The sequence below is a fragment of the Balaenoptera musculus genome, chromosome 20 (assembly GCF_009873245.2).
Source record: "Balaenoptera musculus isolate JJ_BM4_2016_0621 chromosome 20, mBalMus1.pri.v3, whole genome shotgun sequence".
Classification (NCBI taxonomy): Eukaryota; Metazoa; Chordata; class Mammalia; order Artiodactyla; family Balaenopteridae; genus Balaenoptera; species Balaenoptera musculus.
The window spans coordinates 8,569,860-8,691,755 of NC_045804.1; the positions used below are offsets into that span (position 1 = coordinate 8,569,860).

General features: G+C 47.2%; 1 protein-coding gene, 1 long non-coding RNA gene, 1 other non-coding gene and 1 pseudogene across 3 annotated transcripts; 2 read left to right on the forward strand and 2 right to left on the reverse strand.

The window, feature by feature from the left end:
• Positions 1–29,094: 29,094 nt before the first annotated feature.
• On the reverse strand, positions 29,095–31,480 carry LOC118887415. Its single transcript, XR_005017994.1, has 3 exons — positions 31,257–31,480; positions 30,977–31,095; positions 29,095–29,747 (listed from the first exon to the last, which is right to left on the reverse strand). It is a non-coding gene; the product is annotated as an uncharacterized LOC118887415 (long non-coding RNA).
• Positions 30,754–30,940, reverse strand: LOC118887573. The gene has a single exon (XR_005018053.1).
• An 8,064-nt stretch (positions 31,481–39,544) lies between the features above and the next one.
• LOC118886612 lies at positions 39,545–66,742 on the forward strand (annotated as a pseudogene).
• Positions 66,743–68,997: 2,255 nt separating this feature from the next.
• Positions 68,998–120,608, forward strand: SEC14L1 (SEC14 like lipid binding 1). Its single transcript, XM_036837043.1, has 16 exons — positions 68,998–69,146; positions 71,609–71,701; positions 104,566–104,715; positions 104,824–104,955; positions 106,205–106,333; positions 107,077–107,311; positions 108,559–108,668; positions 110,106–110,295; positions 111,182–111,270; positions 112,391–112,461; positions 113,407–113,578; positions 113,886–114,020; positions 115,882–116,016; positions 118,070–118,321; positions 119,442–119,620; positions 119,847–120,608. Exons 2-16 carry the CDS (start codon positions 71,639–71,641, stop codon positions 119,950–119,952), a joined length of 2,148 nt encoding a protein of 715 aa, XP_036692938.1. The 5' UTR covers positions 68,998–69,146; positions 71,609–71,638; the 3' UTR covers positions 119,953–120,608.
• Positions 120,609–121,896: the final 1,288 nt, after the last annotated feature.

A 121,896-nucleotide genomic window follows, 5' to 3' on the forward strand; every position in this document is an offset into this window, starting at 1 on the left:
AATTTAGAACAGTTGTCTCGCTCCAGAAAGTTCCCTCCTGTCCTTCCCCAGTCAATCTCTACCCAACCCCCCTCATCCCACCACTCATGCAGTAGAGGCAACCAGTATTTTGATTTCTGTCACATAGATTAGTTTTGCCTATTCTAGAACTTCACAGAAGTGGAATCACAGAGAATGGACTCTTTTGTGTCTGGTTTCTTTAACTCAGCATAAAGCCAGATAATCATATTTAGGCAACTTTAAGTTTCCATGCAGTCTGTGTGCTGCAGAAGGCTTCTATATTTGGAATGTTTGTGTTGAAATTCAAAATAGCTTTTGTTGGGCCAAACACATTTCCCCTGCCGCTTTCTCCAGGCTTCAAAGACCCCATTTCATACTGAAAATTTGAAAAGGACCTCTGAGCTTTGGCACTCAGGCCTCACCCTTGGAGCCGGGGTCGAGAGCGACAGACCCTGGGGATGCCCAGGATGGAACATTGCTGCAAGGGGGCCAGAGATCATGCAATTTGGTCTGGAAAACAGGAATAGAAAGAACACATAAAGGGTGAGTACATTAATTTCGTGTTGCAGCTGCAACGGATTGCCACAAATTTAGCAGCTTACAACAACACAAATTAATTAGCTCACAGGGTAGAAGTCCATTTGGTCCGCTGGTTTCTCTGCTCCAGGTTTTACAAGGGCAAAATCAAGGTGTCCGCCAGGCTGGCTTGTGATCAGCAAATACTGAGAAGAATCTGTCTCCAAGGTCATTTGGGTAATTGCCAAATTCAGTTCTGTGAAGTTGTAGGACTGAGGTTCCCCCTTCCTTGCTGGCTGTCAGCTGGGGCCAGTCTTTGCTCCTAGCTGATGCTGACATTCTGTCTCATGCTTTCCATGTGTCCCCTCCACCAATGGCAGGTGGAGGGCCCACCACACTTCAAATCTCTCTGCTTCCTCTTCTGTCTTCAGCTGGAAAAACTTCTCCACTTTTAAGGGCTGATGTAAGGACCCCCCCGCCGCAGCCACCCACCCCTTGCCAATAATCCCAAATAATCTCCCTATTTTAAGATCTCTAATTATATCTGCAAAGTCCCTTTTGCCATGTGCAAAGTTTGGAAGTCCCCAAGACCACCTTCAGTTTTGATAATTCACTAGAAAGACTCAGAGAACTCAGGCAAAACAAAAATCTGTTACACTCACAGTTATGGTTTATTGCAGCAAAACGACACTGATTAAAATCAGCAGCGGGAAGAGGTACCTGGGGCAGCATCCAGGAGACACCAGATGTGAGTTCCCAGGTGTCCTCTCCCAGGGGGAGTTGTGTGGACGGCCCTTGATTCTCCCAGCAACAATGTGCAAAAACACACATGGAATATTGCCAACCAGAGATGCCCACCTGAGCCTTGGTGCCCCGAGTCTTCACTGGGTCTCAGTCATGTAGACACGACGGACTGTCCACGTGGCTGACCTTGGTCTGCAGCCCCACCAGAAGTCAAGCCCAAGTTCTCTACCTCCCTGCCCCCCACCGCCAAGTCACATCCTTAGCACAGACTACCTGGCTGGCCAAGGCCCCCAGGTAAACAAAGACACTCTTATCAGGCAGGACCTTCCCGGGGCTCCGAGGTGACCTCCCAGGAGCCTTTCTCTGGGCAAGGTTTACCCCTTACTGTACACCATGAAACTAACATATTCACAGGCTCCAGGAGAGGGAGGACATCTTTGGGGACCATTATCCTGCCAACCACAGGGAACGTTAGTCTTCCAGATTCGAACGGAGCAGTGTTTCCCAAAGTGTGTCCTTTGGAACCCGAGTCCCATCAGACGCGTGATGGTGAAGAGAGTTCTGGATCAAACAGCTTTCAGAACCGTTGTCCCTCCCTCCCCTCCTTTCTCAGAAACCCACGCCGGCTTTAATGGAACCCCGGGGAAACCCTGCCACAAAGAACCCTGTCGCACTTGACCTAACCCAGCATTCCACAAGCTGTCTTATCCATGGAGCACTCTTTTCATGTAACCTTTTGTAAAGTTCTCAAAAGACATTTGGGGGAAAGTGGCACTGGACCTTAAACAACTTTGCAACCCAAAGGCTTTCCTCTAACCGCTTCCTCACGACAATTTTAACTCCTCACCTCTCGTCCCGACGTTGAGCTTTTGCACACATGCTGAGCGTCTTTCTTGTAGAGTGGGCTCACCAGAGCCAGGGCCTGCCTTGAACCCTGGCTTCAAGACTTTCTGGATTTGTGACACCGCATAGGTCTCTGAGCCTCGGTTTCTTCATCTGTAAGACAGGAGTTATTTTATTTCCTATCTCAGAGGGTCATTTCAAATTAAATTAGGTAATGCACGCAAAATACTTGGTTCATCATACGCACTCCACAAATGTTAGTTTAGCTATTACTGTCGTTTTTATTTTTTAAGAACTAAGAACGTCTTCATTGTGCTTCCCTGGTGCCTTTTCGTCACTGTCAACACCAGGTCCAAAGAGCCTGTGAAGCATCTTACAGGATGGTTGTGATTTTGGCTCAGGGAAGCGGAACGTGGCCAGGCTTGCTGGCAAACGGTAATTGATGCTTCTCCAGAGGTTCCCAAAGATCTGGATGAACTAACTGATCCAGAAGGATCCTGTCTGATGTACATGAAGTGAGTAAAGGACATGATGCTCAAAGTGACCGGGAGAAGTTCACTTACTGACACTTTCTTTCAGTGTTTACTGAGAGTGAACACTCTGCATAGAGGGGCTCATGGCGGGGACACACAGGCTCCTGTTCTAACCCATAAGCGTCCCCCACATCCCTCCAGAGAACCAAACAAATACCCCCATGAGCCTGCAGGGGTGATCCAGGCTGCACGCTGCCCACTGGGCGTTGCTCAGCTTCACTAACCAAACGTGCTGCAGAGGGACCTGAAGGGCTGCCATGCCCCTGCTTTCTCTCTGCAGGTTCTCCCCTGCCAGTCGCCCTCTGAGCCTCTGGGCACGTGGCCTCTCAGACCTTCCACCCCACCTCAGTCCTCTCTCATTACACTCCACACAGTGGCTCCTACTCTCAGCCTGGCCCTGCGGCTGACGTCCAGTTTGGGGCTCGCTCCCTTGGCTTTGACCGGGGGGCCCCTCCAGAACACAACTCCTTTATCGCCTTTGACCATCACAGATAACGGCAGATAGAGGCCCCGCCCAATAGGAACCTGGCAAATAGGGTGCCCCTTGACGGTCAGCGGGGAGCTTGGGTACATCTGCAGATGCCCCAAGTGACCCATGGGAAGGGGTCACCCTGGGAAGATGTCTAAGAGGAGGCTGGGTGGACCACGATGCCATTCAAAGCTGGGCTTCTCGTGTCCAGACTGTCCATGCACCTGAAAGAGTCAGGTTTGGTTTGGTTTTGTCTTTTTTACACTTGCCCCACCTTTCTAAGGTCACCATATACCGTTAGGAACAACGAGGATGACAGAGTTGGAGATGATGGCGGTGGTGTGTACCCTGGGCTGGATTGGGTGGCAGGCACCGTCTCATGTAACCCTACCAGGTAGATACTGTCCATACCCTCAAGTCACAGGTGAGGAGAGGTTAAGTAACCCGGCTGGGGTCACCAGCTGGCAGGTAGTGGCACCCGGCTTCTCCCCCGGGCCTGTGTTCTCCCAGCGGCCTCTGCTGTGCCTTCAGCTGTGCCCCACCCCCTCACCTCCCTGGGTCTCCCTGGCCTGACACGCAGGTGGGCACCGTCTGGCCATCAGTCTCTGGCCCTGGAAGCCCCGTGAGGAAGTCCTGGGGCTCTGGAAAGCAGCCTGCTTCAAAATGGAGGGCCCAGGGACTTCCCCGGCGGCCCAGTGGTTAGGGCTCCACGCTTCCAATGCAGGGAGCAAGGGTTCCATCCCTGGTCGGGGCACTAAGATCCTGCATGCCACGTGGTGTGGCCAAAAAAATTTTTTTTTACATTTAAAAATTAAAAAATGGAGGGCCCAGGCGGACTCCCCAGGGGACGTCCTACCAAGCAGGAGGCTCCCGTGGGTCTAACCATGGGGCCCCCAGCCCATACTCCCCACATGTTGACAATTTGGTCTCCCCTCCTGGATCCCTCACTGACACAGGTGACTCAAATGCCCCCCTTCCCGGGCTCCTCTGGGTTCCCTCCTCCCCTCCACCCCCTCTCGGTTAGACTGGGGCCAGGCCCGGTCTCTACTGCCATCTAGTGGCTTCCCAGACCCAGTAGCCAGGACTGTTCCAGAACAGTGGACAGGGTTTCAAGTTCTCGTGACAACCAGAATTCTCTGTGCCTTTAAAATGATGCTGTAGAGTTTAGCTTGGTCTGGCTCAGACCTCTGCTGGGCAAACCCAGGGCCCTGCTCTCTGGAAAGCCATAGGCTTGGTGTAGCCCTGGGGTGACCTGTATGGGGGAGCAAGTGTCTGCGGCCAGACATCCTGCTGTCCTGCCTGTGGAAGAAGGTTTTCCAACCTCAGATGGTGGGTACAGCCTTCCCTCTGGCATCCAGCTCCACCCCTCTGCCCGCCAGAGGCCGGAGGGTGCGATGGGCAGTGTGTGGAAGGCACAGGGCTGGCCCTGCCTGGGCCAGGAAGCAGGGGAGGAAGATTTTCCAGAGCAGGAGACAGTCGAGTGGGTTAAACATCCTGGAGGGAGAGGGGCAGTCTCCGCCCCCGCCTGGCGGGCCCTCTGAGCAGTCGGGTGGCCAGGGTTCAGGTGTTCACCCTGCGGCTCGCTGGGAGCATGTTTCTGGAAAATGCAGCCACCTCCCACGTCCCGGCTGTTCCGATCCGATGGAGACATACGTGAAGCCCTGCACACTGCAGGCCCTTGTATTCGTGTCCTGGGGCTGCAGTAACAAATGACCACACAGGGTGGCTCAAAACAACAGAAATTATTCTCTCCCAGGTCTGGAGGCCAAAAGTCCAAAATCAAGGTGTCAGAAGGGTTGATTCCTTCTGGAGGCTCTGAGGGAGAGTCTGTCCCGAACCGCTCTCCCTGCTTCTGGTGGTCACCGGCAATCTTCAGCGTTCCTTGGCTTGTAGACACATCACTCCAGTCTCTGTCTCCACAGGGTGTTGTCTGTATGTGTCTGTGTGTCTTCTCTTCTTATAAGGACCCCAGTCCTATTGGATTAGGGCCCTTATCCACCTTAATCAAGTATACCTTCATCTCGGGAGTTCCCTGGCAGTCCAGTGGTTAGGACCCGGCGCTTTCACTGCTGTGGCCTGGGTTCAATCCCTGGTCGGGGAACTGAGATCCTGCAAGCTGCGTGGCACGGCCAAAAAAAAAAAGTATGTCTTCCTCTTAACTTGATTATATCTGCAATGACTCAATTTCCAAATAAGGTCACATTCACACGTGCCAGGGGTTAGGACTCGAATGGGGGGACACGATTACACCCACAGCAGCCCTGAGATGGAGCACTCGTTATCTGGGTTCCCTTCTTACCTTGGAGTCGAGAATAGGTCCACTCGTGTCCTCTGCCCCAGCCCTCACCTAAGCCCTGCACTGTCCCGTTCATGTGCCTGACGCACAGTGAGGCCAAACCAACCAGAACATCCGCGTCTGGAGAGCAGAAAGGTTTACTGCAGGGGCTGGGCAAGGAGAACAGTCGGCTGGCACTCAGAAAGCCCGCACTCCATGCTGGTCTTCAGGGAAGAGCGTTTATGGGCAAAATTAGGGAGGCGGGCTTCAGGTGTGTGACCTTCCTCTGATTGGTTGCTGGGAGGTAACAGGGCGGTGCTCCAGGAATCTCATCATCAGCCTTCCGGTTCCAACCAGTCTGGGGTCCACGTGCCTGTGCTCAGCCTGAAGTTACCATCCTCCACTGGGGTGGGGGCTTTAGTTCCTGTAGAAGAGCTCGGAGTATGTTGCTAAGGACCCTGCTTTATGGCTGCATTACTGTTTCTTGGCTGTTCCTCCCCCGTTTCTGCATTCCCTCCCTTCCCTAATTAGTAATTGTTTGAATCTGACCTTTGGAACTCGGGGAAGGTCCAGGAGGCTGAAGCCCGTTTTCCTACAAACGAGCAACAGGGGACGCAGAAAGGCTTCTGTACTTGGGAGGGCCCTGTTTGGTTTCAATCCCCCTTTTTCTTTGATACTCCCCAGTCTTGAGGGGAACAGGTGTTGGAATCATCAGCTCAGCAGAGGAACCTGGTTTTAGGGCGTCGGTTTCACTTCGGGCCCTCCACACTGGGTTTGCCGGCTCCCACCTCACAACGTTGGTCATGTCTGGCCTTGTTCACAGTGGAAATCACTTCCCACCATCAGCTCCATCATTTCCCATCTTTCCCATCTTTAAGAGGCTACAGAGTTGTCCCTACCCCACGAAGTAGGGGTAGATCGGTTGCCAGGCTCCACCCTCCCCCACCAGCGCCCCTTCCCCCCCTGGCACGAGCAGGCAGCCAGGCACCAGCTGCAATGACACAGGCAGCCGTGTAGGGCGTGTTCTAGGATCCAGCCCCTCAGCCCGCTTCTCACGGTCAGAAGGGGCTCAGACGATGTCCTCACTGCCCGATTGGTCCAGGCAGGCCTCTGAAGGACAAGTGTCCAGACAATTGTTCTGTGTAAAAACATGTCCTAGAAAGCCAGGCTTCCTGGGTCAAATGGTTAGCCTTTTAGTATGTTAAGGAAATGTTTTCCCCACGTGGGCCCGAGAGCCTTGGAGAAGATGATGGCCTGGAGGTCAGGGTTGGCCCGGCCAGAGCAAGATGTTTGAGGTAACCAGCACCTCTAGGGCAGCCAGAGCAGGGCTCAGTGGTCCACAGGAGCTGGTGCTGAAGGAGCAGTACCAGACCGCAGGCCACTCTCACCTCTACCTGGCCTCCTGGACTGGTGGTCCCAGGTGTGAGTCAGGTGGGTGATGGCGAGCAAAGAGAGGCCGGAGAAACGGGGCTGAATAAAGCTGACGCCGTCCCCTAAACCAGGTCCTTGCTCAGCAACGTGGCGAAAGCGAGGCAGCCTCCTTCACCCTCTAGACCACGCAGGGGCTTTTGCTATGATGTCTGAGTGATGTCTGAGTTTCCTGTGTCTGCTGTAACAAATCACCGCAGACCGGCGGCTTGAACAATGGAAATTTATTCTCTCCCTGTTCTGGAGGCCAGAGGTCTGAAATCAAGGTGTCGGCAGCCTCCTTCTGAGGCTGGTGGGAGAATCTGTTCCAGGTGCCTCCCCTTGGCTTTTGGATGGCTGTCTTTCCTCTGTGCATGTCTCTGTGACCAAATTTCCCCTTTTTATAAGGGCACTGGTCGTATTGGATTAGGGCCCACCCTAATGACCTCGACTAATTACATCTGCAACGACCCTACTTCCAAATAAGGTCACATGCTGTGGTCCTAGGGGTTAGGACTTCAACATATGAATTTGGAGGGGACACAAGTCAACCCATGAGCACAAGTCACGCATTTTCTCTGACGAAAGTCAGCCAGGAAGGCTGCCCGTTAAGCTGAGCACTGCACCGCCCATGAAGAGATGGGCAGTCACACAAGGCTCTAAGGAGATGCTGTTGAAAAGCGCGCAGTCTGTGGAATGTTCCAGGCAAATTAAATATACAGCATCCGAGAAGCCAAGTGGCTTGGAAAAATGCATTTATGGCTTTAACAAAAGATAGAGCAGTTGGACAAGCAAGTAAGACACAGCACTAACTGGCGGCCTCTTCTTGTTTTCCCCCCACAGTTGCCTCATGGATTCGTTAAAAAAAAAAAAAGTGTCGAAGGCTTGAAATTAAACACTTTAAACAAGGGGCTAATGGTCTCAGAGACCAGCTTTTTGTTCCACATTCTGGGTTTTTTTTCAGTCAGCAGAAAACACCGTGCCCCACAGGCAGGGGCACAAGGAGCTGAGAGGGAAACACCACCTTAAACGCTTCGAGAGCAATTTTCTCTTCCATCTTATCACCACCTTCAAGATGCATTATTTTCATCTGAAGTGTGGTTTCAATTTGGGGAAGAAAAAAAGCCTTTTCATCTCTCTCATTCCTCATTTTTTTTTTTTCTCTCTCTCGTGAGGGAAGAATTTCCCTCCACTCGCCACGGTTTTGGAATCCCATAAAACATGCCAGCGGCTCGAGTGTTTAGGACAGATAAACCCCCTTCCATCCCACCACGTGGCCCCAGCACAAGCTGTCACGGCCATTGTGGGGAGCTGGTGGGGGGACCAACAAGGTTTGGCAGGAAGCCGGCAGGAGGCACAGAGGCGAGATGCCAAGCGGGGTGTGGGGGAGGAGCTGAGGGTCCCAAGTGTACTTGGCCCACAAGCGCCCCCGCGCGGCCAACTCCCTTCTCAGGTCCCGCTGCCGCTTCAGCGCCAGGGCTGCACCTGTGTTTTCATCGCCCCGTCACCCACATAACTGCAAAGCCAGCCGGACCACTCCGCTTAGGAAGCTCCTTTTCCTTTGAGCCCTTGAAGCACAGAACTGGAGGGCCCGGAAGCTCAACTTCCCGTCCTTTTTTTCCATCTCTGCCCCCCAAACCGGAATAAAGGAGATTTCCAGAACAACTTGATGGGTGTCACTGGGAGATCATTCTAAGGCAATCAGCCTCAGGATGGTCTGAGCTCCGGGGACCTTGGAGACCACCCAAGGCAAACGGACAGAGGAGGCTGGGACTTCCCCGGCGGTCCAGTGGATAAGACTCTGTGCTTCCACTGCAGGGGGGCGTGGGTTCGATCCCTGGTCAAGGAACTAAGATCCCACATGCCGCACAGCGTGACCAGAAAGCAAAAAAAAAAAGAGAGACAGAGGAGGCAAAGGGGCCCAACTGGGGCCAGTCCCACCGCATCCTGTCTACAGAGGCATCTCCAGCAGGCGGAGAGAGATGGCGCATCCCGACAGCATGGAAACGCTCTGTTCCCTCCATCCACGACTGATGGATGGTGTGTGGCAGGAGCCTGGTCAGAAGAACAAATGGGTGACGTGTCCCCAGACTCAGTCTGTCACTGGGCCCAGGTGCTGCAGGATTACGGAGAATTGTGTTTGCACGTGAACACCCACACCCTGTGGCAGCTTGCAAAATGAGAACCTCTAGAGACAAAAATTGGACTTGGAATTCTTTTATTATCTTGAGAGTCCTTCCTTAGTGCGTTTTCTCTCTCTCTCTCTGTCTCTCTCGTCCCCACACTCCCATCTGTCAGTCTCTCTCTTTTGTCTCTCTCGAGCAGTAATCACAAAACAACATGGAAGAAGAGGTGACTTGTGTTCTCTCAGCTACAAGATGATTTCAAGACCTGCCTCCTGGACACCTGTGGGAAACTGACCTCTGCTGGTGGTGAGGACTCAGATCCACATCTTACCGCTGGGTACCACTTGAGAGCTGAGGAGATGCTCCAGTAAGCCTGGTTCCCTTGTAAACCTTTTCAAGTCGGCTTCGCTGGTGTGTTTCTATTTTACAGTTGAGAGATGGGTCCACGTGGGACCCCCATCGTTGTTTCCTCCAGTTACAGGCCATCTGGAAGCTGCAGACAATAAATACCAGCTACAGACATGTGGAACCTGAGAAAGGAGGTGCAGGTATATTGTTGGGGCTCTGTTCCCCTCCAGAGTGGGCGTTATAATGAAGTCCTGCTTTACAGCCCAAAGCACCCACCCCCGCCAATTTCACCACTATCTCCAACCCCAAAAGCAACCACTCGGAAGGCCTTTAAACCTTTTTCACCTGAAGAAATGTGTGTAGCTGGGTCCTCAGCCACTGCTTCCCTCTTGTGGAATCAAAAGAAGAGGGAGGGGAAGAAAAATTAATGAAGGTATTAGTCTCTCCCAGGCACAAGGCACTGCTGCGAGCTTTACAGATGTTCCCACCGAATCCTCAGAACAGCCCCAGAGACAGGAATTGTTTCTAGTTTATAAAGGAGGAAGTGGAGGCTTTTGAGGGAGGCTAGTTAACCTGGTCAAGGTCGCCCGGCTAGTCTAGGACTGAGGCAGGACGTCAAACCCCAAAGCCCGCGCTATTGCTTCTGCGACCAGCTACCCCCAAAATGTTGATGAGATCCTGGATGCAGCAGAAGCGATTCTAGCTGTTGGGCTGTCCTTCTGTGTGATATTTGGCCAAACTGCTGCTACGTTAACCTACTCCATTCTTCCCTTAACCCTCCAACCAGCCTGTTACCCTGAGGGTGTTCCTTCCTGTTCGCACTTCCTAGCCCAGGCAGTGCCCCTGAGTTCAGTTCTCAGCACCTGCTTTTCTCTTTCTGCTACTTTCCTTGGAAAATGCCTCCCCCTCCTACCTCCTCCACAGCCCTCCCTCCGTGTCTGTGTCCCGTCCACTCTCCTGAGCCTCCAGCCACCTGCTCAGCCCTGCACAGACTCACGGGGTCGGGGTCAGGTGGGGGGGATCATCCAAGTGAACATTACCTGTCAACTGTGAAATGGAGGCGGGAAGCTGGGAACTGTGGCATCACATGATTCAGGGGAACACGCATTTGTTTTAAAACCGTGCCTCTCACCTCCCTCCTTACACACAAATTAATCCAATTTGGGTCAGAGACATCAATGTAAAAAATGAAAACATTAAAACACTAGAAGAGGGAATTCCCTGGTGGTCCAGTGGTTAGGGCTCGGCACTCTCACTGCTGGGGGCCTGGGTTCCATCCCTGGTTGGGGAACTAAGATCCCACAAGCGGCGTGCAGAGCCAAAAAATAAATAAATAAATAAAAGGCTGGATATTTTTAGATTCTCAAAGTTGAGAAAGCTTTCTAGGTGTGGTGGCTATAAACCAAGTCAACAAATTCTTAAGACATTTAAAGAATATAAAGACATCTATTAAGATATTAAGAGATATATTAAGGCATATAAAGAATATGTCTCTATATTAAGACACACAAAGAATATGCCATTATATTAAGACATAAAGAATATGTCTTTATTTTTTGTGACTTAATTTGCATTTCAGTCAGGCTGGGGGGAACCTCAGATCTCCATTAGTTAAGGGTTGTACCTCAGGAAATGAGTCTTTAAACCGTGCTGGTAGAGAAGATAAAAGTTCAAACCGGGAACTTTTAAGGGGAAAAGCAGGGAAAAGACCCAAAAAGGAAGCAAACATTTGGTTCATTTGAGCTCAGGAGTGTAAACTCTCTTTTTAGCTGTGTTTCCATGGTTTTATAAGCCACGTGGGTCATAATCTGAAGTCGAATCACCAGAGTGGAAAGGGAACCGAGGTTACATCTAACTCAGGGGAGTTCTCATGATAAATGGTGCGCCCTGGGCCTCAGTGTGTCCTTGCAAATAGCCCCCCAACGGTGCTTTTCTTTCTTTCTCTCTCTCCGTTCTTTCTTTTTCCTTCCCTCCTTTGGCAAAAAGGTATAACTGGCTTGTAACATTTCCCCAAAGGCAGGGGAGCTGGGGAGCTGGGGTGAAGGGAAAATATGAAGATTGTAATCAATTGTGTAGCTGGTTTACTGAGCAGTCTCAGACTCGGGGGTATAAACAAAATGGTTTTACACTTTCTCTAATCAATGCTGTCAGCCGCACTCTGTCAAATTCTGCTTTCCTTCTCCTACCGATAGCCCAGGCAGATCCCACTGTTTCTTGATCACTTTCAGTCATTACAAATTCTGCTGGCTTTAAATCACTGCCTCACATCCAGTTCAAAGCTCTCGGGTCCCAGTCTGCCACCTCAGCCCAGTCGTGGCTCTGAGACAGCAGTGGAAGGGGCTCACTGCCCATCTACTCTGACTTGGTCTGGTCCATCTGCCCCAGGTAGTTTCTGCTCTCAAGGTGGTCTCCATGGAGACCATCACCCCACCCCCCCGCCGCCCGAGTTCTCTAGGGGGCTGTTCAGACTCACGCTGGACATCATCTCCATTGCTGAGGATGCCCTCTGATAGGAACGCCCTTGTATCACCTCAGGCCCTTCCCCAGTGGTCCACCTGAGGGCAGCCTGGGCGGTCTACGACTCCCGCCTCTTCACTGTCGTTGGCATGGAACCCCAGGAGGCGATGCGGGCCTCTACAATGCCTTCTAAGAACTGTGAAGATAGGGGCTGGGGATCCCATATCCTTTCTTCCTTGGCAACTGCGTCAGAGTCCCTACTTGCCCAGCCTCCACCAGCTGCTCCGGCCACATTCCTGCCCTCAGAATATTCCAGGTGGAAGCGGACATCTGTTTCTATGTTTTTTACACATGATACTCCAGTGCACCCAGGCCAAGCTCCCCTGGGCACACCTCCTCTGTGCCCCAGTCTGTTCTGAGAGCAGGGAGCGGAGAAGATTGCAGATCCGCAAAAACCCATCTGGGAGTGAGCTGCCTGCGGCCTCCTCTTATAGGGATCCCCAAGGCTAAGAGCCATCCCCTCGGAGCCCCACTTATTTGATTTGCTTGCAAGGGAATGACTCCGTCTCTTGGTTTGGGTTGAAAGGAAGAGCACTTCTCCCCGCCCTCTACTAGAATGACGGAACTGTAGAATAAACTCATAATGATTCCTCATAATTAATCATGATTAACCATAATAGATTAAACGCTTATCATCAAAGCCATCCCTATACATCATTTCATTTCCCCAGAGAGAAATATTCTATTGTTACCTCCATCTGATGATGAAAAAATTGAAAACTGGCAGGGGGGGGGAATCAAACCGTAGCCAGTGGGCCAAATCTAGCCCACCACCTGTCTTTCTATGGCCCACAGCTAAGAATCGCTTTCACATTTTTAAATGGTTTAAAAAAAACCCAAAAACCCAGAAGAGGAATACTTCGTGACATGAGAGGATTATATGACGTTTAAATTTCAGTGTCCATAAATAAAGTTTTATTAGACCCGGCCTCACTCATCTGTTTACGTATTGTCTGCGGCTGCTCCCATACCACAGTGGCAGGGTGGAGAAGCTGCATCAGAGACTGATGGCCTGCAAACCCCAGACTATTTACTAGCTGGTACTGTAAAGAAAAGTGAGCCAACCCTGCTAACATTTCTTTTAGTTTTTGGCCATGTTGCAGGGCTTGCGGGATCTTAGTTCCCCGACCAGGGCCCCTGGCAGTGAGAGCCCCGAGTCCTAACTGCTGGACTGCCAGGGAATTCCCCAACATTTGTTTTCCTTACTCACAGTTCTCTGGGTTGGCTGGGATTATCTCCAGGCTGCAGGATGGGTTCAGGTGGGCTCCATCTGCATCGTTCTGGGATCAACAGTCTCCCAGGGCATATTCTTCTCAGGGTAGATGGAGGACACGGAGGCAGGACAGATGGCACCTCTGAAGCCCTCGGCTGGACCAGGCTTCCACATCCCACGTACTCTGCCCACTCTAGCGGGAGGGGCTGCAAAGTCACATGCCGAAAGGGCAACAATGTCTAATTCTGATACTGGGAGTGAGTAAGGAATTAGAAGCAAAGATCTTATCGACTACAGTTGGGGATGCAGGATTTGAACTCAGGGCTGTCTGACTCAAGAGCCTGTGTGCTCATCCCTCTGCTATACTGCTACACTCTGGCAAACCATCATAGCTGCAATAAAGAAAAGAGAATAGAAAAACCATGGAGAAAAGGATGCAGAAAGATGTTGTTACCGAGTCCAAACTTGTACTGCTCACTACACAACAGGCCAATAAATTGAGAGACAAATTGTTGGGGCAAGGAGTAGCTACTTTATTCAGAAAGCCAGCAGACCATGGACTCGTGTCCCAAAGAACCATCTTGCCTGAGTTAGAATTCAGGCTTCTTTTATACTAAAAGAGGAGGGCGTAAAGTCAAACATTTCCTGGTTCCAGTCAGCCTCTGGAGGGGATGTGTTCATTTCTTCCTTCTTGTAGTCATTCACAGGTGGACTTGGTCAGCATGTTTCTTGTGAGCTAAACAGAGGTTTTTTAGCTTAATGCTCATTACCTGGGAGGCAGGGTTCCCAGAGATGGGCCATTATGTATAATTTAAGCTTATAGGCAACATCCCTTTAGTGATGAACTTGTAATAGAATACAAAGGTTCTTCCCTATTACAATGTTTCCATCATTCTCTATCCACAAGGGCTCTTCCTGAGCACCGCTGGGTACCACCCAGCACATCACCATGTCGAGTAACCAGAAGAGACAGCCAGTGTAAACAAAGTCAAAATGGCTCCTGAAGACCCTTGGAAAACCTCAGCAAGTGCTCGCAAGAGCAGTATATCCTTCAGGAATGCCACTGTTGATAACAGAACGCGTAATGACAGGAAGTGGAAAAATTCTGAAGACCGTTGTTTCAATTACCCAGCAGGCATTCGTGGAGCAAGCGTCTCTCAGAGTGAGAATATAAATAAGTCATGCGTGTCCGGAAGCCCTTACAGATGAGAAGAAGGAGATGGGTGAATAAAACTTTCCGATTACCCCTCTGCCAGTTTTTTTCACGAAAGCGGGAAAGAGCAGACCCACTGCAGAGCCTCCCGGTTGTGAAACGCGAAGCCTCGCAGGAGTCGGGGTATTTGTTGTGCTGAGTGACAAGGCTGGGAGCAGCATGGGAGAGGATGATGAATAAATGCCCTGGCATTACAGCAACTCAGGGAGCCTCCTGCGGCCCGAAGTTGATTCTCCATGTCAGGATGGAATCAGACGCTTGCCAAGAAATCGACAGGAGGGACAAAGAATTTATAAAACATTACATGCTACTCGTCCTGTGACTGCTGTTTTGAAAGGAAGACGGGAGAAGAAACAGCGAATAATATGGTGACACTGACATGCTGTAAAACGTGGTGAGATGGGGTGGATTTTCTTTTCAAGCTCCACTGAGAATCAAAGAAGCTGAGAAACAGTGGATGAAGAGGATCTTTGAATAACCACATGTCAGAAATATGGTACTTGATGAGATGTCTTCTCGGTTCAAAACCCTACGCTTATTATCCTTCTGAGTTGTGTTCCAGACAAAATCAAATATTTCTGGGCAAGTGTCTTTACTTACCTATGTAGAGGAATAAAAACTACTATTTATTGAGAACATACTTGTACCAGGCACAAACTTTTTTTTTTTTCAAGAATTTTTTTTTTTAATTTATTAATTTATTTTATTTATGGCTGTGTTGGGTCTTCGTTTCTCTGCGAGGGCTTTCTCTAGTTGTGGCAAGCGGGGGCCACTCTTCATCGCGGTGCGCGGGCCTCTCACTATCGCGGCCACTCTTGTTGTGGAGCACAGGCTCCAGACGCGCAGGCTCAGTAATTGTGGCTCACGGGCCCAGTTGCTCCGCGGCATGTGGGATCTTCCCAGACCAGGGCTCGAACCCCTGTCCCCTGCATTGGCAGGCAGATTCGCAACCACTGCGCCACCAGGGAAGCCCCAAAATGTCTTAAAGACAGGATTCAACCCTACCTCCGAGGTGGGCATAACTATGCCCCCCAGTACACATGGAGAGACTGAGACTGAAACAGAAACGTCCAGTGACTTGCCTGAGGCAGCCTAGCTCATAAGTAATAGAGCTGAAGCTAAAAATTGGAGTTGTCTGAGGCCAGACCAGTGTTTTTCATTCATTACATGGCCTCCCCAAAGAGCAGGTTAAAACACCTTACCCCCAAGTGGACATAATTTAGGCTATTTATGTTGCTGCAAAAATTTTTTTTTGCAAGATTAAAAAGTCCTCCTCCCAGTTATGGGCTCCCTGCAGCCCTGACTCACCTACATATCAAACCCTCGAGGAGATCAGAACCAGCCCAAATCAACCCCCAGTTTGTTCTGCTCCTTGTGTCACTGTGATGAACTCACTAGATGGAAGTGAACCCACTGGGTTCTCGCCACTAGCTATTTCCCACTCTTTTTTCCAACATTTTTTTATGAATGTTCTGAAATATACAGCAAAGTTGAGAAAATTAAACAGTGAACACATATATCTATCACCTGGTTTTACCACAAACATTCTACTACTCTTGCTTTATCTGTCCATCCCCACATCCATCTATTCATGCATCTTATTTTTGATGCACTTCAAAGTAAATTGCTGTCATCTGTACTCTTCCCCTAAGTAACTCAGCACACCTATCATTAGCTAGAGCTAATTATTTATAGTTTTTACTTTTGAGGTAAAATTTACACACAGTGAAATGCCCAGATCTGAAGTGCACATTCGCTGTGTTTTGACAAATTCATACACTGTATCCCAAACCTCTATCACTATATAGAGTATTACTACTATCCCCCCAGAAGGTTCCCTTCTGTCCCAATCGATCCCCACTCCGAACTCCCAGAGGCAAAGGAGACGTGATAATGTACAGGCGACCACTATCAGATCCACTGGTCTCACCAGATACTCCATCATCTGGAAGCATCTGGACTCAGAGAACAGTAGGATGGCTCATTAGAGGCTTATCGAAGGCACCTGAGAAGGAGTTAACATCCTGCGGCACAGGTGTGCGGTCCTCCAGGATGTGGTGGATGCACCAGATCGATGGCCGATACATGGTGCTGTGTCCACAAGTGCTAGAGGGCGCTGACCCCACACAGAGCCGTGAGTGCACGAGCAAGAATCATTGGGGGCCATCGCGGAGCTGGCTATCACAGCTGGGAACAACCCAAAAGTACTGTAACTGAAAGTGGGGTCCGGCTGCTCACCGCTCAAAAGCCAATGAAGAGGCAAGCCTGGTGGAAAGGAAAGTTTGCTTTATTTCAAAGGCCAGCAACTGGGATGGGGGAGGGCCAACTCCCCCCAACCGACAACCAGTGGGCAAGAGCTTTTATAGACGGAGGGAGGGGGCTACGTGTAGAAACAGCACAGTCAGCTCTGATGGTCATCTTGAAATTGGTCATCGGTGGTCTGACCAGCATCATCTTGACTGTTTTAAGTACAGTTAATCTTCAGTTCCAGGGTCGGTTTGTTCCCATTTCCTTGAGGCCAATTCTCAGAATTGTGGCAGCTTCTGTTATGGCTCCTACAGCCTGGGCATCATGTAGTTAACCTCTTCCACCTGGTGGGGCTTTCAGTATCTATAAGACAGTTCACAGGATATGGCTCAGAATATTATCTACAGCCCATGAGGAGGAACTAAAGGTCCTTGCCTTTGCTTAGTGACTAAACTGTTATTATTTAGTCTTGTTGGACTGTTTTCCTTTGCTTCTGTATTTTCTCATTTCTCTGATTAAACTTATTCTTCGGCCAAAGCTTTTCCACAGACAAAAGGCGGGCTGAGGACATGGGAGGCAAGGACCCTAGGGTCCTGCTCCATTTCAGCACCAGGGAGTTAATGCCCAAAAGTCAACTTGGACCATGGGGGGCAGGAGCCAATGGAAAAATGCTTCACCTCTGTCCTTCCAGGCAGACAGTTCTGAGATACATTTCATAAGGCTCCTGAGAAGGTCCTGGTGAAATCAAGCACCAGTCACCACTGGCAGCAGGAAATGGATGATGTGTCTTATATTGATTTTCCCGCCTCCCCTGTTCCGCTCCCCATATCCCTCACTCTTGCTCACCGGGATTACTTCTCAAATAAATAAGCCTTGGGCTCTGGCTCTCTGGTTTGTGTGTGTGTGTGTGTGTGTGTGTTGAGGGCGGAGGGGAACTAAGGCTAAGACAGCTGTGTAGTATTTGTTGTTGCCTGTTTATTTATTTATTAAGGTATAATTATATATAGTAAAACGCACAGCTTTTAAGTGTCCAGTTTGATGACTTTTGACAAATACATATACACCCATGTAACTGACACCCCCCCCCGGCAATCACTATAGAGTCTTGCCAGCACCCTGGAAAATCCCCTTGTATAGTTTTTCAGTCCATCCCCAGCCCCAACCCCCAGAAGCAACCACTATTCACCTATTTATTCCTGTAGATTTGTTTTGTCTGTTTTGAACTTTATATAAATAGACTAGATGGACAGTGTCTTCATTGTGGTGGTGGATGGAAGATGATGGAAAATTCTTTGTCACTCTCTGACAAGAGGTCGAGTCTATTTCCCTCTCTCTCGAATCCGGGCTGGCCCGGTGACTTGTTTCGACAATAGGATGCTGCAGAAGTGATACTGTGATCTCCAAGGCTATGACTTAAGGAGTCTGCAGCTTCTGCATTCTCCACTTGGATGCCCCCTCTGGGCAGAAGTGCTGGCAGCAGCTGGAGTAAGATGAGGGGCCACCAGGGGACTTCCCTTGTGGTCTAGTGGTTAAGACTCCACGCTTCCAATGCAGGGGGTGAGGGTTCCATCCCTGGTCAGGGAACTGAGATCCCACATGCCGCACGACCAAAAAATAATAGATAGATAGATAGATAGATAGATAGATAGATAGATAGATAGATAAATAAATAAATAAATAAATAAATCTAAAAATTAATTTTAAAAAAAGGAAGGGGGGCCACAGAAGTGCGTAGGAGGTGTCCACTAGGTCATCAGAACATGGGAGATGCAGCTAACATGGTACTTAAAGGGCGCCGGAAACCCCTAAAAATAAGAAAGGTGGAAAATCTGAGTTAAGCAGGCAATTCAAGAAGCTAGAAAAAAAAGACAGCGGAGTAAAGCTGAAGAAAGTGAGATAAAAGAAATAACGAAGGTGAAAGCAAAAATTCATGAAATATCAATAGAAAACAAAGAGAGAGCATCAATAAAACAAGTTTTTTCTTTGAAAAAGTTATAAAAAAGAAAAACTCTAGCCAAGAAAAAAAGCAAGAAAAAAGGTAAAAGACAAACACTATCAGGAATGGAAAAGGGGATCTAACTCCAGATGTAGGAGAGATTTAAAAATTATATATAAATACTATGAACAATTTTATGTGAATACATTTGAGTATAGCTGGGGAGACAGGCAGGTCAGACAGCACAAGGTGATGGAGACAGCGGGATGGCGTGTAGGGGCTGAGGAAGCAGGAAGGAAGGAGCACCCCGCTCACCCTTAGGGGGGCTAAATTATAATTTTCAAAAAGTTGAAAACATGACTTTCACATATAAAATGGATATATGTAAGTAACTGTTTCCAACTCATTAATTAATGAGGGAACCGATAAGATATTAAGACCAGTTGAAAGGAAAATTTGAAAATCAGCCATGTATATAGGCAATCAGGAACGCTAGAACAAATTTGCTAATAGATGCAAAACTGGTCAATGGGGCAATAAAATGTAATGTTTGAGGTCATCTTCTCCAGATGACAGAAACCAATTGTATCTCTGCGGGACAAAATCCATTTGCATTGTTGTGGACAAGAATTATTTCCATTTTCTACAGCTCAACTTCTCCCCCATCGAGCTGTAAAATAGCCTCGTCAAGAGAAAGGCAAGGGTCCAGGCTCGGCCAGAACAAGGCAACCCCTGGGAGTGAGCTGTACCCGGCATGCCCAGTATCATTTTGCCCATTTTCAAGTCTTGGACAATTTCTGTAGACAAGGGGCTGTCTCCGTCTGTTCACAACTGCAGGACACAGAGTGCCTCAATCCAGTGCATTAGAATGACCCGGGTAACTTCTAAACGTCCGGATCCCAGGCCACACCCCAGACCCTTAAAATCCGTATCTCTGTGGGTGGTGCCTGGTGATCTTTAAAGTTCCAGGTGATTCTGACATGCAACCATAGTTGAGAACCACCCCCCAGAGGACATCCAAGCAGGAGCTACGGGTTGGCTGCCCTCCCTCCACTCCCCGCCCCTCCCACACCATCACAACCCTCCCCTCCCACCGCCCACTCCCTGCCACCCACCCCTCCCATCCCCTCCACTCCCATCCCCTCCACACCCCCTCCCAGCCTCGTTGCCCACCCCCCACCAGCCCACCCCTCCCTCCTCTCCCTTCCCCGAGCCTGGCTTCCCTTGAGCCTGGGGGGTGGGGGGGCAGTCATCCCTACCACTGGGCAGAAGGGGCCGAGTGGGTGCTGCCTGGGACAACTCCCCTTCCAAAGCCCCCTCCCCCGGGGGTTAGTCCCAGCAGACGGCCTCGTTTGAAAGTGTTTTGCTCCTGGACACAGAAGGAACCGCAGCTTGAGAGCAGCAAATGAGAAGGAATCTATCATCCTCAGGAAATTGGTTCGGGCCGCCCCGCAGAGTGACAATAATCACAGAGGCCCATCAGGTGCCCGGCGAAATGCATAGGTTGGATAGTAACGCACCAGCTGTCCTGGGGACGCCTGTAACCACGAGGTGGGCGGGCCGTGGGGCGAGGGCTTAAATCAGGGGACGTGGGGGGAGGCTCAGTCCCCAGAGGCTCCTTTCACAAAAAAGTGTGATGGAGCCGGTCTGCTTTCAGCCTCCAGACACGTCTTCAGCCGGGTGAGAGCCCAGTGCTAAGCTCCCCACACTCGCACACGGCCCACCCTGCAGAGCAGCCGGGGAGGTGGTCTGGGAGGGCAGGGCTGGCCTTGACTGGAACTGGCCAGCTGTCCTGGCAGCAAAAACCCTGAGCAAGCTGACCAGCCAGAAGGCTGAAGGGGGAGCAATTTGTCCAGTGACCTCAGGCAAGCCTGAGCCTCTAAAAATTAAGCACAATAGTACCTAGTTCCTGAGGTTGCTCTGAAGATTAAATGACACCACGGACAGAAGAGCCAGCCTCTGCGGTGTAATCTCCCTCCCTCCCTCCCTGTACACCCCCAAGAATCAGGGCATGGGCTTGGCTATCCTACAGGCCCTGGACGTGCACCTCCCGTGGTGGCAGCCACACGTGACCACTGAGCACTTGGAGCGGGGCTGGTGCAAACCCAGATGAGCTGTGAGTGTAAAATACACACTGGATTTTGAAGACGCAGCTTAGAAAAACAAGTACTCTCACTAATAATTTTTATATTGTATACTGAAACAATATTTTTGGTATATTAAGTTGAATATATTATTACAATTAATTTCACCTGTTTCTTTTTACTTGTTTTAATGTGGCTACCGAAAATCTAAAATTACTGGTGTGGCCCGCATTATATCCACATTGGACAGGGCTGCCTCAGATGGAATCAAAAGGAGTCCATCCCACGCCACAACTACTGAAACCCGCGCGCCTAGAGCCCGTGCTCTGCAGCAAGAGAAGCCACTGCAATGAGAAGCCCGCGCACCGCAATGAAGTGTAGCCCCCGCTCGCCGCAACTAGAGAAAGCCCCTGTGCAGCAACGAAGACCCAACGCAGCCAACAATAAATAAATAAATAAATAAATCAATAAATAAATAAATAAATAAATAAAGGCGTCCATCCCAGAAGCTATAGGCGGCCTCCTGCAGGGTGAAGGGAGGTCACACGAGCCCCTGATGATGAGGGCTTTTCTCAACTGTGAAAACCAATAGCTAGCTTACCAAGTCACTCTGTCAACCTCCCTGGGAGAGCTGGTACTTCTAGTGCCTTCAGCATGCTTTACTTGTTAATCCTCACTTAACATCTCATTAGAAAGAGCTGGGCCTGGGATGTGGACCGTTCAGCACATGTGCGCTTGCATGCAGTGTCACACTGCCTCTCCCAAGTGGCTCTGAGGCAACCTCCTCCAAGGTTACCACCAACACCGGGGCGGAGGGCGCTCCTAGGCATGGCTTTGCCAACCCTCCTGCAGGTCTGAAGACAGACCCCCTCCCCTCAGAGAGGGGAGGTCAGGAGCTCCCAGGAAGAGCGTTTGGTGGGCTGACGGGGCCCTCTTGGTAAATGTCATTTGTTTTTAAACTTTTTTTAATATTTATTTATTTTTATTTATTTATTTAAGTTTTTGGCTGCGTGGGGTCTTAGTTGAGGCATGCGGGATCTATCGCTGCGTCGCGAGGGCCTCTCTCTAGTTGTGGCACACGGGCTCCAGAGCGCGTGGGCTCAGTAGTTGCAGTGCACAGGCTTAGTTGCCCCGCGGCATGAGGGATCTTAGTTCCCCCACTAGGGATCGAACCCGCGTCCCCTGCATTGGAAGGCGGATTTTTTACCACTGGACCACCAGGGAAGTCCCTACATTTCATTTGTTGATCTAAAATATAAGCTGAGGCCGGTTAAGCAGCTACACACCTCAGTACATCCTGAGACATGTGTCCGTGATGGGGGAGCCTTATTCAAACCCAGGCAGGAACATTTTATGCGGTGCAGATGAATGTTCGGTCTCCCCCTTCAAAGCCGTTTCTCTCAGGCCCCCAGCCTTATGAAGAGTGCTCTGCTGTTCAGTGGTTAAGAGCAAGGGCTTAGAGATAGGGGCTTCAAGCCCCAGCTCTGCCACTCACTGGCTTTGTGGTCTCAGCAAAGTTACTTAACCTCTCTGAGCACGTCCCCATCTGTAAAACGGAACTATTAATGGCAGGAGCCTCCTGGGTTCTATGAGGGTTCGATGAGGTCAAGTGGTCAGAGTCTCTAGCCGTGGTAACCACATAAGACAAGGTAGCTCCCATTACCAGAGGGTGCGGGTGGTAACGGGGCTTTGGCCCACACACCTGCAGGAGGCTCCTGAACAGGTGCTCTGAGGGCCTTGCCGTCTGCCTGCACAGCTGGAGACACAGCTGCAACCTGGGCCCAACACCACCGAGAGCTATCAGGGCCACAGTGGGACTCGTGTCCTGGCCCTGGCTCTTCGGTGGGTCCTGCCAGCTGCCACAGCTGCAGGGCCCCAGGCCGGCTCTTCAAAGCCCACCTTGCACAGTGGACCAGCCGGCACTGCAAACTCTAATCCAACACACCTGGTCTCCTCTGCCTCCCCCCTGAGTATCCCCAAGGCCACCTTTCTCTCTGCACGTGCAAGCAATTCTTTAGGCACTGCAGGCCACATGCTGCTCCGCCTTTGCTTGGGGAGAGCTTGTGGCTGGCCCGGGGGACTGATAGGCCTGTTCTCCAAAAGGAGTTCCCACGCCCAGAGACTCGATATCCTGGCCCTCACTCTGCACATCGATGTTATGCTGGCGGTACCTTCCCTGTCCCACGGCCACTTGCTCACACAGGGCTACGTGGTGGCTTTTGCCTTGCAGTTAGGGCTGCCAGGTAAAATAGGGAATACCCGATTAAATCTGAATTTCAGATAAACAACACAGAATTTTTTAAAAGTGTAAGTATATCCCATGCACTATTCAGGACATACTTATACTCAAAAAAAATTCCTTGTTTATCTGAAATTCAAACTGAACTTGGGCAACCTTCTTTGTTTTGATTTGCTAAATCCGGCAGCCCTGCTTGGACTACTCTGGAGCGGGGCTTGGGGTTTGGGTGTGCAGAGTAGAGAGCGTCCACTCTGGGTTCAGGTTCTGGCTCTGCCACCTGCCAGCTCTGTTTCCCTGACCTCGAGGCCTCAGTTTCTCATCTGCAAAATGGAGATGACAGTAATGGTCCCTGCTTTGTATGACTGTCGCGGGGAGGAGACGAGACAGTGCACAGGAAACCTGGCACGTAGGAAGTGCTCCCCTGCCGTGTCGCAGATGAGAAAGAGGGAACGCAGCAGCGGCCTGGGGTCCAGCTCTCACAGCCAGGGTAGGACGCTCTCCTCCCCCAAAAGGGGGTGTGCTGGGGGTGTCAGGTACAAAGGTGTCATTTCCCATGACACTGTGGCATTCAAACTCCAGGACCCCAAGGGGAAGTGTCCTGCCTGGTGGGTACAGAAGGCAGCCCTTGTCTGCTGGACCCTGGGCTTGCTCTTGCCCCTTGACCCTTGAGTGAGGAAAGCCAGAGCCAATCAGAGGGGTGACAGGGCTTTGGCAGGCTCTCCTGGGCCTCTCTGAACCACTAGACTGAAAGAGGGTAAAGAGATTTGGTTAAGATGAGCGGAAATCACCCAGCTAACCATCAGGCAGCATGCCAAGCATTCCCAGGCTTGTCTCCTCCTCCGGATCATAATTTCTGCGAGCCGTGTCACTGCATGATAACGTTGCTTGTTAAATCAAAGCAAAGGGTCCTGACATTCAGTTAATCACTGCCAGCCTGCAAGGTTCCTGTTACAGGTATAGATGTGCTCAGCCTTCAGAGGGGACACTTTGAAAAGAATGACACACAAAAGCAGGTCCGCTGCTTCAGCAAACATCATTTCCTGAGTGCCAGCTGCCGCCTGGCCCTTCCAAGCCCCAGCAAGCTCTCCACAGGCCCTGAAAGGCATCGAGCAGAGACCCCTCCCAATTGCCACTCCCCCAACAAGAACAGCCAGGTAAAAGGCTGCGCTTTCCAAATGCCCTTGGAGCTAAGTGTGACACACCTAGATGCCCACAGGACTGTTCCCTCTGGAGGCTCCAGGGGAGAATCCATTTCCTTGCCCTTTCCAGCTCCTAGAGGCCGCCACACTCCGTGGCACGTGGCCCCTTCCACCCCCTTCAAATTCCGCATCACATCTGTCTCTGACCCTCTGATGAGGACCCTTGTGATGACCCTGGGCCCACGTGGCTAGTTCATGATGGCCTCCATCCCAGATTTCTTAACTTCATCACATCTGCAAAGCCCCTTTCACCTTGTAAGGCGACATAGTCACAGGTTCTGGGGGTTGGGGTGTGGACATCTTTGGGGGCCATTATTCAGTTGACCACAGTAACTGTCCTCTTCATCCCACGCCCACTACATCCCTGTCCCTTTTGGCCTTGAAGGGTGACTGCAAAACCCTCTGGTCCTGGAATTCCCCAGGTGAGAGCCAGCACCAGGCTCTGCTCAGGTACACCCCACCTTCAGGGGACACCTGTCAACCTCTCCCGGGGACTCTCTCTTCACATCCCGGTGGTGGCACCAAGATGGGCTGGCAGGGTCTACAGCTTAGCAAGCATCCAGCTGGGGACGAGATGTTGGTTTCTGCTTCCTGCAGCCCTCCCCAACTCTGGGCGTTCTACTGGGGTACCACGCCCTCTCCCGTGTCGGTGGGAGGAAGGGGGGAAAGGCTCTCACTGCAAACCTGTCTTCCCCATAAGCCCGAGGATGCTGGCAATGTCCTGTCTTGAGAAAGAGAGGCCAGATGCAGGGCAGCTGGACCTCATGAAAAGGCGCAGGACAGACAGCCCCAGGTGGCACAAGATGGGTCAGGTGAGTAGGACAGAGAATTGGCACTAAAGAGCCACAGAGAGGAAACTGTCAGCTGGGACCAGAGCTGGTCTCGAAGGACAGGTGAGCTCTGCTTAAGTGAGAACACGTGGGGTGTCTCAGGCTGGGCTGACCAGAATGGCCAGAGCGGGGCGTCTGTGTGCGGACAAAGGTGCTGACCCAGGAGGTCAGATTGATGAAGCCGGTGGCGTGGGCTCTGGAGGGCCTTGAATGCCGAGATAACTCTGGAAACCACATACGTAACAACATGTGTATCATGCGTGTTTGCCCGAGCCTGGAGAATGGTGCACAAGGACCCACACAGGCCACAGGTTGTCTTGGCCTGAACTGGGGTGGGGCAGGGGACCATCACCTCCTTCCCATGCCCCTCCGCTGCTTAAGGAACACGTGATTTATGTGTTTGTGTTGTTTCATTTTGTTAATACAATGAAGTAGAAAGGGAAAAAGACGATGGATTGGATTTAGCCTACAGCTCACAGAGACCGTGTAGGCCTCTGAGCAGAACGGCCAGGCGGGGGGGCGGGGAGTGGGGGGGGGTGCAGGTGGCTGGTTTGTTTCTGACCCCGCCTGTGGTCAGCAGCGCCACCAAGAGCCGTGATGGAGTAAAATTTATGTTTTTGAGGCAGGACAAGAAAATGTAAGCATAACTAACTCCCTGCCCAGCTTGGGCCCTCCCTCCCTAATGGGCAGTGCATACGTTAACCAGACCTCCTCAAAGGCAGGAATGTCTACTCAACCATAAAGATCAACTTTTCTTCCTTTTTTCAGACACCAGCAATGAATTCCTTAAGAACATTCCTATCCTAACGCTGTCAGGGGTCATGGTGACCTGCTGCTTGCCTCCGGATGTGCAGATCTGGACTAACTATGTACCGTTGGTGAACTCTGTAAAATGTCAGTGTGTCATTTCATCTCAAAAACACATATAACTGTGCCTTCGACTTCTAAGAAGTGAAGCACCCCTCAGAGCTTTCTGAGAAACTGTCTCCTGGGTTGTAATCCTCAGGTTGGCTTGAATTAAATCCTGTTTCTCTTTTCAACCGCCTATTGGTTAATTTTTGTCGACAGTGGTCACCAGCGAGCACAGCGGGGGCCGTGGAGCAGCCCCTCCGGTTTCCGCCCAGGACACCTCTCTCCCCCTGCCTCTGAGGCTCTGGTCCTCGGGGAACGTCCTCACGGTCTCCAGGAAACTCGGACACCGAAGGCTGACGCTCCTCGCTGGGATGACCCAGGATTCTGCTCCAGTCGCATGAGCTGAAGCCTTGCCAAAGCCACTTGTATTTGCTCCCAAACCAGTGCGTGCCAGCTGACCTTGTTCAATAATTACATGATCTAATAAAGGATGATGCAGACTGCTGGAATACTGTAAAACAAACAAAACAGAAGTGTTGCTCCTATTTGAAATAAAAACAAAACAAATCTGTGTCGACAGAAATTAATCAATTAACAATCTATAATAGGGATAGAAAAAATTTTTATTTGAGCCAAACAGGACTACAGCCTGGGAGACAGCCTCTTAGATAACTCTGAGCAACTGCTCAGAAGCAGCAGGGTTTTCAGCAACGTTTTGTATCTTGTCAAAACAAAACATTAAACAAGTCAGGGATACAGTCCTTCAAGGTTTCAAAAAAAAAAAAAAAACAAAACCTATCAGCAGGTACACAGTGAGTCAGTATAGCCTTGGCACCTGGGAAGGGAGTCTTATCATTGAAGGAGTACCAGCATTGGCCTCCCAGGAAGGGAGGCACTTCATCTTTATTTTTTGTTTATTTGTTTTTGGCTGCGTCGGGTCTTAGTTGCGGCACGGGGGATCTTTCGTTGCGGAGCGCAGGCTCTCTGCTTGTGGCACGCGGGCTTTGCTGCTCCACGGCATGAGGGATCTTAGTTCCCTGACCAGGAATCAAACCTGCGTCCCCTGCACTGGAAGGCAGATTCTTTACCACTGGACCACCTGGGAAGTCCCCATCTTTATTTTTCACATGGACATTCTTTACTTCTGGCCAATGCACCTTTTTCTTTAATGATTAAAGCAGATGTACACTGTATGTTTGATAGGCCACAAGCAGGCTGTTGTAGTTAGCATAAAATTCACGTTAAATCATGTATAAGCCATAATGATTTCCCCATACCTCAATATTGAAAATTTCTTCCATTAGTTGAATACTGTGGAGTCTATAAAGCTAAAAATATTTCTTGTTTAGTTAGGTGTGAGAGGGACAACTCTACAAGATTGGGGGGGGGGGGTCATAAAAATCTAGATGAATTTGTTCAGATTACTTTGCAAGCATATTCAAGACCTCCCTAAAAATTTTTAGACCATGCCCACCAAAAATAAAAGGCCTCAGCTTCCTATCAAAACATTAGTGAACGGATGTTATCTTCTTCCATTTTACATTAAAATAAAATGTATGTACCATGTCTGCTTTTTTTAATCCCCGCTTTACCTGACCTTTTGGATAAACCTAATTCCAATCAGATTCCGCTGGTTTAGAAGGTTAAGAATCTCTACTCTATAGTCCCCAGCTGGCTGGGTGACGTGGGGCAGGGGCTGGAGGTCATATTTGAACCCTAGGGGAGGCCTGGATGATAAAAGGATGCAAAGTGCAAAGGCCAGAATCAGCAAATCCAGAGACAGAAAACAGATTAGAGGTGTCCAGGGGCTGGGGGGAGAGGGCTGGGAATGACTGCTAAAGGGGAGGGGGCTTCCTCTCGGAGTGATGGAAATATTCTGGAACTAGGTAGGAGCTGAAGGTTTCACAACATTGTAAATATACTTTAAAAAAAACCAAACAAACTGAACCGCACACTTGAAAGTGGTTAAAATAGTAAATTTTATGTTCTGTGGGTTTTACAAGAAAGTCCTGCCTGCTGTCCTCAGCACCCTCTGTACCTCTCGGCTTATTCCGAGCTGTGACTATATACAGCCTCGGTTTTATGGATTTGATCTGCTCTTCTGACTTGTCCTCTCAACACGCCCTTCTTTCCATGTTTGTTTGTAAAATGCACTGAAAATCCAGGGAAGATCGTAAATGACCATCATGATGTGCCAGCTAAGACGTCTGAGTGCTTTACACAATTGGCTAACCCAACCCTCACAAGTGCCATCTGGCAGGAATCACCGTCATTATGACCATCATCCCCATTTTACTGAAACTGAGGCACAAACAGGGAAGTGGCCGGCCGGAGGTCACACTGCAGGCCAGCGGTGGAGCCTTTGGCTACGTCTGCCCGGCGGTACTGCTCCGTCCGGGTCATCTGAGCTGACGAGCTGCCGCTCCCAGCACTGCCCGTGGTGGCCATCCCTCCCCTGGCACCTGCAGCTCTTTTAGATTATTGGTCCGTAAAGACCCACCAGAGGCTGGCCTTGAAGTTGCAAAGCTACATCTCGGCCTTGGTGGGCACCAGCGGGCCAGACCCTCTCGGGAGATGAGCTGCAGGAACGAGGTGGGTGTGAAGTCAGGAGGGTCACCAAGTACGTCAGGCAGGTACCTGGCTCTGGCACGACTAGGTCCAAAGTCCAAGATAACTTTTCTACACCGCATAAAAAAATGTATGTACTGTCTGTAACGCCCTGACCACAACACGAAGATAGCATGGAACGCTCTGAGGATGGAACTTCGTGTAGAACCACCACCATCACAGCTCAAAACACAGGCTGGTTTTTCCTTTCTGCACATCAACAGATGGCAAAACATTCAAAGACAGTGGGACTTGGGAGAATTCTCTGCTGTGAAGTATGGCCCCAGCCAGTGCCAGCAGAGCCCCCAACCTCTGTAACAAAGCCTCCTGACCCCGCGATACGTGCGCACACTAGGCGTCGCGGGGGGCGGGGGTAGATTTCAGATCTTGGAGGGTATTTTATTGTGTTAACTTTTAAATTCTCTGAATGTTCAGACTTGTTGAAGTCGAACAAGTCTGACTCGGCGAGGTGGGGGGGTTCTGCGCCCACCGAGAAGCCCGGGGTCGGGGTGCTCGGGGACTAACTTACCGGTCCAGGGCACTGGCAGCACTGAGGGTGTGTGACCGTGAGTCACTCTTCAGTCGGGGACCGTGCTGCCCACTGTGCCCCTCGGAGGCCGAGGTGACACTCTCAGCGCGTGGTCACCGGGCGCGGATCCCATAACGTGTATGAAAAGTCTCCTTGGGGTCTGCCTCCTTTTATTTATATTCTCATACAAAACAGGGCATTAAGCAGGTCAGCACTCAAAAACTATGTAGACAAGAGTTAAACCAAACAAACTTGGAAAGTGCTAAACAAAACAATTACATTTCAGGCACACAGAACCAGGCAGAAACGAACTCAGCAGTTTTTCACCCAGCGCACACACAAATCTTCCAGTGAACTCACCTTCAAAGACAGCACACTTCATCAGTTTTTATTTGACTTCAGCAAGTCTGAATATTCAGAGAATTTAAAACTGTTACCACAATAAAATACCCTCCAAGATCTAAAATCTACCTTCCACCAAGAATCCGACGCAGCCGGTGCCCCGCAGCGACCAATCAGCCCCCTCCTTCCAAGTCTACGGGCTCCACCCCAGTGACTTCCTAACCCACCACTGCAGGCACACCTGGACATCTGCCCACCACCACGTGGGGCCCTCCTGGCCCACACCAGGCACAACAAGCCGAACTTTGACAAAGCCCCCCATAACTCAACACCAGCCCATCTATTCCTACCTATTCCTCCCTTTCTCTCGCTGTGCAGTTCCCCAGTTTCCCCCCAACTTTTGAGTTCCCCACACCCTCTCAAGCACTTTCACACTTCCTCCCTTTGGTCACATGTTTCATCGGCTGGAAACGGCCTTTATTTCCTCACAGGGCCGCATTCTGCCAGGTCCCACTGGAAACGCTCCTTCCTGGGGTCCAGGGCACTTCCTGCCTCTGCATCCCAAACCCTGGAACACCAGGGACCGCTTTTCTTGACAGCCCCTCCAAAGCAGAGACGTAACACTTTGACCGCTGTAGGTACTTCGATGAGTTGAAGAATCACTTCTCCATCTGTGTGCTGACAACAAAACAGGCAAAGGTAGAAGGAAGAATGCTGCTTCATGAAGGAGCAGGCTGAACCACACCAAGAAAATAAAAACTAAAAGCAGTTCCACAAGCAGTTACTGTGTGAGATCCCCAGGAAAGATCAACATGTGGATTCTCCCCAAAGTGGAACCTATCTCAGCCTTTCTTCAGGAAGTGAAAGGGCATCTGTGTGCCACGATCTGTCACTGCCCCGTCCAACAGGTTCTAGATCTGCGCGGTCCCACGCGGTCCCACACAGCGGCCATTAGGCACATGTGGCCACTTACATTTAAATTAAAATTCCACTCCAGGCTTGGGGCCGCTCTACAGGACGGCACAGATTATAGACCGTTTCCAGCATCGCAGAAAGTTCTGCTAGACTGTGCTGCTCTGTACACAGGGCTCTTTTGAAGTTATAATTTTCAGTACATCATCTTCTTGTTTAAATCCCGTACTAACCTCCCACTATTCTCTGGACAAAGCCCCAAATCCTAACATAAGCCACAGGCCCTGTGTCATCTGGCCCTTCCTCACCTTTCCAGCTTCGTTTCACACCGTTTTCCACTTTGCTTTCCAGGCTACAACGGCCTTTTTCCAGTTCCTCTACTAGCCATATTCGCTAGGCCACTGGACCTTTGCACATGCTGCCCCCTGGCCTTCCCACCAAACTCCTACTCATTCTTGAGTCCTTCAGAGTCCAGCTCAAGGGTCTCATCCTCAGGAAAGCTTTCCAGTCTCCATCAGATTCTTTGAGACACATATTCTCATTAGACTATGCTTTCCTTCAGAGCACTCACCTCAGACCGAATTATACCCTCTTTAGGGTGATCACTTAATCTTATCTCCCCAACTGGGCTGTAGCTTCCTGAGAACAAGGGCTGTAACATCTCTGTATCCCTAACACTTAGCATGGTGGCTGGCCAAAGAATCAAAAAATATTTATTGAATAAAACAAATTACATCAACACTGTTTACAGGTTTTCTTCTTTCAGCGAAAGTCCTGTTTGCAGTATCATACATGATCATCAAACTGCTGCTAGAATGTTCACACCTGTTACTGCAAATTCAAAACCCAGGAAAAACCTCTCCTGGGAATTTACTTTAGGTCAGGGTCGGGCTGCCTGGTACAAGGTTGCACCCACAACTGGGCAGGTTCAACAACACAGGAGCCTCTCGCCAGACCATCGGCCTCAGGACACTGCGTCTCCACGCTTGACATACCTGGATCCCCCAAACTGAAGTCACTCCGAATACGCTCACCGACAAGAAGGAGCAAAGAAAGGTTGCATGCCTTCATCCAATCGCCGGGGTCTGGAGAGCTCTTATTGTCTGAGAAAAACCTGGGAAAAGAAAGTGATACCACGTGCTCTAGGCGGATGTCTCACTGGATGTTTACACACCTCCAGAAACTCATGCTGGCCCCCCAGCCGGGGAACCCAAGGCTCTTCTGCGGGGTGCAGTGCGTCCTACAGTAGCCCCTCACCCCGATTTTGGTGCCTACATTCTGTCTCCTCCGTCCAAGCCGCAGTTGCTATGCGGGGGGCGGTCCCTGAAGTCCGGGCCCCCAGAGCTTCGTTCCCGCCCCGGGGCGGGAACCGGCGCCGCGGGCCAGCATCACCCTGCGGGCCGAGGGTCGGCCACCCGTCGGGGGCGAGGGCGCACATCCCCTAGGACACCAGAGAGCACGTGTCGCCTCTCTCTTCCTAATCCCGAGCCAAAGCCGTTCCGCACACGCACTTCCGGCCGTACGTGACGACTTACCATAGAGACGGCACCTAGAAGGTCGCCCTTAGCTTTGAAACTGGGTCCTCCATGGCCGCCTTAAAGGGGCCGCAGCCGCGAGATGTTGATTAAAGGGGGCGAGCGCCCTAGCGAGAGGGGAGGGTCCTAGAGCAAGGGAATCAGAAGGCCATCTAGGTGCCTAGTGCTGAGCGTGAATTATCCCTTTACTCCTAATGCAACCTTAGGCAGGGGGTAGGTACAATGATCACTCCTGTTTTCCAGGTGAGAAGAGCGCTGCTGCAGAGAAGATGAGTTACTTTCCCAAGCTTGGCCAGCCAGGAAGCCATCCGCCCTCTGCTTTCTATGTTAGGAATCACAACCCAGCAGTCTTGGAATCTGCCTTTAGACAGGGCGGCGCTCTGGTTAGCCACAGGCCCCCTCCACTCCCTATTGCTTTTCACCCACTGTTCTCCACATTTACAGCACCCTAGGTCCCAGGAAGGTGGTTGAATTTGTGACTTGGGGCCTCCAGGCTAAAAATCCCAACTCATTGGCACTCAAATCCTTCAGAATCTAGCCTGGTGTGCTGCCGCTCTCTCCCTCCCTCAATTACAAGGAACTTCTCACCATGCCCCCTGAACACCTAACCCTGCCAGCCTCATCTTCCCAGAAGTCTTGAAGGACAGGATTTGTTTTTGCACGTGTAGTTCCTCACAGAGCCGGGCACCTGGGCGCTGCTCACTCCAGGTACTGAGTGACATGGGAGGAGGTGAAGCAATCTTTCAGACAGGCTCTGTTTTGCTACTTACCATGTGGCTTAACCTCATGGGCCTCTGTTTCTCTGTATGTGAGATAAAAAGGCTGGACCGGGTCCCAGCCTTCATTTATCAGTAAACCTCTTTTTTTTAGATGCAATATTTTTTCAGAAATCCAGTAGTTAAGACAGATAAGCTTTCTAAAACCCAACAACGAAAAGACAAGAAACCCTATTTAAAAATGGGCAAAGGACTCGAATAAACATATCTCCAAAGGAGACATACAAATGACTGATAACCACATGAAAAGATGCTCAACATCATTAGTCATGGTACCACAGTGAGATACCACTCCTATCCACTAGGATGGCTAGAATCCAAAAATCTGAAAATAAGAACTGTTGGGGAGGATGTAGAGAAATTGGAACCCTTGTACATTGCTGGTGGGAATGTAAAACGATGCTGCTGTGGAAAATAGTTTGGAAGTTCCTCAAAAAGTTAAACATAGAATTGTCATGTGACCCAAAATTCCACTCATAGGTATATACCCCAAAGAATTTAAAATAAAGAGTCAGACAGATACTTGTGCACCCATGTTCATAGCAGCTTTATTCACAAAAGCTACAAGGTGGAAACAACCTGAGTGTCCATCAACAGATGCATGGATAAACAAAATGTGGTCTATACATACAGTGGAATATTATTCAGCCATAAAAGGAACAAAGTTTTGACATATACTACCACGTGGATGAATCTTGAAAACAGTGAAAGAAACCAGACAGGAAAGGTCTCATATTGTATGATTCTATTCATATGAAATATCTAGCATAAGTGGTTCTTAGAGACAAAGTAGATTAGAGGTTACAGGACTGGGGGGAGTGGAGAATGAGGAGTTACTGCTTAATGGTCATGGAGTTTCTATTTGGGGTGATGAAAAAACTTTGGAAGTAGATAATGGTAATGGTTGCACAACATTGTGAATGTACTTAACGCCACAGACTGTACATTTTAAAATGGTTGGGACTTCCCTGGTGGCGCAGTGGTTAAGAATCTGCCTGCCAATGCAGGGGACACGGATTTGAGTCCTGGTCCGGGAAGATCCCACATGCTGCAGAGCAACTAAGCCCGTGCACCACAACTACTGAGACTGTGTGCTGCAACTACTGAAGCCCACGAGCCTAGAGCCCGTGCTCTGCAACAAGAGAAGCCACCGCAGTGAGAAGCCTGTGCTCTGCAACGAAGAGTAGCCCCTGCTCGCCCCAACCAGAGAAAGCCCGCGCGCAGCAACGGAGACCCAATGCAGCCAAAAATAAAATTAATTAATTAATTAATTTTAAAAAATGGTTGGGAATTCCCAGGCCGTCCAGTGGTTAGGATTCTGCACTTTCACTGCTGAGGGTGTGGGTTTGATCCCTGGTCGGGGAACTAAGATCCCGCAAGCCGCATGGCCAAAAACAAAAAATTAAAATGGTAAGTTTTATGTCAGGTATATTTTACCATAATAAAAATTTTTCCTAATTAAAAATGCTTAAAATAGCAACTTTTATGTTATTTATATTTTAGCACAATAAAAAAAGAGAAAGTGGATAGAAAGTCCTTCAAGATACACTTTTTTAAAATTAATAAATAAATTTATTTATTTATTTTTGGCTGTGTTGGGTCTGCATTGCTGCGCGCAGGCTTTCTCTAGTTGCGGTGAGCGGGGGCTACTCTTCGTTGCGGTGCGTGGGCTTCTCATTGTCCTGGCTTCTCTTGTTGTGGAGCACGGACTCTAGGCGCACGGTCTTCAGTAGCTGTGGCACGTGGGCTCAAGAGCGCAGGCTCAGTGGTTGTGGCGCACGGGCTTAGTTGCTCCACGGCATGTGGGATCTTCCCGGACCAGAGCTGGAACCCGTGTCCCTTGCATTGGTAGGCAGATTCTTAACCACTGCGCCACCAGGGAAGTCCCAAGATATACTTTTAAGTGAAGAGAAAAGCAAGGTGGAGAAAAATATGTTTGCCGTGCTACCATTTACTTTAGAAATAATAAAAAAGAATATTTATGTGTGGGGGAAAGAATAGATAAAGTAGGAGTTGCTCTGGTGGAAACAGGACAGCCCCCTGAGGCCTTGAGCCAGCCTGGTCCCAGAGGTCTCCCGTAAGTTCTGTGGACCCCTCAGCCCACAGAGCAGAGGGTGCCAACCATGGGACACCCCCAGGGCTCTTCCCAGCTCTCAGGTCCTTGATCTCGGAGTGAAATGGCCTGAAAGGGAGTCCTTGATAGAGTCAGACACACACCCCAGCCTTGGGGGAAGCAGAGGCTTAAGGGAAAGATTGGCATGAAACCCAATGCTAGAAACGCTACAGGGGAGGACAGTTCCCGGGAGCTACTAGTGACTTGCAACTGTCCAGACCATTCTACACTATTCCCAGTGAGAAAGGACTTAAGGTCTCCAGTTGAACATTCTCTAGAGCACTGGACGTTAAACAAACATGTCTTTGCATCCTGTTTCCGTCTGCTGAAATGCTGCCCGGATGTGGGTTCTTAACATTGAACCTCCAGCCCTTGTCTGTGACCGCACCTCAAGACAACAGTTTTCATTTGTTCTCCTACGTGATGAGTGTGCTGGTGCCTGAGGGGGTGATGGAGGGAAACTTCGAACCCACAGGAGAAGACTTGTGAGAATGTGTGTGGCGGATGTCACACCTGCGTGTGGCTCCTGGAATGTTCCCCAGCTGTCTCCTGCCCAGTCCATTCCAGCCCCTTCCTGGGGTCGGCCCAGCTGGTCGAGGCACGGTGACGGCATGCTTGTTTTCCCCCAAGAATACGTGTGTGTGTGTGTGTGTGTGTGTGTGTGTGTGTGTGTGTTATAGGAGGCTATGTACTGTGGATGGGCCTTAGCATTTATGATGTTTGCTCCTCTGGATTATGTAAGAGTGTTAAAGCTGGCAGGAGTCCACTCTTTCAAAAAGATGGTACACTTTAGTAGCAATGGATAATTAAACTGTGGTCTCTAAGAAGTAATTTTTTATGTTAAAAATGGCTGTGGGACACAAAAGCCCTATAGCAGAAAAGTTAATAAAAATTGAGCTAAAGAATAGTTCTATCAAGTCAAGATTTTGAGCTTCTCTTTCTGTCCACTAGAGGGTGGAATCCTACACCAGACTGTTCTCTTTTGTAACTTGGCGCAAAGTTTTTTGGATTTTGTGTTTTGGGGTTTTTTTGTTTTTGTTTTTGTAATTTAGCCAAGACCTTATTCACTGGAAAGTTATACGGAAGGTTGACCTGCAGGGTTGGGCTCTTTCTTAGGAAACTGCCAGGGAGTCCCAGCTACACACAGTTCCTGGGAAGTATTTATCATGTCATGGGTCAGCTGAACCAAGCTTGCTCATAGGACACTTGGCACTTGGGCATCAGAGCACGTTGTATTGCAGCTTTCTGTCCAGAGTCACTCCCTGTGACGACAGGTGGTTCTACTCAGCATGAAAGATTTTCTTTGTTGAGGAATCCAGTGCAACACATACCTGTATTTGAAGTTCCAGGCAGGGTGTTAAGGGTTTAGAAGCATCTCTGGCCAGAACATTGTTCATGCTTGAAATTCAAAGGGACAAATCAAGACTGAAAAAAGTTTGTGCAAAGTCAATGTGGTTGTCTGTTGGAAAAGTGCTATTGATCTGGAAAAAAAAAAGAGTTACCACTCTGGAAGTGTAATTTTAAGTAGAGTGCTACATGTTCTCTGGTTTATGAACCTGCTTGACAGCTTCCGGATGGACTGAACAAATGCTGAACACTCACTGCTGGTCGAGTGAGGCCAGGACAGAAAGCGAAACAGAGGTAACTCCTTACCCTCACGGAGCTGATAATCCAGTTCAGGGGAGACAGCAACATCACTAGAGTAGCGGACAGTGTGACTGCTATGGGTGGGGGTGGGTAGGAAACTGGGCTAGGAAGGAGTCGAGGGTGAGGTTTGCAATTTTAGTTACGGTAGTCAGGAAGGGCCTGGATATTTGACCTTTAGCAAAATCCTAAAAGAAGTGGGTAAGTCATGTGACACCCTGGAAGAGCATCCCAGGCAGAGGGAACAGCCAATGCAAAGGCAGCCAAAGCAGCCAATACAATAAACGGTGAGCAAGAAGGGTTTACGAGGAGGGATGCAGGGGCCTGGGGACCAGGTCTTGCAGAATCTTGCAGGAAATTGTGAGACTTTGGCTTTTACTCTGAGTTAGCGTCAGTAGCTCACATTTTCTCTTCTCATCTTTTAGGGACCTTTTCTCACACCCACCCCCAATAAAGTAGTTAATATTAGAAGTATTGATATTTCCTGTTCTCGTGTTAACAAATTTGCCCATTGAGCTGATCCCAGATCTGTGCAGAGAGAGTGTTATCTTTGCCCTGGCGCCTGGAGGAACCTCTCACTCTTGGCTCTGTTGAACCATAACTTTGGTGTCCTGAGATGAGTGACATGGAAAAAATGTTTAGACGTGACAAGTAAAGTTCCTGGGACAAATGACCTTCTTCACATATGAAGGCCCTGTGCCCTTCACCTTGTAGACGAAGGCAGAGGCTGCCCGGATGTCTGCCTGTCTCAGCAGCAAGGATCCTGGTCCCTGGCCGCCCGTGCACGCGTCCACCAGAGCTCGCCATGCTTTGTGATTATTTTCCTGCCTGTTTCCACCTGATAGGAACAGTATACTTGTCTTTTCAACAAAGTGTAGATGTGTGTCATTTAAATCATTCAATTACCATCAAGAAAACTGCAAGAAGTACATCTCTCTATAATCTTTACGAGGTACAAGCCTTTTTTGGTTGTAAGTGGATACACATAATGAATGCATTTTTAAAAATTTGTCATTCTGATTTTTTTTTTCCAATCAGTTTTGCAGCTCCAGCAGAAAAGGAGGTCTTTATTGCAAATTTAATTAGAGTGGAGCTGAGTAAGTCATTGGACGCTCACGTGTCTCTTCGGCCTGTCAGCTCTGCAGTTATGTGATGGTTGCACAATGCTGCCACCAGCAGCAGGACATTGAGATTACTGTATGGAGGTAAAATAGGACTCCTGGACTTCCCTGGTGGCACAGTGGTTAAGAATCCGCCTGCCAATGCAGGGGACACGGGTTCTAGCCCTGGTCCGGGAAGGTCTCACATACTGCGGAGTAACTAAGCCCGTGCGCCACAACTACTGAGCCTGAGCTCTAGAGCCCGTGAGCCACAACTACTGAGCCCGTGCGACACAACTACTGAAGCCCGCATGCCTAGAGCCCATGCTCCACAACAGAGAGAAGCCACCGCAATGAGAAGCCCGCGCACCGCAATGAAGAGTAGCCCCCGCTCGCCACAACTGGAGAAAGCCCGTGTGCAGCAATGAAGACCCAATGCAGCCAAAAATAAATAAATTAATTAATTAAAAAATAAAATAAATAAAATAAAATAGGACTTCTGTTTTCTTTCAACAACAAATTCCTAGTTGACAAAACCAAGACCTGGGTTTTTAATAACTGACTTCCACCAGCAGCTATGTAAGCCGTATTCCACCTGTGTGGGCCGTCCCCGCTGAGTCAAACTTCCAACATTTGTGCCCACTTGCAAACTTTTCTTGGTTGTCATCTTCTGTCACGATGAGTTACCGTAATGAGCTATGGGCAAAGCTCCTGTAAATCCCCTTCACTAATGTGCCATCTTTGTTCCAAATTACTTGAAAGTTAATTACCCCTTTGAAAGTTAATGGGGGAGATAAAAAGAAGATATTAAGAAGTCAAAATGAAATAAAGGCCTCACTTCCTCTGGTCATGTTAGATCTGTGTAAACATTGCTTGATGTTTGTTTTCAGTTTTTTTCTTAAGGTGATCAATACTGCACTAGTTTTAAAAGTTCATAGGATGAGGGAATTCCTTGGTGGTCCAGTGGTTAGGACTTGGTGCTTTCACTGCCGTGGCCCAGGTTCAATTCCTGGTTGGGGAACTAAGATCCCTAAAGCCGTGCAGCACGGCAAAAAAAAAAAAAAAATGTTCATAGGATGAAAAGGCTGACACTAAACAGTAGTTCCCCACTTCCCACAGCCCTCCGCGCTCAGCTTAGCTCCTTCCTAGTTCACTCATCTCCCTGTTTCTGAATAACCTGTATGTGCTGCTCTTTTTGACTCACCATCTTCATCCTGGCCTGTTGCCTTCCTTCCTGGTGGATTCAGGCTGAGCTCTCACCACCTCCCCTCTGCTTCCCTTTGTCCGTCCTCCCAATGCATGCATCCTATATCATTTCTGTTTTCACCATTCAGACGTTACACTATCGTGCATGTGCAAAATCACTCTTTGCCTTTTTATCTTCCCCCGTAGTTGTCTTGCCGTTTCTCTGGCTGAGCTTTCTTTGGACCTCTTGCTGATTCTTCCTGCATTTACAGTAGCCTCTTAGCATAACTTGACATGAGCGAGGTCAACCACATTAAGTAATCTATCCATCCTAATTTTTTTTTAGATGAGTGAAAGAAGACTTAAAACAATTTAGTTATGAGTATGTGTGAAAGTTTTATCACTATCTCGTAGGCAAGGGGAGAGGCCCCTGTAGGCCAAATCAAAAGTTCATTTTTTTGGATGCAACTAGAGATGATCATACTAAGTGAAGTAAGTCAGAAAGAGAAAGACAAATACCGTATGATATCACTTATATGTGAAATCTAAAATATGATACAAATGAACCTATCTATGAAGCAGAAACAGAATCACGGACATAAAGAAGAAGAGACTGGTTCCCGGAGGGGGAGGGGGGAGGGGGAGGGATGGAGTAGGAGGTTGGGGTTAGCAGATGTAAGCTATTATATATAGAATGGATAAACAACAAGGTCCTACTGTATAGCACAGAGAACTATATTCAATATCCTATGATAAACCATGATGGAAAAGAATATTAAAAAACAGAATGTATATATAACTGAATCACTTTGCTGTACAGCAGTAATTAACACAACATTGTAAATCAACTATACTTCAATTTAAAAAAAGAAGTTCATTTTTAGGTAGGTATATTTTATAAGAAAATATCATTGACAGGTTAAATACAGTAAGAATCAATGGCTAATGGTCCTGACAGTCAGTTGGGTGGGTAGGTAATTGGTTTCCCAGATAACGCCTTATGAATTTTATCAGGGATGCCAATCTCTTCCCCGAAGGAAGATATGAATTATATCAGGCTAATAAGAAAGACGGACTATAGTCCCTCTTTTTGGCCTGGGCATCATACCTGTTTTGGTTAAATACCTGACTTGGTCAAGAAGGGCCATCTAGTTGTGTTTTTGTTCTAGGAACAAAAATGAAAGTGTCCTAGTTCAGTGCTAGCGAAAAAATGTGCACAAATCCCCTGCAGGTTTATCGGATACAGAGCCTGGAGCTGCAGGTAGGTCTGGGGTGGGACTGGGACTCTGCCTTTCTCACTAGCTCCCAGGTGCTGCCAGTCTGGGGACCACACTTTGAGGAGTGAAGGAGGGTGTTGTTAGTCGCTTTGCACATTTCTCATGGATGGATGGTGGATTTAACTGTAGTGTATGACACAAGCACAGTTGTGATTACTGGCAGTATTTATACACATTGATGTTATTCCTTTGAGCCAGCGTTCTGTATTGGGGAAGAATTTCCCAGCACAGTTTGTAGTGGTAGCAATTTCTTATAGTCTATGCCCCTGGGCCTCTTAGAGTATGTAAACTGGGTTCTATGAGGCCTCTTACTTATGCGGGTGCAGCAAGAGGCAATGATAAACACCCAAAGTCTTCCTTGCTGTTTGCTTAAAAAATCTGGAGTCACACGTTGGGGAAATATCATTCAAAACAAAATCTCCCGCCTTTCGGAGAAGCTGGGACTTTTCATCCTCAGGGCAGTGGCTGTGGAGGAGGAAGAAATTTTCCTCTGCCATTCTAGGTTCTTCTGGCTGGTCCAAGAATGAAAGTGACAGGAGACAGATTAACAGGAGAGAAATCACACAAAAGTTTAATAACATGTATACATGGGAAAGACCCAGGAAGACTGAGTAACTCGCCAAAATCGCCAAAACCCTCACCTTAAATACCATCTTCAGCTAGAGACAAAAGAGGATGCTGGGGGTAAGGGTTTGGGACTTCAAAGGGGAGGAAGGCAATTCACCTGGAGACGGGAAAGCAAATGTTTGGTGAACAAACGTTTGCTGGGCCGCAGAGACAATGTGACACAGCGTCGACTCTGACCTTCAGGCCCTGCCGAATTTCTCCATATTCTTTGCAGATACCTCTGGTGATACCTCAGGCCCTTTATCTAAATTCTTTTGGGCAGTTAAGGGGAAGGAAATAAAAACTTTGAGTCTTCTGTTTCTTAAAAGTAATCAGCCTAAATTAATCCTCATGCCAAAGAGACAACTTTTGCGGGGGGGGGGGGGGGGGGGGGGCGGCAAATTGTGTTCCTCTACAAGGTCAGAGGCTGAATTGATTACAGAGAAAGGGCTGAGAAGGAGGGTCCAGGGGTTCAGAGAACACAGAGGGAGCCGGGGGCCTGGAGTGCGTGGTGAGAGCTGGGGTGTGTGGGAGTGGGTGTAGGGAGCAGCTACGGTGCTGAGACCGATGTCAGGCAAGAGAAGCTAAAAAGTGTTCTTTAGGGTAACTTTGTGGCACCCACTCAGTGCAGGTTTGTCAGAGTTAGCAAATAAAAATACAGGACACACAGTGAAATTTCAGACAAACAATGATTTTTTTTTTAGTATAAGTCAGTCCTAAATATTATACAGGCCATGCCTATACTATAGAAATGTGTTATCTGAAATTCAAACTATGGCTGGCGGTTCTTCATTTTTTCTGTCAACCATCATTCAGTGAAACCCAAATGATTTGTCAACGCCCCCTTTAAGGATGCTTTTGGCTTCGTCACTAGGCTGAACGGGCTCTGACTGGGCCGGAGACTGTCTTTGATCCTGTTCACCCCCTCAGGACATTTATGACTCCATCTTGAACAAAAGGGGGGACTGAGCTCCTGAAAAACAGCGATGGTTCAGAAACACCCCCTCCACCCATTTTGTGTTTCTGGTGACAGATTTAATGCCACGGAGTTAAAGCAGACTTATCCATGTCCCCCCGCCCGCCACCGCCCCGTTTGCCTGTGTCAAGGTCTGTCACGCACCCTCCAGTTTCCCCTTCTGGCCCCATAAGTGATGAACTGAACAGCTTGTCCCATTGATCAGTGGGAACAAAGTGCTCGTTAGTGTGACTTTGGTTAAGTCTCCCTTCCTCTCCCAGGCCCCTGAACTTTGGGGTGAGCCCAGCTAAAACCTTCTCTGACCTCCTCTCCCACCCAGCCACCCTTCCCTCCACTTGCGCCCAACCTGCTTTTTTTTTTTTTTAAAGCCTATTTTTAAAAAATTAATTAATTAATTTATTTATGGCTGTGTTGGGTCTTCGTTTCTGTGCGAGGGCTTTCTCTAGTTGCGGCAGGTGGGGGCCAGTTTTCATTGCGGTGCGCGGGCCTCTCACTGTCGCGTTCTCTCTTGTTGCGGAGCACAGGCTCCAGACGCGCAGGCTCAGTAGTTGTGGCTCACGGGCCTAGTTGCTCCGCGGCATGTGGAATCTTCCCAGACCATGGCTCGAACCCGTGTCCCCTGCATTGGCAGGCAGATTCTCAACCACTGCGCCACCAGGGAAGCCCCGTGTGCTTTACTCTTTGAGGGGGTCTTTCCTCAGCCAGCTGGTCTGTCCCAGGGCTGTGGTGACTGTCTTGTTCACCCCTCTGTCCCCAGTGCCTGGCACAGTGCCTGAGGGTGCAGTCCATGTTTGTGAGTGACAAGCGGGCACTAACCTGGGATCCTGGGCAGGAGCTGGCCCTCACTGAGCCCATGTCCCCCTCGTAACATGAGAGGCTCAGGGAGGTGACATCTGCAAAGCGCATAGGACCTACTGGGCCTGTAATAAATTATACTTACCATCCTCTTTCCATTATATAGTATCTACTTTTCTCTTTTCATCATATTGTATAATATGTTCTTTTTAGAGAACATTCAAATTAACCTCAAAAGGACTGAATGAGGGTAAGTTTATGACAAAGATTCTTTGCTTGACCGAACTTTACTCAGACTCCTGGACCTTCCCTTAGGCCCATCTGTGCACCTCCCTGTAAAATCTAGTTTTAGCAAGAGCCCCGCTGGGTCAGTTTAAACCCTAACCCCCCACTCCCGATAACTTATCAGGTTCCTCTCCCTCCACCATCCCCCAGGTGATGTCTGAAGCCCCCTAGCTTGCCTTCACCAAGAATCCTGTTAGGTCACTTCAGCCAGAACCCCCTTTACTCCTGATGTTTCCTCTTAGTAATTTTCCATAAGTTTCCACTTGCCCACACTGTATCCCGAGTTGAGTCCAGTCTCTCTCCCCCACTGTAAAATCTCATTGCAGTGGTCCCATTCCCACTGTGATAGTCTGGAATCAGTTCTCCTTACCATCTCTAACAAGGATTTTGAGTATTTTTTTTTCTAACATTTAACAGTAAAGACGTGAACTCCAGTGTCAGGGAGGAAAAATGTTTCTTCTACCTTCTTAGGTCTGTTAATTGGGGGCCTGCAAAAGACAGTTTAGCAAAAGAAAAGACAGATTTTTAAAATTCACACAGGTCTGCAGGAGTTTATGAAAAATGTGATTCAAGGAGGTGGTTAGAATTGGGGGCTTATAAACCATCTTAATAAGGGAAGTGGCACGGGAGGGGAAGAAGGACAATTATGGGAAAGCAAAGGATTTTTAGGAAAGATAAATGGCGCTTTAGGAGAATAGATGGGAGTTATGGTAGTTTTATGTCTGTTTGGGGAATTTTCATCTGGGTGTGGGTGTCTCTCCAGAGAGAGGAGTCTTCCCAAGTTGTGATCCCAGCCTGGGGAGAGGATTTGTGACTGTTGAATTATTTTGGGAAGTTCTGCTTTTAGGCCTATAAGGGGGAGTTCAGAAAATAAAACAATAACAAAACTCTTATTCTGGATCCGTTCACCTGCCTTTGTCTTTTCTAATTTTGGTACAAATCAAGGAAATCACCCTCTACTTCCCTCTTCCCAAGTAAGAGGAAATTGAAATGACTCAGATCTGCTCTAGAGGCAGGAGGTGTCAGGCTCGGGGCCCCAGTCCTGAGTGTCCCCTTGCTCTGACCTCACCTCTGACATCTGACACGCCCGTGAGTCCTTGTGTGACAACAGAGTTCCACTCTGCGCAAGGCCAGGGACTTGTGCGTCACCTAAAAGTTCATTTGTTCCCCTAGGCATGCAATTTACCATCAGGGAATTGCTTACGAAATGGGGGGAAACAGCTGCTCCGTGTGCGGTTTTAATGACTTCAGATTCTGGGGCAGGGATGAAGAATCTTATTTATTCAGACAACCACGCTGTAGACACACAGGGGAAGGAACCAAGACCTATGACCCTAAAATAGCTTCCACCTAAGGACCACCTAGCCCACGTCGGACAACAGGCTCAGCGTGGCACCTGCATCTCATTTACTCCTGGGAACAGGTTTCTGAAGCCGGACGATTCTTTTCTCTACTTCGTAGAGAGAGAGGGCCAGGGACGCAGGGACAGCCCGGCAGGCAGCTGGTGAACTTGGAGCTTGAAGGTGGGCCGTACCCAGCTCCCACCGCCATGCAAAGTAAAGAGAGAGTCTCATTCATTTGGTTTTAAGCCAACAAAATATAAAAGTATTAACAGTATTTTAAGTACAAAATATCTATTATATATCAATATTTCCATTTTCTGTTAGGCCCAGTTAACGAAGCCGAAGCCGTAGAAGGAGAGAGAGAGGGAGGTTGACTGAGTCCAAGAGACAGGAAAAGAGGAGTGGACACTGTGAGGACCAGACCAGTACACCCTCCCCTCTGCACACATGGGAACAGGGACAGGGAAGGGAGAATGAATCATGACCCTGGGCTTGCTCAGACCTGGGGTGGGGGGTGACCCCAGTGACTTAAAGGGGCTGGTCTTTTTTTTTTTTTTTTTTTTTCTTTTTGGCTGCTCTCCTTAGCTTGCGGGATCCAGGGATAGAACCCGCACCCTCACCAGTGAAAGCATGGAGCCCTAATACTGGACCGCCAAGGAATTCCCAAGGCGCTGGTCTTAGCTCTTGCTGACATCCGGGCTTATTCCACAGTGCTTCTAAAGGTTTTACACACGCAAACGTTCAGGTTGTTGTTTAAGCTTTACCTTGGAGCCCACTAGCTCTGCCAACGACACCCAAAAGTCCCTTTGACAAAGGGCCTTTGCTGCTGGGTTCCATTCCACAACCTCTGCACAGGACAATTTGGGGTTGACATTTCTGTCATTGTCTTCTACCCTTTCCACCCCACATACTCCTGCAGGTAAAGGAAACAGGGGCCCAGAGGGAGGGGACCCGGTTTTATAAGATGATTTATAGAAACGTGACATTTCATGTTCTGAATGATGTTTCATCTCAGTTCTGCTAAAACCATGGTCATCTCAAGAAAAAACTCCTGATGACACAGGAGTAAAGGATGTTTAATCAGATTTTCTAACTGCCTCCCTCTGAAAGGAACAAACCGAAACTAACTGTTAAAGGTCTACTTTTTTTCTTTTTTTTTTTCCTGGGCCGCGCCATGCGGCATGCTGGATTTTACTTCCCTGACCAGGGATCGAACCTGTGCCCCCTGCAGTGGAAGGACGGAGTCTTAACCACTGGACGCCAGGGAAGTCCCTTAAGGTCTACTTTCTATCTCCCTTCTGTACCGTTTGTTTTTTGTGCCTGGCATTGGAAGCATGTACTGTTCCATATAGTCTAAAAGGAACAAAATAATCCACAAGTGCTTAGTACTTACTCATTTTCAGTCATCAGAGCCCCCAGTTTCACTCCAGTCGAACAGATTGTTATCTACTACATTAACTAAATGGAGAAAATGCCAATATCCTATATGCACATTTTTGGAAAGCGGCGTCATAATTTGTCAGCCTGCAAACATTTTCCTTGGAATACTCTGGGCTCCCCTGTGCTTCTCGATTCCGTGCTTTCTGTGCAAACAACATAATAGTTGGAACCAACTGCAGGACAACTGCTTCGCTTTAACTTTTGCTGTGTTACCCAGAATAGAGGTGCGGACTTATTCACTGAGGAACATTCTTTCCTGTCTAGAACATGAGGCTCTGAACAGTGGCTCTTTGGCTGGAGTAATTAGACAGTTGACTGAGCTCCAGGAGGTTGCTGGGTTGCAGGGAGAGGAAGTGGCCGGTATCGTTGGACTGTAAGAAAACAATTGTTTCAGCGGGGACGGTCCTCAGTGTCCTCCAGAGAGCCTGGGTCTTGCAGGGATCAGTTAAGGAAGTGACTCTGGGAAAAGGGTGATAATGACGTGTGAGGACTCAGCTAGAAGGCTGTGTGGGGGAGGATTTTCATCCCTGGTCCACCTGCCTCTATGAATAAAAGAAGCCTGATGCATCTTTGATATTTAATTCTTAAAATTATCCCCAAACTGGAAGCAACCATACACAAAAGGGGGAAACTGATTAAACTAATGATGGTCCAGCAGTACGGTGGAAAGGTGCTTATGATAATTTAATGAGTGAGGAAGAAAACAGGTTTCAGCATACTGCATGATTCCACTTATAGCCACAAAGCCCCAGATCAGGCAAAAGTAATTCTATGGTGATAGAGATCAGCAAACTGGTTATTTGGGGGAGACGTATATGTGCTGAGCAGAGGAAAGGGAGCTTTGGGGACAGGAAATGCTCCTTATCTTGATTCACAGGGCTGTTAATTGAGTGTCTGCATGTGTGAAAACAGATCTAAAATTTGTGCTTTTCAGTATGTGTAAGCTATACCTCAATAAAAGAGAAAACATTGTGTGCATACCATGTGGTTTCATTTATAAAGTTCATGAGCAGGAAAGCTAGGCTATGTGTAGAAGTCAAGAGGGGATTGCCTTTGGGGAGGGGGTGACTGGGAACAGAATGCGGGGGCTTCCGGGGGGCAATCGTGTTAGAGTTCTTGACTGGGGCTGTAGCCACACAGGTGTTTTCTCTTTGTGATCGTCCAGCTGTATGCTGGGGATGTGTGATTCTCTGTTTCGTTGCTGTACTTCAATAAAAGATTACCTGAAAATATTATGTACAGTATGGTCCTATTTTGGGGGGTTCAAAATACACATGCAAAGAAAAAAACCTGGGTGGAGGGGCACTGTATTCATTTCCTGTAGCTGCTGTGACAAGTTACCACAAAGTTAGTGGCCTAAAGCAACACAAATGTATTGCCTTACAGTCCTGGAGGTCAGAAGTGTGACTGAGGTCTCACTGAGCTGAAATCAAGCCGAAGGCAGGACCCTTGTGCTTACATTGGGCCACTTGGGTAACCCAGGCTAATCTCCCTTTTTTCTCTGATTAGCACCCTTAATTCCATCTGCAGCTTTCATTCTGCTTTGCCATGTGATCTAACATATTCACAGGTTCTGGTTTTAGATGTGGATATCTTTGGGGGCCATCCTTCTGCCAACCACAAGCGTACAATACAAAGTTAAGAATGCTAATTTCCTTATCTGTATCTTCAGAAGTTTTCCTGAAAATACACATATTGCTTCTGAGATGAGAAGAATTAAATCTCAGTTGTCTATACGGATGGTGTCTTTCCAAGGTGTGGTCAGCCTCCTGGCCAGGACAGTCCTGGGCAGGTAATAGTGTACCCAAGATGTCAATGTTCTAAAGGACGAAATGAAAAGCACTATATATATATATATATATATATATATATATATATATATATAAAATATGTATATTTATATACTTATATATATAAATATATATATATAATTATATACACATATAAATATATATATATAACCTTGCTGTACACCTAAAACGTTGTAAATCAACTATACTTCCATTTAAAAAAAAGAAGGGCTTCCCTGGTGGCGCAGTGGTTGAGAATCTGCCTGCCAATGCAGGGGACACGGGTTCGAGCCCTGGTCTGGGAAGATCCCACATGCTGCAGAGCAACTGGGCCCGTGAGCCACAACTACTGAGCCTGCGCGTCTGGAGCCTGTGCTCCACAACAAGAGAGGCCACGATAGTGGGAGGCCCGCGCACCGCGATGAAGAGTGGCCCCCGCTCGCCGCAACCAGAGAAAGCCCTTGCACAGAAATGAAGACCCAACACAGCTAAAAATAATAAATAAATAAATAAATAAATTTTAAAAAAGAAGAAATAATAAATAAGAAGAAAGAAAAAAGCACCTAAGCCTTGAGCAGATCACTGCCCTTGGAGACTCTCTGTTCCTTCCAGGCACGCAGAGTAATCTTCTTAACCAGAAAAACAGGTTTTCTGCTTAAAATTTTGATCAAACTTTAAAGTTGAAAATTTGACGTGAAAGGATGCTTTACTATGGAATTTTGAAAATATGGGAAACAAGCAAATTACATTTTGGGGATGGAGTATTGGATACTTGCCAGGGGTACCTTAACATTCCTTTCCGCAGGGGGTTGCGTGGTCACCTTCCCAGGGTCTGTGAGCGGTAGCACGTCTTCTGCCCACAGAACCGTTGAGAGTGTGAAGTTGGCATGGGTTTCTTCCAAGTCACCCCTTTGCCTTCCTTGCCAGCCCTCCTCTCTTGGGTATTTTCTGGGTCACAGGCTGAATGCACCCCAAAACGCATCTGCAGCCACAGACTCGATAAAGAACAAGTTAAGAAATGCCAACCGAGATAAGTTTGTCTCCCTGATCACCTGCCCCTGAAATACTGCCAGTCTGAGGTTATCACCGCCTTTGGGACAAACAACAATTCACAAGTGAAGAAGACCCTTAAGGCTTCATGCTTCCCAAGGAGTTACACCTGAGACACGAGTTCTTACTGCGTCTTAATGTGTCTTCTGCCATAGTTGCTCCCAACTCTGATACAATAAACACAGCCTCTTACCCTACTCACAGGCCTAACATACTCCCAGGCACACGCCTTCTGGTCTCAGGAGAGAGATCCCGGCTGCTAAATGTGGGTGCAAATAAGATCAGTAAAGGTCGCCCTGGGTGGAAAAGAGATGCAAAAGCCCAGCCTGCCGCCTCTGCCTAAGTGACATCTTTTTCACGACACTATTTGTGTGGCCACCTGGGTATCTGTGATAAAAGTCATTATCCTAGAGATCCTAGGAGCCACTCCCGCACCCCCATCCCTCATGATTCAAGAGTCAGGCACAAACTTCAAACAAAACATGGGGTCCCCGGAGCATCTTCTGGAGGCTCAAGGGCATCAGCTGCAGAATCACAGGTCCTCTCAGTTCGCAGGCACAGAGCTGTACTCTTGTTTTATCTTTAGCTACTTATTTTATTTTATTGATTGATTTTTTTTTTTTTAGAAATTCACGTTCTTTTATTTATTTATTTATTTATTTATGACTGTGTTGTGTCTTCGTTTCTGTGCGAGGGCTTTCTCTAGTTGTGGCAAGTGGGGACCACTCTTCATCGCGGTGCGCGGGCCTCTCACCATCGCGGCCTCTCTTGTTGCGGAGCACAGGCTCCAGATGCGCAGGCTCAGTAATTGTGGCTCACGGGCCTAGTTGCTCCGCGGCATGTGGGATCTTCCCAGACCAGAGCTCGAACCCGTGTCCCCTGCATTGGCAGGCAGATTCTCAACCACTGCGCCACCAGGGAAGCCCTGATTTATTTTTTAATTTTTATTTTATATTGGGGTATAGTTGATTTGTTAATGCTGTACACTTTGTGCTGTACACTATAGTTGATTTGTTAATGCTGTACACTTTGTGTACAGCAAAGTGATTCAGTTATACACATACATGTATCTATTCTTTTTCAAAATCTTTTCTCATTTAGGTTATTACATAATATTGAGCAGAGTTTTAGCCACTTATTTTAATCATTCACTCCAGAAGACTGCCCCCTGCCAGCTCCTTTCTGGGTCTGACCCTCCACCAGTTTCAAATGAACTGGTAAACTCAAATGTGGGGTCTTTACACCGGGAACAGTCAGGCTGAGAGCATCTGCAGATGCTGTTTGTCCTTTGCGTTTGCCGGTGGCAGCTAAGTTTGGGCTCAAGGTGTTTTCACCAACGACTCCACTTGTTTCAGGCCCTTTTGGGATCAGACAGACCCTTGCTCTTGGCTGGGGGTGGGAGAAGCGGTTCTTGGGGCCTTCACTCTGGGTGGCTAAAGCCCTTCTCTGATGCCACCCACCTCCAAGTAAAGGGACATTTTGCTCTGACTACCCCGTGAGCTACTGCAACCAAAGCAGCGTGTTCTCTTGCTTTTACAACCCAGAAAACAAATCACTGTCTCCTAAATGAAAAGGAACAAAATCAGCAACGGGAGAGGTCGTGGGAGATGTTTTCCAAGGATCTAAGAGTACTTGTCAGAATCAAGCAACACTTATATTTAAAATCCTCTTTAACAAGGCCTGTTTTGAAGTCAGTTCATTGTGTGGTAAAGAAAATGAAAAGAAAGGAGTGAAAAGTTTTGACTCACGTATTTTGAAATGTTACAAAAATTCGCTTGGCTGTTTCGGGCTCTGGCTGCTGGATGGGATGTTTGAGGGGTCTCTATCCAAGGCGTTGTCTTATGAGAGCTTTAATAATGGTGTGAACAAAACCAGATCCAGAACCCAGAGGATGGAGGAATGAATTCTGACCTTTACATCTGATGGATGGGATGGGATTTCAGAGGGCAGAGATGGGGAAAAGAGACATTCCAGGTGGAAGAAGCTCAAAGTCCTAGAGAGGCGTGTGGTCCTGGGACAGCAAGTCCTCAGATGGCACCATGGACCAGGTTTTCAGCCCTTGGCTCCTGGGACACAGCAAAACTAAAATCTCATATTTTTATCATTGTTTCCATATTGTCCTTTACGAGTTTGAAAACTAGCATAGGCATACATTTGCTTAAAAGTCAGGAGTTTTGACTTGGGATTTGAAAGGACGTTTTTATCAGTAATGGCATGTTCGAACAATCTTAGAATTTCACAGACTTTTCCACAGAGGAGGTGCCCGGCAGGATACTCAGTAGCCTACTGTAGAATTTCTCACCCCACCTCATCTCGAATGCTGTGGGTGTGATGGGAGCTGGTCTGCGGGTAGGAGGAATTTTTGGAACGTGATTCCAGGCCAACACCCCATCTTTACAAAATTAAATCTTGAGCATCCTTTTCTTTTGCCACAGTTGGTTATCTCTGGGTCTGTGGAATGTCATCTAGCCAACAGTCTCCAGTCTTTATTTTCTGCAGTAAATGCTACTGAAATAATCTCTATGCAAAGGCACTTCTTGGGTGCATGTAGAAACCCAACCAACATCTTCGCAAAAGACTGGTAATTTTAAAAGCCCTAAGCTATTGTCATCAGCTGAATGAATGTTTTGACAGCCTAATGGTGGTCGATGTGCTCTATAGCTTTTACACAGAGCTGATGGATTAGAGAGTAACTTCAAGATCAAGCCCTAGATGAGAATTTTCCCCATGGAGTTGGCCTGTCACCAACAGATTGCCCAAGAAAACTCAGCCCCCTATTGGCACTGGCCACCTCTTGCAGGAAGACACATTCGGAAGGGCTGAGGGATTAGAAAGTCCTACATCCCAGTGGATTGGAGGGAAAGGGTTTAGTTTGGGGGCATCAGATCTTTGAGACTCCCTTAAGGCTATCACCCAGTCCTTCCCCCTTCATTCTCATCACTCTAGGTGAGAATCTTTGTAGAGCGGGGAATGATTTGGCTTTTTACAATGGGCCCTGAAACAACCCAGCATGGGGAGAAGACTCTACAAACAAGACCAGCCCCACAGATGGCCAGCACCCCCTGCACAAGCCTAGTTCTGACATTCTCTTGAACTATGACCTTAGGCTTGGAGGCCAGCAGCAAGGTGACCATTTCACCTTGGTCAGCTCCAGGGTCAACTGGATGTCAGGAACCATTTGATTTTTCCAGTCTGGCCATACTGCCTAGGCCAACAGGTCTCCCTGGCTTAGTTTGATCACCCCAATGCCCCAGAAGCTGGGGGTATGTGGCCACTTAGAGCCATTGAGGATGGGTACAACAGACAGCTCTTTAGAAGGGTTTGGAAAAGCTGCTTCTCCCTATTCTTTCTTCAACCTAAAGCCCTCTTACCCAGGCTGGCTCTCAGGGGGTCCACACCTACAAAGCGGTGTTGTCTCCCTCCTTCTCCTTAAGGATTACAAATCAGTGATCTTAAAATTTATCACCCACTTCCCTGGCAGTCCAGTAGTTAAGACTCCGAGCTTCCACTGCAGGGGGCAAGGGTTCGATCACTGGCTGGGGAACTAAGATCCCACATGCTGTGTGGCATGGCCACAAAAAAAAAAAATTTATCACCCATAGATTAAGAACAAGGACCTACTGTATAGCACAGGGAACTATATTCACTATCTTGAAATAACCTATAATGGAAAAGAATCTGAAAAAGAATATATATATATATGTATAACTGAATCACTTTGCTATACACTGAAACGAACACAACACTGTACATTAACTATACTTCAATTAAAAAATTAAATTAAATTAAAATAAAAATTTATCACCCAACCAGGTCACTTCTGAGAGTGAAAGGGGACGTTATTGATAATTCTCTTGAGTCCCTAGGCATCAATTGAGACTATCTCAGGCCAACAGGGATGTCTGATGCCCTAATTATAAAGGATGGAGAAGGGAAGGAATGTGACTAATTAATGAGGCCTATTAATCTCCACCCATGTAGGACTGTCCTTTGAGCCCCACGCATTTCCGAGTGACAAAAGACACTTTTCTGTTACGTAATAACATCCCGGGCGCCACCAAGTCCAAAGGGTAACAAAGGACAGAGCATTTCCAGTTGCCCGTCCAGGAATGCCATTTAACAGAAGGAGAGCCCTGGGCCCAGCCAGAAAAGTTCATGCTTTCCTAAAGTCAAGGTTATAACCATGCAGCGTGGAAGGCTTCTTCCCGTAATTGTTCTAGTGTTTGTGCAGGCACACATGCACCTAGAAGCTGCCATCTATATTTAGCTGCCATTAGCATCGTCTCTGCACAGCATTCCTATCTTATTATGCAGGGAGCACAGGCTTTGACTGGCAATGTAATACCAGGGGGTTTAGAACAAGAAAGAAATAACTAGTATCTTCCAGTAACCATCCCATCATCTTCAACAAGATGAAGGAAGCCCTGGCTTTGCTGCCTTCCTAAGCAGGGTCCCAAGAGCTACCCCTGCATGCAGCGACGGGGGAAGAAAAATAGTCTAGATGATCACTAGGCCGCCTTTCCTTAGGGGTTATGAGTGAATTTCAGGCTTCTGTCCTACCCAGGAACAAATACCTGCTTCTTTCAGGAGTTGAAAGGATGACTCTCAAATCACTGCATCAGCTGGAGGAAAACCTCACAAAGGAGCTGGTATCCCTGTGGGAGAGCAGTCTGCGTTGTTGTCGAGGATGCCAGCTCTCTGGCAGGACAAGAGGCAGCATTTCTTTTTATCTGCCCGTCAGAAAAACGAGTCAATATTCGATGAAATCGTTTATGATAAGTGAATGCAAAATATCATCTACAATCGCAGACAATGAATAGTGTCTTCATCTATAAGAAGAGGGCCGCAGTCTGGCTTGTCTCGAAGGGCTGTTACACTCCAGCAGTTCACACTCCTATCATGTGTGGAATCCCTGGATTACATCAGCCAGCCTGTGCTCACACCTACCGGCTCTCATCTCTCTGGGAGCAAAGGCTGTAATTATTAGAAAAATCAGAGCCTGTACAAATATGTTCTGATCCAGTTTTCCAGAGAAAAGGCAGCAGCTTAAAAAAGCAGGAACAGGAATTCCCTGGCAGTCCGGTGGTTAAGACTCCACACTTCCAATGCAGGGGCCATGGGTTTGATCCCTGGTCGGGGAACTAAGATCCCACATGCTGTGGGCGCGGCCAAAAAAAAAAAAAAGCAGGAAAAATTTCACGACTCTGATCATGAGGACTTTTTTAAAAAAATAAATTTATTTATTTTATTTTATTTATTTTTGGATATGTTGGGTCTTCGTTGCTGCATGCGGGCTTTCTCTAGTTGTGGCGAGCGGGGGCTACACTTCATTGCGGTGTGCGGGCTTCTCATTGTGGTGGCTTCCCTTGTTGTGGAGCACGGGCTCTAGGCACGCAGGCTTCAGTAGTTGCGGCATGCGGGCTCAGTAGTTGCGGTGCAGGGGCTCTAGAGCACAGGCTCAGTAGTTGTGGTGCACATGCTTAGCTGCTCTGTGGCATGTGGGATCTTCCTGGACCAGGGCTCGAACCAGTGTCCCCTGCATTGGCAGGTGGATTCTTAACCACTGCGCTACCAGGGAAGTCCCTGATCATGAGAACTTTTACACGCTGCTCTGACCCTCAGGCTGCATTTGCCCTTACTCATAATATTCTCCTTCACTGCACCGAAAACAATTTCAACTCATTTGTTATACTGCCCAAAATGTCATGAATCGGAGATTAGAGTTGACAAATGTAGGGAAGGAAAAAGTTTTCTTTGACTCTCTTAGGGTCCCTGGCTGGGTCTGAAAATTAAACTGACAAAGATGGATGAACAGGAGAAAAGCATACAAATGTATGTAATATCAATTTTATGTGTCATGGGAACCTTCCTACAGAAATGAAGACCCAAAGAAACAGTAAAACCTGAGTATTTCTTGCTAGGTTTGATGGGGTGGACAGTCGTGGAGGAATATGATAGGTCAAAGAGTATGAAGTGAGTGTAGCAAACTGGTGGAAACTTTGCAAGGCCCATTTGGATTCTTCCTGGTGTCCCTTTGTCTTAGGAGGTAAGGATGCTCCTTTCCTCTGGGTCTAGGGTGGGCACCTCTTCCATAAGGGTTTTATGACCTGTTTCAGGGGAGAAGGAGGGGAAGGTCAGTGTGAACTTCCTGCTTCTGCCATTTTCTCAAACTCCTTCAGCTTAAAATATTTAATATACCAAGGGGCAGTATTGCGGGGGAGCATGTCCTGAACCCCACAACCCAAGCATCTTCTTAAAAGTGCAAGTTGAAGGACCCGTTAAACACTGTCCCTAGGGATGGATGTTGAATCACCTGGCTTTGCCTCTCACATATGAGCTCAGCCAAGGATGTAACTGGAGCATCTCACAATGCCATCTCCGAGGAACAAGGACGGAGGTACAGCACTTCTGAGCATGTGTCCTTGGCCTGCTCCCCACCCAGAATCTGAGGCTGCCCCCAAGGTTTTGAGACTTCTCTCCACATACTGACCATAATCAGATTTCCAGACTGTAGGTATCCCCTTTCTAATGCAGAAATATAAAACCTACTGGGGTTCAGATGTGCGATTTAGATTCAACTAATCACATGCTCCTGCAGGGGATTCTGACTCAGGACTGACACGTGGAGACAGAGACAGGAAACAGGGCATCATTTTGTTGGCATGGATCGTGGCAGAGGGAGCCCGGTTCTGGAGACCAAGCAGACTTGGCAGCTTCCTGATCCTGGTGAGGTGGCAGCTCCCTTGGTGAGCCAGGGTGACTCGGGGAGTCAGTTGTTCCTGGAAGCCTGCCTAGTGCTTGCGGCCCCAGTCTGCCCAGCAATTCCGTGAGCCCTCTGGCCCTTCAGAAACCCCCTCTGGCTTGAGCTAGCTAGAATGGATCCTATTGTCTGCTACTAAGAACCCCCTGGCTAATACAGATGGAGTAAAGACAGCTGGGGGTGGTGCGGTGGGATGGGGGGGTGGGAAGAGACGTTCAGGATGTAGTAGAAGAGTCCAGAAAGGGAAATGGGAAGTTGGCAAATATTTTGAATAATGGCTACCATTTATTGCGTCTGTACCACGTGCATTATCTCCAACCCTTACAACTCTGTTAGGCATTACTATGCCCATTTTACAGCTGCGAAAATAGGCTCAGAATGGTTAAGGGACCTGCCCAAGGTCACAAAGCCTTCCACAGTGAATTAGGACTTTGAACCCAGATCCTTTGTGCTCAAGGCCCTGGATCTCTCCACTTTGTTCCTCTGCCCAGGCCAGCCCTGCTTGCAGAAAGGAGGGGAAACTCCTTCCCCCGTTCCTTTTACTCCTCCCGGCTTCCGGCTCTCACAGCCCAGACGTTCTGCTAGTCTGAGTCACACTACAGTTTACCTGTGTATGGGCTCAAGAGGTTAGGTGAGCAATTCATCCTTCAGGAACACCAATTACATTAGAAAACACTGACATTGTGGGGGAAATTTCCATAATAGATGACAAACTGCCAAGAGTCCGTCACTGAGGGGCTGGGGTTACAGTGGCTATTTCTGTATTCAACTGTTGTTCTCTCTGAATTTTTTACAAAAAGCAAGTGTATGCCTTCTGTAGTTATATATCACAATTAGCACCACCAACAGGTGATGGAAGAGCAACAAAACATAAATTATGGTTGTGACTGGATGGTGGGAGGATTGGTGATTTTTATTTTCCTCTTTATGCATTTCTGCATTTCAACACGTTTCTAAAACAAGTGTGGGCTCAGGTTGCTTTTAGCGACAAGGAACAGAAAACCCTTCCTCAAGCTGGACTGCACAATGCGGACATTGACAAGGGCACATGACGGGAAGTCTAGCAGGAAGGGGAGCCCCAGGCACGGCGGCGACGTGTCACCAAAGACCTGCTCTGCTCCCTCCACCTCTACTCTCTGTGGCCCCAGGACCCCCCCCATCCCCATCAAAGGCCACTTCCCCTCGTGGGCACAGCACAGGTGTCGCAGTCCCAGGAAGCAGAGTGGACACAGCAGTGCCCAGACACAGAAATAGGCTGTCTTTTTCGGTGTCTCCTTTTTAGATGGCAGGAGCCCTTCCGGAACCCGCTAGCAGACTTCCCTGTGGGTCTCATTGATCAGAACTGGGTTACATGCCCACTCCTAAATCAGTCCCTGGGAGAAGGGGGGATGCCTTAGATTTACCTGGTCTGCCTGCCAGAGCTGGGGCAGGGTCAGCTTCCCCTGGAGTTCCGCCGCCCCCGCATGTGAAGGAGGGTGGGCACCTGAGCAGAGTCCGGCCTTGGGAAGGAAGACATGGGCAGTGGATGCCGTGTAGACAGTCTGCTGTAGCGTATATTATTTTATAATTTAAAAAATTACATTGATATTTAAAAATTTTAAATCACCCTTGTTGTGGTTGGAACCACAGGTGAGAGCTTTGGCAGGAGCTGTGTCCATGGGTCCCCTCTGTTTATGAAACCTTTCTGCTCCTTCATGGAAAATGATCACGGTCTAAGCTGGAACAAAAGCCTTCTTTTTCTGCTTCAGGGTATTGTTTTATCTCTGGGAACATCAAGAGCCGAACAAGTCCCAGCTGGCAGTCATGGGGCCTGAATTTCCTCAGGTATGTCTATCAGTTGGGTCACAGGGCTCCCTGCCTTGGCTAATAAAATTCCTTTCTTGAGGTGTTAGGGCTCAAAATTAAGTTTTATCGTGTCCCTAACCACGAAGAGCGCTAAGCTTTTATCGGACATCATTTGATGCAGACTTCTCAAACATCTAAAAATTTTTTAAAATTTATTTTATTGAAGTATGGTTGATTTACAATGTTGTGTTAATTTCTGCTGTACAGCAAAGTGATTCTGTGACACAGTATATACATTCTTCTTCATATTCTTTTCCATTATGGTTTAATCACAAGATATTGAATACAGTTCCCAGTGCTATACAGTAGGACCTTACTGTTTATCCGTTCTATATATAATAGTTTGCATCTGCTAACCCCAAACTTCCAGACTATCCCTCCCCCACCTCCTCTCCCCCTTGGCAACCATAAGTGTGTTCTCTATGTCTGTGAGGCTGTTTCTGTTTCATAGATAAGTTCATTTGTGTCATATTTTAGATTCCACGTATAAGTGATATCATATGGTATTTGTCTTTCTCTTTCTGACCTACTTCACTTAGTATGATAATCTCTAGGTCCATGCATGTTGCTGCAAATGGCATTATCTCATTCTTTTTTATGGCTGAGTAATATTCTATCATATATATATGTATCATATCTTCTTTATCCATTCATGAGACTTCTTAAACATTTAAGGGCTTGGCCAAGATGAATGAAATGGTTTTGAAGATGTCTTGGATCCCAGCATTGCAAATGGGAGGGTGGGGGTAAAAGGAGCCACTTGGAGGTACGTCGGGTTTTCCTGCATCCATAAATTTTCTCAGCATCACTTTCAGCAAGTTTGAACCAGCTGCAGAGAAATCATCGGTTTCTTTCAGGCTGTTGTACAGTTGCTAAACTGTGTAATGCAAAGGATGCAGAAACTAAGACAGAGGGTTCAGTGTCTTCCATCAGAGAGCAAGCTTTGCTTTGTATCGAGACCCCAGTTGGCCTCGTAGTGTTTGCTGCTGGGACATAAAAATAAGTGGATTTAAAGAAAAAGAAAGGGGAATAAAACCTTTCTATTATTTTCACCAAGTTAAGGGTACCTTTAATTTCATTCAGCATTCTCAAACTTGAACTTAATCAGGGTTTTTTGGCCTCCATTATGTCATGTGCCAGGCGCTTGGGAACTCCATTATTATAAATCTCAGAACAATTAGCGGATGAAAGAATAAATGGAACATTAAAAAGTCACACAGGTTATTGCCACTTGCTATTTAAAGAATGTATGAGTCAAGCCTATTTGACTGCAACACAGAGGTCATATGGAAATATCTTAAGGCCAGATACGTTCCCGGTTTGCAAGCTCAGCAGAATGTCCGGGGACTCGCCGGTGTGTCTGTCCATCAGGTGCTCCCACACTGCCAGTCGGATGCCACCTGGGCATCCACATGCCTATGTGCTTAGGGGTGATGGGCATTTCACCACGACACCTGGGCGTTCAGGTCTTGAACCTGGTGAGTTGGAAGAAAGAACAAAAAGGAGAAACAATGAGTTTAACCTCTGCAGAGAGAGGTTAATGCAACGGAAACACTCACGTGAGTGTTGGAGTCAAACAGTGTTAGGGTCACATTCTCTGCCCTGGAAGTCACTGTGTGTGTCTTGGTGTCCCCACCTGTAAAATGGGCTCTTATGAGGATCCCTGCCTAGCGGCCGGCCAATACAGTCAGTGTGCAGCAGAGGGGGCTGTTATTAAACCATAACTAACTTAACTAGGGTACCATATTCAGTTACCATATGGGGTGAGAGGCACCACCCACTGCCTCCAAAGATCCGAATTCTCTGTGGGGATTAAGTAGGCCTCCTTGTGCCTCAGTTTCCCTGGGTGTAGAATGAGCACAGGTTGCCAGCATCACAGGAGTTCCTGGAAGGCTCCCCCGAGCTGCCAAGAGGCTGGTCCTCAGAGAAGCCCTTTGTGTGCCCGAGCGGGTCCCGGGAGACGAGCTCCTCTGCAGATGCACGTGGTGAGCCTCTGAGCAAGGCCCGCCCACTGCGGAGGCTGCCCTGGGAGCCAAGCAGGGTCTTTTTTGTTTGTTTGTTTTTAATTGTTATTTATTTATTTATTTATTTATTTATTTGGCTGTGTTGAGTCTTCGTTGCTCCGCGCGGGTTTTTTCTAGTCGCGGTGAGCGGGGGCTGCTCTTCATTGCCGTGTGCGGGCTTCTCATTGCAGTGGCTTCTCTTGTTGCAGAGCATGGGCTCTAGAGCGCAGGCTCAGTAGTTGTGCCTTGTGGGCTTAGCTGCTCCGCGGCATGTGGGATCTTCCCTGACCAGGGTTCGAACCCGTGTCCCCTGCACTGGCAGGCGGATTTTTAACCACTGCGCCACCAGGGAAGTCCCGAGAGCAGGGTCTTTGTTCTCTGGCTCTTTCAGAGCCCGGGCCCTAAAGTGGACTGTAGGCCCGCCTTGGCCTTCTTTTGGCCTCACTTTCCTTAAAGCCACGCTTGTTGGAGGTCAGGCAAGAGCACGTGCCCTCGGAGTCCTGGAGGACCCCCATGGGTTGCAAGCACCTTCTCACCTTCAGGCTGAACCGGTGATGCAGTGAAAGGGGAGCGTGCAGGAAGTGCCCCCTTCCCTCCAACCGGACTTCGGTTCTAACCAACTGTAGAGGGTGGAATGGGGGTTGCCCCCAAAAGATGTGTCCAAGTCCTAACCCCAGGTAGCTGGGAACATGGCCTTATTTGGAAATAGGGTCTTTGCAGATACAGTTAAGTTGAGGATCTGGAGGGGAGAGGAGCTCGTTGTGGATTTGGGGGGCGGGGCCCTAAATCCAAAGACTGGTGTCCTTATAGAGAAAGAACATTCAGAGACACACAGGGAAAAGGCAGATGCAGAGACTAGAGGACATGAATGCAGCCCTAAGACATGGGATGCCTGGGGCCCGAGAAGCTGGAAGAGGCAGGAAGTGACCTCCCCTAGAGCCTCAGGAGGGAGCACGGCTCTGCCAGCACCTTGATTTTTCCTCCAGAACTGTGAGAGAATAGATTTCTATTGTTTTAAGCCACCTGGTTTGTGGCAATTTGTTACAGCAGTCCCAGGAAACTAACACACCAGCCCCAGGTGCTTCCTGAGCCTAGGTGGTAAACCTGCTGAGTAAAGTTCAGAGGTGTAGCTTGTGTCCCTGGGGGTAAGGAGTGAGGGCGAGCAGGCTCTTGGTTTTGCATCAGAGTGTTGCACGTTTCTGGGGAGCGGCAGAAGGTTGGCTGGTGTCCTGGAGGCAGCCGAGGGTCACTCTTTGGCAGGAGCACAGTACTTGTCAGAGGTCACGGAGGGAGTAAAGCTGGCAGGCACTTCCCTTTTAGGATCAGTTATGCATTCACACTTGGGTGTTTGCTCCAGTGAGCTTTGTGAATTTGGAGGGTGGCAGGGACTGTTGTATCCAGCTAAGCAAGATGACCGTCTCTGCAGGCATCCCCTGATCCCTTCAAGTCCTATGTAGCTCGTAATTATGGAAAGTGGTTTACCAAGAAAGACCCCGTATTGTTTCAGCATGTCTGTGGTTACAGCCATTCAAGTGAGGACGGATCTTTTGAACAACACTCTTCATATTATTTTTCCGTTTGGGGGAAATTTAAGATGGGGGAAGGACTTATCTAAATAATAGAGGATGATGCCGGTAACCAACCACAGGGGTAGGCAGGAGAATAATCTATGCTTAGAGAACATTCCGGAGGCAGAGCTGTGTAGGATGCCTGGCTGTGGGAAGCATTTACATACAGCCTAACCATTTCCAAAGCGTTTTCACAAATATTTTCTTATCTCAGCTTAGCAACCTTGTGAGATACATTTTTCTGACACCAAATCCCGTCAACTTCCGACTTTAGAAAACTTGTTTTGTTTTGTTTTGTTTCCCTTTAGAAAAGAAAAATCCTAAAAGCTGCTTTGGGCTACTGAGGGGGCCCAATCAGGCACACAGGCCCTGCCATGGTGGGAAGGGAGGGGAGATGGAATTTTCAGCAGGTGTGAAATGAGCAGATGTGTGATTCTCAGCAGGAGGTCACAGAATATTCTGGAGGCAGAGCTGTAAGATGCCTGGCTGTGGGATGCACCCCAAATAAACACTCCCCCCACAGACAAAAAGTGGTTGGGGGGATAGGCGATTTGGGGGTCTGACGTGGCCCTGTCTTTCACCCACGTCAAGGAGGAAGCGGGGGAGCTCTGGGCTCCGACGGGTCCTGTCCATCTCTTCCCTGTGCAGTCCAGTCTCTGCCCACAGAACTGAGGTGGAGGATATTCTCGTCCATATTTAGCCTTGGGAAAATTGCTTTACTAATTGAATTTGGGGCGCTCTGCTTATCCTCACCAGGTCACCCCTTGTTCTGTGGCCTGTGGTCTGTCCCTTGTTAGCGCTCCTTTCCGTGTGCGAGGCCACCCCACCCTACCTGGTGTGACCCAAGGTGGAGTAGCCGGGGATGAATTGCTGACTTGCTAATCTAAGTCCCCATCTGGCCTATGAAAGCGCCACACAGCTGCACCAGGGTAGGAGAAGCAAGGACAATATTCTGTGAGAGAAACAAAGCAAAAAACAGTCTGATTGCGTTGCCTATTTTTATTCCTCTGAGCCAGAAGCTAAAAGGGCTCAGGTCATCCTTTCTTGTCCTAAATCTCATTGGATGAGTGCTATGCTTTCCAGGGCACACGGCAGCGATTCTCTTAAGCTGGGCTGCTTCCCTAAGCTTGATGTCCTCGCTTGGTGACACAGGGGACAGCACAGGGGGGTGGGGTGAGGTGCTGAGGGCACGGCTCCCAAGGACGTATCAGCTCAGTGCAGGGGGTGGAGAGACGTGTTTAACGCACACAGAATAAAGGCCTAATTGAAGACTCATCACTTCAACCCAACCAGTATTTAACAGGGTTCTGGAAAATGCCAAGCGCATAGGCAGAAGAACATGAGTGGATGTGATTCCAGGACCCAAGCAACTTACAACTGGAGGGGAGAGACAGACCCAATTCATTTACAGTCTCATTTCAGGCAGTGTGCCTTACGGTGGAAGTGTCAAGTGCTTAGACACAGAGGAGAAGAAGAGGAAAAGGAAAGGCTTTGGGGAGGGGTTACAGAGCTTAAGAGGCTGTGTGGTTGTCACTGTTTACATGTCTGTCCCATGCAGTAGGCTGAGCTCCTTGAAGGAAAATCTGTTTTTATATAGTGGATCTTCCCACACTCCTGTGCTAAATATGGTGTCTGAATAAATTACGGGGCTGAATACATTTTTGCTGAGTTAACGAAGGAATAAATAAATGAGCAGATAAAGTGGAGATGAAACTAAAATCATTCTGGACAAAGGAAAGATTTATAGAAGACCTCAGATGGCAGGCTTTGAAGCTGAAATTTATCTCTGTTGTCAGTGTTAGATTTTGAGCAAAGGAGTGAGTGTGTGTGTGTGTGTGTGTGTGTGTGTGTGTGTTTGAAAGAGAATTTTGCCAGCAGCATGGAGAGTGCCTTGGAAGAGGAAAGACTCTGAGGTGGGGAAACCAATTAAGATATGGGGAGCTTTGCCTCTCCAGGTTGAAATGAAATATTTTAGAAATATGTAAGGCTGGATGATAACTTTTGCAGATCTGGTTTCTTGGCCTGAAGTTTTCCCAGGTTGGGAATGATGCAATGGTATTAGCTCAAGACCACTGGATGACTGCCAGAGCAGGATGAAGAAATTGTGCCTGTAGGGTAACCTATATTTTTCGTACTTTTCCAGGCTGGAAACTTTGCCAGCTGGTCCATGTCAGGATAATCTGTCATGCCTTGCAAGGCTGTCTTTTACCCTTTTACTACCAAATGAGAAAGTGATCCCTTCCAGAAGTGGAAGAGACCTGACACGTCCCAGTAGCTGGCCAAAGTGCAAAGTGCAAATGCCAAGGTGGGTAGGGCTACCAGAGAATCAGAACTAGGTGTTCTCAGCACAGCCTAAATATTTCATTGACCCTGCCACTTAGTAATGTTCAAAGGGGCCATTCAGACTTACCTCCTATGTATCTCGCTGTTGTGGGGAAGAGGTTGGGTTCTGCAGGCTGAAATTTTAGCTTTAGACCGTCACTTGTCTCCCAGTGTCTTTCCTGCAATGACCCAATCCTCTTGGTGTCAACAACTTCCCATGCTTTCCTTGAGATGACTCTTCATATTGTGCTAAGATCAATGGAGAAGATGTGGTCGGAGGGACCAGTAACAGCGTCCCCAGCTCAGGTCAATCCTGTTGGGGAAGAAGTAACAGGCCACAGGGTCTGTGTCCAGGCTGTAGATGCCGCATCCTGTCGTCAGCCAGAGTGACCACCAGGAACGGCAGCTTCAGACTCAGGCTCCTAGTGGGGACTCAGCTGAGCAACACAAAGGAACCAGAGTGTCTTGCTGTGGATGCCAGAGCTTGGGAATCCTCCGTTTCCATCACAAAGACACCTGATACATGGCCTTTACACAGTATCCGGCAGGGCTTCCATCTACCAAGTAAGAGGGGACACAGACACTCCTCAAGCTAGGAACTCACTCAAGGTGTTTCGGATACTCTCATAATATGACCTTAGAGAGAGTCTGTCTGAGGAAGAGAGCAGGTGCGCAGCTGAAGACAGGAGCAGCCACGTGGTCTGTGCTGCAGCACTGTCCTTTGCTCTGCTTGTCACACACCCACTACTGCACACACACACACTGCTTCCAAGGAAGCATCATTCGAGGAAGGACATTTGATCCTCTTCAGCCTTTCTTCCTACTTGCCGGAGGTACAGGATACATCATGATGATGGCAAAGCAGCAAGACAGAAGGAACCCATGTCCCTGATGATGAGACCTGAGGCCACCTGCATCCGCATTCTGGTGGTCTTTTGGGAGCTGGCCATTGACAGTGATGGTGGAGGTGTCATTCCCACCCTGGACTCCATTCACATGCAAGGGACACAGACTTCTATCTTGTCAAGGCACTTTTACTTTGGGCTTTTGATCACTGGCAGCCAAACCTGATCCCGATATACGTCTCCACTTCCCCCTCCGTACGTGCTCATCTTTATGCCTCACACAGCATCTGACACATAATAAGAACTCCATGCACGTGTGTTAAAAGGACTGGATCTTTCTGCTTAACTCTGAAGCGTGGTGCTCAGTACTGTTTCTTATAGATTTTGGATACACACCCAATAGAACTGATTTTATTTATTTATTTATTTTTATTTTAAAATATTTATTTATTTACTTGGCTGTGCTGGGTTTTAGTTGTGGCATGAGGGATCTTTCAGTCGCGGCATCCGGGATCTTAGTTGTGGCATGCGGCATCTAGTTCCCTGACTGGGGATGGAACCCAGGCCTCCTGCATTGGGAGCGTGGAGTCTTAACCACTGGACCACCAGGGAAATCCCTAGAACTGATTGTGAAACAATCAAACATACCATAACTTATGCATCTAGATGAGTACTGTTTCCTTCAAATTACTGGCCTTGGGAATTTGTTCATGTATCTTAATGATACTACTTAAAGATACTGTTCATGTGGGAATATAAATTGGTACAGCCACTATGGAGAACAGTGAGGAGTTTCCTTAAAAAAACTAAAAATAGAGCTACCATATGATCCAGCAGTCCCACTCCTGGGCATATATCTAGAGAAAACTATAATTCCAAAAGATACATGCACCCCAACGTTCATTGCAGCTCTATTTACAATAGCCAGGACATGGAAGCAACCTAAATGTCCACTGACTGAGGAATGGATAAAGAAGATGTGGTACATATATACACAATGGAATATTACTCAGCCATAAAAAAGAATGAAATAATGCCATTTGCAGTGACATGGGTGGACCTGGAGATTGTCATACTGAGTGAAGTAAGTCAGACAGAGAAAGACAAATATCATGTGATATCACTTATATGTGGAATCTAAAAAAATGGTACAAATGGATTTATTTACAAAACAGGAATAGAGTCACAGATGTAGAAAACAAACTTATAGTTACCAAGGGGGAAAGGGGAGGGAGGGATAAATTAGGAGACTGGGATTGACATATATACGTTACTATGTATAAAATAGATAACTAATAAGAACCTACTGTACAGCACAGGGAACTCTACTCAATACTCTATAATGACCTATATGGGAAAAGAACTTTAAAAAGAGTGGATATATTTATATGTATAACTGATTCACTTTGCTGTACACCTGAAACTAACACAACATTGTAAATCAACTATACTCCAATAAAAATTAATTTTAAAAAACCCCAAAAATAAAAATTATCAGACTTTAAAATTTTGCCATATATTAAAAAAAAAGTTTGAATGTTCTAAAAAAAATAAAATAAAGATACTATTCGTAGTATGGAGGGTCCTTAAAAAGCTAAAAATAGAACTACCATATGACCTAGCAATCCCAATACTGGGCATATACCCTGAGAAAACCATAATTCAAAAAGAGTCATGTACCACAATGTTCATTGCAGCACTATTTACAATAGCCAGAACATAGAAGCAACCTAAGTGTCCATCAACAGATGAATGGATAAAGAAGATGTGGCACATACATACAATTGAATATTACTCAGCCATAAAAAGAAATGAAACTGAGTTATTTGTAGTGAGGTGGATGGACGTAGAGTCTGTCATACAGAGTGAAGTAAGTCAGAAAGACAAAAACAAATACCATATGCTAACGCATATATATGGAATCTAAAAAAAAAAAAAAAGGTTCTCATGAACCTAGGGGCAGGACAGGAATAAAGATGCAGACGTAGAGAATGGACTTGAGGACACGGGGAGGGGGAAGTATAAGCTGGGATGAAGTGAGAGAGTAGCATGGACATATATAAACTACCAAATGTAAAACAGATAGCTAGTGGGAAGTAGCTGCATAGCACAGGGAGATCAGCTCGGTGCTTTGTGACCACCTAGAGGGGTGGGATAGGGAGAGTGGGAGGGAGATGCAAGAGGGAGGGGATGTGGGGATATATGTATACGTATAGCTGATTCACTTTGTTATACAGCAGAAACTAACACAACAATGTAAAGCAATTATACTCCAATAAAGATGTTAAGATCACATGACCCAGAACTGCAAAGTGAGAGCTCTGGATCCCCCTGATCGAAAGATTGGTTCAGGGATGGGCATGTGATCCAGGTCAGGCCCTGGGATTACTGTTTGTGTATCTTATTTTCTTGAGACATTTTTCAATACCTCATTTGTGATTATGCCATGATTTGTCATCCTCAGTGGTGACAAACCATCTTTTCTGTTAAAAATATTTTCCTATAGGTAACTTCAAGCACATACAAAAGTGTACAGAGGAATATAATAAACAATGATCAATTTAGAACCAACCTTATTTCATCTAGGCCCTTCCTCCTCTCTTTCCCCATCTGGATTATTCCGACACTAATCCCAGAGATCACATCATTTCACCCCCAAATATTTCAGCGTGTATTCCTAAAAAGAGAAGTCTTCTTTAAGAGATATCAATATTAGCCATAATACCATTATCCCACCTAAACAATTAATAATAATGTTTTATTTATTTATTTTTTATTGACGTATAGTTGATTTACAATGTTGTGTTAATTACTGCCGTACAGCAAAGTGATTCAGTTATACATATATATACCTTTTTAAAAATATTTTTTTCCATTATGGTTTATCCCAGGATATTGCATAGTTCTCTGTGCTATAGTCGGACCTCGTTGTTTGTCAAAAATAATTTATTAATTGTTAATAATGTTTAAGCTTCCCTGTTTCATAAAAGTTTCTTTTACTATTTTATTAAAATCAAGATGGAAATAAAGTTCATATATTGCAATTGGTTGCTACCTCAAGCATCTGGGTTTTCTTTTTTTTTTTAGAAATTTTAATTGAAGGGCGGGCACCACGGTGGAGGAGTTGCTTTCAGGAGTGTGGCAGGCAACCAACTTCAGGGAGCAATTCTCCCACTTAGAGCGCGAGAAGCAATGGAAGGTCCACATGGAATTCATCCTGTGTCACCTGTCCGACTACCGCGACCCACCCAACATCTACTGCTGCCTGGCCAGCTGCTGTCCCTCTCCATGGTCTGAGCCAACCACTTCTTCCTGGGTTGCAGTTACAACAAAGACCTTTTAGACAACGTGATGGAAATGTCTGATGGCGTTGAAGTGGCAGACCAGTCCTAGTTTACTACCAGAAGTGAATTAATGAAAAAGCATCAAAGCTAAGGCAGAAGGTTCATCACATTTTCATCATCAGCTGCAGACTGGGACAGGAGGCTGGCATGAATGCCGACATTGACAACAATGGCTCTCTTAAGCTCTTGGTATCACCAACCTGTAGGAAAGAGGCATTGGAATGGAAGAAAATCTTGTCTAGATTGGCGTTTTAAAAAGTCTCATTCTGGGACGGCCCTGGTGGTCCAGTGGGTAAGACTCTATGCTTCCAATGCAGGGGGCCTGGGTTCGATCTCTGGTCGGGGAACTAGATCCCACATGCATGCTGCAACTAAGAGTCTGCATGCTGCCACTAAAGATCCCGCATGCCACAACGAAGATTCCGTGCTGCAACTAAGACCCGGTGCAGCCTAGATAAATTAAAAAAAAAAAAGTCTCTTTCTTCCAGTAGCTATCATTCTAAAAGTATGCGTGGGTATTTATGTATTTATAAATCCTGCCCTCTTTTTTTTTTTCAGGTTTTGAGTGTCTAAATGTTTGTTAAGGGCTTCCCTGGTGGCGCAGTGGTTGAGAATCTGCCTGCCAATGCAGGGGACACGGGTTCGAGCCCTGGTCTGGGAAGATCCCACATGCCGCGGAGCAACTGGGCCCGTGAGCCACAACTACTGAGCCTGCGCGTCTGGAGCCTGTGCTCCGCAACAAGAGAGGCCACGATAGTGAGAGGCCCGCGCACCGCGATGAAGAGTGGCCCCCCCGCTTGCCACAACTAGAGGAAGCCCTCGCACAGAAACGAAGACCCAACACAGCCATAAATAAATAAATAAATTAAATAAACCCCCAAAAAAAGTAAAAAAAAAAAAAAAAAAAAAAAAGCTTTAAATGTTTGTTAAAAATGCCTGTTTATTTAAATGTTAATGTAATAATGGCAGGTGATGATTTTCACAATTTGGATTTTTCAACAATGCGCTTTTAGCTGTGAAAAAAATTTTAATTGAAGTATAATATTTACATAAAAAAGCAAACAAATCATAGGTGTATGGCTCAATAAATTTCTCAATCTCTTTTGATCTATAGTGTGGCCCTTCCCCTATTTTTTCCTTTGTCCTTTGATGAGGAATGTGTTTGTCATGCAGTATTTCCCATGATTTATGCTTGGCTGATTATTTCCCCCTGGTATTATTTAACATGTTCCTCTGTTCCTATTTCTTGTAAATTGGCCGTTGCCATCTAGAGGCTTATCAGATCAGGTCAATTTTGGGGCGAGACCATTTCATAAGTGCTGCTGTTTACTGGGTTGTCTCTTTCTCGGACCATCTTTTGAAGGTGGATGTGATTTTCACAAACAGGCAAAAGCCAGCCCTAGCTGAGTCTAGTAAGCAGGGTGGGTGATCAAGCTGGAAAATGATGGTTTGAGTTGAAAAACAAGGTGTGATCAAGTAATGAATGATTTTCTTGTGTGGCTGGTAAACTAGCCCTGAAGGAAATTCCGAAACTGTTCCAAAAATGTGCTGTGCACTGGCAGCGTCAAATGCACAGCCACCGAGGGTGACTAATGCAAACGGAACAACAGAGACATTGATGGAGAAACTGTATGTTGGCTATAAAACCATCCTTGTTGTGTGGGTGGACGTGCGTGCTGTCCTTCTCTAGTCATTAGCTCCTCTGAAGAACTCCTAAATGTCTCAGTGTGTATCACACTTGTACTTCAAAGTTGGAGCTCTTGCCGAAACGTCAGATCCACTTGGCTTAGGTCCATCGAACAGCTCGGACGTGTTGACAAGATGCTGCTGGGGCCCACCCAGCCCCTCCCCAGCCCCTCCCCAGCCCTGGCGTTTGCCTCATCTGCATTACTCGGCGAGAATGTGGTCAGGACACCGTAGAAGTCAACAAAAAATGAGGAAGTACGGGGAGCCTCCTGCGCCGATCAGACAGACCAGCCCGGCCCTGGGCCCCCGCAAAGCCGGAAGGCCCCGGCTATTTTGATGCCTCGCAGACTTCCCAGTTCCAAGTCAGCGGAACTCCCCGGGGCCACTGCTGGACGCCCCTTTTGTGTCTCGGCAGCCTCCGCCCCGCTACTCGCGAGCCCCGCCCCTCACACTAGGCCCGCCCCGTGACGCAAATCTGGGTGGGGCCAGGCGCCTTTGGGCAGACCTGCCTTGCTTCTGGGCCGACGCCTACTCCGAGCTCCTCCCACGCCCGCCGGCCTGGAGTTGGCGCCTGCGCAGCTCGGCTCGGTCCAGGTTGTCACCCCTTCCCCCTTCCTAGCAACCGTCGTCGCTCCTGCCTCCGCCCCTCGGCCGCTTTCGCGCACGCGTGCCCCTTCTCCCGGCCCCGCCCTCCCCGTCACCCGTAACAACCACTGGAGCCTCGCCGGGCCCCTCCCGCTCCCGCCCCACGGCCCACTCCCCGGAACCGGCGGCGGGGCTGCCGCAGCCAGCAGTCGAACGGCGACGGCACCGCGGAGCCGCCGGCATGAGCACCCCCAGCCGCCCCGCGTCCCCGGCCCGGCCCTTCTGACAAGAGGTAGGCGCGCGTCTCCGCGGCGGGCTCCGAGCGCGCCCCCGGCCCGGCCCCTCCGGGAGGCGCGAGGCTCTCGCGTCCGCCTCCCCGCCTTGCCTGCCCTTCCCCGGCCTCTCGGCTCCCCCCGGCTCTCCCCGGCTCCCCCCGGGTCCCTGACTCGGGAGCGGACTGTCTTCCCGCCCGCCTCCGGCCCGCCGCCCCCCGCGCCGCTCCTACTGTATTGGTCGCCCCCTCCCCGCCCCCACCCTCCCATATTCCCACCCGGGACCCCTCCTGGGGGAAGCAGAGTTCGGGGTCCCAGCCGGCCTCTGGCGCACCTCCCCGGGTCGGCCGGGGCTGGGGGCCCGAGGAGCCGCCGCGCCGGACCCCCGGATCGAGCGGAGGGCCCGGCTGCCCCTTGAGCCTGCTCGGGGTGGACTCACTGGGTCTGGCCATTGGCTAATTTTTAAGCACCGATTGTCATGCAGTAGAGGTTGCCCTGGTCCACGGTGCCACTTGGCGGTTGTAACTCCGGATTCCCACGTAGGACGTTTCTTTGGACCAGAGCATCGGAAGCTGGGAACTGGCAGGAGTTCAGAAGCTCGTGAATTAGCAGGTTCTTGAGCGTAGTCGCTTTGGGTTCTGCCGGGCAGTGGAATCCCGAATGGGTGTTACCGAGTCTTAACCGAGCATTCCTCTTTTTTTTTTTTTTTTTTTTTACATTCTCCCCCCACCCCTTTTGATACCCCGTATCAAATCAGCCTCTCCTTCTGTGGGAGATATCCTAAAATTAATTTTCCTAATTAAAAATTTAAAAGGTTGTTGAATTCCTGCTGGGCACCAGCATTATCAGGTTGGCAAAGCTAAATAGAACACGGTCCCAGCGCACCAGGACCTGCCGGTCCCAGAATCAAGATTAATGGCAGCATTCCAGCTGATTGTGGTGGATTCAGGAGTTTGTCTCTGAGCCTCATGATTTTAGAGCTGGAAGTCTTTCAAGATTATCTCACCCCAAACCTCGCTTTGCAGAGGTGGATCTGAGTCCGGGGGAAGTCAAATGACTTGCTTGAGGTCTCCCAGAGTTATTCTTCAGCAGTTTTCAGAGTGCCAGATATGGCTGTGTTCCGCCAGAACCTGTTCTCTCTGAGAGATATGCGAAACGTACCAGAGGAGGTTCCAGACCTGTTTAAATGTAATAATATAGGTAGGAATCTTATGATATAAAACATATCTTCGTAAAGTTTTCTTTTTTTACAGCTAGACTTTGGACTCCTTGAGGATATTACATTTGGTACTTCTGAATATCCTCTTACCATATTCAGCATAAAATAACATTCTTAATGATTATCCTCGGCAGGGCAGGTATGCTCTTTGGATTTATTTTTCTTCCTCCCTTTTAAATAGGGAAGTGAAGTCCCATAGAGGACTCCAAATAAAAGTGTGTTTTCAGAAAAATCCAGGTAGGCTGGGGCCAGTGTGTAAATGTGTCCCTGGCAGGAGGATTCCTGACTTTGAAGTAGGCTTCAGCACTTAGTTGATTGCTTCCTGATATTACAGCTATTTGAGGCTGGAGAAGTCAGTGGAGCTTCTAGCCAGAGTGCTTGGTGGCGTCTCTGCCATTTGAAGATAGGTCCCTGAAGTTGTCTTTTTAAAAAAATATATTTAATTAATTAATTAATTAATTTAATTCTTGGCTGTGTGGGGTGTTAGTTGCGGCGTGGAGTCTTAGTTGTGGCAGGCAGGATATTTGTTGCGGTGCGCGGGCTTCTCTCTAGCTGCGGTGTGCGGGTTTTCTCTCTCTAGTTGTGGCGCGCAGGCTCAGTAGTTGTGGTGCGTGGGCTTAGTTGCCTCGCGGCCCATGGGATCCTAGTTCCCTGACCAGGGATGGAACCCACCTCCCGTGCATTAGAAGGCAGATTCTTTACCACTGGACCACCAGGGAAGTCCCTGAAGTTGTGGTCTTGCACTTAGAAAATGGGAATTGACAAGTTTCCTTTGAAAATATCTTTTGAGGAGTATCCCATAATTTGAGACACACTAGTGTTTTTTTCCACTTTTATTTTTGTGTGTCCTGGGCTTAATATCTTGAAGTGCCACCATTTTTATTTGGCTTCTAATGGAAGTTGTTGAAGAGAAAATGATTCAAGAACTAATTGTATGGGTTATCAGAATAATGGAATCATGACATTTCACTGCTCGAAAGGACCCAGGGCAGCCCCTGGAGAGGCGGTGAGGCAGGTAGGGCAATGGGGTCCTCCAGCCCTCAGACCAGAGCTGCTTCCCTCACTCCACTTGGGCTTTCTTCACCTTTTCTTACTGTCTTTATCGCCTTCCCTTGTCCGTGTACAATTAAGCCTCGTCTTTTGACTTTTGCGTGCATAGAATTATGACCCACTGAGATTCCTTAGACTGTAGTATGTTGTGTAAATGCAGATTTAATTTTTTCCACATCTTGTTTATTTATCACAAATGTTTGTGTTTTGCAGGTGTGAGAGGATTGCTGTTTTATTGCAATCATGGTGCAAAAATACCAGTCACCAGTGAGGGTGTATAAACACCCCTTTGAATTAATTATGGCTGTAAGTACTTTTCAGTTTACTCTTCAGCTTCTTATTTTTTTAGGTATTCAAATTTGGTGACCTGTTCCACTTTTACTTGTTCTGTTTTTATGCTTTTGAACTTTATCAAGTTTGTGAAATGTTTTTAAACTATAAGTCTCTGAAAATCAAAATCTGCATGTTTATTTTTAAAATAATTCACCTCAGGGTAATGTATGAATTTCAGTTAATTCTCCATTTGAAAAACACAGAAGTGGGATTGTGACTAAATAATTCCTCCTCTGGATTTTGCTCTTTTTTTTTTTGTTAAAGTAGAAAAGGGATGTGGAGAGTGGTTTTTTTCCCTCTGCTGCTCATTTAGATTATGGGTGAGTTCACCATGTGGAACTGACACATAGGATGGGGTTTAATGTACCAGATTCTAAGGACTCTGTTGAATGAATTTCCTCCGCTAATATCAAATTCATGAGTCATATTAGAATTCTACAAATGGGGTAACTAAAGTCTTAATTTTCTTTGTTACTACCTAAAGAGTTTGGTTCAAAATAAGCATTTCACTAGAGGCAAAAAAATCCCCCCAAAACCCAAAACAAACTTTTTGCCAATCCCTTTTAGATTAGTATAAGGTATTCTTTCCTTTCCCTTCTCTTTTGTGTTATTGTTAAGGTGTAATATAAGTGGATGTACAGGAAGATGCCTCTGTCATGAAATATGCCCTGATGAAAGTGTCAGTCTGAACCGAGATGAAGAACCAGAACCTTCCGGCCCCTGAGGGTCCCTCTCGGCTCTCCTGGTCCCGCGTAGCTAGCCCCGACTCTGGCTATGACACGGAGATGAATTTCTCTGTGTCTGTTCCGCGTATAAATAGAAGCTCAGGTGTTTTTGCATCTGGCTTCTTCCTACTCAGCATCGTTTGTGAGATTTATCCAGATCAATTTAGTCTTGGAAAGCAAAACAAAACTCAAGTCTTCTCAAGGGAAAAATTTAGATTTAGGGCGTCTGTTTTTTAAATTGATGTATAATTTATAGACAGTGAAATGGTCACAGGTTTATAGTTTGATCAGTTTTGACTAAAGAGTGACACGCATCTCTGTCAAGATGCAGAGCCTTTCCATCCATTACCGCAGAAAGTTCCCTTGTGCCCCTTCTCTGTCAGGTGCGAGGTTTGGGTTTTTTGTTGTTGTTGGGGGCGTATTTTTTAGTTCTGTATGTTCCTTCAATACTAGGACTGTTCAGTATTTTATGTCTAGGGCTTATCAGAAAGGCTTGCTTCCTGTTTGCATGTTCTGGGTGCTGGTTTGGCATTTGGTCACAAGGAGCAGAGGCCCACTCCGGCCTGAGAGGGGGTATTGTCGGTGGAACACATGCTGTGTGCGATGAGATCCTGCAGAAATCCAGGAGTGCGAGGCGCCACGGCTGAGCTCCAAGAGCCCTGCATCGGAGGGTGGTTCCCGGCAGCAGTTGTCCCCGGAACTCCCCCCTCTCCCGCCCCCCACCCCGGGACTCTGCCTCCTCCATCTGCCTCTCCCCCCACCACCAACCGGCTGCTTTGCTCTCTCCTGCCTTTCCCTCCCCTGCGGCTTCAGCTCCTGTGCTTTTTCAGCTGGTCATAACCCCTCTGGCTCCAGTTTGCCTTTGTGGCACTTCTTGTTGCCTTCTTTCAGTTTCTAAGTGACCGGTTCTTGTCACATTTCCTAGTTCAGATTCTAGAGAGACTAGATCTGGTCCTTCCCCCTGGGCCCAGGAAGCTGGCCGGCCTGTGGATTCCTTGTGGGGCTCGGTCACCTATCCCTTTTCGGTTGGCAGGGGCTGGTGGCGCTGGGGGATTTGTGTGGGGCGGTGGAGGGCAGTGAGCCCGGGAGATGCCTGGGGGTGGAGTGGGCAGGCATGAGACTGGTGTCTTATGTTTTCCAGAACGCTAAGGACGATTTTAAAATCTTGATGCAACCCTGATCATTTGAGGCAAAGACTAATCTCTTCTGCAGACACTAGCTTTAATAAAGAGGTATTTTGATTGTCTAATGTTCAGCTTCCTTATTTTCCTTTCTTTACAGTTTTCAGAATGGTACAGTTTGCCTTGTCACTTTTATGCATGGATTTACAGAAGAAATTGAAATTGAAATTCTCAGCCACCCCTCAATCTTTTAAAATTAACTGATTTTTCACTTGCTTTTGTTTTAAGCAGTGGTAAATTTTTTTTGAGTTGTTAGAAATTATTTTTTAATCTGAAAATGAAATATGTTACCTTTTTCCTTCCAGAATTAGGTACAGACTAGAATGTTCGTTAAGCCTGTAGTGATTTTTGTGGTGTCACTTGCCGCTTTTCTGATTGTAATTGCACAACATAGAATCCTCAGTATTTTCCTTGCTCTGCTTTTTCTCTTGTTGATGAAAAACAGTGGTATAAAAGAGTTACTCTAAAAATGTTCTTTTCATTTCATTCAGGATGAGCAAAGAGGTATATAGTTAATGCAAAAACGGAACTGTAGCTTCAACCGAAATATTTTTGAGAACCGCAAAAAGTGATTGTGCTTCAGTAATCACAGCATGTGACAGTGACAGAAGTGTTCCTCAGGTGACCAGCTTGTGGTATTGACAGGTGGATCCAGGTCCTAATTGACAGGGTCCTGTGATGACCGCTGGAGGAGATGCTGTTCCGTTCACTTAAGGCCTTTGTTTTAACCAAGAGTTTTGTTGTAATTTAGGATTGCCAGGATATGCTGAGGTAGGAAGTGCCTGTGTCAGTAGGTATACAGTGGGTATCAAGTATGTTAATTGATTTTGATTGATTTAATGACAACTGATGATTTGTTTTGGGGTCAATATACTGGTAGAATTAAGAAATCATGTAAATGTTAATGGTAAACAAACAGAATTGAAGTGAAGGTGTTTCAGGAGGCATTTGGGGCATCTGGGGGACATTCTGTTGTTAGATGTGAGCCCAGGAACAATTGTTGGAGCTTCAGTGAGTCGAGAAATCCCCCAGCTCAGCCCCCTTTGAGGGGGAGGCATATGAGCTTCAGAGAAGTTAAAGCTTCCACAGTCAGCTGAGGCAGAGAGTTTGGTGTTCTTTTTATCATAATGTGTGTCCTGGAAAGTGTTATGAGGGTTCTTGCCCTTGAAGATGTCTGTGACCTTTCCAAGCTCAACCAGAAACATTTCCTGGGGCTGCTCTGCCTGACTTGTGGGAGGAGAACTTAATCAGTGCAGAACATTCCAGTGGATTGTGCCTTCAAGGATCTGTGGTCTCACCCGGGCCTAGTGAGGTGCCCGCAGAGAAGGGACTTAAGGTGGGAGCTGTGGTTCCGAGATGCTTGGGTTTGAGTGTTTCATTTTGAAATTTCTGAGTTAAAATACAAATTTTAAAACTTACAGCTTTCTCCCTCCTGGTGTTCATGGCCCCTTCATAAAGAATACAGAGGGAGGACGAAGGAGAGAGAGTCCATGGAACAGAGTAACGTGCAGAGGCAGGGGGTCGGGCACGGGCCGAGGCCTCTGTGGTCACAGTGGCGGGGGAGGCGAGGACCTGTCTCTGATCCTTTTCTCATCTGGGGACAGCTGCCATTGGAGCGCGTGACAGGAGAGGCCCCACTGCTCTCTGTGACGTGCCACGAGTCGCTGCCTCGTCCAGCCCCATTTCGAGTGGGCTTCCTGTCATCCGACGGATTTGGTCACATCGCTCTCTCCTCTCCGCACCTGCACACTCTCCCTGTTCTCTCCGTCCTGTCATCGTGCCCCCAGACCCCCTTGGCCATCTGTATCCCTAGCAGATGCATCTTTTAGATTGTGCTCTCAAGTCACATCTCTGTCCCTTTCTCTCCTGAGCACCGCCTTCGGTCCAGCCTTTGGAGGGCGTGACCAGAGCTGTTATTTTCTTACTTATACATTCCTCCCTTTGGTCCGTACTGTGTTCTCCTGCCAGACACTGTTTCCACTTGTCAGCCCTCTGTTGAAGTGATCTCTGTTATCAGTCATATCCGTTCTAAACTGCTTTGCTTTTTCTTCAGGGCCCTTCGTGTCCTACCCTCTCTGTTTAAGCTTATTTCATAATTATGCAAACTTCCCAGCATGAATGTTTACCTCTACTCTGTGCTGTCCCTGTTTGCCACTCGGTGTCTTTTCCTGCCCCCCACCCTTTCTTTTGACACTTCCTTCCCTGCATTAGATGTTCACCTTCCCCAGCTGTCTAATCTTAATCTTACTGGCCCACCCGCTTCCCTGATGCTGCTAAGAAGCCCTCCGTGTTTCTCTCCCTTTCCGCCGACTCCTCCTTAACGGTGTAGTCAGTGGCAGGTAATCAGTTTCTTTTATTCTCTAACTATTTTGTATGTTCCTCGAGGGCAGAGGCTTTGTTTTTTCCCTTGTTCCCTCCAGTTTCGGTACCAAGCACACAGCAGGCACTCAGATATCTTTGATCAGCTGGTGGCTATTTGTTCACCTGAGCTTTTCGTGTGAGGAGATGGGAAGTGGGTTTGGTGGCTGAAGCTCAGATCTGTGGCCTGTCTTCAGACAAGGGATTTATGTTTTCTCCATGGAAAAAAAGTAACATGCTCTGACCCTTCAGTTAACCAATGCCTCCCTTAGGAGCAAAGCCCTTTTGTGATGAAGTTGGCTTTTTTTTTTTTTTTTAACATCTTCATAAATTATGCAAAACCCATTTGACAAATTTCGTAGTAGTTTAAGTGATGTACTTTTACAGGTTGAGTAACCGAAAAGCCCTCTTTGCAAGCGTGTGGTTGCTGATTGAGTGGCCCCCAGAACAACATTTGCTTCTGCTCTTTTCATTCTCTTGTTTGTTTTGTTCTCTGGTTTTTTTCGTTCATTTTCTCTTTCCTCAGATACCTCATGTCTTCCCACCAAGACTAGAGGATGAAGGGAGGAGAAAGAGATTTGCTGTGATACTAGGTGCAGAGCTGGGCCCCGCCACAGACGTGCTCTGTAACCTAGTGACTAGGCCGGTCACTAATGGGGACTGTTGTGAGGACGTGATAGAACTAAGCAGACCACAGACGTGACGGTGGGTGAGGCAGGGCCTGGAAACATCCACCGCCTCACCCATCCCTTTCTGACAGCCAGCCCCTGTCCCGCTCCCAAATACAAGGAGAGATGAATCAGCAGAGTCATATGCTGGCATATAAACTCTGAATGTGTGTCTCTTTTAGATTAAATAGACATTTGTATTTATATTTAAGCTTTATTTCATCCATTCACAGCTTATACATCAGGACAGCTGGGGAGATATGTGGGGGACCCCGGGGTAGGCTCGTGTATCGCAGCACAGTCTGAGGGGAGCCTCACCCCAAGGGCAATCAAGTTGGCTCTTTCTGGGGCGGGGGCGGGGGCGAGGTGCACAGAAATCCGGGCGGTAGAGCGCTTCCCAAGGAGGCCTCCCCATGCATCCGTTTCCAGATTGTTCCTCTGTTGGTTGGGGTCCTGCCGGAGCCCGTCTTGCTCTGCCTTCTTGCTCCGAGGCGGGTGGTTGCCTCCTGAAGCCCCTGTGTGTTCACCCACCCCTTCCTCCTTGCCTGAACATACTGGCAGCCCCAGTCCCCTTTCCTCGGATTTCGTTTTCTTCCTCTGACCTGAGTCCCATGCATATTGGGTTTTTACCTTTATTTCAGTTATGAAATATTTTCATTCCGTCTTTTGCTTTTCTTTTCGAAGCACATCCTCTTCCTCTCATCCTAGATTTTATCCCTGGGCCGTTTTGTAGTTTCCAAGTTCCTGATGGTTAGGTGTGATGTTGAAATACATCTTTTTCATTAATTGAGGTTTTGTTAGATCTTCAGTGAGCCTAATATGCAATAGAATTTGTTTTTACTCAAAGGAATAAGCAGTCTGCATTTTGGGATCGCTAACTTTAAAACCGGTTTTAGGGCTTCCCTGGTGGCGCAGTGGTTGAGAATCTGCCTGCCAATGCAGGGGACACGGGTTCGAGCCGTGGTCTGGGAAGATCCCACATGCCGCGGAGCAACTAAGCCCGCGCGCCACAACTACTGAGCCTGTGCGTCTGGAGCCTGTGCTCCGCAACAAGAGAGGCCGCAATAGTGAGAAACCCGCGGACCGTGATGAAGAGTGGCCCCCGCTTGCCGCAACTAGAGAAAGCCCTCGCGCAGAAACGAAGACCCAACACAGCCAAAAATAAATAAATAAATAAATAAAAATTAAAAATTAAAAAACAAAACAAAAAAAGCCAGTTTTATTCAGTCTAGGAGTGAAGGGAAATGGTCCAGTTTCTCTAATGTTATATTAAGGATCCTGGGCAGTTTTTAGTGGGGGGAGATTGTACTCTTTTCATTTATCAAGTTTTTGAATGCCATAGTGTAAATGCTATTGCGTTTAATAAAAGCTGGGATTGTAGTCAGACTTGCTTAGCTTTGAAAATGAGCAATTATAGTATACTTCCATTGTACACTGTTTTGTACAGAACCAGGCCTTTTCCGTTCTCTTAAACCCACTCTCCCAATACATTATGCACTCTGAATTACTTTTAATGTGCTAGGGTGAAGACAGTTATGGTTCAGTAGGAGATATTTCAAGAAGAAATAAAGCAGGATCTGATTCAGCTCCTTGCCTCTTTGATTTACCTGTTTTTGTCTAAAAAACCAAACAGGTAAACCCTATATTATGGAAAATTTCAAGCATACAGAAGTAGAGAGAAAGGTACCCATGGCCCAGCTCCAAAAGCATCAACATTTTGCCAATTTGTTTCATCTGCTCTCCCCACTTTTTCCGCTGCTGGTGTATGTAAAGCTGATTTCAGGCATCTTGTTAATTCATCCCAAAACACTTCAGCATGCACCTCAAACTATAAGGACCTTTTTCTTTTTAAAAGGTAACCTCCGTGTCATCATCCACCCAACAAGAGTACTGATAATTCCCCCATGTCATCCAATAGCAAGACCATGTTCAGACTTTCTTAGCTGTCTAAAACAATGTCTTTTTCTTTTAAATTTAATTTATTTTTGGCTGTGTTGGGTCTTCGTTGTTGCGCGCGGGCTTTCTCTAGCTGTGGCGAGCGGGGGCTACTCTTTGTTGCTTTGCGCAGTCTTCTCATTGTGGCTTTTCTTGTTGCGGAGCACGGGCTCTAGGCGTGCGGGCTTCAGTAGTTGTGGCACGTGGGCTCAGTAGTTGTGGCTTGCAGGCTCTAGAGCACAGGCTCAGTAGTGGTGGCACACAGGCTTAGTTGCTCTGTGGCACGTGGGATCTTCCCGGACCAAAGCTCGAACCCCTGTCCCCTGCATTGGCAGGTGGATTCTTAACCACTGTGCCGCCAGGGAAGCCCCTAGAACAATGTCTTTTTACAACTTGTTTGGATCCTGCTTCAAATAAACCTTTGCATTTGGTTATTATGTTTCTTCAGCCTCCTCTGTTCCCTCGCATCCTCCTTTTCCTTTGTTTCCTTTCCTGCCATGGCTTTGTTACAGAAACTGGGTCACTTGTCCTTTTCAATTACCTTAACCTTTTGCTGATTTAATTGTTCATTACGGCAAATAGGCACAGGGAGGAAGCGCAGACCTCAGACCCATCAGTTCATCTACTTTTTAGCAGCTCTGTTTAAACATTCGCTGATAGAGATTGAAGTGAGTGGTTAAAACCGGCTGCTCCTTTTTCATCCCCATGATTATCCTTTGTAATTTTGAGTTGCAAATAGGATGCAAAACATTTTTTTCCCAAATTAAACTGGGTCTTTCCATTTATAGTTACTTTGTAACCCACTTCATTGATTCTACTGTTTATAGTGAGCAGTTGAAAGGAGTTAATTTACTGGCAGGTGTGATGAAGAGGGTTTCTATGTAGCGGCTGCTGTGAGCCCTTGGGGACCGCTGAGGTGGGGGCGGGTGGTGGCAGTGGTGCTGGCCAGTCCTTTGTTTGTGCTCCTTTCATTAGAGCCCCGGATGGGGATGTCAGTCTAGCTGGGGAAGTGCCCACAGAGAAGTTCACTGAAGAGAGGATTTGCGTTGGCAGGTGTGATAATTGATCCTTCTATCTTGATTTTTAACCTGTGCGAGAGTGAAACTGACAATTTAATATACTTCTAGTGGAATAATTTTACATGTTGCAACAGAAAGCATGTATCGCATTACAGTTCTCTTGAAAGGTACGATTTGACGTTAGGAGTACTGGCCTTGTTTTTGTTTTTCGTATGTACGTATGTAGGTTTATGTAATTATCACTCTGTAAGATAATTGCTAAATATACCGTGATATGTACTGAATCCTTTTTCCATTCCGAAATCTGCCATGAGTATTTCATAGATCTCTCCTACACGTTTTTGCACTAGAGTATCCCTAGTGCACCGTTCACATGCATAGTGCAGATCTGAGTGATTGATAAGTGTCCGGTTCTAAATGTCTCGCATGTTTGATTAGACGGCTGGTGGTAGCTCTCTTCCTCTCGGGTCTCTGGCCCTCCCTCTGGTCGCCCTTGCTTTTGTTACTCCACCCACCACCGCCTTGCCTTCTTGGGTACAGATGGACTCTTCCTCTAATGATAACCTGTTTTGCTATTTTGAGACCCCCTAGTTGAATATTTTGTGTTTTCTGGACATCACAGGTGTTTTAATTGGTAGTTAATGCTATTTTAGGACCCAGCTCCCTCTCACCCGACATCTCCTCCTGGGCAGCCTCATTTAAACCCGTGGCTTCAACTGTCACTTTATAAACCAAAGCTCTCAAAGCTTATCTTCAGCCTACACGCAGGAGCTTCCAGATTTCCAGCCAGCTCCCTGCCAGGCCATCTCCACCTGGCCATTCCAAGGCAGATTTAGTACATCTGAAACAGAGTCCACACCTTCCTCCTGCCCCACAAAGAGCACACCAACAGAAAACACACACACACACACACACACACGCAATAAAATTCCTTTGAAAAGCTCTACTTTTCCTCTGAGCTGCTGCTTCTGATGAGTGCCACTGCCACGTACCCAACCCTCAGACCCGGAACCCAGACATCCCTGACAGCCCCCCTACCCGCCTCAGCCCTGGTGATGGCTGGACCCTCGCCCGTTGAGGAGGTCTTCTGACCTGGGTCTGAATCTGCTCCTTTGACCCTGTTGGCTCAGCCTCAGATCACAGCTCGTCCCTTCACGTCCAGGTCCCTGCAGTGACCTACGGGCTCTGCATCTCAACCCTGTCTCTCCCACCCGCTCTTTCTCAGGGTTGCTGCCGCCGAGTCTCCCAGTTGTACATCTGACCATGTCACTTGCTAGTTTAAACTTCTCAAGTGGCTGCCCCTCACCTCCGAGACGAATTCAGACCCTTTAGCTCCATCCCGGAGCCCTTCGCCTTCTGCCTCTTAAGGTCTTCTCGTAGCCTCGTCTCCGCAGGCGAGACCCGCACGTGCTCCCCGCTCGAGTTCTGTGGGGTCACTGGCCGCTTCCCAAGCGTGCCATTCTGCTTCCTGGCCTTCGTGCCTGGAGGGCCTTTCTCCATCCTTCTCACCGGTCAGATCCTGTTCTCAGAGGAGTTCCCGCTCTGGGCTCTGGTGTCCCACTGTCACCTCCCTGGTTCCTGCCTTGCCGGGGTCGCTAGGCTTGTCACCTTCCCTTCCACTCGAGTGTCTTGAGGGTGGGAACCAAATGTTCTGCTTTTTACCCTGAGCATAGAGGAAGGCCCCAGAAATTGATGTGTCTAAAGAATAAGCGAGTCCTGGGATGCGTGCTCTCGCTTCCTGCATTACTCTGCTTCTGGCAGTGAAAATTTCAACAAAAGGTCACATTGGAACATACTCTTGTGGTTGGATTTACTGCTTATACTTATATCATGTTTTGAAGGAATCTGATGCAAATTGGTTTTTGTGAGTAAAATAGAGTTTATGTTCAGTGAACTGAAGCCTATAATTACTATAGTTGACTGACAAACGTGTCCTGGTTTATGTATTACTTGGTGTTTGAGTGGCTTTTTTCCCATAGCAATGAATACCAAGTATATAAAAAATTTTGTTTCTGTGGTTCTCCTACAGAACATAAAATTCATTTAAAAATTCTTGACTCTGATAGAATGGTATTCTAATTTTTCTAATCCTTTGTGAGATCTCTATAGGTTTAAACCTGAGAGGTTGGTGATACATGACTCTTTTTTTTTTTTTTTTTTTGGCTGTGTTGGGTCTTCGTTTCTGTGCGAGGGCTTTCTCTAGTTGTGGCAAGCGGGGGCCACTCTTCATCGCGGTGCGCGGGCCTCTCACTATTGCGGCCTCTCTTGTTGCGGAGCACAGGCTCCAGACGCGCAGGCTCAGTAATTGTAGCTCACGGGCCCAGTTGCTCTGCGGCATGTGGGAGACTCTTTTTTTCTTAATGAATAAGTTACTCTGTAACATAAGGTGGTCCTAATCATAAAATGTGTGTTTTTCTTTTTGCTAGTTTAATGCCTATATATGTTTTAAAAACCAAGTCCAGAACTGAAAGCTACAGGTACATATTTTAAGAAGTAAATTGATTTAAGAGATGGTTGCATTGCAGGATATATGCTACTAATATTGAGAAAGCTCTTCCCCAAATGCATGTTATCTTCATTTTACTGAACACAAAGTTGGCTTAGAATGCAAATTCTAACAGTCTAAATTCTGATTCTCTACTGAATCAGGATTTCTGGGGGCAGGCCCAGCAGTCTGGTTTCACAAGCCCTGGAGATGGTTCTGATGCCTGCTCAGGTTTGAGGACCACTGGTTTAGATGTCCTTAATTTGGTTTGTAGTAAATGGAATAGGAAGAAAGGAAGTTGGTTTCAGTTATAACTTTTTTTAATTTAAAAATTTTGAAAGGATAGATTCTTTAACAGTTGTGTAACAGAGACTCTTACATTTTGTTTTCTTTCGCAGGATTGAACATATACTAAAAGGAGACTATTTGCTTTATGTCCTTCTCTAGACTGCTGTTCTTGAGTTTATTTAGTGATAGCAAAATTATATTAACAAGCATGTGCTTCCTTGAACTGGTCTTAACTGAATTATTTGTATGGCTTTATTTGCTAATTTTCAGGTGGAGTAGATTTGTACTTTTTTTTAATGTGGTAAAATATACATAACATAAAATTTACCATTTTAACCAGTTCCAAGCGTACAGTTCGGTGGTATTAAGTACATTCACGTGTTGTACAGCCATCCCCACCATCCATCTGCAGAACATTCGCATCTTCCCAAGCGGAAGCTCTGTCCCCATTGGACACTAACTCCCCCTCCCCCACCCCCAGCCCCTGGCACGCCCCACCCCTTTTCTGCTTTCTGTCTCTATAGATTTGACTATTCTAGATACCTCACATAAGAGAAATTACACAACATTTGTCCTTTTGTGACTTGCTTATTTCACTTAGCATAATGTCTCCACAGTTTGTTCATGTTGTAATGTGTCAAAAGATTTTTCCTTTTTTAAAGTTGAATAATCCCACGTATGCGTGTATATATAGATATACACACTGCAATTTGTTTATCCATTCATTCATCAGTGGACACTTGGATTGCTTCCACCTTTTGGCTATTGTGTTTACTGTACATTTTTAAAGTCTAGTTTTTGACTATTATGTCAACCAAAAATAAGTGCATATCTCTCTAGGTTTATTTTTTTGGTCTTTTATATTTGATAGATTCCAGATCCAAAAGACAAGTTCCTTGAGGAGTTCAACCACTGTATTTCATTCCACCTATTCAGAATAGATCTTTAAAGTTACATCTCATGATTGCCATCGCTGTTAGTTTCATAACAAAGAAGAGCATCTGAAAGTAGATGTAGAATGATGAGCTGGGGGGCATGCACTGAAGCAGAATGGGGGCTCCTGCCATAAAGGAAGGGAAGTGATAGAGAAAACAGAGAACCGAACACGTCAAGGTCTGTGAGGTACAACTTGTATCTAGGCGTTTAATAAGCAGTGCTTGGTAGATATTTTCCTGATGGAGTAAACCAACTCCTACTATCAGCCTACTGACGATGGATTTTTTATTCTGGTTCATGAGACCGGATAATATTTCCATAGCTCATTACATTCTTTTATGTGGGCAAACACATGGCATCTTTAAAAGCTGACAGCTGCAGGTCCCTGGAATATCAAATGCTCTTCTGAAGTCCACGAATTTATTTTTTACACTCTGGAAGGTAAAACAGTTCTCTGCCAAATACAGCTTAATTTGAAGAAGAATATGCAAAACTGCTATTTTTATTGTCACATATACTCAGTTTGCTCTCTATTAGACAAAAAATTTCATGGATTAGGAATATTTTTGGAAAATCATGGCATGTTTTGGATTCCGTTGGGTCATGGATCAGTCATGTGACTGTTTCAAATACAAAAAACGAAGAGAAGAGAAACCCTTCATAGCACTCCAGACATTCTTGTTTGCCTAGGGCTTAAGTAACTATGGCCTGCTAAACATTCGACCTTCAAGATTTATTAACAGAGACAAGATATCTTAAGTATAAAGATCTACTTAAAGATGTGTATACCTCTATTTTTTCTGACTATTATCCTTTAATTCTCTAACAGGGATTGGTTAATGTTGTACTTTTACTTTGATAATTGGAAAAAATAAACACACTGAGATCATCTGGATACCTATCATATTCATAGCTAAGTGCTATTAGACAGAATATGTTTTGCTTTTAAGTTTATTTTGGGGGCACCAAACAGTACTTTTTTCTTTTTATTGATGTATAGTTGATTTACAATGTTGTGTTAGTTTCTGGTGTACAGCAAAGTGTTTCAGTTATACGTATATATATTCTTTTTCATATTTTCCATTACGGTTTATTACAAGATATTAAATATAGTTTTCTGTGCTATACAGTAGGACATTGTTGTTTATCTATTTTATATATAGTAGTTTGTATCTGCTAATCCTAAACTCCTAATTTATCCCTCCTCCACCCCCTTTCCCCTTGGGTAACCATAAGTTTGTTTTCTATGTCTGTGAGTCTGTTTCTGTTTCGTAAATAAGTTCATTTGTGTCATATTTTAGGTTCCACATATAAGTGATATCGTATGGTATTTGTCTTTCTGTTTCTGACTTACTTCACCTAGTATGATAATCTCTAGGTCCATGCATGTTGCTGCAAATGGCATTATCTCATTCTTTTTTATGGCTGAGTAGTACTCCATTGTGTGTGTGTGTGTGTGTGTGTGTGTGTGTGTGAGTGTGTGTGTTTTTAAACACAAACCACATCTTCTTTATCCATTCATCTGTCGATGGACATGTAGGTTGCTTCCATGTCTTGGCTGTTGTAAATAGTGCTGTGATGCAAGGACTCAGAGGCAAAGAATATACGAATCAATTTTCACTGCAAAGTAAAGGAGCTGTTACAGTGGAGGATTACTGGACTGAATGTCAATATTATGACATAGTATGAGTGTGTTTCATGTTTGGTAATTGCAATCATTGTTGCTTTTGTTGTGGTCATCCATGTACAATGCTTGGTGTCAGTCTATTTATGTCTTGTAAAAATAAAATACAGTGTGTGTGTGTGTGAATAAAAAAAAAAATAAAAAAAAAAAATAAATAAATAAACATAGGCTATTTAAAAATGGGAATTTAAAAAAAAAATAGTGCTGTGATGAACATTGGGGTGCATGTATCTTTTTTTTTTTTAAATAAATTTATTTATTTATTTATTTTATTTTTGGCTGCGTTGGGTCTTCGTTGCTGTGCATGGGCTTTCTCTAGTTGTGGCGAGCAGGGTCTACTCTTCGTTGTGGTCCGTGGTCTTCTCATTGCGGTGGCTTCTCTTGTTGTGGAGCACGGGCTCTAGAGCACAGGCTCAGTAGTTGTGGCTCACGGGCTTAGTTGGTCCGCGGCATGTGAGATCTTCCCAGACCAGGGCTCGAACCCATGTCCCCTGCGTTGGCAGGCAGATGCTTAACCACTGCGCCACCAAGGAAGTCCTGCATGTATCTTTTTGAATTATGGTTTTCTCCGGATATATGCCCAGGAGTGGGATTGCTGGATCATATGGTAGCTCTATTTTTAGTTTTTTAAGGAACCTCCATACTGTTTTCCATAGTGGCTGCACCAATTTACATTCTCACCAACAGTGTAGGAGGGTTCCCTTTTCTCCACACCCTCTCCAGTATTTGTTATTTGTAGACTTTTTGATGATGGCCATTCTGACCGGTGTTAGGTGTTACCTCGTTGTAATTTTGATTTGCATTTCTCTAATAGTTATCTATGTTGAGCATCTTTTCATGTGCCTATTGGTCATCTATACGTCTTCTTTGGAGAAATGTCTTCTGCCCATTTTTTGATTGCGGTTGTTTGCCAGACAATACTATTTTAATGGTTGAAAGCAAATACAAAAAGAATAGAGGTGGAATTAATATGTAAATGATGTGTTTGAGCCAAGTATAAGCTAAGTTACTTCACAGACAGGGGGCTGTACAAATACAGGTTTAAATAGCGAAAAGTGGCAGGAGTGGTGAATCATCAAACAGCATCCCTTGGTGTGGGCCTGCCAGGTTTGAAAGCAACTGTGCCTTGCTGATCAGTTCCGTATTCATGTTGAAGGAGGAATTCAGCTTCAACAAACTGTCATCCTTCCCGTTAAATGTATATTGTTAGTTTTTTTTTTTTGGCGGGGGGGGGGGGGGCCTTGATACTGTGGGTGGGGTTCATGCCATTTTCCTCCATCAACCCACTTCTGAATTTATTTACTTACTTATTTTTGGCTGCGTTGGGTCTTCGTTGCTGCACACGGGCTTTCTCTAGTTGTGGTGAGTGGGGGCTACTCTTCATTGCGGAGCGCAGGCTTCTCATTGCGGTGGCTTCTCTTGTTGTGGAGCAGAGGCTCTAGGTGCGCGGGCTCAGTAGTTGTGGCTCGCGGGCTCTAGAGCGCAGGCTCAGTAGTTGTGGCACATGGGATTAGTTGCTCTGCGGCATGTGGGATCTTCCTGGACCAGGGCTCAAACCTGTGTCCCCTGCATTGGCAGGCAGATTCTTAACCACTGCAACGCCAGGGAAGTCCCTATATCGATAGTTTGAATTTTATAATTGTATGAGTTTTTGCCCAGTTTGTTTGTACATATTTAAGTAACATTATAGTAAAAATAACTGGTTAACATTAAAGGTCCAAGGAAACTTTTATCTTTTAAAAGGAGTTTGTACGTTACTCAAACCGTTTCTCTGAGATAGATTTTGCTATACTTTCATGAATCCAAATCAGTTAGGTCCTTAAATTGGGTTTTGTTTGACACACAACCAAGGTTGAAACCAACCAGAGGTTGGGGAGGGAGATAAACATTCACTTGAGTGGCTTGTTGGCTCAGCTGTTTTCACTGATAGTGGGCAGCCCTTCCGTGCGACGGATCAGGAGTCATAGCTCTTTGACTTAAAATTGAGTATTGACTGGGGAGGCTGAGAATAGAAAATAGGGATAGCAGTGTCTTCAACTTCCGGGTCTGACTTAAATCTGTGGAAATTAACACAACATAAACATTTTGACTCTGCTTTGTCACCATTCAGGGGAATGGTGAGGAAAAAAATATCTTTTTATGTTTGTGATTCTCATGGTCATGTTTGTTTTTCATGAAGGAAATTTTAGATTGTGAATGGCCCTCAAATACAACTGTGTCATGTTTTTAACTTAAAGCTTAAAACTTTTTTTTTTTTTAAAGATTTATTTATTGATTGATTGATTGCTATGTTGGGTCTTCGTTTCTGTGCGAGGGCTTTCTCTAGTTGCGGCAAGCGGGGGCCACTCTTCATCGCGGTGCGCGGGCCTCTCACTATCGTGGCCTCTCTTGTTGCGGAGCACAGGCTCCAGACGCGCAGGCTCAGTAGTTGTGGCTCACGGGCCCAGTTGCTCCGCGGCATGTGGGATCTTCCCAGACCAGGGCGCGAACCCGTGTCCGCTGCACTGGCAGGCAGATTCTCAACCACTGCGCCACCAGGGAAGCCCAAAGCTTAAAACTTTTAAGGCAGTTTTGTTGGAGAATGTTAGTCATGTAATGGGAAGGCAAAGTAGGCCTGGATGCCATAGGGGGATGGGAAACAATTTCAAAACGAGTTCTGCCATCAGAGGTCTTCTTATCTTATCTCCTGGAGGGGACTGGTCGGGCATTCCTCTGTGCTAGGCCTTGAGCATGCAGTGGGCAACCGGACGGCATACAGCCCCTCAAGGAGGCCTGGTTGCCTGGGCCCCTGTGGGCAGACGGGGGTCTCACAGCTGAACCACCATTTAAGAAACACTTAAAGAACCTCTAAAAGACCTAAGAATAATGACGAGCATGTATCGGGTGCTGTATGCCAGTATCTCATTCATTGCTCACACTTGCTTTGTGGGGTAGGCTCTTCTCCCCTCTCCCCCCTCTTTTTTGAGATATAATTGATATATAACATTGTATTCATTTAACAATGTAATGATTTATGTACATATTGTGAAATGATTACCCTAAGTTTAGTTGACATCCATCACCTCACAGTTACACATTTTTTTTCTTGTTATGATAACTTTTAAGATCTCTTACCAACTTTCAAATGTACAATACAGTATAGTTAACATCCCCAGGACTTATTTAGCTTATAACTGGAAGTTTGTACCTTCGGGATAGGCTCTTCTCTTAATCCACTTTACAAATGAGGAAACTGAGATTTAAATTGCTTGCCAAGTGACCGTCCCTGCCCTGGCCGCCTCGCCCACTGACCGTGGTGCAGACGGCCCAGGTAACGTGGCTCTGATCCGGTTGCATGAAAGCCCAGACCGCCTGCAGCTGGCTCACCTCCAGGCAAACCCGGATCTCGCCCCTCCGCAGGCAGCGCTCAGACCCTTGGCTTTCCTGATTCTGGACAGGGCTAGTTTGCAGTCTTTGCTTTGAAGTTCCTCCCCAGTCCTCTTCCCGCAGCCTCATTCTCTCTCTGATCTGTCTGTGTCTGACCTGGTTCCCGGCTGGGCAGTAAGCTTTCCCCCTAATGCTCCACCTTTGGTGGCTCGCAGCCTTTCTTGCTCTTTTCTGTAACAGAAGGCTGGCGCTTGTAGGTGGTACCACTGAGATTCAAATCAAGGCCTGGTGATACTCCAGCCCCGGCTCTCCGTTGGCTCTGCCGTGTGGCTCCTTGGTTTGTGTCTGAGTCCTGAAGTGACAGTGCTGGAGGAGAGGAGGGGAAGGGCGCTGTTGTGTGGCTGAGGTGAATACCTGGTAATTGGGCGGCAGCGGTGGCAGGGAGGGAGTGGACGGCAAGTCGCTGGGGGCTCTGAGTTTAAAATAGTGTGAGGCCATGAGTGCTGGCGCCCTCAGGTAGACAGTTGTGCAAGGTTACCCAGAGAAGGCTTTTGTCCTTGGAACAGTAGATGACGTTCCAGGATTGTGGGAACAGCGGTCTGATGTTTACGTTCATTCAGGCCGTGATGGGAGCTGAGCAATTCGTTTCCTGACGCGAGTTCTTTCCCTTCCAAGTATACTGTGTTTGTTCATTCTGCGGAAGATGTTGATACCATTAACATTAAGCCTGATTCAGGGCTACCTGTAACCCTAACCTTTCAGAGGACATCTTGTTCCTCAGCAACTCCCCTTCCCCCCGTTTATTTTATGAAAGTTCTCTTCCCAGCTTTGGTTGTTTATCTTTGGGGCCATATTTTCTGCTTCCAGCAACTGAGTATAGTATATTTAGCTAATTAATGAGTTATATAACTAAATCCATGTGTTTCTTGTATTTCATATTACAGAGGGAATATTGTACTCAGTGCCTAAATTGAAATAGTATCATCTCTATCTTTATCCCCTCTTGGCTTTTTCTTTTCCTTAAAGAAGGAAAGAGACCTATATGATATTACTTACACCTAGTTCCTTCTTTTTTTCAGTTGGCTAATTATAAACTTAAGATAATTAGTTTTCAACCAAGCCTCATGATATTTACATCCTGTGTTTTTAGGGCCATGGAGGATATAATTATCATTTTAGCTTGGTGAACACATGGATTTTGGGGGTGCATTTTCAAAGTATAGTAGAGAAGGTAAATGTCAAATGAAAATGTTTAGTTTTTAAAGCCATTCACATTAGAAAGGTTCTCTTCCTCTTTTTGTGCAGAGCCAAGTTGGTTCCTGGACTGTGGGTGGCAGTGTCTTTGCTTAGTGATCACTTTTGTCTTTGAGAAGTTTGTGCGCAGCCTGGAACAGTAGCTACATTTTTTGAGTTTTGTAATTATCCCATGTCAGGGCTGCTAAACACTCTACATTTTCTTTTTTTAATCTTCCACAATTCTGTGCATTAAAGAAGATGAAGAAACTAAGGTGAATTGAAGATGAAGAAATTGAGGCTCAGTGAAATTGAGTAACCTTCCCAAGGCCCTCTTCTGATGGTAGGACTGGGGTTGAAGGCGGGTCTTCTCTTCCAGGGCCTGTGCTCTGAGACATGACGTTGCTCTGGGACACGCCTGGGTTCAGATCCCGGGATGTGACTTCTCTCCTCCTCTGTTTCCTCATTTTATTTTATTTTATTATTATATATTTTTAATAAATTTATTTATTTTATTTATTTATTTTTGGCTGGGTTGGGTCTTCACTGCTGCATGCGGGCTTTCTCTAGTTGCGGCGAGTGGGGGCTACTCTTCGTTGCCGTACACGGGCTTCTCATTGTGGTGGCTTCTCTTGTTGCAGAACATGGGCTCTAGGCACGTGGGCTTCAGTAGTTGTGGCACGCGGGCTCAGTAGTTGTGGCACATGGGCTCTAGAGCCCAGGCTCAGTAGTTGTGGTGCACGGGGTTAGTTGCTCTGCGGCATGTGGGATCTTCCCAGACCAGGGCTCAAACCCGTGTCCCTTGCCTTGGCAGGCGGATTCTTAACCACTGCGCCACCAGGGAAGCCCCTGTTTCCTCATTTTAAAGGGGGGAGAAACTTGTTTCACAGGAAGAGTCTGCCCAGTACATGCGTTAATCTTCATGAACCTGCTTATGGTACGGCCGTGGGGAGGCGGTGCTGCTCCTTCCCCCTTGCCCACGTTGGTGAGAGCTCTTGGCAGGGTGGGCCCTGGCCTTCCATTCCTGCGTCCCCGGTGCCTGCTCTGCAGTGCCTGTCATGGGCACTGGAGCGAATGTTTGTTGAATAAATGATGTTACGGATTTCTCTACGTTCTTCTTAGAAGAAGTTTTTTTCTTTTCTTTTTGTTTTCTTATACCACAGGTAGTTAATAGGCTTTTACCTTTGGCCAAGGTGTTCCTTGATCCCTTTCTTTTTTTTCATATTTAATAGATTTTAGAGCAGTTTTAGGTTTACAGAAAATTGAGCAGATAGTACAGAGTTGCTATATACCCCTCTACAGCTTCCCCTATTATTAACATCTTGCGTGGTGTGTTTGTTTTAATTGGTGAGCCAGTGTTTATACGTTATTATTAACTAAAGTCCATTGTCTACATTAGGATTCACTCTCTGTGTTGTACAGGCCTGTGGGTTTTGACAAATGTATAATGTCACGTGTCCACAAGGACAGTGTCCTACAGAGTAGTTTCACTGCCCTATAACTCCTCTGTGCCCCACCCCTTCATCCCTCCCTTCTCCCCTCCAGCACTGGCAGCCCCTGGTCTTTTTATTCTGTCGCTAGTGTTGCCTTTTCCAGAGCGTCAGATAGGTGGGATCATACGGTCTGCAGCCTTTTCACACAGGCTTCTTTCATTAAACAATAATCATTTAAGTTTCTAGCACGTCTTTTTGTGTCTCGATAGCCCATTTCTCTTTATTGCTGAATAAGACTCCATTGTGTGGATGTACCACACACAGTCTGTTTATCCATTCACCTTTCGTAGGACATCTTGATTGCTTCCAGTTTTGGGCAATTATGAATAAAGCCTTTATGCTGCGTTCCTTTTCCTTTAACCGTGAGTTTTCCAGCTGTGCTGTTGATGGCGAGTCAAGCTTCTTTATCAGGAAATACTGGTCACTATTAGAAATGCTTCCCTGAGTTGGCCTGCCAATTAAAACTATATGTATTTATGTTTTTATTGCTTTTTTCACTTTATTGAGGTGTAAATGACAAATAATAAACTATATGTTTTAAAAATACATAGTTGGATAAGTTTTGACATACGTATACCTGTGAAACCATCACCATAATTACCATAGTGAACATATCCATCACCCCAAAAGTGCTTTATGTCCCATTGTAATTTCTCCCTCCTTCCCATACCAACACACCTCCACCTCCAGGCAACCACTGATTTGCTTTTTGTTACTATAAATTAGTTTGTATGTCCTAGAATTTTACGGAAATAGAATCATAAGCTTTTTTTTGTCTAGCCTCTTTGATTCAGCATAATTATTTTGGATTCATTCATTGTGGCTGAAAGATAGTTCATTACATTGTATTGCTGAAGAGTGTTCCATTATTTGTATACATTGCAGTGGAAAACATAGGCATTAAAAAAAGATAATACTTTTTGATTCAGTAGTACCTTTCTAATATTTTGGTTGTTAGAATCAAGAGTAAAACCTATCATATATTTTCAAGTTAGGATTAATACTTGTAAACTAGAAAACAAAGGGATACTTTTCAGTCGGTAAACCAAAAAAGAAAAAGAAAAAGAGAAAAAACCAGTTACTGAGGTTATAGTCTAGGCAGAAAACAAAACTAGATCTTTAACTCTTGGGGAGCTATAGAGGGAGGGATACAGTGGGTAAAGTTGGGGGAAGAGTTGAACAGGAAGGGAGCTTGCAGGGGCGGGAGGTGTGGCTTCCAGAGGCGGGCAGGGCCGGTGGCCTGACAGTGGTCCCTGTGCCCCCAGAATCTCTTCAGAAAGGCCTTTGAGCCACCTCAGTCAGCTGTCCTTGAAAGAATTAGCTGATGTTTACCTGTAAGTTGGCTTTATGATTGGTGTGCGTTCAGAGGCTGCCTGTTTTTTAAAAAATTTCCCTCTGATGCCAGAAAATTTTAAATAGGTAGCGCAGCCTTCTATTCTGCTTCTAGACAAAAGGCTTTAATTTAAAAAGCCTAGTTGATCAAACAGATTTGAAACTCATACTAGATTCATTTATCAACAAGTATGAATGACTCTTGGGTTTCATGGAGAGAAGAAATTTATCATAAGACTTATTATTTCGGGCATGTGCCACCACAGCCTTACAGACATTCTAAGGACAGTAACGAGGACAGAGATATGTAGTTGTCAGGTCAGAATGTTTGCTGCAGATTTAAGTTATTCATGGTGAGTCAGTCAAGAAGATCAGAGCAACTTCTTGAACTTGAAATGTGGCCAGTGAGACTGAGGGACTGAATTTTAATGTTATTTGCTTTTAATGAAATTTAAATAGCTGCATGTGGCTGGTGGCTGCAGGTTATAAAAGAGATGGTTCTGGAGCGCATCTGTTCATTGAGTGGAATGGTAGGAGTTACCCTCATTATTCACATTCATTCTTTCCTCTCCCCTCCTCCCCACTTCCTTTTTTGGGTTAAATGTACATAGTCAAATTTGTGTATGTAAGTTAGATGTGCATCTGTTGGGACCCTGCTGTATAACGGAGAACAGTTAAGTACAAGTACAGTAAGTGACAGTCCATTGGTTTTATAGTCCTTTCTATTTTATTTCAAGTTTTTGTCCTTCACAATTTTGACTGGTTGGCATTTAAAATAACTCTTGAATTTTTGTGAGAAGATAATTAAATGGAACCTGTTACAGTTAATCTCTTAGGAGTGGGCACACGATGGCCTGCTGTCTGTTTTTGTACACAAGCTAAAAATCATTCTTACATTTTTTAGCGGTTGGGAAAAATTCAAAAGACTATTTTATGACATGTGAAAAGTATGTGGAATTCAAATTTCAGTCTCTATAAATACAGTTTTATTGGAACCCAACTGTACTCAATTTGTTCACATATTGTCTGTGGCAGTTTCTGTCCTCAAAAGGCAGAGTTGAATATTTACCACAGAGACTGGCCCAGAAAGCTGAAAATATTTACTATTTGGCCCTTCACTTATGGCAAAGGTTTGCTCACCCCTCTCTTAGATTTTTGAAGGCCTTTATGCAGAAATTGGAAACTTAACTTGAACACTGGACCCTTTGAAAGTTTGATAGTAGAGGATAATCACTTGGATTGAAGCTCATTTGCTTGCATTTTGAATAATGTATTTATAGGCAGAGGGATTTGTGAATGAATGAATAAAATTCAAAGCACTTGGAGCCACAGTTCCCAAACTGTGTTCTGAGGCACCCCAGAGCACCCCAGTGCTATGGGATATTTTTAAGTTTTGAGGAAGCGTAGGGATACTCCACATTTCTTAAACACTGCAGACTCCTAGTTCAAGGTAGTTCACGGGTCAGGATCACACTGCATTTCCCTTGATGGTGTGACATCTTGGTGAAGCTAGGGTTGCAGTGGTTGCTCTGCTAAAAGGCAAGTGCCACAGAGGAGTTGGTGTCCAACAGGAGATTAGGGCAGCAGTGTGGTTCCAGCTTGATTCTTAAGAGGTGCACACACCCTCAGGTAATTCTGGTTATTTAGGAATGAAACAAAAACATCTTTTCCTTCAACTTAAGTGCATTATTTCTTTCAAATGGTTACTAAGTTATTAAGACACAAATGCTTTTTAAATTGTTTGGACCTAATAGTCTAATAAATGGTATTTCTTTTGGCCTTGGGGCACTGTGAAAAATTTGCTGAGATTCCAAGGGTGCTGTGAACCGAAATTTGGGAACCTCTGACATAGAGCACCAAGTGACAGTGCTTTAAAGGACAGATGACCCCAGATAAGCCAGTCAGAAATGTCATCAATGATTATCTTCAAGAAAATAAACCCACTGGAAGTATGGAGCCCCCAGGCTATTGACTTAGATGTCAATCTTGATATCTTTCAGAAGGTGACACAGTTGGACAAGTGCGGGTGGCTATAGTTTTCTAATCTAAATTAAAATGCAGAAGATGCAGTTAATCAAGCATACTGATTATCCTTTGAGTTTTATTTGAAAACCCAGTAACTCTGTCAGTCTATTAAATTGTGTTAACAAAAGTTTGCAGGTGGTCTTGCCTGGAAATTCTTGAAGAGGAACACATTACAAGAACTTTGAGGTACAATATTCTGGAAGGCCTCGCTAAGTCACGGCTTTCACGATACAGCATCCACATACGTGTTAGGTTTGGCAAGGAGAGAAGGGGTAATGTCTGCTCCGTCTTCAACCAGGGCCCACTTGAGACTGGCTTCCTGTTGTGCATTGTATCTAAAGCAAGAGCCCCGTGCTAGTCTTGCTTTAGCCAATGTAAACAAGCCAGTTTGTAAGTAGGTTTAGATGATTCTTTTTCTCTAAGCAGAATTCTTTGTTTCCTCCTTGTTTTGACCTCATAGCGATGGCTCAGATACTTAGATGCCATGGTACTCCTTGCTGAACATTATAAAATATTGACATGTAGACATTTCCCATGAACCAGGAACAGTTTGTTAGCAGGACACGTGACTGTCGTATGTGCAGTGGAAAATCACAACCACAATTCACTGTATGTTGCAGGGAGAGTTCAGTGGGTGCCGGGCACTGTCCAATTATGCTTTATGGGTGACATCCCAGTTCTTTGCTAATATTTGCCTGCTGCTCTGTTGTACCCACTCCTTTGTTTCTTTGCTCACTGATATTTTTTTTGGGGGGGGGGTGGTAGGTCATGAACTAGTGCTTGTTTCTAGGACCCAAAGGATTAGGAAAATTTGTGGTAGAGAATCTTAAAATGGATAGAACTCTCTAGGAACAACTTGTGTGGCTGTTCGGGAAGAGACCATCACCCTGAATTTGGGTTCAGAGCACTTCCATCCCACTTGTCATTCAGATCTGCAAGAATGCTGCCTTTTGGAGTAGAGTCAAGTACATGGGCATCACGAACCAGATATTTTAAGAGGTCAAAAACCCTACTACTGGGACTTCCCTGGTGGCGCAGTGGTTAAGAATCCGCCTGCCAATGCAGAGGACATGGGTTCGATCCCTGATCCGGGAAGATCCCACAGGCTGCGGGCAACGAAGCCTGTGAGCTGCAACTACTGAGCCCACGTGCCACAACTGCTGAAGCCCACGTGCTGCAGCTCCTGAAGCCCGTGAGCCTAGAGCCCATGCTCCGCAACAAGAGAAGCCACTGCAATGAGAAGCCTGCGCATCGCAGCAAAGAGTAGCCCCCGCTCACCACAACTAGAGAAAGCCTGCGCGCAGCAACGAAGACCCAACGCAACCAAAATAAAACAAAAACCAAAAAAACCCTACTACTGTTTTTTTTTCTTTTTGGATACTATTTAAAAATATCATAGTATGGATAAATCAGATTATTGACCTCTCTGTGGAATTAAAACTTTTTACATGTGAAGTCTTTTGATTTTGTGGGTAATTTTTACCAGGTCCTTTAGAATTGTGTCACTGTTGCCTGCTAATAGTCGTCTGAAGGTCCGTTAAGGGGCAGGTGGTAAAGGTGGAGTCCAGTGTGAGTGAAGGGCGGAGGACACAGACGGTCACTGGAAGTAGTGACTTTCCTTCATGCAGGCCCGACACGCCAATTGGCACAAATGCCCTGAGTCTGTGTGCTGTTTCCCAAGAGAAAAGATGTGGATTTTAGAAGCAGTTCTGAAGTTTCTTATCCTTTAACAAAAATATTTCATGTTTAGGACTGTTGAAGCAAAGGAGTGGATTTATGAGTGAGAGAAACTGTGACATGTTGGTGCAAAATTCCCCACGTTTCTTCTCAGTGTTTGCGCATTCCCCCTCTGTTGTACAGAGTGATGTATGTTGAAATGGCTCATTTATCAAAAGTAAACAGAGCTGGTTTATATCATTGTGCACTGTGAGAGTGCGTGTTGGGAGAACGGGATACGTTCCTGGTAAAACTGTCTAAAATGTTTGGAGTTGCAAGAGTTTTGGTGCATGGTATGTGAGCAATGCGTTCACCATCTGTTCTTTCAGCTATAATTGTGCCCTCCACAATATTCATCAAAATCACATTTCAACGAGAAGGTTCTAGAAAAGAAATCAACTTCTTATTGGGTCATGTGATTCTGTTAGATGCCCTTTCCTTAGACATTATGGCACCATAGGTTGAACTCAAGTCTTTTCCAGACTAAATTATTACCACTGGAAAAAGTGTGTCATGTATGGATACCAAGGGGGAAAGGGAGGGGTGGGATGGATTGGGAGATTGGGATTGACACATATACACTATTGATACTACGTATAAACTAGATGACTAATGAGAACATCGTGTATAGCACAGGGAACTCTACTTAATGCTCTGCAGTGACCTAAATGGGAGGGAAATCCGAAAAGGAGGGAATGTAGGCATGTGTGTGGCTGATTCACTTTGCTGTGCAGTAGAAACCAACAGAACATTGTAAAGCAGCTATACTCCAATAAAAAATAATTTAAAAAAGTGTGTTATCAGGACCATGGAATTTGAGGTTGTCTAAGATGAAATTCATAATTTAAACTTCAGATATGTTTGATCTTAAAGGGAAATGGCTTGGAGTATATTAAATTTTTATATATATCTTTTTAGTTTTAGTATAATCATTATATTTTCTTGTTTGATTTTACCAGTGGGTATCCAGCCTGTTGTTATGACTTGATATATTGGTCTATCTGAAGACTGGTGATTGAGGGAAATGACTTCGGGTTAAATATAGCACTTACTAATGTAATTGTGTGTGCCATTTTACCGTTGTTCCTTTGTTGGTCTTGTACTGGTTTGAAAACAGCTAATCTGGTTGGGTTGTCAATAAGTATTTGGATGAATGAAGTATATCATGACTAACTGGATTATAACTTTTCTTTAAAAGGGCTCAAATTTCTACAAATTTTGGTTTTATCAATATCTTGTTAAGTATGAACACATTTATTCACAAATGGCATGTGATTTGGAACCTCGGTTTAGAGGTGGAGTGCGAGGGCCCACCGAGGGCTGAATTGTGACAAGGTGCAGTGCAGGGCCCCCGGGTTTCCTGGGTACTTGTCACTTTTCACGTCTGGAATTAGCTTGGGTGTTTATCTGCTTTTGAGTTTCAGCCACAGACGTGGAGCTTGCTGCTGTCGGGGCAGCGACCCCCGTGCTCTAGCTGTTCCCAGGGAACCTGGCAGCCTCCCTGGGGCTCGTCCAGCTTGGCTTCCTTTTGGTTCTGCTCCTGTTCCTCCCACCAGGGATGTTTCCTTCTCTTCGGGTTACTTCTGTAAAGCTGCCCACCCTTGAAGACCCCCGCCAGACCTACTTCCTCCGAGAAGCCTCTGGAACCACCCAGCCGGGGCGTTGTTGTCATACAGCCCCTTCCGTGTTGCTCACCTCTCCCTGGGGCCTCTCTGCTGTCCTGTGTACAGTCGTGTGTTTCTGTGTCTTCCACTCGAGTGTCTTCCAGAACCTTAGCCTAGGGCTGCGTTATGGTAGGCCCTCTTTACGTAGCTGTTGTTTTGAGACTCCGTGAATTGTAGAAATATAACTCTGAGGGACTTTGGTCAACTTGCCATGTTTTCTTTCTTTTTTTTTTTTTTTAATAAATTTATTTATTTATTTATTTATTTTTGGCTGTGTTGGGTCTTCGTTTCTGTGCGAGGGCTTTCTCTAGTTGCGCAGAGCGGGGGCCACTCTTCATCGCGGTGCACGGGCCTCTCACTGTCGTGGCCTCTCTTGTTGCGGAGCACGGGCTCCAGACACGCAGGCTCAGTAGTTGTGGCTCACGGGCTTAGTCGCTCCGCGGCATGTGGGATCTTCCCAGACCAGGGCTCGAACCCGTGTGCCCTGCATTGGCAGGCAGATTCTCAACCACTGCGCCACCAGGGAAGCCCCTGCCATGTTTTCTTGATATGTTGTATATTTCTTTGAACACTGGCAACTTCTAAGAGAGACTTAAGCCATGGTTAGCTTTTTCACTTACTGATTCTTTCCAGGGTAGAACCCTATCTGTTTATGAGGGTCAAGTCTGGTGCCACAGGATAGCCAAGTTGACGGAAAGCAACTGGCTTAGTTTGTTGGCTAAATTGGTTATGAACATAGTTCAACTGAAAGGTAGGTTCTTTAAATGGAATTTCTTTTAAATGGGTTTTCCTGGCACTATGCAATGTTAAGCTCATTAATTCACAAGTTGAAATGTCTTCACTAAAATATGGTTTTCTTTAGCACAGGACTAGCTTTTAATATGTCACAATTGCATTCAAAGGTTGGTTAAAAACCGAAAGTACTGTTGCCAAGCTCCCAAATTGCAGGCTCAGAAATCCCTTTTGAAAGAGGAAGAGTGGGTGTAGGAAGGTAGGCGGGAGTTGTTACCCAGAAGCAACTCTCCTCTCAGGGGCAAGTGGAAAAGGCTTTAGTGCTGCTTTTACCGTTGAAATGATCGCTAAGTTAGACAAAAAGAGTGAGCAAATGACTACAATGGTTATTTCTCTTCCAAAAGTAATTTTTCCTTTTAAGAGGAGACATCAAAGAACATTTCTCCCCCTCTGAAGAAATTACTTCTGGAAGAGTTACTTTTGTTCAGCCTTTCTTGATTTTTGTATTTGTTAAATATCGAGTGTGATTAGGAAATGACTTGATAATATTGCAGATAGTTGGCAAAAAAATAAGACATTTAAAAGTTACCTCTGCTCTTCTGGCGCAGTGATTGGAACCTGGTGAGCGTTGAAACATGGGGTTCTTCCTACTTCTCTCCTAGAGATTTCTTCCTGCTGAGATAAAATTGAAGGCCTGCTAGTGTGGGCTCTTTGGCCCGAACAGGGTTTTATAAAAATAGGGAAGCTTCATAAAATCCGGATTGCTGGCTTCTCTTGAAAAACCATAAGCTGGAGCTCCCTGGGCCTGCGTCTCCTCCAAGCTGCAGTGCACGGCCCCGGGCAGGAGGCCCCACAAGGAGGAGCATGTGTGCCTTGGGCTAGGGCTGTGGGCAAACCTAAAATTGGTGTACATTTTCACGTGTAAAATGTGACAATGTTGTATTTAATCAGTTACTTGCAAAAGCACTGTTGGTTTACACATGGACTTTTCCCCCCAGGGTTACCTTTTCCTATTAATATTTTTCCCAACTTTCTATTTTGAAAAATTTCTATTAAAAAAAAGTTGAAAAAGGGACTTCCCTGGTGGTCCAGTGGCTAAGGCTCTGCGCTCCCATTGCAGGGGGCCTGGGTTCGATCCCTGGTCAGGGAACTAGATCCCACATGCAGCAACTAAAGATTCTGCATGCTGCAACAAAGATCCTGTGTGCCGCAACTAAGACGCAGCGCGGCCAAATAAATAAATATTTTTAAAAAGCCAACAACAAATGTCATTAAAAAAAAAAAGTTGATAAAGTATAGCGAGCACCTGTATACATTTCACCCAGGTAAATTAACACATTTGCTTTATCTCGCTTTTTCACACACACACACACCATTTTTTTTTTTTTCCAGAACCATTTGAAAGTAAGCTGCGTATTAACACTTTTGCCCTAAATACTGAAGAATAGACGTTCTCTTACATAACTGTCATCATTATCACACCTGAGAAATTTGACATTGATAGAATAATATTATTTAATATGTAGTACATAGAGCTATTTTTATTCCAATCCAGGAACCAGGACAGCATTGCATTCCATAGTCCTGTCTCTTCAGTTGTCTTTATTCTAGACACTTCCCTGCTTTCTTTGTTCATCTTTCAAGACATGGACAAGTTTTCTTTTTTAAGAGTCCGGGCTGGTTATTTTGTAGAATATTCCATAATTTGGATTTGTCTGATTGCTCCTCATGATTAGCTTTAGTTTGCTGTTTGCGTCATGAGGACATTGTGGGTTTGTGTGTCCTTCCATTGCAACCATTGGATTGTCAGATTGTCCCAAGTTCAATCGTTTGGTTAAGGTGATGTCTACTAGATCTTTCCATTATAGAGGTACCATTGTGCCTTTGTCACTAATGATCGGCAGGACGATAATTTGAGACTGTGGTACCTTCCAACAACTACCTTTCTGTAGCAACCTTTGATGATCCTTGCCTGAATCAGTTATTATAAATTGATGGTTGCAGAATGATGATTTTTCTAATTCTGTCATTCCTTCTATGACTATTAGGTGATCTTTTTCTGTAAAATTTCCTCCCCTGCCCATTTTTCTTGAGTATCACTATATGATTTACAAAGCTTTACCACCTTTTTTCTTTCTGGTGCTCAAATTATCCCGGGATTGGCAAGTGGAACCCCTTCAGGCTGGTTCCCCATCAGTCATTGAGCACTTCCTTGATTTCTGGTAAGAAATACTTCAGACTAACCTTGACCTTTCCTTGCTCCAGACTTGTGATCAGCCATTTCTCCAAGGAGCACAGCTTCCTTTTTAGTAGGGAACGGTATTTAGGAAAGAAGATCTGGATGCCGAGTTTGCTCATTGCAACTGAGGTGTCATCACTTCTAGGCCCTTCCTATGGATAGAGCTAGAACATATATTAATGTTTTTCATAAAATCAGAATGCTGCTATTTTTCAGAGGCTTCAGAAACTTTATAGGTTGTAGTTCATGCTGAAAAACTAGGGTACTGGTATCCTAAGCAGTTTCAGAGACTAAAGTTTTGTCAACTTCTTGCAGTCTTCCTTTTCCTTAACCCTCTAGAAAGTTAGGGTTTTCTATGCTAACTGTACACAGGACTCATTAACCTCACATATCTCTGAAAGATAGGCCAGGGTAAGTGAGCACAGAAGCAAAAAGCTGAATTCATTGGTTTATTTAGGAAGCTTTTATTCCGTATTTCAAAAAATGTTTATTGAACAGTGACTCTCTTCTTACGAGGCATTGAGTAAGGTCCTTGTTCTCCTGGATAATCAAAGAGAAAAAGGACTTGGTCTCTGCCCTGTGGCTGAGTGTCACCCTGCATCTGGTGGCAGGGTGACGGATGTGGAGGGAGGAGGGTAGATGCTTACTAACCACTTTCCACAACGACAGAGCTTTGGAGAGGAACATACCGATTCCTGTGTTAGTGGCTCGTTAGCCTGGATACCTCAAATGCCATTTGGTTGGGGCATACCGAGGTACAAATGAATGTCTCTGCAAATATGGTCTACATGGAGGGATAATTTTACAGGGAATGGAAAGTTTTTACTATGTTTTAAATTCAGGGCTAGCTTGTGTGGGTAATGCCTTATGCTGACCACTCTATTTCAAGAATTTAAAGATGTGGGTATTTTGAAAATGATATATAATAGATACTTAAATAGGAGAGATCCGAGCCTAGGTTGTTTCTTGCTAAGTACTTACTCTACCTTTTATGTAACTTAAAAAGAATTGTTTTGTTTGAAGCCCTTGTATTCTCAATTTCTTGATATGTCATAGTGCTGGAATGGACAAAGCCAGTTTTTTTTTTTAATGTAGTAAAATTTAAAAGTCAGTTTAGACAGTGTCAGTGTGTAGAACAAATGATAGTCAGCAATTTTTTTTCTAGAATTGTTTGTGTGTGCAGTACTTAATACTAACAAATTTTAGGGCCTCATGGAGGCCTAAATTATCTATGTTACGATCTCAGCAGCTGAATAAACTTCTTAAATGTTGTTTATTATAATATGCATTAAGAGAATTACCGTGTGATTTATCATCCCATGGTAGCAGTCACGGAATTCAGAATATATTTGAATGGCGGGGAGTACATAAGTATGAAGAATATATTTTCAACTCCCAAAGTAAAAACATTTAAAAAGCAAATGTAATCGGTCACCGTGTGGGTTTTGCCTCCCTTGCTGACCATCTGGTCACATGGTGGCGTTCCCTCCTTCCCTGCAGAAGAGGGCGGGGCTTTCTGTTGGTCCTGGTCTCCGCCCCCCCCCCCCCCGGCCCCCCATCGTGCTCTCGGGGCCTGGCTACGTGGCTGGTGCTGAGCAGGGATGTTCCTTGTCACGGCGTCACTGCAGGCCCCCGTTTCCCTCCTCTGCCGGCTGTGGTTCTGTGCTCACACCCCGAGGTATCCTCGAAGTCGCGCTTCTGGGTTCTCTTTCCTGGAAGTGCTCTCCCCTCATCACTGACTATGAACAGCCCTTACCATGCTTTGAGGCCCGGTGTAAATGCCTCCTCTCCCTGGAAGCCTTCCAAAGCCTCTGTCTCTCTGTTCCTCTAAGCTGTGTGTTTTCTTCTCCTTAAGCCCTTACAGCACTTGCTTATTCTTAGGACACTCTTGTGTATTTCCCTGACACCGTTTCCCGAACTGTCCGCTTCCTCTTCCCCTCCCTCCCATGTTGCCTAGCTTGGTACAGTATAAATATATAGACAGCAGGCGGGCAGCATACATTTTTGAGATTGGGGTAACTTTATAATGTTATGGAGAGAAGATGAGATACCAGAAAACTGAGGATTACTTGGAATGAAATGGTCGTGAACATCCTGGGTGGAGGAATTGCTAGGTCACTCTGGTGTTTTACAGGGTCTTCTGTGACCGCTCGTGTGATGAGTATACTTACATTCAAATGGTCGAGCCTGTTGAAGGGGAACGTCAGGGAACTTCTCCAAGAAGGCCAACTTTTTTAGTATGATGGTGCTCTGAAACTACTTGCACCTTGTTAGAAGTGCAGTCAGAGCAATCGGTGCCATTTCCACACTTTCATTACTCTTTCAACACCGTAAGTTTCTTCCTTAAATCTGTGCTTGGTTGTCATTAATTTAAGATGGGGTGTCTCAATTCCCCTTGCCCCCGTTTGTACTCCCGCCTAAGAGGGGAGTGGCGTCTGTCAGTCTAACACGACAGCATCTCACGGTACCGTCCCTTATTATAGGGGGAGCAGAACTGCGAGGCAAGCCCTGGGCTTCCTTTTTCAGGTTTCTTCTTACAGCCGGACACTTTGTCATCCCATGCCCTATGGTTTCCTGCTTTTGCACACCTGTGATCCTTTGGATGGCTTAGGTTTGAGTGTGAATCCAACAGTATCTTTAGTTCAGTAATCTTCACAGATTGCTACAGAGCAAACTAAATCTGGTGCCTAAGTACATTTTCTATAAGTTTGGACGAATTATGTAGCAAGTCTTTTTCTTTCTTTTTTCTAAATTAAGTTTTTTCATTTTGAGATAATGGTAGACTCATAGTATATTAATAACATGTTATTCCCAAGGAATATTATGGAGCGATTCCATGTGCTCTCTACCCATCTTCCCCAAATGGTAACATCCAGGGAAACTGTTGTACATCATCACAACCAGGATATTGACATGATGCAGTCAAGGCACACAACATCTCCCAAGTGTCCCCGTCTTGTTGCCCTATTGTAGTCACACCCACTCCCCTCCCACCCCCCACCCTTCTTTAACCCCTGGCAATCACTCATCTGTTTTCCATTTCTATAATTTTGTGATTTCAAGAATGTTACAGAAATGTTTAAGTTCATGATCCACTTTGATATAATTTTTATGTAAGGTGTGGGGTTAGGTCGAGGGGTCGAGGTCTTTTTTTTTTTGCCTATGGGTGTGTAATTTCTCCAGTAATATGTGTGAAAAGGCCATCCTTCTTCCATTGACTTGCTTTTGCAGCTTTGTTAAAAAAAAAAGTCAGTTGGACATGTTTGTGTGGGTCAGCTTGTGGCTCTCTGCTCTGTCCGTTGACCTGTGCGTCTTTCCCTCCACCCGTGCACAAAGCCTGGACTCCTGTAGCCGTGTAGTAAGCTTTCATACCGAGGAGAGGGATGCCTCCCAATGTGGTCTTCTTTTTCAAAATTGTTTTGGCTATTTTCGTTCTTTCTCCTTTCCATATAAATTTTAAAATCTTGTCTGTAAGCTACAGAAGAAAATCATGCTGTGATTTTGATAGGAATTATGTTAAAACTCTGTATCCATGTGGGGAAAATTGACGTCTTTACTATATTGAGTCTCCCAGTCCATTAACGTTGAATGTCTTTTTCTTTTTAAAATAATGAAAGCTTAAGGTGTAAAGATGAAGATAGCTGTGATGTAACATGTTGCCATGTATTAAGAGATGATTTTATTCCAGGGAGACTGTCAATGACAGACTGCCAGGTTGCATCTTTGTTCAATTCCTTTTTTAAAAATTTTATTCATAGGCCTATGAAAGGAGGTTCCCTACGTGTCCTTTGATTCCGATGTTTGTGGACAGTGACACTGTGAATGAATTCAGGAGTGAAGATGGGGCTATTCATGTTGTAGAAAGGCGCTGCAAGCTGGATATAGATGCCCCTAGACTGCTGAAGAAGGTAACACCTTAAAAGGCAGTCCCCCCAAAACCAAGATGAATTTATGCTTCTAGCTTCTGTTGCTCTTGGGTGTTATTAACCCGTCTTCTTTCTGTTTCTGTTTTAAAGATTGCAGGAGTCGATTATGTTTATTTTATCCAGAAAAACTCACTGAACTCTCGGGAACGTACTTTGCACATTGAGGCCCGTAATGAAACGTTTTCTAACCGCGTCATCATCAACGAGCACTGCTGCTACAGCGTGAGTAACCGGCGCTCGGGCAGAGGCGCGGAGCGTGCTGGCGCGGAGCTTCTGAGAGTTGTTGGGCCGCTGCTTGAAGCAGTGCGCGAGGGCTGCCTTTGTCTGAGAGGGCAGCTCTGCATCACGTAAAGCCCCTGGCTTCTGATGAGCGGAGCGGCAGCGCGGCAGGTGTGGTGGTGTCGCACTTCAGGCGGCCGAGTGATGGCCTGATTTCTTCTTTAATACTGATATGCCACGTCTTTTCTGGCCGCTCTAACACTTTAGAAATGTGTATTGAGGGACCCAGGCTACCGTGTCCCCCGAAGATTGGAGCCGAGTGTGTTTATCTGCCCCCCGTCTTCACTGCTCACCACCCTGTTTCAAGAACTTCTCTGACCAGATTATTGGAAAAACCTAATAGGTCTCTCCGCTTCCACCCTTACTTTCCTACAATGTATCCTCGACACTGAATCCAAAGTGATCCATTTAAAGTATGTCAGATCATGTCATGCTTTCTTTGGGCTCAAACCCCTGCAGTGTCTCAGCATTTCACTCAGAGGAAAAGCCCGGAGGCGTGGCAGTGGCTTACGAGGCCCTGTTTTCTCTTAATCTCTCCTCTGCTGTCCTGCCTGCCTTGGGCACAGCCTGCCCGCTGTCTCGCTGTCTGTGACCGTGTAGGCGAACTCCCCGAAGGACCTCTGCTCCTTCTGCCCCCAGACCTCCGCTTGCCTCCCGTCCTTACCTCCTCCAGGCTTCGCGCAGATCTCCCCTTCTCGATGAGGCCAGCCCTGAGCGCCCTGTTCAGCTCTGTAACCTGCCCTCCGCTCCTTTTAACCCTGTGCCAACTCTCCTTTTTTCCATAGTGCTTGTCTTCCAACAGTGATATAATTTCTTGCCTGTTATGTTTATGGCCAGTTGTCAGTCTCCTCCTGCTAGACTGTAAGCTTCACAAGGCAGGGATCTTGGTTTTTTGTTCATGATGGAGAACATGGCTCGATAAATATGGTGAATGAATGAATAAATGAATGACTGAACCAAGAATGAAAATGAAGCTCTCCTTTTAATAGTCATTTTTAGACAATTTTAGAAACATTATTTGAGCCTTTTCATGATTTTGAACCTCTCTGTGTAATTTTTCCATCTGCTGTTTTCATGATAATACCATCGTTAGTAAAATAAGTGTTTTTCCTGGGTACCAGTTGACGGAGGAGCAAATGATATTCTCACTTGTCAGTATAATCAGTGGGAATACTTTCTCTTTTACCTGCAGGTTCACCCTGAAAATGAAGATTGGACCTGTTTTGAACAGTCTGCAAGTTTAGATATTAAATCTTTCTTTGGTTTTGAAAGTACAGTGGAAAAAATTGCAATGAAACAGTATACCAGCAACATTAAAAAAGTGAGTCTGTCTTGGGATTTTAAGGAAGGGGGTGGGCAGGAGTCTCTTCGGGAGGCTGGGGATGGGTTAGTCAGGGCTCCTGGGGGTGGAAGGGGTGGGCGGGGCTGCAGGTGACGCTGGTCGCTGGGGGACGGAGGAGGAGGGGTCTGTGGGCGCTGGCCTGGCGCCCCCTGTCCGGACTTTCTGGGAAAGGTGAGCGCTGCAGTCAGGCCAGGTAGCAGCCCCCAGCAGCCCCGGTGCCGGCAGGGCCCTGCTGGTGAAGGCGCTGCTGCCCTGAAGAGGCACTTCACGGGGTCTGTCGGGTCCCAGGCGCTGAGAGGTGAGGTCCTCTTCCTTGGACGACTTCCCTTCCTTCTCGATTTTATGCTGCTGCTCATGATTGTGGCAGTTGGGTTGCGAAATGTATCCGTATGGGATTAGGAGTGCTTTCTGAAGGCTTGTTTTAAATGATACTGGAAAGCATTTGGATTGAGACACAAAGCACATGTTGAGTACCAGTGTGGTAAATCAGTGCCTTTAACTAGTTATATAAAAAATTCCATCTTAGATATGATTTGCTAGACCTTTAGAGAAGAGGAAGTAAGATTATGAAAAAAAAAAAAAAAACAAACCCACAAAGGCATTTGGTTTTTCTTTTTCCTGTTTATGTAACTCAGTTTTTATCACGGTTTTAAAAACCCGTGAGGGATGAATAATTTGAAAGCTCAGTATATACTAACTTTAAAACCGGTTTTGCTTCAAAGGGAAAAGAGATCATTGAGTACTACCTTCGTCAGCTAGAAGAAGAAGGCATCACGTTTGTGCCCCGCTGGACTCCACCTTCCCTTGCACCCGCTTCAGAGATGTCCTCATCCTGCAAGAAACCAGCAGCGCCGTTGGCTGTAGTGGTCCCCGACCCTGCGCTAAAGGAAGGGCTGAGCAGCGAGCCCCTCAGCACTCCGAGCGGGGCGCCCGAGCCCTCCGTGGGGACCCCTGACGGTGGGTCTGAGAGAGGCTTCGCTCTGAGAGCAAGACTCCAGGCTTACCTCGAGCCATTGCCTCTCGGGACACTTAGAGGTCACACGAGCAGGAAATTGATCTCGTTACTGTCCCCTTTCTCTGGCTTATACAACACATTGATTTTATTTTTCTCTTAGAATGAAGAAACTTCCTTCTAAGAAAAAAATAAGTTTTTCTTATTTTTATGAGTTTTAAAAAAATGGGCAGGAAGGGGCGTATCAAGTTATTCTTTTATTGAGACCAGGAAATGTTTTTCATTTTAGTTGAAGGTATCTTCAGGGAATTGTAAGGTAGGAACTGATCTTTTTAACACAATTATATCATCACCAAACACATTTTAGGCTTACTAGATTCAAGGCACCGTTCTGAGCACTTTATGAATGTTCACGCATTTCATAATCGTTCCTTTTAGGTAGGAAATGCTTACCGTCCTCATGTTATACGTGAGTTAACTAAGGCTCAGTGGCAGGCTCCACCATGCTCTGCCGCCTTTCTTGTGCGTTATGCCCGTGCGCATGCGCGCACACACACGCACACGCCCCTTTTTTATTTCTCAACCTTGTGCCCATGGTAAAATAAGAAAATACAAGAAAATTCTGCCCTCATAAGTTTTGTTGAATTATTGGCATTTATCTTTCCATACGTTCTTCTCTGCGGCTCAACTGTGCCCTTGATTACTTTTCAGCAGGTGGCAGGTGGCAGCTATTTTAGTTGGTTTGGCAATATGTTTTATTTTTCACTTTGGGAATTTTTCTTTGCTATGCTTAATTTGAAATCTCATTCTTCCAGTTTATGTTACCTTATGAGGACGATTTCTCGTGTTCTTGAACATACAAAATAGGTCTAGATCCACTTGTTTGTTTTATTTCATAGTTTTATATGATGTGCGTCCTCCTTATGTAACTTTGAATTAAATATCATTAAATATCTGTAACAACCGTCATTCTGTCATGAATAGAGTTGATAGTTTGCAAACAGAGGTGATCTGGTGGTAGTCGGGGGGTGTAAAGGAATCGGCACGTTTCTGTGTGGCTCCGGCAGTGATTGGGCTTAAAGACTGTCATTGGGGGTCTCTAGGGTGGCTGGTTAGAGTCGCCCGTCCCTGTGGTTCAGTCACCTCTCAGGCTCCGGGACCACACAGGAACGTCACCAAGCAGGAGGACTTTGGAAGCCTTCGAGCTCCAGTGTTCTTTGTTGTAAATGATGTCCTGTAATTTATATTCCAGACAAACTAGACGCAGACTACATCAAGAGATACCTGGGTGACCTGACTCCACTGCAGGAGAGCTGCCTGATCCGGCTTCGCCAGTGGCTCCAGGAGACCCACAAGGGCAAAGTGAGAATTCACACTCATGTGCAGGGCCGCTGTTGTGAAACCTCGGATCCCTGGTCCTGTTCATAGTGACTGGGAGTAAATGTGCCCGATTGCCATAGCTGGGAATGTCCCTTCCAGTCTAAAAGTCATTGAATCCGTATCCCTGGGTGTGGCATCCGAGTCCTTCGTGGCAAGTTATGATGCCCTACTGTGTATAATTAGCTGCACTTTTGTAGATGTTACAGAGAGTGGACTTGCTGAAAAACAATTGTATGTCAAGTTGCAAAGCAATACTGTATTCCAAGTATTCATACATTTTAATTTTCAGAAGGTTTGGAATTGGTTCACAGATTATTCAGAGGTTAGAACTGCTTGGGCTTTGATTTTGAGGTTTTTGGTGAGCAGCCTCATAAGGAGTTAGGTTTTTGTAATCCTCCAACTGATGGCGACTAGTGTGGAGCAGAGGCAGATTTGTGTGTCAGGTTGCTGGCCTGCTCTCTAAGTCTGTCAGTCTTGGTCACTAGCGCCCAACATCTGAGGACCGTTTGTATTAGTTATCGAGAACACAACCCCTGTGGTAAGAGCTGCCATTTGTTGTGTGCTGACCGTGCACTAGACTCTGTTTTAAGATCTTAATTAGATCCTCCCAGCAGCCCTATGAGGTGGTGCTATTTTTATCACCCCTGTGGTACACACGGAGAAGTTCAGTCACTTGCCCAGGGTCTGACGTCTAGTGAGTGGTGGGCTGGGGCTTGAAGCCAGGCCTTTTGGTTCTGGAACCGACATTCCTAGCCACTTCCTTGTAACGGTGGTCCTTTCTGAGAGAAGGTGATGCCATCTCAGTGCTTTATTTTCCCAGGAGTGGGGTAGTTAGGGGGTGCCAACCACACGCCCCCTCATCTGTGCGCCAGCAGCATGCGGCAGTGAGTGCGTGGCCGGGGTCAAGGGCAGCCAGTCCACGGGAGACCCACACACAGCCTTGGCCTTGTGTTTTACTCAGGGAAGCCGACCTGTCGAACTTGTCGATTGCCAGGAGCGGAACCTGGAGAAGGTTCCTGTGTGTCAGGACACCAGCACCACTACCAAAACCAGTAACACTGTTTTGTATTCTGGGTTTTTATTCACGTGTAATATATACACAGAAAAACGCACAGATCATAATAACTCGTAGGTTAGCTCAGTAAATTGAAGCTTCTGGTGTTTAAGAAATTACTTATGCCTTCACTCTACTTTGCTGAAACTAAAATGGGAGTAGCGTGAAGATTATTCAGACTAATCATGCTGATTTTCTAAAGCATTAAGGAACGTGTTTCTGGTAATGGCTAATTTTACATAGTGCGATAGGGCAGCTCGCTGTTGATAAGAAGTGAGACTTTCAGAGTCTTATTCCGTTGGTAACTTGATTTTTGCCCTTAGCAGCTTTTAACGTTGCTTAGAAACATCTCTTTCTCTCAACAGATCCCGAAAGATGAGCATATTCTCCGGTTCTTGCGCGCCCGGGACTTCAACATAGACAAAGCCAGAGAGACCATGTGTCAGTCCCTGACCTGGCGGAAGCAGCACCAGGTGGACTACATCCTCGACACCTGGCAGCCCCCCCAGGTCCTTCAGGACTACTACGCGGGGGGCTGGCACCATCACGACAAAGGTAGCCGGGGACTTGGCGTCAGGACCCGCGTAGAGACAGGCGGGCCCGTGGGCGTGCTGTCCCGCCCTCCCCCGGCTTGAGCAAGTGGAGGCCCGGTTCGTCACCGCCCCCTGGGGAATGCCCCCTGGGGAATGCCTGTCACCGTCCCCTGGGGAACGCCCCGTAGAGGCGTAGAGCAGGAGGGAAGGGCCTGAGGCTGCTGTTCCCTCACCCCTCTTGCTGCCCTCGGGCAGCTTGCTCCACTGCGTTCCTTAGTTGCATGGACTTTGACTTTATTTAAAACACTTTGAAGGCAGAGGTTTTTCAGGAGCACAGTGCTGGTAAAGGTACTTTCCAGTGACTTAACCCCTGCAGTGTCTGTAAAAACGTGTAGCCAGGTTTTGTACATCAGAATTTCAGCTCTACCTGGAGAGTGAACGAAACTTAAACCAAGAACAGTGATCCCTAAAATGAACAATTAGGTGTGCGTGGGTTGGTCGGATTACCCGACCACGGCGCCCTGCAGGACAGCCTGCGCCGTCGAAAGGCGTGCCCGGTGCTTCCTGACTCGACTTGGTGGCGGGTGGAGTGGGGTCACGGCTGAGCCCGGCGATGGCCGCGGTGTGGGCGGTAGAGCCGGGCGGAGGACAGAGCTCCGCTGGGCCCCCCTCGCTCCGTGCAGAGCGTCTCCGGGGCCCTGCTGATAGGCTGCTCCGTCAGCTGGCTTGGGTGGGGCAGGGTTGCGGGGCCCTGTGGGCACACAGAAGGCAGCTGCTGCTTCTCAGCGGGAGAGCGCTTGAAGCTCCTTTGGAACTTCGGTGAGCCTGCCTCCCTGTCAGGGCCTCAGAGCTGTGTCCCCAGCCTCACGTCAGCGATGGCGCTGACAACGCCTGTCCTTCCCCTGCAGACGGGCGGCCCCTCTACGTGCTCCGGCTGGGCCAGATGGACACCAAAGGCTTGGTGAGAGCCCTCGGCGAGGAGGCCCTGCTGAGATACGTGAGTGCTCCCGGCGGAGGACACCAGGCTCCGCTGTGGCTTCGCTTTCTTCCTCTGCCCGCGGGGGCGGGAGAGGACAGCTGTCCTGTTGCAACAGCATGCTTTACTTTCATAATTAGAAAGGAAGATCTATTAATATATTTCAAAAACTACAAAAGAGGGCACAAAAATTATAAAAGTGTTTTTCACGGTGGGGCAGCATGAACAAAACACTCAGTAGAGCCACTTGAGAGGATACGGGGGAGCTGGTTCCGAGTCGCCTTCTCCTTTCTCTCCCACGCTGACTCGGGCCCCGCCCTCCCACCCTCGCGCTCTCTTTAAGATGCCTCTCAGATCGGACCCCTTAACAGTACTCTCTCCACTGGCACGCCCACGTCCAGGCTCTTAGCGTCTTTCATCAGGGCTACAAATGTCTCCTTCCCTGTCTCCCTGACCCCTTCCAGGGCCGCTTCCACCGCGTGGGCAGCCATGAAGAGAAGAATATTGTCCTTAAATTAGAAACAAACAAGCAAAAACTTTAAAAGGCATATCTATAATCCATTATCCCAAAATATCCACTGTTGGCATTCTGTTGCCTGTTCTGTTAGCGCCCGCCACTGTGCGTGTGCTTACGTGGGCGTACGCATGCATCCACACGTACACACGCGTGTGCACACAGATACGGGTGGACTACATCTGTCCGGGAAGGGCTTGTTACTCCAGATTGAAGGGTTCCCTTCAGCTGGACTTCAAGTCAGTTCTCACACCGCCCTTTCTCTTGGCTGGTACGTGTGGCATCACAGTGTCCCCACTTGACGGACACTTACGTCCGACACTTCCGGACGTGCCTGCTCTGGAGATAGGTCAGCAGTTTGTGCCCTCCCTGCCCACCTGGAGACTCCTGTCATCTCACTGGGGAGCTGTCCCCTTTGCCACACAGGACAGCGCTCATTCTCTTTGAAAGAGATGTTCTTCGTCCGTGCTGTGTTTTGTGTGTATGAGTGTGTCAAGATTTAAATACATGACTGGGTTTACACACCTGCCTAAAACACGCCGTGTTATTGTCAGTCGCATAGCTTTGGTGCAGTCGTCGTAGCTTCTTAGACTCATCATGGAATCTTTATGACCCTTCTGTACGTAGGTTCTCTCCATAAATGAAGAAGGGCTAAGACGGTGTGAAGAAAATACAAAAGTCTTCGGCCGGCCTATCAGGTACCTGTGTGGTGCTGTTTGTCCTGCTAGCTTGTTGAGAATATGAGTTAAGTATTTCTAGTTGATTTTTATAACCAAAATCTGGTTTGATTTTTTAGGACCAAGTCGAAATAGTTTACTGTTTACCATAATGCCCTAGGAGGCAGATTAGAGAGAAATATGTAGAGCATGTAATATAGTCAGTTGTGAGGGACCGTTGCTGGAGTTTGGTGTTTCTGCCCCCAGGCATTGCCATCCCCTCGGTCTGAGTGGATTGGCGTGTCTGAGGTCTGCATGGTCCTTGGGAGCCCAGAGTCACAGGTGGTTGGTTTTTGCTCCTTTTTTTTTTGGTGGTGGGGAGATGGGACAGAAAAAAATTAGTCTGTGCTATTAAACCAAACTTCTAGCTATGGTAAACTCTTTTGAAAATGTACAGTGGTTCAGAGGTTGGCATAGAGAAGGGTATAGATGGTTAACTAGCACATGAGTTCCAAGAGGGCAGGGACTTTGAGGGCTTTTGCTCACTGCTGTATTCTCAGCTCCTGCCACAGTGCTTGACTCAGTAATGTTTGTCAAAGACAAGATCATCGCCGTTCAGTCACACCACGTATTTAAATGCCACACACACACCCCGCTGGGTCAGTAGAGGGGGCTCAGCAGGTCAAGGGCAGCACATGGCCTCCTTCGCTGGATTGCTGAGTGCGTCAGACTGAAGCTTTGAGTCACGGTCCCTTACTTAGCTCTTGGTGGCTTTGAAGTTTCAGGGGTTAGTCCTACCACACCCATCCCATGTCTTGATACAAGCAGATATAAATAGCGTTCATTACACTGTGATTTTTAAAACCTGGTGTATCTTTGGAAATGGATACAAATGACCGTATATAACATCGAAAAGAAAAGCAAGTCGCTCTGGGCCGCGGTTTGCCGAGTGTGCCGTGTACTGAACGGAGCTCATCTCACCTGCAGTTCGTGGACCTGCCTGGTAGACCTGGAAGGGCTGAACATGCGCCACCTGTGGAGGCCGGGCGTGAAGGCCCTGCTGCGCACCATCGAGGTGGTGGAGGCCAATTACCCCGAGACGCTGGGCCGCCTCCTGATCCTGCGCGCCCCCAGGGTTTTTCCTGTCCTCTGGACTCTGGTGCGTTTCCCTGCCCTTCTGCGTAACTGGTAGCCGCTCGGAAGGTGCACACACGTGCGTTCATGTATGTGTACGCGTCTGTGACTCAAAGTCATAAAGCAAAATAAGCATGGAGACATCAGCGTTTCTCAGATTATTTAAGGAAAGAAAGAACTCCCGAGGGTCCTAATGTCATGCACTTGGACTTTGCAGAAAAAGCGTATCAAACTTGAATCCGCCCCCCCGTAGTATCACCGTGTAATTTTAATCTTTGAAATACAGACAGCAAAGCAAATATGACTGCATGGCTTTTTCTAATTATTTATAGGTTAGTCCATTCATTGATGACAACACCAGAAGGAAATTCCTTATTTATGCAGGAAATGACTACCAGGGTCCTGGAGGCCTGCTGGATTACATCGATAAGGAGATTATTCCAGATTTCCTGAGTGGAGAGTGCATGGTATGTATCTAGGAAAGCATCTGCACGTTTGGCTGCTTACGAGGGTAACAGAGGTGGATGTTGGTTTGCACAGAGGATTTTCAGAACTTTTAGTTTGGATTATTTGATTGTCTTTCAGTTTTGTTTTGGCTGACATCTCTCTGATACTGGGTGAAACTAAACAGAACCATTTAGGTAATTTTTGATAACACACATTCTTCATTGTTAAATACTAATGAGAATTTGTTTTAGAATCGGTGTAATTGCAGCTTGCTTTATTCACTCAGCTTTGTGTGAATCAGATTCTTTAATCGTTTTAGAGGAGCTGTGCATTTTTTTAAAACATTAAAAAATCAAATTGATTCTCAAAAAGATTTCCCCCTTGACAGTAAATGAGGATAACATTTTAAAAGGGATAGTTAAGGGAACTAGTTCTCTTGTATGTGATGTGGGGTTTTAAATACATTGAGTTGCTAGGTTATCAGGCAGGTGGCTCCACTTCTTTACCCTGTACTGGGGCGAGGGAGTCAGAGAAGTTTAGTTCCTTGAGGACCGTACAGCCTCTGGGGCACAACGGCCTGACAGGGTGGGGGGTGAAGGAAACAGAAGCATGGGCCACGCATCTTGCCGACGTGACAGGTGACGGGCGCCAGCAGAGAATAGTGGTTCTTCTCAGAGAAGGGACTTCCATCATCCTTCATAGTAAATAAGGTTAGCCGTTGAGATGTTGAGATGTGGCCTCCCTGGCTGACTCATGTATTTAGCTAATGATTGGGCGCTCGGGGGAATCTCTCTGGATTGTTCGAGGAATTTAACCGGCACTTGAATCAGCTCTCAGGCCTTCAGTCCTGCTCCAAGGAATCGCAGTGCAGCACAAAGGAGCAAGTGAGTTAGAGGACCTTCACTCACCCAGCGCCCGTGAGATTAAAGCGCGAGGTCAGATCTGTAGAAACCCAGAGACGTCGATTATATCAGAGCACGACCCGGTGAGGTCGCTCCCTCCAGCTACGACGAAAGCACCTGGGCTGGAGCAGAAACAGACCCGACTCCCCCATGAGGTGTTCAGGATGCGAAGAGTCCCGTAATTAGCAGAGATCTCCCCACTCTCTGCTCTTCCGTGCCACCGTCGGGCTGGCATTGAAGAGACAGTGCTCACGTCTGCCTGCTGCCGTCTAACGTGACCTCGGTGCTGTGGCGTGTTTGCATCCCGCTGCACTGCACGCTGTCGGCGGCTGTGTTTCTTTCCTGTGTGGTCGCCTCCCAGGGCTGATAATGTAGGCAGTGCTTGCATTTTATGAACTCGAGTGTTACGTCATTATATCCAGGTCAGTTAGGAAATTTATGAAATGTGCAAATTCTAATTAGCCTGTTTCAAGCAGATTCGGAAGTTGCTGCTCTTTATTAATTTTTGGCTGGCGTCATGGACTGATCATTTGATCTGGCTTAGACACGAAGCTTTCTTTATAGATTATATATCTTGACTGTAATTGTATATAATAAGAATAGTGCCTGTAGCTGCGGAGAATAAAACTCTTTTCTTAACAGAATGTTTTCTTCTGCAGCTCAATATACGTACTTAACTATTCTTATATAAACCAGCTTCAGTAGTTGGATCCAGGCCCTCATACGCACTAGTGTGAATTCTGTGGCAAATCAGCTTCAACTTGTTCTCATTTATTTAAAGCGAGACACATGTATTTAAGTGGTTTTTCACAATTATTTTGCTAAGTAGTGCAGAGTGTTTTGCGACATGGCAGGTGTTGTGCATTTCCTAAGCGGCTCCGAGGAGTCGCGTGTGTCAGGACGTGGCGCTGCCGGCGTTTGGTTCTCAAAGGAGCGGCCTGCGTTGGCTCAGCTCGCACGACTGCGTTTCCATTTCCAGTGTGAAGTGCCGGAGGGGGGCCTGGTGCCCAAGTCCCTGTACAGGACCGCGGAGGAGCTGGAGAACGAAGACCTCAAGCTCTGGACCGAAACCATCTACCAGTCCGCGAGCGTTTTCAAAGGGGCCCCGCACGAGGTAGGTGCCAGGACGAAGCCATGGGGGCCGGGCCCCCCCTTCCCACCGAGGTTCTTCTGTGGGTCTCCCCAGTGGGGTGTTGTTCAGGAGAATCAGATGCTTCTCTCTGGTCTTGGTCTTTAGGTTTGTGTTGACACTTGATCTGCAGTTTAGGTAGATGTCGACACAGGAGAGCAGGCCTCTCTCAGAGGGGAAGGTGGCTGCCCTTGGTCAGGGCGCCCGGAAGGAGAGTGGGCAGCTCGCCGTCCAGCTCACCCGAGAGCCTGGACACACGTAGCAGGTCTCCCCGTGGGAAGATGTGTAACTCTTCAGTTTAATGTATTCAGTGATCAGGACCAGTCGCATCTTCTGTTTTTTCTTGACTGGATTTGGTTATTTGTTACTTTTAAGGAATTTGCCCATTTTTATAAATGTGATGGAGTGAGGAGAAACTAGCACGTGTGTTTTCTCTCCTTGCTGTCACGTGGTGGTGCAGAAGCAAGAGTGTGCCTGTGTTTTCACACGCGTGTGTGCTGTGGCGTCATGAGGGACTCAGCACTGACTGGCCCTTCCTGGACTTCGGGCTGAGGTTTGTGGCTCAGGAGCGCGGGAGGGGTGGCACCTGGCACGGAGAGGCCGCTCAGTGGGCTGCTGGCCGGGCGGACAGTGGTGGCCGGGAGCTGACGCCGTACTGCTTCCCCCACCCTCCTGGCCGGAGTGTGTCCCACACGGCCCCCCCGTGCCTCGTGGCGCAAGTGGACACGGGGCTGTGGTTTGAACGAGCGAAAGAGACAGGTTTGGTGTGCCTTATTCACAGCCTCTGTAGGGGGAAGTCGACTGTGTCTTGAGGATTATTCGTATTAGTTTTTTATTTGGAGGCCGGCAGGCGCGAGGAGGCCAAGTTCTTTCCTTAGGTCGTGGTTGCTCTCATCCAGGGTAGAGAACTCAGTGGTGTGATGTGTTCTTGTGAGTCACAGGGTATCTGTGCAAGTGTTTCTACATCAAAACTGAAAACTTCAGTTCTGCTTTGGGGGTTCAGTAAAGCACAAATCGAGGACGGCGGTCTCCTGAAATGAGGACTGAATTCCTCGTCCCCGCTGTGAATGCAGGAGCGAGAGTGCCGGTCCGCAGAGGGGCTGACGTCCAAGGGAGCTCTGCCCTCAGAGCCACTTTGGTGTCGTTGGTGCCACCGCTGTGCTTAGACGCAGCTCTTGTGCTTATGGAATCCGTTCTTTAGGGAAATTCTGTGTGGGTCTGTCGGCGGTGAGAAGTGGCCGTGGTGGGACCAAAAGGGCTGCTCGACGAGAAGCAAAGCGCTAACACGCCTCTCGGAAGGCTCAGCGGGCAGGCTTCCAGGGCAGGGTGGGGCGCGGGGCCTGGCTTCTGCTGGAATTTTTTAGTGAATACATAACTTATTACAGCTGGTTTTAATTCTCACATCCCTCCCACAGTAATCTTTTGAAACTATAACTTTGATCATTCCCTGTGGGGAAGCTGTATGGGCGCCGCATGAAATTCAGCTTTTAGGCTGGCACTCGACACCCGGGGCCTTTCCCCACTCCCGGGCCACGTGGCGCCCTCTTCCCACCCAGCCCAGCGGCCACGGGCAGAGGCCCCTCAGTCTGCGCTCGCGTCCACCCCCCCTCCCCGCTTGGATGCTTCCTTCCCGTCCCTCCTGGGCTCTTCTGCGACCTTCCCTGTGCCCTTCAGCCAGCCCCGAGCAGCCCACGGAACCACTTCTGTGGTGTCTAGCGTTATTTCTGTTTTGTATTAAGACACTTTTTACAGCCAGGACTGGGTGTCTTAAAGCCCTCAGGGAATTGAGGGGAAGCTTGGACCATAGGTGTAGCTGACAGAGCACAGAGCTTGGCCCTGACGCGTAGCAGGAGCAGTTGGGTGAAAGAACGAAAAGAGTGAGCAGAGGCCTGGAAGGTGGAGTGCGGAGTCTGAGTGAGGAGGCCCGGCCGTGCGTACCCCCCTAGCTAGGGGAAAGCTGCTGGGGGGACCTGCTGCCACGGCGTCAGCTCAGAGGCCCGTGGTCATTTTGGTGGGTTGATGCAACCTCTTTTTCCAGATTCTCATTCAGATTGTGGATGCCTCTTCGGTGATCACTTGGGATTTTGATGTGTGCAAAGGGGACATCGTCTTTAACATCTATCACTCCAAGAGGTCGCCGCAGCCACCCAAAAAGGACTCCCTGGGGGCGCACAGCATCACTTCCCCAGGAGGGAACAACGTGCAGCTGATAGACAGAATCTGGCAGCTGGGCCGTGACTACAGCATGGTGGAGTCACCTCTGATCTGCAAAGAAGGGGAAAGTGTGCAGGTAAGGTCTCCCGGGAGTCCCCACAGCTTGGCTCTTCTGTCTGGAGAAGGACATGTCGCTTCGGCCCCGTCCTGCGTCTGTAGACAGGCAGTTCAGTGTGTCCTCTGAGTTACGGTCAGAGTCACTCAAGAAACCGAGTGAATCCCAGAAGAACCTAGAGCTCAGCAGAATCCATTACTTGTATCTGAAGTCGTGAATTATTTCTGGAAGTATTTTCACAAAAGCGACATGGAAGAAAGGAAAAGGCATTCGGTGCACGTACAAAGCTGGGATTGAGAAGGCTTCTGCTAAAACGGCCTTTGACCTGGCGGCGTTCTTCTCTTCAAGGAAAATCACCCCGAATAGAAGTGAGAGAAACAAGTAATTAGGAAACTATTAAGTCTCATTACTAAGCATCCTAATTTATTTTAAATGCTCCGTCAGCTCATTTAAAATTTTGGCTAGTTATTCTGAGTGCCTGAGCTCAGAATGGTAGCTCTCGGGTGCTTCTGGCCTTCATAATAGATGCATAATTTTGCTGTCTTTACGGTTTTCAGGGATAAGCCTGTCAGTGTTTTGGTGGTCTTAGAAGCAGAGTAAAAGAGAGTATTTTATTCAGTTTTTAAAATAATGAACATTTTAATCTGTATCACAGTCTTTAGTTCCAGAATTAAGGGAGAAAGTAGTTTTCACAGACTGGCATTCTACTTTAAATTGCCATCCTTTTAACCCAGAATACACCGGTAAGGTCATTGGAAGCACATCAGAGAGAGCATTGCCTGGTCCAAGTGGCCTTTTTTGACCCCAGGCCCTCAAGGGTGAGCAGAGGACCCCCGGGCGCTCCCACCCTGCGGGCGCCTGCTTCCTCCTCCCGAGGCGGAGTCCTGGGGGCGGACAGCCTCTGAGGGTCCCTCCCGTGGCCTCCCCAGCGCCTGGCAGAGGCCTGGCTGCAGGGCCGACACCCGGGAGGCAGCGTGGGATGGACCCCGATTGTGAATCAGGGCAGCCGGTCCTTCCCCCGTCGAGATGGTCAGTAATCGGTGTTGGATCCGAGTGGACCCTGTCTCCTGGCGTTTGTCAGACCCGTTGTGGGAGGGCACGGGAAGCAGGTCCTCAGCTGGCGCCGCCTGACTCGTTCCAGGGCTCCCACGTGACACGGTGGCCGGGCTTCTACATCCTGCAGTGGAAGTTCCACAGCATGCCGGCCTGTGCCGCCACCAGCCTGCCCCGCATGGACGACATGCTGGCCTCCCTGCAGGTCTCTTCCCACAAGTGCAAAGTGATGTACTACACCGAAGTGATCGGGTCCGAGGACTTCCGGTGCGTGAGGCCGGGGTCCAGGCCAGGGCGGCCTCCGGGCCACCCGTCGCTGGCAGTTCACGGCGTTATCAGTGTGGGAGGGCGGTGGGGGGCTGTGTCCCCCTGGGCCCCGCGCGGCCGTCCCGGCTCTGGGGGGCGCTGCGGGGAGCGGGGTGGGATCGGCCAGGAAGGCGGTGGGCGGCCGCGGTGGGGTCCTCACGCCTCCCCCGCCCCGTGCTTCTTGCAGAGGCTCCATGACCAGCCTGGAGTCCAGCCACAGCGGGTTCTCCCAGCTCAGCGCCGCCACCACCTCGTCCAGCCAGTCCCACTCCAGCTCCATGATCTCCAGGTAGTGCCCAGTGCGCAGAGGGGACGGCCCACCGCCTCGGACCGCCGCCCGCCCAGCAGCCACGTTGTGCGGACTCCTCTGGCCCTCTAGGTAGCACGTAGCTCTCCAGGTGGTAAACGTAGGCACTGATCGCGAAACGATCTCGACTGGTAGTTTTAACTCTAACTCAATAGCCATAGATTTTGTATACAGTGTGCACAAAATCCAACCAGAGCACAAGGGCTCTCTCTTCAAAGAAAAGTAGTTTATATACCAATTAAGAGGTTGACTTTGTCTCAAATGTTGATGCAAAAAATGTTTCCAAGCACCTCCACACCATCCCTTAGTGGATGAACTCCCCACCGCCCGTCAGAGGTGACCCACCTTCCTCCGCGGAGCAGAAGCTGCCAACCCGTCCCCCGCCCTGCATCCGGCCCTCACCTCCTCCCCGCCGGTAGCCGACGCGGTCCGGGGATTCAGTGGCTGCCCGCTAGGCCCCTTCTCTTCTGAGCAGACACCGCTTCATCAGAAGGGCTCCGAGGGGCCTGTGGGCACCCCGGCCCGGCTCCGGGGCCAGACGGACCCACTGTTGCAAAGTGGGTCTGGGGGGTCAGGGGCTCTCGCGGACTCCCCGCAATGCCAGGAAGAACACCGCCATCATTAAACATTATTTTCTCTTTCCTCCTTTCAAACCTTTTGGTACTTTGAGAGCAGGCTTCCTCTGTCCATGAACTTGGGCCGACGGCGTCCTCTCCCTTTTCCTCCCGGTGTGTTGCTCTTCCTACCTGCACGCGTTAGTTCCGAACTCATTCTAGATTGGCCTCCCCTGGGCCCCTCACAGCTTGGTAGCGTCAGAGCCCAAATGGTTCTTCTAGTCACTAGGAGGGTATTGCAGAGACAGTGAGTCCCATCTGCCGTTTTGAAACTGTCCTGTGTTCACTGTGTGGCCATGTCGGGACGGCCTGTGGCCTGGGGGAACCCTGCTTCTTTGTGACAGGAAACTGTGGGCGTGTGTGTGCCTGTAAGCATGTGTGTCTTGGGGTGGGTGTGTGCCAGTGAGGGACGGGGCGAGTAGAAACTGAGTTCAAGTAATGAAGGGTTTGATTTCATAGAAGCAGGTCAGATTGTGAGGTTGGTCTGCTTTTTACTTTTTCTTTTTGATTCCAATTACCAAGCCTGGTCTACCTTTTATTGGCCCTCGTTTTCTCAGCTTGTTATGGGAAAAGCAGGTTCTTTGCGAATCTGTCCAGGTGTTGCCTTGGGTCAGTCTCCGTGGTCAATGAAGACGTGTGCCGTGGTGGGCACGTGGCGGAGGCTGTGCTTTTAAGGGTCTGGGCCAAAAGCCAGGCGGCCATCGTCAGCGTGTGACGGGCACGGAAACCCTGAGTTGCGTTGTTGTAAACCTGCCCTGGAGGTGTTAGGTGGGTGCCGCGTGGCGGGAGAGCTGTGTGGACGAGTGTGTGCCCGCGGGGAGGTGTCGGGAGGGCTCGGGAGGAGCGGAGCAGCCCTCCCAGGCAGCGATACTCGGTTGCTGCCTGCACACTGAGGCCGTTCCTGGGCTTCTCCCGGGGCTGCTGGCCCGTCCGGAGCACGGCTGCGCGTTTCCTTCACAAGAGAAGCTCACCATTGGCACCTAAAGGCTTGTTTCCAGAAAGCACAGTAGGGTTAGTTAGTGCATCCGTGCTGCTTCCTGTTTCCAAATTCTCAGGACCTGAAGACGGTCCCGTCTCTCTCTTTCTCTCTCTCTTTCTCTGTGTCTCAGATGGCGATTTTGCTGACAGCTGCCAAGAAAACACTTCACTCGACAGTCCACATCAGCCCAGGGGCGCTTGTAGAACTATCTGCATTGTGGCCACCCCTCCCCCAGTCTGAAGAGCAGCTCTTTTTGAGTTGACTCAGAAGTGGCACTGTTTTATCCCCAAAGAGTTGAATGCATCCTTAAGCGTTCACAGCACATCACTGCACAAAT

Excerpts from the sequence above, each read along its gene's own strand:
- SEC14L1 (XM_036837043.1), top strand. The coding sequence starts at position 71,639 with ATGGTGCAAAAATACCAGTCACCAGTGAGGGTGTATAAACACCCCTTT. Across the intron at positions 113,579-113,885 it reads TTCCTGTCCTCTGGACTCTG|GTTAGTCCATTCATTGATGA; the intron begins GTGCGTTTCCCT and ends AATTATTTATAG. Across the intron at positions 119,621-119,846 it reads ATCGGGTCCGAGGACTTCCG|AGGCTCCATGACCAGCCTGG; the intron begins GTGCGTGAGGCC and ends TGCTTCTTGCAG.